Here is a 103,754-nt window from a genome sequence, read left to right on the forward strand (position 1 = left end):
CCCTCACTGCACTGGTGCCTCTCTCCCTGCCCCTCACTGCACTGGTGTCCCTCTCTCCCTTGCCCCTTACTGCAATGGTGCCACTCCCTGTACTGGTGCCTCCCTCTCTCCCCACCCCTCACTGCACAGGTGCCTCTCTCTCTCTGTCCCTCACTGCACTGATGCCTCTCTCTCTCCCCACCCCTCACTGCATTACTGCCTCTCTCCCTCCCCTGCCCCACACTGCTGCCTTTCTCCCTCCCCCGCACTGCGCTGCTGCCTCTCTCTCCCCTGCCCCTCGCTGCACTGGTGCTTCTCTCTCTCCTTCCCTGCCGCTCGCTGCACTGGTGCCTCTTTCTCCTTCCCTGCTCGTTCGCTGCACTGGTGCCTCTCTCGCCCCTTCCCTGCACCTTGCTGCTCCAGTGTCTCTCTCTCTCCTTCGCTGCACGGGTGCCTCTCTCTCTCTCCTTTCATGCCCCTCACTGCACCGGTGCCTCTCTCTCTCCCCACCCCTCACTGCACAGGTGCCTCTCTTTCTCTGCCCCTCACTGCACTGATGCCTCTATCCCCACCCCTCACTGCACTGGTGCCTCCCTCCCTCTCTCTCCCTGCCCCTCACTGCACCGGTGCCTCTTTCCCCGCCCCTCACTGCATTACTGCCACACTCCCTCCACTGCCCCTCACTGCACTGCTGCCTCTCTCCATCCCCTGCCCCGCACTGCACTGCTGCCTCTCCTGCTCCCCTGCCCCTCACTGCACTGTTGCTTCTCCCTGTCCCTCGCTGCACTAGTACTTCTCCTTCCCTGCCCCCTCGCTGCACTGGTGCCTCTCTCTCTCCTTCCCTGCCCCTTGCTGCACCGGTGCCTTTCTCTCTCCTGCCCCTCGCTGCTCTGGTGCCTCTCTCTCCTTCCCTGCTCCCTCGCTGCACTGGTGCCTCTCTCTCTCCTTCCCTACCCCTTGCTGCACTGGTGCCTCTCTCTCCTTCCCTGGCCTTGCTGCACTGCTGCCTCTCTCCTTCCCTGCCCCTTGCTGCACCAGTGTATTTCTCTCTCCTGCCCCTCACTGCACTTGTGCCTCTCCCTCTCCTTCCCTGCCCCCTCGCTGCACTGGTGCCTCTCTCTCTCTCCTTCCCTGCCCCCTCGCTGCACTGGTGCCTCTCTCTCTCCTTCCCTGCCTCTTGCTGCACTGGTGCCTCTCTCTCATTCCCTACCCCTTGCTGCACTGGTGCCTTTCTCTCTCCTGCCCCTTGCTGCTCTGGTGCCTCTGTCTCTCCTTCTCTGCCCCTCGCTGCACTGGTGCCTCTCTCTCTCCTTCCCTGCCGCTCACTGCACTGGTGCATCTCTCTCTCCTTCCCTTCCCTTGCTCCAGTGGTGCCCCTCTCTCCTTCCCTGCCCCATGCTGCACTGGTACCTCTCTCTCTCCTTCCCTGCCGCTTGCTGCATTGGTGCCTCTCTCTCTCCTTCCCTGCCCTTGCTGCACTGGTGCCTCTCTCCCTCTCCTTCCCTGCCCCCTCGCTGCACTGGTGCCTCTCTCCCTCTCCTTCCCTGCACCGGTGCCTATCTCTCCTTCCCTGCCGCTCGCTGCACTGGTGCTTGTCTCTCTCCTTCCCTGCTGCTCGCTGCACTGGTGCCTCTCTCTCCTTCCCTGCTGCTCGCTGCGCTGGTGCCTCTCTTTCCTTCCCTGCCCCTCGCTGCACTGGTGCCTCTCTCTCCTTCTCTGCCCTAGCTGCACTGGTGCCTCTCTCTCTCCCCTTCCCTGCACCTTGCTGCACCGGTGCCTCTCTCTCTCCTTCCCTGCCCCTCGCTGCGCTGGTGCCTCTCTTTCCTTCCCTGCCCCTCGCTGCACTGGTGCCTCTCTCCCCTTCCCTGCCGCTTGCTGCATTGGTGCCCCTCTCCTTCCGTGCCCTTGCTGCACTGGTGCGTCACTCTCTCCTTCCCTGCCCTTGCTGCACTGGTGCATCTCTCCATCTACTTCCCTGCCCCTCGCTGCACTGGTGCCCCTCTCTCTCCTTCCCTGCCCCACGCTGCACTGGTGCCCCTCTCTCTCCTTCCCTTGCTGCACTGGTGCCCATCTCTCCTTCCCTGCCGCTTGCTGCATTGGTGCATCTCTCTCCTTCCCTGCCCATTGCTGCACTGGTGCCTCTCTCTCCTTCCATAACCCCTTGCTGCACTGGTGCCTCTCTCTCTCCTTCCCTACCCCTTGCTGCACTGGTGCCTCTCTCTCCTTCCCTACCCCCTTGCTGCACTGGTGCCCATATCTCCTTCCCTACCCCCTTGCTGCACTGGTGCCTCTCTCTCCTTCCCTGCCCTTGTTGCACTGGTGCCTCGCTCTCTCCTTCCCTGCCCCTTGCTGCACTGGTGCCTCTCTCTCCTTCCCTGGCCCTTGCTGCACTGGTGCCTCTCTCTCCTTCCCTACCCACTTGCTGCACTGGTGCCCCTCTCTTCTTCCCTACCCCATTGCTGCACTGGTGCCTCTCTCTCTCCTTCCCTATCCCCTTGCTGCACTGCTGCCTCTCTCTCTCCTTCCCTATCCCCTTGCTGCACTGGTGCCTCTCTCTCCTTCCCTACCCCCTTGCTGCACTGGTGCCTCTCTCTCTACTTCCCTGCCCCCTCGCTGCACTGGTGCTGCTCTCTCTCCTTCCCTGCCGCTCGCTGCTCTGGTGCCTCTCTCTCTCCTTCCCTGCTGCTCGCTGCACTGGTGCCTCTCCCTCCTTCCCTGCCCCTCGCTGCGCTGGTGCCTCTTTCCTTCCCTGCCCCTCGCTGCACTGGTGCCTCTCTTTCTCCTCTGCCCTAGCTGCACTGGTGCCTCTCTCTCTCCCCTTCCCTGCACCTTGCTGCACCGGTGCCTCTCTCTCCTTCTTTGCTCCCTTGCTGCACTGGTGCCTCTCTCTCTCCCCTTCCCTGCACCTTGCTGCACCGGTGCCCCCTCTCTCTCCTTCTTTGCCCCCTTGCTGCACTGGTGCCTCTCTCGCTCCTTCTTTGCCCCATTGCTGCACTGGTGCCCCTCTCTCTCCTTCCCTGCTGCTCGCTGCACTGGTGCCTCTCCCTCCTTCCCTGCCCCTCGCTGCGCTGGTGCCTCTCTTTCCTTCTCTGCCCTAGCTGCACTGGTGCCTCTCTCTCTCTCCCCTTTCCCGCACCTTGCTGCACCGGTGCCTCTCCCTCCTTCCCTGCCCCTCGCTGCACTGGTGCCTCTCTCTCCTTCTCTGCCCTAGCTGCACTGGTGCCTCTCTCTCTCCACTTTCCCGCACCTTGCTGCACCGGTGCCTCTCTCCTTCTTTGCCCCATTGCTGCACTGGTGCCCCTCTCTCTCCTTCATGCACTGGTGCCTCTCTCTCTCTCTCTCCTTCCCTGCCCCTCGCTGCACCGGTGACGCTCCTCTGCTCTGTGACCCGGAAGCGGTTGCCTGGGGAATGCGTTCCCTGTGAGGCCTGAGCTGTTATTGGAAGCGGAGCCGCTGGGTCAGAATCGGAGCCCGAACTGCCAGGAATTGACGGGGATCCCTTCGCTTCACGGCCCGGGCCGTGGTCTGCTGTCCGGGGCAGTAATGTGAGTACCGGAGGGAGGAGCCTGCGTGTTTGTAAATAGCGGATCGAAGAATCGCGGAGGGGGTTTGGATGCCTGGAGGGAGAGGAGGAGAAGAGAGGAGGGCTGAGCCCGAGCCCCCCCCCAGTCCCGGCCCTAACCCGAGCCCCCCCCACCCCCCCCAGTCCCGGCCCTAACCCGAGCCACCCCCCCACCCCCAGTCCCGGCCCTGACCCAAGCCCCCCACCCCCCCCAGTCCCGGCCCTAACCCGAGCCCCCCCCCACCCCTCCCAGTCCCGGCCCTAACCCGAGCCCCCCCAGTCCCAGCCCTAACCCGAGCCCCCCCCAGTCCCGGCCCTAACCCGAGCCCCCCCCCCCCCCAGTCCCGGCCCTAACCCGAGCCCCCCCCCCCCCAGTCCCGGCCCTAACCCGAGCCCCCCCCCCCCCCCCCCAGTCCCGGCCCTGACCCGAGCCCCCCCAGTCCCGGCCCTAACCCGAGCCCCCCCCCCCACCCCTCCCCCCCACCCCACCCCTCCCAGTCCCGGCCCTAACCCGAGCCCCCCCCAGTCCCAGCCCTAACCCGAGCCCCCCCCCAGTCCCGGCCCTAACCCGAGCCCCCCCCCAGTCCCAGCCCTAACCCGAGCCCCCCCCCAGTCCCGGCCCTAACCCGAGCCCCCCCCCAGTCCCGGCCCTAACCCGAGCCCCCCCCCAGTCCCGGCCCTAACCCGAGCCCCCCCCCCCCCCCCAGTCCCGGCCCTGACCCGAGCCCCACCCCTCCCAGTCCCGGCCCTAACCCGAGCCCCCCCCCCCTCCCAGTCCCGGCCCTAACCCGAGCCCCCCCCCCCCCTCCCAGTCCCGGCCCTAACCCGAGCCCCCTCCCAGTCCCGGCCCTAACCCGAGCCCCCCCCCCAGTCCCGGCCCTAACCCGAGCCCCCCCCCAGTCCCGGCCCTAACCCGAGCCCCCCCCCAGTCCCGGCCCTAACCCGAGGCCCCCCCCAGTCCCGGCCCTAACCCGAGGCCCCCCCCAGTCCCGGCCCTAACCCGAGCCCCCCCCCAGTCCCGGCCCTAACCCGAGCCCCCCCCCAGTCCCGGCCCTAACCCGAGCCCCCCCCCAGTCCCGGCCCTAACCCGAGCCCCTCTCCCAGCCCCGCCACCAGGAACCCGAGCGGGGGGGAATCAGCAAACTGAAGCCCGAGCGCCTCAGGCTCTGCGGCTCTTTCACTCTCACTGTTACCCCACCACTGACTCCATAACTCCCAACTCTCGGAGTGTCCGGTGCTGAGCTCAGTGTCTGGAGCAGAATGTGTAAACACTTGATTATTTTAGGTTTTTTTCTTGACTTACTTGTGTAATACGTTAGTGTTTGTGAAATAAAGCTTCCATGTTTATGTTGGAGCTCATTGCCAAGTGTTGACAGAATGAATGAAAGAAACCAGGGAGCATATGTACTTTTTGTTTATAAACTGATAAGCATATAATTCTGAAAGCACCATTTTAAAGAGAAAAAAAGTTCTTTTTAAAGATGAAAATTGCGAATATCAGTGGCAAAGTGTAGTAGGCAGAAAAAAAGCAAAATTCCTATCAGAACTGTCAACATTAGAGAGGGGCTGGGTCTTTGCTCGCAGAGTCTTCCCAGAGTCCAGGGAATGTATTTTATTTAAATATAGATAATTTTAACCTGAAATGTCAGTTCTGGGTTTCCATTTTGTGTGGGAAATTCTGTCTTCGCGTTATAGTTTTTTTAAAAGACACATAGACTAGCTGCTGATTACTGTTTAGGCAAGAGTGTCTTGAGTTTTGCTAATCAGTGTGTTTGGAGAAAGATGCAGGCACACACTGGAGATGAGCCAGTCCAGTGCAGGTTTAACAAAGGCCTATGCTGTCCTGTTGTTAAATATTCACTCTGATTATTTTTGTTTTATTGTAGAAAAACAGACCAGAACATTTGAGTGATCTGTTTTGAAACTTATCTTTTTTGGGGACTACTTTCTTCTCTTAAACTGTATTAATGTTGGCAGAAATTTGAATTTCTATCACAGTAGCTCTGTCAATAATTAACTGTATTTTTGGTAGTGTGACCATAATAAACATTTGCATCATCTCTATGGTTATAGTTAATGCGATAAGCGGTATGCAGTAAGCCTCATTTTTACCAGATACAAGCTTTTTGAACACAGCAGTTGTCATGAGTTGTTGCTCCTTGGCTCGTAGAATGACTTGAATTTTATACGAGATACTTCGTAAAAAATCTGTTCTGGGTAAGCTAATCCACCAATGTTTTCTTCTTTTGTTTAATGGCAGGATTTCCTGCATTAAATTGAGCATGTGCATATTTTATGTTTCTCAGATTCCACTGTCTTTTATTATATAATTTTGAAGACTAGAAATCATGCAGTTGTTTTTTGGACTTTTATGTGCCAGGTATGGAAACTATCCCCAAAATGTGAGAGTCGTAAGTTGCTTTTGAAATCTAAAGCTTTTTAATGTGCAGATTTGGAAATTGCAACATTTAGAAATTGGTTAACTGCTGTACGTCTCCAGAAATTGTCTGTGAATGATGTACTTTGTTAGAGACGTTCAGCTTTGTTACATGTTTTTATATTGTGTGATGCTGGTTATTTTATTGCTTGGGACTGATTTTCTTTTTGTTAGAATATCTAAAAGTGGAGGTAGGCTCTGGCCTCGATCAGTTGAATTTTCAACATTATACAGAATACCTAAATTTCTGGTAATAGTTTCTTGGCAGAAATGCTTGTAACACTGGCTTGTAAAAAGAATTGTGAGGAAGTGGCTGATCTCCACTTTGGTACGTGTGATGATATTTTGTCAATGTAACTTCTAATCTTAGACACAACTTGAAACAAACTTCTATCAGCTGCTAATAAACCCAAAGTAAATGGATGTTAAATTTTCAGAATGATATAGTATGGTCAAAATACTCACTATCTGGTATTTCCAAAGTTTCACTGTCCGGTTGCATTCTGGTATGTATTGCCACTTTGCATAGGTTGGTTGTATATAGCTTGCCTAAAACTGCGTAACTTACCAGTGTTCAGTAGCGCTTCAGAGTATGTTGAATGCTGTACAGCATAACTTTCTTCATGTTGTCAGGATATCATCTTTTAAAATTTCACAGCAACTTTCACCTGCTCTCATTTACTGCTAATTACCAGGAGAATGGAGATGGTCAAAGCTACAGTTGCCTTGCAAATCACCATTCCCTGGGGAGGGGGGTTACAGTTCCATGGGTGCTGGAAGCTCTCTTATAGCTCACCCAAGTAACTATTCTAATGTTCGAACCTAGATAGTGTGTAGGAGGGAGCTGCGTTGGTGCAGTTAGATTGCGGCTGCTCAACTTGCTCACTACAAGAACATCATATAACACCTTTAACGTAATAGAATGTCCCAAGCTGCTTCACGTGAGTGTTATCAGACAAAGTTGACACTGAGTGAAAAGAGGAGATGAGTAACAAAAAGCTTGGTCAAAGAGGTAGGTTTTAAGGAGCATCTTAAAGGAGGAGAGAGAGATGTAGAAGCAGAGAGGTTTAGGGAGGGAATTCCAGAACTTTAGCTGAGACGGCTAAAGACACGGCCGCCAATAGTGGAGCTAAGGAAGTGGGGGATGCACAAGAGACCAGATTGGGTGAATGCAGAGTTCTCGAAGAGTTGTAGGGTTGGGGGAGATTACAGAGATAGGGAGGGATGAGTCTGTGGAGGGATTTGAACACGAGAGTGAAAATTTTAAAATAGAGGCGTTGGTGCAATGCAAACACAGGGGTGATGGGTGAGTGGAAGTTGGTGCGAGTTAGGGTATGGGCAGCTGAGTTTTGGATTAGCTTACGTTTATGGAGGGTGGAAGATGGGAGGCCGGCCAGGAGAGCATGTTCATATCCCTTCAGTTCAGTTTAGTTTCTGTCCTGCTTGTACCACTGAGATAGCACTGGTCAGTCACCAGTGAGATCCTCTGGGACTGTGACTATGTCGCATTTTCCCTCCTTATCTTGCTTGACCTCTCCACAGCTTTCAAGTGGCTGACCACTTCACCCTCCTCTGTTGTCTCTTCTACATGACAGCAGCGTCTCACTGTTTTACTGCTTTGTGTCCCAATGTTGCCAACGCATCTCCTGCATGACATTCAGTCAGATATGGCATACCTCAAGGTTCTATCCTTGGCCCTCTCCTATTCCTTGTCCAAATGCTATCCTTTGCAAAGTTACCCATGAGCACAGTCAGCTTCCATGTTTACACCGAATACCCAGTTTTTCTTCTCCACCGCCATCCTCCACAACTACTACTCTGTTGGCTGATGTCAAGTCGTAGATGAGCCAAAACTTTCTTCAGGTTAACATTGGCAAGACCAAAGCCTCCGCTCCGCAGTGTGATCGGGGATTTTATTTTTGGTGGGGTGTTGGTAAAGCAAGTAAAAATAACCAATTAGAAAGGAGAAAAACACCGATACAAATCAGGAAGAATAAAATTGGCAAAAGTTGAAAGAAGAAATTAATGAGCATTTATGACAGATCAATGAATTTTTGTTAGTTAGAAATGGCTATTTTCTCTAGTCTTTCTGTGCCAGGCCCTTTCTAATATGGTAAGACATGTTAGAGACCTCCAGCAATCCCAGTCTATAGCTGATGTGTGAGAGTATTCCTGGTGACTGGGTCTCTGATTTTTTTCCTTCATTCCTGTGTGGATGCCTGTTCTTTCTGTTTGGTCTTGCTGCCACGATTAAGATTGGGACTTTGCCATGCCATGAGAAATCACAGATGCAAACCCATATGCTATCACTGACATAGTGCTTTGGAGTTTCAACATTCTGCGCTCTCCTCAGATATTACTGTTTATCATAGTAATACAGGACCTATTTCATGATGAGATTTGTGTTATATGTAGGATAGTGGATGCATAGGAATATTAGGAATGATTTGGAGTGCTCTACCCCAGAGGTTGTTGAGTACATTCAAGACTGAGATTGATAAAATTTTGGATACTAAGGGAATCAGGGGATTTGGGGATGGGGCGGGAAAGTGGAGTTGAGATAGATGATCAGCCATGATCGATATGGCTCAAGGGGCCAGATGGCCTACTTCTGCTATTTCTTATCATCATTATAAAAGCTGTAATCTAATTAAAGATAGCAAACAATAAACTGCGTGTGGAAACTTGGGTTTTATAACTCATCAGTTTGGTATCTTTTTATAGCGTAATATTCCTTTTTTTCAATTTTCTTGTAATAGTTGTCAGTGTGGATGTTAATTGTACACTGTGAGCTGCTCATACTAAAAGATTAACAACTGTGATGTAATTACTGCAAATTTATCTAGAAATAGTCTGTAATTCATAAATATAAAATGCTACATAAATAATATGATCTTTTTTTAAATTCTCACTTTCTATTCCATGTATTTTATTGCCAGAAGGAATTTTCAGAGGCTCACATAGTTTTTGAGGAGGGGAAAAAAATCATCTTAAAGTCAATATCTTTCACTGTGCTCACAAAGTAGCTTACCAGCCTTGGATCAGCTTTTGCTCTGTGGTAACACTGTCGCCTCGGAGTCCGAGCGTTGTGGGTTCAAGCCCCACTCCAGAGACCTCGGCACATATTCTAGTCTGACACTCTAATGCAGTACTGAGGGAGGGCTGCACTGTCAGAGGTGCCGTCTTTCAGATGAGATGTTAAACTGAGGCCCCATCTGCCCTCTCAGTTGGACGTAAAAGATCCTGTGACACTATTCAAAGAAGAGCAGGGAGTTCTCCTGGTGTCTTGGCCAAAAAGAATTGTGATATGATGAAATACATTCAAAAATCGATTTTCTTGCCTTCATGCTCCCCTCCCACTGACATTTTTCCCCTTGTCCAACAAAAGTTGATTACTTTAGCTGATCTCCCCTGAAGCAGTAGTTGACGTGCTAGGGAAGGGGAAAAATCTATCAGGTTTCCTGTTACTGATCACTATTGAGTGACCCTACAGGAAAAAACTTGTAGGTTGAGAAGATGATCCAAAGTCCAATAGCCTGCTGTATTCCCAGGAGGGTGCAGTGGGCTATTGGAGTACGTGGAACTGTGTCCAAGTGAGAGTAGACACATCCAGGAGAGGCGGATGAGAAGTTTAGGGTTTAAAAAAAAATACAGCATACTTTTGATTAAAGAGCATGAGGTTTATGTCGTTTTTAGGGGCTGGGCGAATGATTCAAAGGAATAGTATCTTCAGAATGTGTCACTAGGTTATGTGGCCTTTGCTAGGGATGAGGATGGTGGTGAGAGGAAGGAGTTTGTCCTTGTAGCTTTCCAGCCATGCTATACCAAAATATAACAAAAGTCTGTACTTTTAAAAGCTACAGGTATTGGCTTGTAAGTTCCCCAGCACTGCACAGAGAAGTTAATGTTTGATTTTTAAATTTCTACCTGCAAACTTGGATTAAATTTGTGGCTTTCTGGCTGTCCATGAGAGCCAACTAATGCAAAATTGCTTCATTCCATTACAATGAGTTAGAACATTGGTGTTTCACCTCTGGGACCTGGTTTCAAATTTGCTCCGTTATCTGTAATGCAACATCGCAATTCTTACCATCATTTTACAATAAATTGATTATTTTACGGGAATGGCTGGTGTGGGGATGAAAATGTATTTACTGGTGCAGTAGAAAATATTCTTCAGAAGGTAGGGTACAACATGTTGGGATAGTATAGGGCAAATTTTGCCCTGAGTTTTGACCTACAATGGCTCCCGGACCAGGAGTGCCTTTTAAAATTCTCATCCTTGTTTTCAAATCCCTCCATGGTCTTGCCCCTCCCTATCTCTGTAACCTCCTGCAACCCTCTGAGATCTCTGCGCTCCTCCAATTCTTGCCTCTTGTGCATCCCCGATTTTAATTGCTCCATCATTGGCGGCTATGCTATCAGCTGCCTGGGCCCTAAGCTCTGGAATTTCCTCCCTAAACCTCTCCGCCTTTCTCTCTCTCTCCTCCTTTACAACGCTCCTTAAAATTTATCTGTTCGACCAAGCTTTTGGACCCTTGACCTAATATCTCCTTATGTGGCTTGGTGTCAAATTTTATTTGATCTCGCTCCTGTGAAGCGACTGGGATGTTTTACTATATTAAAGGCGCTATATAAATGCAAGTTGTTGTGGTTGTTTGAATCTAGCATGTGCTATACCTGACTTAGGAGTGCTGACATGAGGTTCAAAAATGTACACTGTACCAATTCCCCAGGAGGAATCTTCTTGAAGGTAGTGGAGGAGGGAATCTGCATCACTTGCATAGCTTATGAAACCAACTCCAGGGCTGTGGGGGAAGAGCGTGTGAGTGGGACTAATTAGATAGCTCTTCCAAAGAATCAGCACAGGCGCAATGGGCCAGTTGGCCTCCTTCTGTGCTGTAAGATTCTATGATTCAGAGTAAGAGTGACAGAGGCCTTGGAGCAGGACACCTATCTGTGATCTTAGTCACAGAACTATACAGGACAAATGGGGACTTGTGGTGTGATAAGACTGTTACTGTATTAGGTGATGGTATTATGAGTTGAGAGGAGATTCATTTGTGATGTATTTTGAAGTGTTCAGGAAATTTGTTAGATGCATCCGTAAAATAGGATGTATTAATAAAAATGTCAGATGCTTTGCATAAAGTTATGTGGAATGTCACAGTGTTAAAATACTCTGATTATTTTGCTTAATGAAGCAAAACTTATATATTTTTGCCAATTTTTCTCCCCTCCTATTCTCTTTAAGCACTTTTGCTTGGGTATGGTTCCATATATAAAAATGCTACTTCTAGTGCACATTCCTGTTACACTTAAAGTGTGACACTTGACATTCTGTGTCACTCTTCAAAGAAAAGTACAAAGGAACTCTCCAGGATTACAAAATACAACAGTCTGTAGTCTCTTAATTGACATCTGTATGAACTCACCCAGTGTTCCAGTGTTTAAGAACATAAGAAATAGGAGCAGGAGTAGGCCATACAGCCCCTCGAATCTGCTCCACCATTCAATAAAATTATGGCTGATCTTCGACCTCTACTCCACTTTCCCACCCGATCCCCATATCCCTTGATTGCCCTAGAGTCCAAAAATCTATCTATCTCAGCCTTCAATTACTCAATGACTCAGCAACCACAGCCCTTTGGGATAGAGAATTCCAAAGATTCACAACCCTCTGAGTGAAGAAATTCCTCCTCATCTCAGTCTGAAATGGCCGACCCCTTATTTACTTAACAACAGTCTCTTAATTGACCACTGTGAGAATCCAGTGTTTACTTACCAGCAATTAGACTTTGTAGCCTTGGAAAGACACTTTAGCAGCTGAATAATACATTGTGTTTTACATGGCACCATGTTCCTATCCTTATAAAACAGTGCCATTACACTTGAAGTATCACACTGCCAAAAAAAAAGAGATAAAGGTGTATAGTCATTTGCAATGTATAGAGAAACTTCCCCAACGACAGACGATACTGGATTCTGTATGTCTACAGCCTCTTAATCAACCTTCGCAATCATAATTGACAAAAAGACAGAGAGCCAGTATTATCTGGACAGGAGTGTCACACCCTGTACCACAATGTAATATTTTGCTGCTAAGGTGGAGCTGTGTCCCTTTAAAGCCACAAAGTTTTAAAAAAATGTATGTATTTTTTAAGGTGGGAAAACATCTCAAAGTGCTTCACAGCAGCATAGTCAGACACAAACGTGAGGGAACTATGAAGATTGGAAAATGCTTGTACATTTCAGGCTGCAGGTCAGAAGGATCTAGCATTATGTGACTGACCCTTTTCTTTTGTTAAACATTGTTTTGTATATGACTTCATTGAAAAGCAAAATTGGTCAGGGTGCTAACGGGCAGTTGATCTGCTACCATCTGTTTTGTGTCTCCGCCAATGTTGAATTTTACCCCCTTGTAGATAATCTATTGTTTACATTTCCAATTTAAACATATACAGGCCTAGTGGGTGAGCAAAACACCAATAATTTGCAATTGAGTGGTGAATCCTGGAATTGGTTGAGGTAAAGAAAAACAGTATAATAACCTGATAATGTAAACCGGTTTGTTAGCAGGTTTTTATTGAAAGGAAATACTTTGGGACCCTTATCTCTGGAAAGTTATGTTTTCTGTTGTGAATTCTGGAAACGTTTATGATTGACAGAAAGACTGACCATTCACAGTTTGTAAGCCCTGCTCCACTTCTCTTTCCCACTCCAAGACGCAAGAAAGTAAAATAAATGTTATTAAAGCAGCCGTGTATTTATTTATTGTTCCAGATAGGTAGAGATAGAGACACAGAATGGAATCTTTAAGATGTGATATTTGCTTCTGTTTTTGTTCGATAAGTCATCAAAATGCACAATTCGGTATTCTGAGGGAAATCTCTTACAAACCAGTGTTAAGAGACCTGACAGACACTCCTTCCAATATTGTCAGACCCCAGGATCCAAAATGCTAAATGGAGGTACCTAACCCCAACGTGGAACATTTTGCATACTATTTGGCTGTGTATTGTGGACTTCAAAAAGAGGTAGGAAATAAAAGTTAAATACATAGGTAAAGAACATATAAATAGAAAGAAAGAGACTTTGAATTTATTTGGTGAATTTCTAAGGACTTCCAAAGCAGCGCTCAGCCAATTAAGCACTTTTGCAGTGTAGTCACTGTTGTAATGTGGGGAAATGGAGCAGCAAATTTTCACTTAGCAAACAGCAATTAGATAAATGACCAGCTATTCTGCTTTAGTGATTTTGGTTGAGGTATAAATGTTGGTCAAGACACCGGGGAACTCCCCTGATCTTTAAATAATGCCATAGGATCGTTTATGTCCATCTGATGCCATCTCTGACAATGCAGCACTCACTCAGTACTGCACTGAAGTGTCAGCCTGGATTAAGTGTTCAAATGTCTGGAATGGGGCTTGAACCCACAACCTTCTGACTCAGAAGTGAGTGCCACCACTGAGGCACAGCTGACACCTATAATAATCAAGGCTACTCATTTATGGTTTTCACAGAATAACAAACACTTGCAGAATTAAGTCACAAACATCAGCAAAAATCCCAGAATACCATGTAATAAAAACAGAATTTGACTCACTTGGTGACTATAAATCAGTGGCCTGATAATCCATTGTGTGTTACATGGAGGATAGACTGTTTTATAAGATCATTGTTGTAAAATAGTATCCTCCAATTCACCATGCGCAACGCCATGGGAAATCCACTGTTATTTACAAAAAAGTTTTCATTCTAGTGCACATCTATCATGCTTAGAACTTCAAACTTCGTTACAGATGCAATGCAGTCTTTTTTTAAAAAAGAGAACCAGCCACCACGTGGAACCTCAAATTTACAAGCTCCCTGATTGATCTCAGCAGTTTATGAGTAGCTACAATTACCTGGAATTGCCTATTAGGACTAGTGGCCTTAAAGTGACAGACCAAATTAGCAGCTAAATATTCAGACTTCAAACTACCCATGAGCAATTCCATGGGAGAACTGCCACTATTGCAGATATTATTCACGTAACTGGTTTAAAAATATACCTGATAAACTAATGTCTAGTTTTTTTTGGAGCTTGTATTCAATTTGAAGGCACTGTAGTGCTTGAAAATCCTGTTTCATATTAACACAAAGAAAAGTGCACAATAAATTCTGGATTTAAAAAAAAATGTCTCATCAGCCCTTTTATTTTAATGCAGATCCCAAATTACTTTCATCCACAAAACTCTGCATAGATAAAGCTAGAAGCTAAAACCTCAAACAAACCAGAAAAACAAGCTATGGTAAATACATCATGATGTGGAGATGCCGGTGATGGACTGGGGTTGACAATTGTAAACAATTTTACAACACCAAGTTATAGTCCAGCAATTTTATTTTAAATTCACAAGCTTTCGGAGATTTTCTCCTTCCATCATACATCAAGTTAATTAGAGTGGGAGAGCTTGATTAGGTCTGTGGTTGGTCTATTTATCTCATTATAGTTAAAATGGGCTTGATTTTGCAACTTTTAGTTGAACTGAAATATTACAAATCAAAATAACTCAATTAAAGCTCATTAAAGTGTATTTTTGGGAAAAAAATAACTTGAGTAATTGGAAGGGGCTCCATTAACAGAACATGAACTCAAAGTACAGCTTTTTGTGGAGTCTGCACGATGTATCTGATTAGACGTTTTGGGGAAGTAGCATTTCAGCATATAATCTAGTTTATTAAAAGCGCCGTACTTAAACTGTTCTTGAAATGCTGCTTTTGACTCAGTAAGATTGCTACATGTAATTGAAAATGGTTAACACTTGATGGAATTTCACCAGTTTTAAAAGACTGCTAACTGCAATTGGCAACATGTTGCTTGGCATTCAAATGTAAAAATTGCTTGGCTTTGCATTGCAATTGTTTTGCTAAGTGGCTGTGCTAGGACGGTAAATTTTAGTTTTGTGCCACCTACTGTTGTGTCACAGAAATAGATTGATTGTCCAAAGCATGACTTGGTTTGGCCTGTTGAACCTAGTCCAACTTTTTTTCACGCACCACTTATTTATAGCAGAGGCACAAAACAGAATTTTGGTAAGTTACCAATTTGGTATATTGCAGCAATTGTTTTGCCAGCTGTATTGATCCCAATTCAGTTCTTTTTGGATGTTTATGTTTTTCCTCTTATTTCCTCAAAGTTTCTTACTTATTTTGTCTCCTGTGCCTCATAGACAGAATGTTACACAAGCGTGAAGTTATTTTTGTGCAGTAATAACAGTAGTTCAAACCTCTTGTGTATTTTATTCAAGTGAAAGGGTTAAAAGTGCTTTGGGTGGGATGAGAAGGTAGTATCCTAAAGGAGTGACAGTGGTTGGGACTAGAAAAGCTGATTTATTTTTAATTCGCCATTTACTGAGGGTAATCCCACACTGCAAGCGTACTTATTTAGGAAGAAGTGTCTTAAGGTGTCTGGCATGTTTAGGGTGCATTGCACTATTCTTTCCTCTTTCCTGTAGATAGTATCACTTGAGTTCTCTTTCAGTCATCTGCAATGGATGAATTTTATGCTATGTCCATGATTCCAAGCAGTTCTAGCAGTGCTTCATCCTCCAGTCTATGAACCACAGTTTCAGTTCTGATTTTGCGAGTACCCCATCTATACCTTTAATTTTGCTTTTCTGTGCTAAACTTTTTTAAAATTAAAACAGGATCAATATCTGACACAGTAACTGGTTCACAGTTTTTTTTAAAAAAAGTAATCTGGTTTATTTTCTCCTTCAGTTTCCCATACAGCTGCTCTAGCAGTGCCTTCATACTACACGTTTAGTGTCGGTGCAAAGTTGTTTCAGCTTTGCACCATTGCCAAACTTGTGGGGTGTCAAGGCCCAAATTGACTCTGAAGCGAAGCAGACTGAGAGTACCTCCTCTAGAGAGCCTCACTCCACTTCAACCCAGTGTCAGGCCAGGTTGTATTGACACTGGCCCAGAATTTGCTGGAGCGGGGCATCTCACGGCATGCCTAGTTAGTTAGACTTTTTCCTATACCCTTCAGCTCAAAATTTTTCTGCCCTGTAAGTTGCTGTAAGTGCGAGCTGATAACGGCACGGCGAGGGAAACAGGGCATCTGGGATCTTGGTGAACGACTGGACAAACAGGGTATCTCTTTAACCAATGGGATTCAAGGATCGAGAAGGAGGGTGAATTAGAGTGGGTGAATTCAATGTCAAATCAGGTACAGAAAGAGAAATAAAGAGAGGGAAAGAAATTGGATTGAGAGAGAGAGAAAAAAAGAGACAGAAAGGAAAAGTAAGAAAAATTATAAATTTGACATTTAAAAAAATTTCTCAACAATTCACTACCTGAAGGAATGAGACTCCACATTTTCAATTGTTCATTTTCTGGGCTAGAGAGGTTGATTGGCAGTCATTAACAATTTCACGTTGTTAAAAGGGTACTTACGCTGTTAATTACTGGACTAAACTTTCTGTGGCGAGTTTAATGGACAGTTAATGTGCAAATGCAGCAACTTCATGAAACTAATGGGGAGTTTAAGTGTGAGATGCGGTTTTCACGAAGCTAATGGCAGAATGGCGCAAATCGTCCAGCAACTTGTGGCAATTCATGGGGTATCTTCCTCACCGCAAAGTTGCTGGCCGATTTGCACGTGAATAATAGCGTGCTTCATTCACATGCCATTATTTTTCCATCAAATTCCGGCCCATCATATCTGCAGCATTACTATGATTGTTGATTGAATACAGCCTTAGAATGTATTTGTATGTGCATTTTTTTTATTTGTTCATGGGATGTGGGCATCGCTGGCAAGGCCAGCATATATTGCCCATCCCTAATTGCCCTTGAGAAAGTGGTGGTGAGCTGCCTTCTTGCACCACTGCAGTCTGTGTGGTGAAGGTTCTCCCACAGTGCTGTTAGGAAGGGAGTTCCAGGATTTTGACCCAAAAACAATGAAGGAACGGTGATATATTTCCAAGTCGGGATGGTGTGTGACTTGGAGGGGAACGCGCTGGTGGTGTTGTTCCCATGTGCCTGCTGCCCTTGTCCTTCTGGGTGGTAGAGGTCGTGGGTTTGGGAGGTGCTGTTGAAGAAGCCTTGGTGAGTTGCTGCAGTGCATCCTGTGGATGGTACACACTGTAGCCATGGTGCACCGGTGGTGGAGGGAGTGAATGTTTAGGATGGTGGATTGGGTGCCAATCAAGTGGGCTGCTTTGTCCTGGATGGTGTTGAGCTTCTTGAATGTTTGTTGGAGCTGCATTTGGAACCCTGTTAAAACTTTGCTACTGATACATTAGCTGACTAGTGAAATGATGAATGCAACGAGCCCAATGATGACAAATTTGAACTTTGTGTCCACTGACTGAAAACATTTTGTGTGGAAAAGAAATTCTACCTTGTCAAGTCAACCAGTGGGGTGTGATATGGTATTGTGTACGTACCTGATGCAGTTATTTTCCATGGAGAAATGCTGATATGATAAAAGCAAACTCAAAAAGTTTTAGTCCTAATTTTCATTTCTTAGCCAGGCAAGACTTTGTTGGTACAAATTGTGGTTAAGTGTTTTCAGTATTTTACACAGTACAGTAACCAGCTAATGTTTTATGGAAGAAGTCTGACTCTTTGATCGCTAATAAATAGGATATATTTGTGTTTTCTGTTGGGTCACTTGAACTTTTTTGTGTTTGAACAATATGCACTTAATTAGTTTTACATTTTGGGAATAAGTGCATTCAAAAAATAATAGAAATGTAAGTTCAAGTGTAAGTACCTTTTGCTGGAATGATTGTCTACTCTGTTCAATGAAAGTATGAAAACATATAAATTAGCTCTGTCTAAGACACGACTGGAAAATTCCACTCACCTGCCAGTCAGGGGTGGATTACTTTCCAGCTAAAAAACAAAGCTACTCACCAGCTTGTGAGAAATTTGGTGTGTTTTTATTCTTTTATTGGTCCTTCATAGTTTCATTGTTTCTTTCTGTACCTGATTCTTTGTGACCTATTACATCCGTCCACCACCAATGACAAATGTATGCTTTGTCTACACCAAAGATGTTTTATTCCTTCATTTTTTAAAATGATCTTGTTTAAAGTTCATAAACGTGGTTACTTTTACTAAATGGAAAGTTAATTTAGATGAGTTTTAAAAAGTTCCACTGATCGGAGGGTACTGATTACAGTGCTTGAATGGTTAAGTACTAGTGCAGTGAAAGTCATGCATGCCATTAGATGTTATAGATGCATTCAAGCTTAAACCAATTGAATTCTTCCATCACTGGTTCACTGGAATGCTAGTCGTCCAAAATGTCGAAATTTGGATGTAACCCAGGAGCTCGAGAAGAATGTAAGCTTTTATGTATTGAAAAATATTTAGCCTTGCTAGTGGGAAGGAATAAGTAAAACACTGTGTTTGTGAACTTATTTCAACTCTTTAAGCAAAGAAGTAAAGCTATGGATTTGACATACCTTAAAACATAAAGTTAAGAAAAAAGTGTACGTGTGAATATATTCCTCTAATCTCAAGTGAACTGAAAAACCCTCCATAAGCATGATTGCTAATTTTACTGCTATAATGATAGTTAGCTCACACAAGTAAACTAAACATCAGTATGTATTTATGTACAAACTATTCCAGAATTGATTTTGAAGAGACACATTTGCTGGGCGAGCTCATAGAATAAACAAAATATCTCACCAGGTACAGTGAATTCCGGGCATTCTTTTACTTGTTTGAAAGGCCGTCATAACTTGCTATAGCCTTGGGTACTTGGGAGTTATGGAACTCTGGTACTTGTGAAAGCATTGCCTTGAATCTCATTACACAGGGACCCCAATTTTTAAAATTTAAAAACAAAGAATCTGGATAAACTTTGCAGATTTGTGTTGCTGGTAAAGCAGCTGTTGTGATCTGAAAATTCAAAAATTTTGGATTCTGGCATTCTAAATAAATACGGTTGCTTCCATAGAATCAAAGTAATATTTTTATAGTTGTTAAGGCCAAGTATAACTCTGCAGGTCTTGTCTCACTGTGGCATTTGGTTTAAAAGAAATCAATTTTTGATTACAGGATTGTTAATTATATACTATTTTTATCCCATATTTATACTTAAATGTGTTTGGTCTTCATTTTCTTCATAACCTGTCTTTACTGAAGGTGTGCTTTTTATCAAAAAAGAATTTTTTTCCCAGCAACACTGCTGTTAAAGTTGTCGCAGACTGATTATTTTTGAGACCGGTGCAAGTGGGCAGACAGAGTTGCGCTGCCAGCTCATACCACTCTTGAGTTGAGGAAAGTAGAAGACTGTCCATACTTGTTTAAACATGTTAATTAAACAGTTTATTCGGTTAAGAATAAAGGTATTAATAGAATAGCGTACACCTCTGCTGACCAGCTTCCAACTGACAGTGACATTTACCAAGTTAGAAATGGTAAATAAGAGCAGACTATTATTCAGTGTGTGCCTGAATTCTTTTTAAACTTTAAAGTTTAGAAAATGGGCTGCACATAGTTGCAGCTGATGCATAGTACTAAAGGCACAAGGTCACTTCATAGAATCATAGAAAATAGGAGCAAGAGTAGGCCATTCGGCCCTTCGGGCCTGCTCCGCCATTCAAAATGATCATGGCTGATCATCTAACTCAGTACCCTGTTCCTGCTGTTTCCCCATATCCCTTGATCCCTTTAGCATTAAGAAATATATCTATCTCCTTCTTGAATATATTTAATGACTTGGCCTCCACTGCCTTCTGTGGTAGAGAATTCCACAGGTTCACCACCCTCTGAGTGAAGAAATTTCTCCTCATCTCGGTTCTAAATGGCATACCCCGTATCCTGAGACTGTGACCCCTGGTTATGGATTCCCCATCCATCGGGAACATCCTCCCTGCATCTAGTTCTTCTAGCTATACTTCTTCTAGCTGGCCATGCTATTATCTCAAGCAATATACAGATGAAGGAGGCCATTTGGCCCATCTAAGCTCATCCATTCAGAATAAATATAAGCTAATGTTTCCCCCCCACCATCACATAATCTGTCTCTTGAATGATTCTAAAGTTTTATGCCTTCACTACCCTACCCAGAAAACCATTTTAAAGCATTAATCAATCTTTGTGTGAAGAAGTTATTCCTAACATTTATCTTAAATTGTCTTATTAGCAGATTTAACTTATGCCCCCTTGTTCCACTGTTATGGCATAGCTTAAAGTAGTTCCTCAGATTTACCTTATCTAAGCTGTTGTGTACTTTGATTAGGCTGGTTCTCAGTTGCCTCCTTTCAAGGTTAAAGAGCTCCTGTTTCCACAGTCTTTCCTCATAACTCAACCCGTTGATAGTAGGAATCAATCTTTTGGCTCTTCTCTGCACTACTGCCATGGCTTGAATGTTTCTTTTATGTCTTGGTGACCAAAACTGATTTTCTCTCATCCTTAGAAATGATTAGTTAATCTGTTTTGGTGGTGTTGGTTGAGGGTGAAAACACCTCACTTTTTTTGAACAGTGCTATGGGATCTTTTACATCCATCTGTTTTATCCAAAAGGCGGCACCTACGACAATGCAGCACTCCCTCAATACTACACTGAAGTCTGGACTATATACTCAAGCCCCACAGTGGGGCTTGAACCCATGACCTTTTGACTCAGAGTTGCCAGTTCTCCCACTGAGCCAAGGTGGCACTTAAGAGCATGGATAAGAGCTAATGGCATCAAAGATTGAGAGAAAATCAGTTTTGAAGAAAAATAAAGTTGAGTATAGTAAGATGAGAAATTTAGACTGTCTTAAATTAGGAAAACCACATGTTAATATTAAGATGTAATTGTTGCACTAGGTGGGTAATTAAAAAAAATACAGATTATGCAAGCATTTTAAATTAAGTTTTAAAATCTACACAAATGTCATGTGTTGAGTCCATGTGTACATGCATGTTTTTTTAGATTGGGTCTAATTAAAGATCTAGTGTGAGGTGGATGTTAATGGCTGTTCTTTGTTCTTGCATCCATTCAATCAATCAATCACAGTCACTGCTTGGAATCACAGAAATGGAGCTAAAAATCAGCATAGTGTCTATGATTTGAACAACCAGAAAATACCTCCTACTGAATGGAAAGATGTCATGGCATTACAGCTTCAAATGGGTTGGAATGGTAGCATTTCATTTACACAGGGAGATGTGGTGAACTACAGGGAATAATTTGCTCAGGGACAACCTAATGTTTTGCTTTTGAATTACCTACAGTTACCATTGAATAAATAGTGTAAGCTATTCTATTAATACATTTATTCTTAACAGAATAAACTGTTTAAGCAACGGGTTTGTAATTTATAAATCATAAGAGTGCACTGTTAATTGGAATGTATTATAATTGCACCAAACAATATAGGTAATACTATTATCAATAACATACATTAAGTAGCAGCCCAGTGGCATAAGGGTCTGGTGGATAGTCTGCACTATGGAATGCTAGGGTGCTAGCTCATGGTTCTAAATTCATGAGCTAGTAGGACTCTGGTGCTCCTCCTGGGGGAAGAGAGTCACTTTGTTGATCTTGTACACCTCCTACCGACTGAAGGATGGACGTAGGTATGCAAGGGAGGGAGATTTATATTTCTCTTTTGAAGTTGTCCTGAATGATCACAAAACATTTTGGTTAATTTAAATGATGTTAGTGGAAATTGAATACTTCGATTTAGTGCCTCTACCTTGAATGAATGGTTGGTTTTGAGTTTGATGCTTATTAAAAGTTGAGAATAATGTAGACTTAGATCATCTATAGGAAGAGCTATGCTGCACAGAGTCTGCTCCCTTTGCGGAGCAAGTTTATAATAATGAACGTAGATTAGAGTTTTACGTCAATTCTTTGTACATCAATAAATGAAAGTTTGGGAATTGATTTCATTGAGAAACCTCAAGTGAAGATAAAAGTGAAGTGGATGATTAAGAAAGGATTAGTTAACATCACAATAGAATGCATCTGAGTCATGCAGATCAGATGGTCCCAGGTTCAGTTCTTGGTATGTGCCGAGTTAGCTCATCACAGCCAGTACGACTACAGTTAGCCACAGCACTCCTGGGCTCAGATGGGAGAAGTCAGCCAGAGATTCTCACTTCTGAATGCTATCGAGTGATCTCTGCCAGAAAGTCTATGCATTTGGTTGTTCTGCTTGTTTGTGATGCCGTACACAGTCAAATAACTTGCCAATGTTCATTGTTTTGGCTCATTTCTAAAGATTAGTTACCTAGTCTAGGTTCTGGAAGGCACCTGGCACCCATGGAACTCTATCCCAGCAGGAGTCAACATCTTTGGAAGAGGAATTAGGGAGGAAAAGGAGGCGAAGGGATTAAAAAGAATTAATAGAAACTGAAGTTGAATAAAGAGGAGATTATTGAAAAGAGATGCTGAGACTGATCTTAGTGTCAACCATGAGAACAAATTATAACACTGTCCTTATCAGAGCATCCATACGTTTATTTTCTCAGGACAGATGTTCATTTGAATCTAAAGTAATTTACTCCAACAGATTATCATGGCCTGTGGGGGCAATCAGTTTCTAGAAATTGAAGGTGGAGTTTTGTAAGAACCCAAAGAATTTAATGAAAAGTTTGAAAGTTCTCAAGCAGCAGGGTGTTCCCAGCTTGTGGCTGAGTGGTTAGGTCATGCTAAAATATGGCAGAAATACACAAATAATAATGAGTCATTAATTTAAATAAATTAGCTATTTAAAAAAAAAATTGAGCTTTTTTGACAGATGAACTAAATGCATTCCTCTGCGAGGAATTGGACCAGTAGCAGCACAGGGATGATTTACATTTGTGATGAGAAATAATTATAATTATCGAGTTACCTTTACAAAACATTAATTTAAAAAAATTGTCATTTTTATTGTGGAAATTATAAAGCTAAATCTTAATTATTTTTTGTTTGCCCAGGAACAGAAAAAAATTGAGCTTCTAAAATCAAAAGGGTTATATGAAGAACAAAATGATCAGACTTCAAGATCAGAACAACAAAAACAGCTTGCATTTAAATAGTGCTTTTAACATAGTAAATGCCCTAAGATGCTTCTCAGAGAAGAAACAGATGTCGAGTAGAATTAAGAGATGATCGAAAACAAAATAGGTTTTGAGGAGGCTTTTAAAGGGGAGGGGGAGAGAGAGAAGTAGCAAGATGGAGTGGTTTAGAGAAGGATTTTAGAGAGAAGTGCTGAGGCAGCTGAAGGCTGTGTTTCTGATGGTGGAGAGGAGGAGGCCAGAGTCCAAGAACCAAAAGGCATAAGTAGAGATGTAGACCTGGAGGTAGAGTGAGGCAAGGTCATAGAGGGATTTGTAAACCAGGATAAGGATTTTGAATTCATAATATTGGGGGGACATAGTAACAATGGGGGTCATTGAGGACAGAGGCGAGTGGGACAGGATGCAGGCAGCAGAGTTGTGGATGAGTTCAAGATTGCGTACATTGGAGCATGGGGACCAGCAAGGAGGACCTTGGAGAAGTCGAGCCTGGAATTAATAAAAGCATAAGTAAAGGTTTTAGCGATGGGGGGTAAGCCAGTGGAGGTAAGGACAGAGGCAAGCGATGTTATGAGGTGAAAGTGAGCAGACTTGGTAATGGACAAGATTTAGCTTTTGAATGAGCAGTCGGTAGAATGAGCCTTCAAAAAAGGAAAAGTACAAAATACCGAAACGTAGCCTAAGTGGATGTTAGAATTTGGTTTCGTAAGCTGGATTATAATCGTACAAAGAATGCAAAATTAACTCTGTTGTTGCCATAGGGAGTAGTATGTTACCAAGCTTTTGAAAATATACAGCTAAGGATCCATAAGTGGGAAGAGTCAACCAACTCAAGAAATCGTGTTTGTTTCAAAATTTTATTTATATAGTGCTGCAATTACAAAAGAAGTATTAGCTTTATGCAGTTTTAACTTTTCACTGCTGGCGTTGGGTACACTCACTGAAATTGTAATGATCACAGCTAAGGAAGCAACTTAAATATTACTTTACATTTTTTTCAATTAAGTGTCAAATTGGCTTAGTTGATAAATTCTTGTCTGAGTCTCAAGGTTGTGGGTTTGGCTTCACTCAAGGACTTCAGCACTTAATCTGGGCTGACACTTCAGTGCAGTACTGAGAGAGTGCTGTATTGTCAGAGATAGATTCAGTTGGATAGCACTACTTGAATTACATATTACATTGAATTTACAGCACGGAAACGGGCTATTCGGCCTAACAGGTCTATGCCGGTGTTTATGCTCCACACGAGCCTCTTGTAGGAAGTTCTCCTGGTGTCCGGCCAACATTCTTCCTTGAACTAACATCACCAAAACAGATTAACCGGTCATTCATTTGCTATTTGTGGGATCTTGCTATGAAAATTGGCCAGCACATTTGCCTACATAGTAATAATTATTAATTGGATGTGAAGTGCTTTTGGATGTTCTAGGGATGTAATAAGGTGTTACATAAATGCGAGTTGTTCTTCAGATATGAAAACCTGGTCCTTTTGAATTAGATGTTTCAGGTGTGTGATATTGGGAATGTTTTCATTATGCTGAGCTTAAATTCCAGGCAAGACAGAATAATCAGAATTCATTCATTGATAGTTGAACATCTACTAAGTTTTAAGGTTGATCTTTCATTTAGTATTTGGAACTACATTGGCCAGAATATTACTGTAACGTTTTCTCTGAGCTGAGAAATGACTTTCACAAAGTTTGAGATTATGAATCCTTTTTGCACCTTTAGGCTACTGTGCTTCAGATTGCATTCCTCAAATGACATAGAAGCAGTCATTAAATGAGGCAGAAAGAAATTGAGAATATGTAGCAATCACAGTGATGAGTACTAGAAAATGGGCCAAACAAATTCTGTCTGTCCCAAATGGATTTCTTTGGCATAGCTGAGCTGCCTCAAAATCAGTGAAGGTTCCCACTGTTTGAATTGCATAAAGGCAAGTCTTTAAAGGCTTGGTGTTCATTTCATTTTTTTTGAATTTGTGACTGGGAGTCACAAATGGTATGTTACCTCCTTGGTGCCAGGGTGAAAGATATCACAGAATGGTTGGAAAAACGTCTGGGAAGAAAGGGAGAGAAGCCAAAAGCCATGGTCCATGTTGGAACTAATGACATTTGAGGTCTTGTGGAGGTAGTTTAAGGAGTTGGGCACTAGATTGAAAAACAAGACCTCGGGTGGAATCTCTGGTTCATTTCCTGTGCTGTGAACGGGTGTCAGCTTTGGCTCGGTGGTGACACTCTCGCCTGAGCCAGAAGATCGTGGATTCAACCCCCGCTCCAGAGACTTAAGCATGTAATCTCGGCTGACACTCCAGTGCGGTACCAAGGGAGTGCTGCACTGTCAGAGGTGAACTGCATTAAACTGAGTCCCTGTCTGCCCTCACATGTCTGCCCTCTCAGTTGGACATAAAAGATCCAATTCCACTATTTGAAGAAGAGCAGGAGAGTTCTCCTGTCTTGGCCAACATTTATCCCCAAAACAACAACATTAAAACAGAATATCTGGTCATTGAACTCACTGCTGTTTGTGAGACCTTGTTATGTGCAAATTGGCTGCCACATTTGCCTACATTACAACAGTGACTGCATTGGCAAAAATACTTAATTGGCTGTGGGATGCCCTAAGTACGTGAAAAGCACTCCATAACCGCAAATCATTCTCTTCTTTCATGCGCTGGGCAAATTGAGGAAGGGAAGATTAGGAAGGTCAACGCATGGGTCCAAGGCTGGTGCTGGGGTGAGGGTTCAGCTTCTTGGGGCGTCGTTTGGTATCATTGTGATTTCACAGAACCTACTACAGTAGTTTTATAGATTTTTTTTTTTGCTTGCTTTTGAGTGTTGGTTCAAAAAATTATGTGAGATATATGGCCAGTAAATAGAAAAGAATTATGTAGAATATCAAATGGATTCCTTTGTATATAACAGTCAAGGCTATTCTGCACATATTGTGAACTTCAGTTGCACTAGAAATTTATGATGTGGCGATGCCGGTGATGGACTGGGGTTGACAATTGTAAACAATTTTACAACACCAAGTTATAGTCCAGCAATTTTATTTTAAATTCACAAGCTTTCGGAGGCTACCTCCTTCCTCAGGTGAACGATGTGGAAATGAAATCCTCGAAATGAAGTCGCATTTATAATTCACAGAACAATGCTTGGTGAGTACAGACAGTTTTTTCAACTGCCCGTTGCCAAGGCAATCAGTGTGCAGACAGACAGGTGTTACCTGCCAGGTCTCACAGAATATACAAATCACCAAAAAAAACAACAAACAAAAAAAAAACAGAGATAGAGAGGTAGAAACATAGAAAAGACAGCAACTGACCCGTTATATTAAAAACAGATAACATTTGTTCGCTGGTGGGGTAACGTGTAGCGTGACATGAACCCAAGATCCCGGTTGAGGCCGTCCTCATGGGTGCGGAACTTGGCAATCAATTTCTGCTCGACGATTTTGCGTTGTCGTGTGTCTCGAAGGCCGCCTTGGAGTATGCTTACCCGAAGGTCGGTGGCTGAATGTCCTTGACTGCTGAAGTGTTCCCCGACTGGGAGGGAACCCTCCTGTTTGGCGATTGTTGCGCGGTGTCCGTTCATCCGTTGTCGCAGTGTCTGCATGGTCTCGCCAATGTACCATGCTCTGGGGCATCCTTTCCTGCAACGTATGAGGTAGACAACGTTGGCCGAGTCACAGGAGTATGAACCATGCACCTGGTGGGTGGTGTCCTCTCGTGTGATGGTGGTATCTGTGTCGATGATCTGGCATGTCTTGCAGAGGTTACCGCGGCAGGGTTGTGTGGTGTCATGGACGCTGTTCTCTTGAAAGCTAGGTAATTTGCTGCGAACGATGGTCTGTTTGAGGTTGGGTGGCTGTTTAAAGGCGAGTAGTGGAGGTGTGGGGATGGCCATAGCGAGGTGTTCGTTGTCATTGATGACATGTTGAAGGCTGCGGAGAACATGGCGTAGTTTCTCCGCTCTGGGGAAGTACTGGACGACAAAGGGTCTCCTGAGGAGGTCTATGCGATTTTTTGCTGTGGCCCGTCGGAACTGTCGATCGATGAGTCGAGCGTCATATCCCGTTCTTACTAGGGCGTCTTTCAGCGTCTGTAGGTGTCCATCGCGTTCCTCCTCGTCTACGTTCCTCCTCCACTACTCGCCTTTAAACAGCCACCCAACCTCAAACAGACCATCGTTCGCAGCAAATTACCTAGCTTTCAAGAGAACAGCGTCCACGACACCACACAACCCTGCCGCGGTAACCTCTGCAAGACATGCCAGATCATCGACACAGATACCACCATCACACGAGAGGACACCACCCACCAGGTGCATGGTTCATACTCCTGTGACTCGGCCAACGTTGTCTACCTCATACGTTGCAGGAAAGGATGCCCCAGAGCATGGTACATTGGCGAGACCATGCAGACACTGCGACAACGGATGAACGGACACCGCGCAACAATCGCCAAACAGGAGGGTTCCCTCCCAGTCGGGGAACACTTCAGCAGTCAAGGACATTCAGCCACCGACCTTCGGGTAAGCATACTCCAAGGCGGCCTTCGAGACACACGACAACGCAAAATCGTCGAGCAGAAATTGATTGCCAAGTTCCGCACCCATGAGGACGGCCTCAACCGGGATCTTGGGTTCATGTCACGCTACACGTTACCCCACCAGCGAACAAATGTTATCTGTTTTTAATATAACGGGTCAGTTGCTGTCTTTTCTATGTTTCTACCTCTCTATCTCTGTTTTTTTTTGTTTGTTGTTTTTTTTGGTGATTTGTATATTCTGTGAGACCTGGCAGGTAACACCTGTCTGTCTGCACACTGATTGCCTTGGCAACGGGCAGTTGAAAAAACTGTGTACTCACCAAGCATTGTTCTGTGAATTATAAATGCGACTTCATTTCGAGGATTTCATTTCCACATCGTTCACCTGAGGAAGGAGGTAGCCTCCGAAAGCTTGTGAATTTAAAATAAAATTGCTGGACTATAACTTGGTGTTGTAAAATTGTTTACTAGAAATTTATGCATCTGTTATCATGTTGAAAACCCCTTCAGCAAGGATTAAGAGTGAAATTCATTTGTTGTCTTGGCTTAATGTAGAATAGACTGGACAATTAATTTCAAGTTCCACAGTAAGGTTTTGGCTCTTTTATGAAAATATAATGTTTTGTAAATTGGTGGCTTATATTGTATTTCAGGATAAGATGACCTAGTAAACCTATTTGTCCCTACGAAAGGAATTTTCAAATGGTTACTACTGGAGTGTATTGAATGGTAGCTCATGTAAACTATTAAAAGTGCCCTTGTGCTTATAATAGTCCTTATTATAGGCTGTCAAAAGATTTATTTTTAAATGCAAAAAATGTTCTATAAATACTTAATGGGAAATTGTGGAATACAGTGGAGTTTATTCTACTCTGTGGGAACTTCATGACAACTTGTGACTTAATCACTCAAATTCTGTACTGTGTAATTCTTAACTGAGTATGCAGTCATTATGTAGTAAAATATTATAGGTATTTGGGTAAATATGCGTGAGTGTATTAAAATGCAATTTTCATTGGCATTCTATTTGCAAAATTAGAGCAAGTTGCACCATCTTAGTAATAACTGTATTCAGCTCTGGATTAGTTTCTGTATCTCGATCATAAGACTTGGACTACTGGTGGGCTGAACATAAATAGAGTACTTTGGCCAGCATAAACACACCAGTAAGACAAATACTTCTAAACTACTTTTTGTCAGGATATGTTGATATCTGGACTGAAATCGGGGTCATCTTTTGGCAAATTATTGAATTCCTTCATGGGTACCTCATCATCAATGCCTTCAGTTCAGGTTTTCCCAAAAAGTGGTTAAAATTACCAATGAGTATATTGGGACCATATCAGTATCTTTGAAACAATGCAAGATGCACTTACATGCTTTGGGCTCAGTAACTTCTCTCTACCTGTGCTGTTTCTTAAGGGAAGTAAAGAGAAAGGTTTAAGTTAGTCTAGGAACATTAGTAAAGGTTCATGTACATTTAACATTTTTCTGTCCAGAACAATGCATTGCATCCCTGCCTGGCTGTACCTTTTTGTCTCAATATTATTAAATGTTATTGTTAACCTCTTCACTTGAGGGATTCTGATGGTGGTTCATGTAAGTTAGTCAATTATATAGCTCGGGTACTTATTGGTGATGTTGGCTTTGTTATTAGTCCTTATGGTCTTTGACTTGGCCAGTACACTAAATAGAGTCTAAGGGAGGGGACAGGCTAACCTCTTCATGCTTTGGGTGACTCTTGGACCAGCAGAGTTTAGCATTCAGAATAGTGAGTGCCTTGTGTATTGCTCTTCTGTAGTTCTCCCAGGATAGTAAGGACTCACTTTCTCTGAATTTTTTCTCTGTGTTAACTCTCACGCAATTCTCCACCAAGCATTCTCAGAGGTCCTTGTACGTCAGTCCTTTGTTTTTTTTTATTCGTTCATGGGATGTGGGCGTCGCTGGCGAGGCAGGCATTTGTTGCCCATCTCTAATTGCCCTTGGGAAGGTGGTGGTGAGCCACCTTCTTGAACCGCTGCAGTCCGTATGGTGAAGGTTCTCCCACAGTGCTATTAGGAAGGGAGTTCCAGGATTTTGACCCAGCAACGATGAAGGAACGGCGATATATTTCCAAGTCAGGATGGTGTGTGACTTGGAGGGGAACGTGCAGGTGGTGTTGTTCCCATGTACCTGCTGCTCTTGTCCTTCTAGATGGTAGAGGTCGCGGGTTTGGGAGGTGCCGTCGAAGAAGCCTTGGCGAGTTGTTGCAGTGCATCCTGCAGCCACAGTGTGCCGGTGGTAAAGGGAGTGAATGTTTAGGGTGGTGGATGGGGTGCCAATCAAGTGGGCTGCTTTGTCCTGTGACAGTACTAGGGCGCTCTATGCAAGATGGACAGCCCAGAGATTTTATGTCATGTCTTTTTCTCTTAGCTGTTCACCTGTGACCCAGTAGCAACCCTTTGTTTTCAGATATAGGTGGTGACCATGTCAGATTTTTTTTTGTATTCTCCATTTCCAAAAGGTCCTGGATGAAACTGAGACTGGACATATTTTCTTTAGCTAAACTCCTGACCTGTAAATACTTAGAGGAGTTGTGAAATCGTGTGATGAATACTGTATTAGTAGCATTGATGCCATCTAGGAGGGTCAAGAAGTTGCATGTTCTGATAGTGGATTCTTTCTACCCCATAAAGCCGTACTCCATGTTAAGTTACTGTGTTTTGGGAGTTTGACCTGGTACAATAATTCAATTCCACATTCCTATATTTCTGAAAGGCCTGGATTATAGATGCCCTGTCCAAATATGTACAATACCCTTTTTGTGGACTGGGGAAAATTAGTCAGTTGGGTCTTTTGTCAGCTGTGAAGATGGTCGTGATTGTATTTCTGTCACTGGGGAGCGAATGCCAAGCAGCAGGCAGAGTGCGTTCATTGTTGTTAATTAGTGGGCAAGTCCCTCTAACAAAGGTTAAGGGCTATTTCACATCCTTTATTGCCACAGCAAGAGCTAATGTTAAGCTGGTTGCCTGTAACGATGCCTAGCACTAGATCATAGAAATTTATGGCACAGAAGGAGGCCATTTGGCCCAGCGTGTCTGTACCGGCCGAAAAAGAGCTATCCAGCCTAATCCCACTTTCCAGCTCTTGGTCCTTAGCCTTGTAGGTTACGGAACTTCATGTGTATATCCAAGTACTTTTTAAATGCGATGCCGGTTTCTGCCTCTAGCACTCTCTTTCAGGCAGTGAGTTCTGCATCATTCCCCTCTTGTGAAGACAGACGCAAAGTATTCACTAAGAACCATACCCACGTCTTCCGCCTCCACAAACAGGTTACCTTTTTGGACTTTAATAGGCCCTACTTTTTCCTTAGTTATCCTCTTGCTCTTTATGTATTTATATAACATCTTTGGGTTTTCCTTGATTTTACTTGCCATTATTTTTTCATGCCTTCTCTTTGCTTTCCATTTTTCCTTTTTAATTTCACCCCTGCACTTTCTATACTCCCCTAGGTTTTCTGCAGTATTGAGCTCTCGGTATCTGATGTAAGCTTCCCTTTTTGCCTTATCTCACCCTGTATGCTCCGTGACATCCAGGGGGCTATAGATTTGGGAATCCCACCCTTTTTCTTCGTGGGAACATATTTGCTCTGAACCCTCACTGTCTCCTCCTTGAATACCTCCCACTGCTCTGACACTGATTTAACTTTAAGTAGCTGTTTCCAGTCGACTTTTGCTAAATCACATCTCATCTTAGTAAAATTGGCCTTTCCCCAATTGAGAACTTTTACTCCTGGTCTATCTTTGTCCTTTTCCATAACTACACCAAATCTAACTGAATTATGATCACTACCACCAAAATGCTCTCCCACTGATATTCCTTCCACCTGCCCAGCTTCATTCCCAAAAACTAAGTCCAGAACTGCCCCCTCTCATGTTGGGCTTGCTACGTACTAGCTAAAAAAGTTCTCCTGAATGCAATTTAGGAATTCTGCGCCTTCTATACCTTTTACACTGATTCTATTAGGGTAGTTGAGATCCCCTACTATTACTGCCCTATTGTTTTTGCACTTCTCAGAATTTTGCCTACCTATTTGCTCTTCTCTCGTCCTGTGACTGCTTGGGGGTCTGTAGTACACTCCCAGCAGTGTGATTGCCCCTTTTTTGTTCTTTAGTTCATTTAGTTCAACCCATTTGGCTTCATTTGATCCTTCTAACATATAATCCCTCCTCACAGCTGTAATTGTTTCTTTAACCAATATTGCCACCCTCCCTCTTTTTTTTATCCCCCTCTCTATCTCGTCTGAAAACCCTGTAACCAGGAATGTTGAGCTGCCACTCCTGCCCTTTAAGCCATGTTTCAGTAATAGCTAAGATATCATACTTCCACGTGTCTATCTGTGCCCTCAGCTCATCTGCCGTATTCACTCGACTCCTTGCATTGGAGTATATACCATTAAGCACTGCCAAACTCCTTTGTTGTCTATTTTCTAGTCTTTGTTTTCTCTGCTTTCCAAACTCACTTGCTAATTTTCTGCCTTCCATTTCCAGCTCTGCTTCTCTCCCTTCTGAATCTAATCTCAGGTTCCCATCCCCCTGCCAAGCTAGTTTAAACCCTCCCCAACAGCACTAGCAAACCTCCCCGCGAGGATATTGGTCCCGGCCCTGTTGAGGTGCAACCTGTCTGGCTTGTACAGGTCCAACCTCCCCTAGAACCGGTCCCATTGCCTCAGGAATCTAAAGCCCTCCCTCCTGCACCATCTCTCCAGCCACGCATTCATCTGCACTACCCTTCTATTTCTGTGTTCATTAGCGCGTGGCACCGGGAGTAATCCGGAGATTACTAATTTTGAGTCCTGCTTATTAATCTCTTTCCTAGCTCCCTAAAATCTGCCTGCAGGACCTCATCCCTCTTTCTTTCAATGTTATTGGTACCAATATGGACCACGACCTCTTTGTATCTTTACCAATTTCTGTTTTTTGGATAAAGCGGGATCAGCATTTTTAAGGACCATAATGGCCTTGGTTGACACAGGACTTCTTAATCGTAAAGGCACTATTGTAGACAAAGTGAAGATCTACAGCCCATTGTACAGGCTACCAAGGTTGAAAGGCATCAAGGTCCAGGTCAGTAAATCAGGAAGCAGTGATTAGGTTACATTTGTACAGTTTTCTTTTAAAAGTCTGAAGACTACAAGGAAAGGAAATAAGCAGTTTCATAGTTTTTAGGAAAAATGAGTTAGATTAACAGGCACTGTGATGAATCTTGATTTCAACACTGTAAGGTTGTAGAGAGGAAGCACAAGATCATGTGGGATGGTGTATTTGCACTGAGGGTCAAAATGGGAATATTCAGAGGACCACTGACCACAGTAGTGTAGAGTTGAGAAGAGAGATGTGATTAGGGCAGGGAGGGAAAGAAATGACAGAGACTGGAGGTGGAGGAGGGATCACACAGTGAGCGTTTTTTTGTATCCAATACAAAAGTGCGAGAGATACGTTGGTAGAGCCTCTCCAGATATGGGAGCAGTTTTCAAGTCTTGACAAACTTGGGCTTTATAGAGCGTTAAGAGTTGTTGAATAAAGAAGTGTTTGGCACAAAACAGGAAATTGATCTTCACAGATGAGATGTGGGAGTTCAATTTGAGGCCAGAGAAGAGAGTCAGGAATTTGGTGATGAACTAACAATGACGGAAAGGAGATTATTCCACCACAAGCGTATTCTTCATTTGTCAAACAAAATTTTCCACATACATTTTTTCCCATGCTCTTCTGTTCTAGAACCAAATTAAGGGTTTTCTTTGTACTGCCCTATTCTGTCTCGATGTTTAAAGTTTGTAAGACAATAGGAAAGGTTCTATAAATCTGGAAACTACCAGGAATACACCTTTCCCACTAGCAGATTTATGAAGATAAGTATAATAAATGCGAAACCATGTTTCCCTTCACTCCCCCCAAACACTATCTTGGGATATTTGATAAAGATCCATTCTCTTTCCCTGTGCCTATTGGGGGGGAAAAAAACAAATCAATATGTTAATGACTGGGTGAATATTTTTGGGATGATAGCTGTGTTGAGTGAAGTAGTAAACTGATGGAAGCGCCTGGATTGGAATCCTTTGACGGAAGATACGGTAGTACAAAGGCAAAGGTGTACATTTCTAACATTTTTTTAAACAAATGTTTATTTATAATTTGGTTTTTGTGTGTTGGGTTTGGCAAAGTTGCTTGACGTTTGTTTTGACTTTAGATTGCCAGGGAATTAAATATGGTGTGTAATTCTTGCTTAGCACATTCACATACTGTTATTTTACCCAGTGTCCTTTATTTTGTTCATCTGGATCCATTGTAAATGCGAGGAAATTGCATATACCCCCTTTCACCCATAGTTTTATTACTATCACCGGAACTTTTTGGAGGGACTGGTAAATCTCCCATAGCATTGCTCATGACTCAAAATGTTCACATAAATTTGTGCCCCTCATCCATGCTACTTAAATAAATAAAAGTGATAGTATTCACCGAGCAGTAATTATTCCCCAACATCATGCAACTGTTCATTTTCGTTTAGTTTGTGGCTGCTGTGTTTTCCCCTTTTCCAAATTGTGTCTGCTGTCATAAAATGGATTGCACTAAAAACATTTGAAGATCACTGTATTCACTGAAGCAGATCCATGTTCAGGTAGCAGAACATTGGTGTAGTGAAGAAGCCAGGGCCTCGGAGTGAGGAGGCTGTGAGCATTCCGAGCAAGAGGCCAGGGAGAGACCATCAGCCTGAGGAGGACACCTACAGAGCTGTCAGTGAGGTAGATGTGTGAGCATGGTTGGAAAGAGGAGAGGTGGAAGAGGAGAGGTGGAAGAGTAGCTGCTGTTAATTTTTTTTAAAATTCAAAGTCTGGGTAAAGCACAAACAAGTTAGCTTGCCAAAAGTGTAATGGAGCCATGTTTGCATGACTTAGATGGACCAATCAGATTGCTACAAGGCAACGCAGTTTCATTATTTTCAATAATATAAAAGATATTCAGTGCAGTATTGAAGATACAGCTTCTGGATTAAGAGGGAGTAAACCCTGAAGACCTGTGTGTTCTATTGCCAGCATCGAATTGAGTCACCACAAAGCATGATATACACATATATAAAAAATGTTATAACAAAGTTACTTTTGTATGCTTTTTAAATCTATGTACTGAATAAGTATTTAATATTTTAGTGCAAACTCTTTTCCTAGTTGCCTATAGATGTGAGAGGTGTAGTGGTGTATGGGAGGAGAGAGAGTTTATAGGGCAGTGAGACATTCACTGTATCAAACTTGCTAAGCACGAACTCTTTCTAATTTGTCAGATTTATCTCCCCTCTGTAAAGAACCTTTACCTGACGACCTTTTCAAGATCTAGCAGTATTTAATTGTTTGGAACAATCTTTCAATTATTGACTTATTAAAGAGGTAAATTAACAGAATAATTATAATCTAGGAGAAAGTTTTCTTTTTAAAGAAAACCTTTTTTTAAATTCAACACTATTTGGATAAAATAGTTGATTGAAGACCAGCTATGGTTTTAAGTCTGAATTAGAATGTATAATTGAGTCATGTGATGGGAGTCTACAATGACCATAATTACTGTTTGAAACAATTTTTTTTCTTTAGTATAAAATATATTTGCTTAACTGTATGAGATCAAAGGCAGAAAATGTTTGACCTTACTGTGTAATTTAACATCATCTTTGAACTTGCTATGGCTAATCATAATGTTTACATGAGATTTCAAATAAAGCTAGTGTTAAAAAGAAATATGGCTATATCCTAAAGTTGTGTGTTTTTTTTTAAAAGAGAGAAATTTAAAGAGTCCTAAGTATCATGCTAAATTTGTGCATAGTTTACTGCAATTAATTGTGGAAACCCGTTTTTGATGTATGTAATTTTAGCTTATAATTTTGGTCTGAAGTCCCTTGCAAAAGCAACAGGAGGAAAGAAAATGTAAAGTTTTGTATGAATCTGTTTTTATTTCCGATTTCCAGCATCTGCAGTATTTTGCTTTTGCCATAAAGAACGGTATTTTTCAAAAAAAAATTGAGGATTGGTGACAGTCATATTGGATCAAGCATTCCAATGATTTTATTGTTTGATCTTATTTTCTCTGGTTGGATAGGTTGCCCACGGAATGTGGACTATACTGTACCTTCATTCAAAGAATTAGAACAAGCAGCTGCTAATGACACCATCCGTGTTGTGTTGCATACTTAAACTATGCATGTGCTTGGATTTGATCTGAAGAAGGTCAGAGCAACTCTAGCTATTTTCCCACAAATTAAATTGGTTGCAACACTTAAACAAAAAGCAAAATACTGGACGCTGGAAATCTGACAACAAAAACAGAAAAAGCTGGAAATACTCAGCAAGTCAGGTAGCACCTGTGGAGAAACAAAAGTCATTCCGTCAACATTTCAGGGCTTGACACTTGCCTAGGTAAACTGGTTTTTCCATTTATTTTGTTTTTAAAGTTGCCATTTGTTATTGGTTTTAGTATGTGTGTGCTGTGCTCGTTCCTGATTCATGCTGTGTGCCATGAAGCTGTTTATACAATACTATTTTACCCTGCAGTATGTTTACTTTTGTAACCTAGAATCATAGAATGGTTACAGCACGGAAGGAGGCCATTCAGCCCTTCAAGTCCGTGCCGGCTCTCTGCAAGAGCAGTCCAGCTAGTCCCACTCCCCCACCCTATCCCTGTAGCCTTGCAAATTTTTTCCCTTCAAATACTTATCCAATTCCGTTTTGAAAGCCACGATTGAATCTGCCTCCAACTCCCCCACAGGCAGTGCATTCCAGATCACAGCCACTCGCTGTGTAAACATTTTTTTTCTCGTGTCTCCTTTGGTTCTTTTGCCAATCACCTTAAATCTATGTCCTCTGGTTCTTGACCCCTCCACCAGTAGGAACAGTTTCTCTCTATCTACTCTGTCTCGACCCTTCATGATTTTGAATACCTCTATTAAATCTCCTCTCAACCTTCTCTGCTCTAAGGAGAACAACCCTAGCTTCTCCAGTCAATGCACGTAACTGAAGTTCCTCATCCCTGGAATCATTCTAGTAAATCTCTTCTGCACCCTCTCTAAGGCATTCACATCCTTCTAAAGTGTACATCCTTCAGAACTGGACACAATACTCCAGTTGTGGCCGAACCAGTGTTTTATAAAGGTTCATCATCGCCGCCTTGCTTTTGTACTCTATGCCTCTATTTATAAAGCTCAGGATCCCGTATGCTTTTTTAACCGTTTTCTCAACCTGTTCTGCCACCTTCAAAGATTTGTGCACGTATACTCCCAGATCTCTCTGTTCCTGCACTCCCTTTGGGATTGTACCATTTAGTTTTTATTGCCTCTCCTCGTTCTTCCTGCCAAAATGCATCACTTTGCACTTCTCTGCGTTAAATTTCATCTGCCATGTGTCCGCCCATTCCACCAGCCTGTCTATGTCCTCCTGAAGTCTATTACTATCCTCCTCACTGTTCACTACCCTTCCAAGTTTTGTGTCATCTGCAAATTTTGAATTGTGCCCTGTACACCCAAGTCCAAGTCATTAATATATATAAAAAAAAGCAATGGTCCTAGTACCGACCCTGGGGAACACCACCGTATATTTCCCTCCAGTCCGATAAACAACTATTCACCACTGCTCTCTGTTTCCTGTCACTTAGCCAATTTCGTATCCATGCTGCCACTGCCACTGCCCCCTTTATTCCATGGGCTTTAACTTTGATGACAAGCCTATTATGGGGCACTTCATCAAACACCTTTTGGAAGACCATATACACCACATCATCTGCATTGCCCTCATCGACCCTCTCTGTTACCTCATCTAAAGTAACCTGCTGTTACTTAGTTAATGAGTAATTTTCATAATGAATTTACTTTCCATTTTAAATGAAGAGTTGAAGTAGAAAAATGTGTGGAAGAAGTTGTACACTTTCAGCACAACTCTATATAAATATTCAAAATAGGACAGCAAAGGAGGGAAGAAACTGAACACACTAAAGTGAACTTCCAATGACTCATCTTGAATTCCAGTAAGTTTTTTTTTTGTTAGTGTATAGAATGTGATCAACTTGATCCAGAATTTCTGCAAATAAAACTTGGAAGGGGTTTGTTCTAAAAGCAGCTGTTGGTATTTACAAATTATTACAAACATTTGCTCTTCCTTGGTTTTAAACAGAAAATTGAGGGACTGTTGATGGTGATATTTGTAGATTTTTAGATTATATTAGATCAATGTTCAAGCTATTTTCATTTAATAGGAATTGCTCCTCAAGTGTTGAGATTTGCCTTTCAAGAGCAAGTGTCATTCTGTAACTTTTGGTAGTTTTACCCTTGTGTCATCACTGCATCCTGCTTCAAGAACATAGGAACAGGAAAAGACCATTCAGCCCGTCAAGCCTGTTCTGCCTGTTGGATCATGGCTGACCTGTATCTTAACTCCATCTACCCATCTTGGTTCCGTAACCCTTAATACCCTTGCCTAACAAAAATCTATCCAAGTCAGTTTTGAAATTTTCAATTGACCCCCAGCCTCAACAGCTATTTGCCGGAGAGAGATCTAGATTTCCACCACCCTTTGTGTGAAGAAGTACTTCTTGACATCACCCCTGAACGCCCTAGCTCTAATTTTAAGGTTATGCCCCTCTTGTTCTGGACCCCCCCCCCCCCCCACCAGAGCAAATAGTTTCTCTCTATCTACCCTGCCAACTCCATTAATCATCTTAAACACCTCAATTAGATCACCCCTTAATCTTCTATTCTCAGGGGAATACAAGCCTAGTCTATGCAACCTGTCCTCATAATTTAACCATCATTCAGTGCTCTCCTGCTTTAACAGTCAGACTGGGGAACCAGTCTCCGGAGGCGGGCTTTGCTTTTATATGTAGATCCATAGAACACAAATGTCAGCTCCCTGCATTTGCATAACTAAAATTGGCATCCTTATCCCAACAGTTGAATCATACAGCCACATTTTTATGGGTCTAAGATGCCATCGGTTTCTGGTACTGGGGCTTGTTTACAGAGGGAGATCTGGAGTCTGCAGTCATCTACACTTCAATAGTGTGAATGTGTCTTTTATACCTTTTGAAGCCTGCAGGGCTCCGTTTGTCCTACTGAAGTCTGCTTAAACAACACTCTCAAATCCTGAAACAGTTGGAATTCATTTTTAGTAATGTGGAAGATTCTGGATACCCTGGCAGCAGCATCAGCAGGGGTTAGTTTGAGAGCTTGCTTCACCATAAGGAACAAGCTTTGCCAACAATCACAAACCCTGGCATCTGTTTTTTTCTTAGCAATTCAAATCCAAGCTAAACACAATTGCATGTACAATATGTAGCGGGGCACTGGGTCTGACCCAAGATTTAAGGAAATGCAGCTTTTTCCTTTTGGTGTCAATTGTGACCCAAGCTAAGCTTAAACTAGGCCCCATCTAGTTTTTGGAAAAGTGATGTGGGAGTTGAAGTAAACTCTTGGCCCCGTTTGAAGTGACACAAAAGTTCAGATGCTAGCATAGACAGCTTTAAAAGACCAGCTGGTCATAATAGGAGTGCTTGGTTGCCAAGGTTACCGTGTCTGTTAGAAAAAGAATGCAGCCAAGAGGGCAAGTTCTTGATGTGTGAGCTGAAGGAAGGAATTTGGTGTGATCATGCATCAGCCCTTCTAATCACACACGCAAAGAAGGCTGTGTGGGCGTAATGCAGAAACTACAAGTCTGTGCAGTGGGGCTTGTGTGTGTGGTTATAGTGATTTTTTTTTTCTCTCAGATGGGTCGGCAGGCTGACAGCACACTTTCTTTAAAGGCTGGCCTTTATTCACTGCTACCAGATGGAGACTGTTGTTGTAGCTGGACTGTGTAATTTTGTTGAAAAGTCTTCACCTGGTGACTGACTGACACAATGTTCCTTGGTCATTGGATGAAAAGGATCGTCAGTTGAAGTACTCCATTACAAAATACAAGTTTAATGTTTCTGTCTCCATCATATTGCCACATTCCTAGCAGACACCTTGCTTTAACTTTGTCTGTAAATCATTGTTACAAAACGTTAGGTTCTGATAAAGTGATGTCATGCCTAATTAGTCACACCGGCAAATGAGTTATAGGTCTGGAGGAGTGAAAGGAATAAAACCGCAAATACAGGTTGTGGCAACTCATCTATATTTTGACTTTTTTGATATATAACCTTTGTTAAAATGTTCCTAAATTTTAATTTGATTGAAGAATCAAGATCCAACACATATTGCCTCTGCTGTGCAGCCCCTCAGTAAGTCATTCCCCGCTGTTAAAATGCAGCGTTTAGCCTTGACAGCTGGTGGTGCAATCACATTCCTAATATCATGTCACCGTGGTCAGGGCAAAGAAAGCTGTAGTTAAATCCAGTGATAAATGTGGGCAAACATAGTTATCTTTTAACCATACCCACAAGAATTTTAACTTTAAACTTTGAGATAAAACCAAGCTGGATAAGCGTTCCACATTTTGTTTTTAAAAGTTGAGTGTACTATTTATCATTAACTAAGTGGTCTGTGATGCAGCATGTGGGTATACCAACAATTTATGAATCTTGGATTGACAGAATAGGAGTCAGTTGACTGCCAAGTGGAAAACTGAGAGCATGATCTCAGATTGACCATTTGGAAGGAGCATGGTACTTTTTTCAGAGAATTGGGGCAAACACTTAAATCAACCTGGACTGTTCCCATGAACCTCAGAGTGGATAGTTTTAGTAAAGTAGCAAAAGCCTTTTTTTAGTGGGGGGGTGGTGGGTGGGAAGAGGAGAAATTACCTAGAAGTGATATAAAAATAATTCAGTGGTGTCGCTGGTTTTGGCAGTTTAGGAGTTCACCTATTCATCAAAATTCATTTGAAACTATTAATACCCCCTCCCTCATAAAACCGTAACCCGGATTATCCTTAATAATCCTCCCAGATCTATGGTATATGCATCTGAGTTCTGCCTGAAGGATTGGGGAGCTGTACAATTCAGATTCTGACACACTTATGCTTGTTTGCAGCAAGGACATGCATTTCCCTGTTGTGCAACACTTCAGCCCCTTCCCCATAAATATGTGGCCTAATATATCTTTGACACTTAGTACTGTCCGAGTAGATGACTAGACTTCCCAAGTGCCAGGCAATTTGGTGGTCTTTCCTGACCAAATACGTGTTCCATTGATTACAGGCAACTGTACCATGCCCTGTTGTTGTCCTGGAAGTATGCCATCTCTGAAGTGGTAGTACCCCCTGATCATACTTGTTTTCTTCAGAATATTGAAAGAAATCAACCTCCTTCCTGGGTCCTGTAGATGTAGCCGTTCCTGCTAGAGGGAGTCTTTGCACGACATATATCCTATGTATATGCACCCCATCAAATTTCACTTTCTTGTTAGTTTGTGAAGAAGCATAATAAGACTTGATTGTAATTCAAATCTTAGCTTTTTAAAATGGCTGCTCAGTCATACTACAAGCTGTTTTTTGCCACATAATCTTGACATTAAAAATGCCATTTGAATCAAAACTGCTGGTGATGTCATAAATATGCACACCCAGATAGTAAAATGTGCCATGTATTACAGGTTATTACAAGGCAATGGTGACTAAGAATCTTTAGGTAGAAAATAGGCACATTGGTAACCTAAATGATTGTTGAATTGAGGATGGAATTAATTTAAATCTAACATTCTGCAAAGTTGTGGACTAAACTGCTGCACAATATTAAATATCTGAAATAGTTTCCCAATGAAAGTGCTTTTATGTCTGCTAATATTTTCATAGAGGTACTTCCAAGTCCATTTAAATCATTTCTGTGTCCAACAACAATTACATTCTAACTGCAGTGCTAGCTGATGATTAGCACTGACAGAAAAAACATTTAAGAACATAAGAAATAGGAGTAGGCCATACGGTCCCTCGAGCCTGCTCCGCTATTCAATAAGATCATGGCTGATCTTCAACCTCGACTCTACCTTCCTGCCTGATCCCTGTATCCCTTGATTCCCTTAGAGTCCAAAAATCTATCGCTGTCAGTCTTGAATATACTCAACGACTGAGCATCCACAACCCTCTGGGGTAGAGAATTCCAAAGATTCACAACCCTCTGAGTCTTAAATGGCCGACCCCTTATCCTGAGACTATGCCCCCTAGTTCTAGACTCTCCAGCCAGAGGAAACAGCCTCTCAGCATCTACCCTGCCTAGCCCTCTCAGAATCTTATATGTTTCAATGAGATCACCTCTCGTTCTTCTAAACTCCACAGAGTATAGGCCCATTCTACTCAACCTCTCCTCATAGGATAATCCTCTCATCCCAGGAATCAATCTCGTGAACCTTCGTTGCACCGCCTCTAAGGCAAGTATATCCTTCCTTAGGTAAGGAGACCAAAACTGTACACAGTACTCCAGGTACGGTCTCATCAAATCCCTGTACAATTGCAGCAAGACTTCCTTACTCTTGTACACCAACCCCCTTGCAATCAAGGCCAACATACCATTTGCCTTCCTAATTGCTTGTTGTGCCTGCATGTTAACTTTAACAAATGTGGTTCTTTGGACTGGACAAGAAAGTGCACAGAACTGCTTCGGAAAGACTAGTTTATAGGAAGAAAAAAGTAAAACGAGGGAAATGATTGGACTAGAATTGATGCTAAATCCTATATTTGTGGTTTGTATAATTTTTGAAGTGGAGGAGTTTCTAGGAAGTTATGGTGATGCAGCTTGCTAAAGCACTAACACATTGTGCTATAGCACAGATAGGGCAGTAATTCGTTTGCCCTGTTGCTGAGCCCCAATATGAACACACTGTTGTTGGGTGATGCTTAGCCTTTATTCTACATCTCTCTCTACAAGCTTGGAAGCAGCTTTCTCACTCTCCTTGAGCACAAGAGCTATGTGTAACTGATAAGTCCATGTGGACTGGAAATAAAATGGAGGGACTTCAAACCATTGCATCGATAAAAGTAAATATAAGTTGCTATCACGCAGTGCTAAATAGATTTTAGGACAAGAGCTGTTTGGAGTCCAGATTCTAATATGTTGGAGCAGGATGAGCAGGTGAACTGGTTGTGTAGTGTTTTTGTTTTGAAATCTTACTACTAAATTATTCAGGCAATCTCTGGGTATTATCATCAATGCCTAATGAATTGAAATTATGATGCATAGTTTTTAAATCTATTTGTGAAAAAATCCAATCTGTTTTATGTGGTGGTTAAAGTGAGAGATGATAGTGCTGAGGAATGAAATGCTTTCCACTTCAAGCATCCAGTACTCCAAAGTCTCAGCACAGTTAGAAGCAGAGTGAAAATCCCTCGACAACTCTCCAACTCTACTCCACTTGAATGACATTTTTCAATTTCTCATACCAGCCATCCTCTGCCTCTCTGAGTGAGATTGTAAATGGGTGCAGTTTTGCGCATTAGGAACTAAGACTGCCTGAGCTCTCCTCACATTCAACCCCCACAGCCAACAGACAGGGGAGACTTTCATCCAATCAGTTGAGGCTGGATTCGAACATAGTTTGCAAAAGAGAAAAGGCCAGTGTCTAACTCACTGTGCCACTTAGTTTTCAAAACTTTTTATTTGAGTTTGAGATGCTCTAGCAATATGCAGATATCATTTTTGAAAAATATATACCTTGCCAAAACTCTACTTTATCATCGCTAAAGCATGCTTTTTCAAATTATTATAATGCTACATTCACTTAAGTGTACAGAACTGTTCAATACATGTGTGTATCTGGAGTCGTAAAACTCAAAGCTGTACCAAGATTTTATCTCTGGAAAAACCTGGGGAAATCATAATGGAAGGTTATTTCTCAGAGCTGGACTTCTGATTGTTGCTCTGCTCTTGGCAAGTAAAATGTTTCTTGACAGGTACAAAAACAACAACCTGTGTACCAAACTCTTCTGCAACTGTGGAACGATCATGTCTGGGCAGATGACAGAGAGGGGGGAAAAGAATGATCTGTGCTTGAAGACAAAGCGCTAAAGCGACAAAGTGCTAATGTTATGATATTTAGCAATTACTGTAGGTGCTGTGACAGAGCATAGTGACCTGTCAACATTTCCAAACCTATGACATAATCTCTGCAGATATCAAAGTACTGATGAAAAGGGTTTGAAATATTCATGTTTTCACAATTGAAGCCAAGACAGCAGGTCAGAGTTCATTACAACGCGTCAGTGGCAAAAACAATAGGAGCTTCAAGATGCTCTTTCCGTTGTATTTGTTAAATGAGCCTATGGTGTATTTGAATAGATTTACTAGCACCATTTTCTCGTGGAATTTACATGTTGCCAAGGATACGTTTTGGTTTTTCCACATTTTTTAATACAGTGTCTATAAATAAAATGGTTACCGTGTTTAATCGTTTAACCTACAAATCACTGTTTTGAAGCCGAACCCCATTCAGTATGTTGTGGTGGTGAGAGGGTCAATGAGTGAAGTCAAACATGGTGTAGTTGCTTGTTAACTAAGTTAGCAATCTCAGGTCATTCCACTTTGCAGCAGTTATCACACCACGTTTTCTAATAGATGAAATTAATGAATCTTTTGAGATTCTTACAAATATGACTCCTTTACTGCCGAAAATAATAAAGTAACACAGCAGAGCCAAAAGAGGGAGATATTTCCCAGCCTCCCTTCAGTTATTGGTAGTATTCTGAAGGGTTTGGTTTACTCTGCTGATTTCAATACCATGTTGTTGCCAAAGACTGTATCAAATTAATAGTCTGATTGCTGCATTTTGACAGCACGCAGCTGTGAAAACGTGGCCAGTGCAGAAGCCTTTGAACATTATGGAAGGATTGCAGCTGAAAAATGTTATGATATTGGTAGGATTTGGTACATGTTTGTGACCTTTTTGATGCCTTTTCAGTACTTTTAAGAATTCAGCCATCATTAGGAAAACAGTAGGTGCTTTGTTGGTTGGAGCTGGAGCAGTGGCTGCTTCAGACTAAAAACGGGTGCAGTTTTAGCTCTCGCTGTATGTGGAATGCTGCAGGGCTTGGATGAATGGATGATAAGAGTGATTGTATATGGTGTAGGTGTGGTCAAATAATTATCATTAAATGAATGTTTAGGTGAAAAATCAGCCTGGGGCAACAGTATTATTAATTCTGAAACGAAAGCCAGAATAATGGATTGTAGAAGTGAGTTGACAGGCAACCAGATCCAGAGGTTCAGCAATTGCAGGGTAAAAGGTGAAAATCTGATCATTTTAATTATGAATTGGTAGTTACTTTCAGTTAAAATTTTGACTTTATGTTCGTTAAGAGTATCCAGATAAGAGTATGCCTATGTAAACTAATCAGGGGCCGGGGGGGGGGAGGGGGTGGAGTTGGGGGTTGTGTGTGTGTGTGTGTGTGTGTGTGTTTGTTTTTTAAAATGTAAACTCTAGCCTAGTTATGCTACACATTCACTGTTAAGAGCCTTCAGAAAGTCTGCAGATTAAGATATTTCAGCGATTGTCTCCATTGATGTGCACTTGTAAAAATCAGTGTTAATCTAATCTATACTGGGGACTGTATATGGTTAGTAGGCATATGATATTTTTTTTCCCAAAGGTGCCTTCTTGGTTGAATTTGATGATGAATACACTGGATGATATTACAATAGCCTGAATATTGCTGGAAATCATTAATGACAATTGTTACATTTTGGTATGCAAAGCACAAGAATAAAGCTACACATAGCTAAATCATTCTAAGATTTAATTCTCATTGATCCAGGGAGAGGACGGAAAGGAGGAGGGAGATAAAAAGCAGTAATGATTAACTTGCCAGTTTTGTCCTTGGCGGTCAGTATTCTTGAGGTTTTCTTCCTGGCTGTCCCATCAATATATATCAGCATTGCAAATCTTATGAACATCAAGTTCATAAGAAACATGAGTATCAAGGACCTTTTAGGATTAACTGTAATCTCACTGAGAGATGCCTCTATTGGACTGACTGTACCATTGGTCTCAAGGATACATATTATACACAAAATGAAGAAGCACAAGAGTTTTCTCAGATTATGGTTGGTAGCCCCCCCTCACAAGATGCTCCCTTTATGGGGTTGGTTTCAGCTCCTAAGAATTTTGCTAAATGATTGTCAGTGATGTCAATTCATCTGCATCTTCAGGATGCAAGGTATATAGCCCTGACTAGATAAGTATCAGAAGTAGCTAAATGTGGACCCCAGTGCTTTTTCAGAAACACTGCTGACGTTTTGTAACTGACACTGAGATCGCAGTGAAGATCTGTCTAAAGCTGCTTTAAGCTTTGTGAGACCCATGCTAGCAGCGGTGGTTTCTGATGCACAGAACTTGCGCAGCGGGCTGCAACCTGAAGGTAGAACTGCCGGATCCGCCAATGCCAGCTGCCAGGCTATTAGCCGTAGCAAATTCTGGTATGTTTACCCTTGGGTTACTGCTGGCTGTGTGAGACCCATGTACTGGGACGGACGGTGCTAAAATGGGTATAAAAGCAATTTAAAGCTGGATATACATTACATTTTTTTGGAACTCAAACCAGTATGATACAGCCTCCCGGAGGGCAATCACACCTCAGGGCTTCAATGAACTCAGTAGTCTCGCAAGTTATACTGGCACTTTTGCATTGATGGGTACCCAAAACCTTAAACACAAAAGCTACAATATAAACCCAGCCAAAGATTAGCATGCTGATGGTTATTGATTTGTGCAACCCATCATAAGAAGAGAGATATAAAAGTAATGGAGAATAGATTGACTAGGATGGCTACCAGGGATAAGGGGTTACAGTTATGAAGAGAAACTTGAAAAGTTTTTTTTTCATTAGAGCTGAGGAGGTTAAGGAATGACTTTATAGAGGTTGTCAAGATTATTAAGGGTTGTGATCAGGAAAAAATTGTGATAAGATTATTTTCAATGGTTAGCAACACAAATTTCAGATAATCACAAAAAAATTGAAGGGGAGTTTACAAAAAAGGGTGTTCTTTCCCATTGTTGAAACAGAGTTGATATTTTAAAAGGGACCTGGTTGCTTGAAAAACTGGAATATTAAAGGGTTTGAGGATTGAGCAGGAGAGTGGGTATAGACTAGGTGACTCTTACAGACAAGCAGCAGAACAGACTTGATGGGCCGAATGACCTGTTTCTGTGCTTTTTTTAAATTCATTCTCGGGATGTGGGCGTCACTGGTGAGGCCAGCATTTATTGCCCATCCCTAATTACCCTTGAGATGGGTCTAACGTATGATTCTTTGTGGTTTCCCACAAAAGGTTATATAAATCTCCTGCCCTTTGCCATTCCAGGCAGAGGGGTCTTACTGGTTCCGTGTTTCTTAAAGAGCTTCTCTGGGAGAATGACAAATTACAGTATGCAGAAAAGTAGGTTATTTTCCGTACCGCAGATGCAGGTCATTTGAATAGTTTTTGTCTACGTATCAATTCCAATGTTAAAGAAATAAGAAAGAACTTTCCACTATATTGACCAGAGTTAAAAAAGCAAAGGATATGTGCTTGGATGTAGGGCCAGAGGAGATTGCAGACTTAGAGTGGAATGAAGCCATAGAGGGATTTGAAGACGAGGATAAGAATTGTGAAGGAAGCATTCTATGTTGGGGCAATCAGTGGAATGTTGCTGTCAGCCGACACCATTCATCGGCTTGTCAAAGAGTGGCATTGGCAGGGCAAAAGAATGGTAAGAAGTAATACTGGGGCATGGTGTATATAATTCAAATGGGATGGGGAGGCAAAGAGAAGGTAGCATCTCCAAACTCAGTGTATGTTCATTGTTTTCCAACTGACTACAGTTGGACAGAGCAGCTTTAAGAAACCTTGAACCAATCTGGGTGCCTTATTAGTTATCTTGGGGGTTGGGAAAACAGAGTTTCTTGTAGATGCATTAGAGCCTCTGACAGTTTACCTGATTTTAGTGTTGTACTTCGTGTGGTACAAAAACAAAGGGCAATTTGGTGACAGGAAAGGGCAGCCAAGATATTTCAGTCTTGATCTACATTTTGCATTAATAAATATAATGCAGGTACCACAAAAATTTCACTTAATGATCGCAAGGTTTTGATTGGCAAAATTTGTTATTATTTTAAAAATTATTATAGTTCCAGTTTGTGCACTGGCCAGAACTGCAGCTCCAATTTTGGTCAGCACATTTTTATGTAGCAATAGAAAAATCCAGTGTCAACTGCTAACATTATTTGTGCACAGTATGAAGATAAGGAATTTCCTTATATACCAATCTCTTCTCCCCGTCTTTCCCCCCCACCAATTCTTAGCTGACGTGTATCCTATCTATTGCAGACGTTCCAGGGAGATTAGTCCAGTACAAACAAATAGTTGCTAACTCCAACCATTCTGACTGATCCAGTGCCCAAAATTTTTAATGAGCTGTGCTTAGAACATTTGCCAGAGGGAAGGTGTGGTTTAATAAACATGTCCTCATCAAAAAGAGTTGCTGTAAATGTGTTGGGTAGGGGAAGGAGTGATCATAATCTAAAAAAAATTCCAGGTACCATTACATTTAACAATAAGATGAGTAAATCTCAGAATTTGCCTAGATAATATTGTTGCCTGTGTAGCCATCTTGTTCACTAATCTGCCAGCTAGGCTGATGAAGGTTAATACTGATTTATTTTTAACACTTCATTATTGCTTTGCCAGAGAAAGGCTTGTCGATTAGACTAAAATTAATTGTGTACTAGTTACCTACTCCAGCTGAAATAAAAGTTTGCTGCAGTGTTGCCAACAGCCTGCATTAGTGCAGCTATTACAATTCTTTTTTTAATGTGAATTCACTTGTTTGTTTTCCATGACAATCCTTGAGGACTCAGATTTGAATCAACATATTTGTGATCCATACGTACCTGTGCCCTCCCCAATTTAAAAAGTTCTTAATTGCAGTAAACTAAAAGGGACCACTAAGTCAGTTCCCAGCATCCAGAAGGTAAAAATCTTTCTAATAATCAGTAGCAGAGCAATAGTTTATGGTTATTTAAAGGTACTATTTCAAGCAAAATCTTTAAAGAAAGTAACAGCAGTCATTCCAAGTAGCGTTAGAAGCTCGTTAAAGTTAATTGTCCGCCCCTTCCTGAAGATCCTCACTCATTCTGGGGTTTTTCTCCATTGGGGCCTCCCACTATCTGGGATAATGGCCAAATAATTATTCTACATGTGTGAGCCTAGACGGTGAATGTCAGTAGAATATTTGACCACATGGGGCATCAGCCAAACCTGATCCTATCCTCACGTGGAATTACTGGATAGTGATCAGGAGCAGGAACCGTTGCTGATTTTTTTTCTTCCTCCCTGGGACCTATGAGCGAATCCCCTATTGTGTAAACTAGTGTTATAATAGGTCTGGTAGATTTTCCACTCTCGGTGATGTTTGACTAATATTTACTACTTTCCTTGATATGTATGTAAACATTTTTTTTGTAAATTCTTTTGGAGTTGTTGAATGTTGTAGATTTATCATGTTAATCTGAGTTAGCTATATTGTATAATTGTCTCATGCCTAATCGTTGACATAGCACTAGTTAAGCTTAGTCTTGAGCAACTTTTGATTGGCGATGTCTACCAAAGAAATTAAAACAGCAATTGAACTAAAAAAAATGCTTAGTAATGTTATGACCATATAATTGAAACGACGAGCTTTTGAAAAATTTCAACCCTCTCCCAAAAATTCATTCAGCTTCTTGAACTTGAAATAATTTCCAAGACATGTTTATTCTTCCGTGCTGTTTAGACATAGCTCACTTGTAGTCTGTGTTCTCCAGTTCAGTCCATGGATGCGGTCCTTTATGTGAGCTCTGTGCCTTCAAATTAGCTATTGTAAACAATTTTACAACACCAAGTTATAGTCCAGCAATTTTATTTTAAATTCACAAGCTTTCGGAGGCTACCTCCTTCGTCAGGTGAACAATGACGAAGGAGGTAGCCTCCGAAAGCTTGTGAATTTAAAATAAAATTGCTGGACTATAACTTGGTGTTGTTCAAATTAGCTTGAATTAAGACTTTGAAGTTTAATGTTAAAATGGTGCATAGTATTGGACAAAATCAAAGCATTGGCATTTCATAGGAACATAGAAACAGGAGTTGGCAATTTAGCCCCTTGAGCCTGCTCCACCATTCAATGAGATCATGGCTGATCTGTGACCTAACTCCATATACCTGCCTTCGCCCCATATCCATTAATACCTTTGGTTAACAAAAATCTATCAATCTCAGATTTAAAATTAACAATTGAGCTAGCATCAATTATTGTTTGTGGAAGAGAGTTCCAAACTTCTACCACCCTTTGTGTGTAGAAGTGTTTCCTAACCACTCCTGAAATTCCTGGCTCTAATTTTTAGGTTATGTTCCCTAGTCCTAGACTCCCCATCCAGTGGAAATATTTTCTCTCTATCTACCCTATCAGTTCCCCTTAATATCTTGAAAACTTCGATCAAATCACTCCTTAATCTTCTAAATTCCAGGGAAAATACCAAGTTTGTGTAATCTTTCCTCGTAATTTAACCCTTGGAGTCCAGGTACTATTCTAGTAAATCTGCACTGCGCTCCCTCTTCCTTGTTCAAATGCTGTACACAGAACTTGTACAGTGTGATTAATACTGCACATCTCATTACAGTATGCTATTTGGCTAGTTTTGCAATAGCTCATATTAGTATGTTTCACTAATAGAGTGGTAATAGTGGCAACACGTCGGTTGGTTGGAACTCTACCTTTACTGTTGAATTAAAACTAACATAAAAAATTGCTGCTTGAATCCAATTCAGATGGATTGGAATGAAAATTTCTTCTCTTCACAGCTGTTAAGAGGTCCAAGATAAAGAGGAGCTTAAAACAATTCCTAGTGAACACAAGTGCACAACGCAGCTGCCTAAAATTTGGCAATCTCCATTCAGAAATGCTACTGTAAAGCTGTTTGCTGTGGTAAATGGGAAAATGTCCTGTTGCTGATTCCTGCATTTAGAATTGAGGCACATTTTTCCCTTTTCTTTATTTTCTCCCCTCCCCTTCTTTCCTGATGGTGTTGGGACACAATTTCATAGGAACCAGGAGCCCTCCATTACTTTGTTATTCACGTATAAGCCATGACAGTAATTGTCAGTGTGTTTTATGACTGGGGGAGGGGGGGGGTCCTCAGCTGATCACACGCTTATTTCTATTAGGGATCGCTGAAGAGCAATTGGAGGTGGGAGCCGTAGCCAACTTTCCCCTCCCTAGCTAAGGTGTGTTGAGTCCGGTTGTGGCACCCTTCCAGTCACATTGGCTGAGATCAGTTCAATCAGAACAGACTAAGGATCAAACCTGGTACCTTACACGTCTTTGTGGCTCAGTCATGCATTGAATGAGCCCACTAAGCCAGTAGGGGGTCGGCTGTCTGAGCTAAATTTAACCCATGCTTGATGCTGTAGTGGAATGCAAAAAATGTAATTATGTAGCATTATCATCAGTCATTTGAACTAAAAAATTCTCCTATATTTTGGTTCCAAAAATTAGACGTCCCAATTCTTCCAACTATACTTACAAGGGTTAAAACTGTGTTTACATTGGTTTGATAAACATTATCTTAATTTTATTTGAAAAGGGAGTGAATGTCAGTTAGAAAAATGTGTACACAATTTGTGATTTCATCAGCAAGTTGCCCCATGAAGCATTGCATGATGTCTAATTTGGTGTTTACAACAATGTGTTTATTTCTGTTTTCCAGATTGAAAAAATAAAATGGCTGTTCAACAATCACATGAGAACTTCTGAAATATAACTGGATTCATGACGCTAACAGAGAGACTGGGAGCAATAACTCTAATGGCCAAGTCTGGGTAAGTGAATTGTTAGCAGTTTTGTTCATAGATGTGGGTTAGAAGGTATCAACTTTAAAATGTGCATATTTCTTTATTTTTTATGGAATGTACTTTTTGAACCAGGAAAGTTACAGATAAGAATTTTAAAAATTTGAACGTAAAAGGCTTGTGTGTACGTCTGTCTGTCTATCAGCCAGCTTTTTAACTATGGCATTCCAAACAATGAATTGTGCACACTGCCTATTGCAAATCAAACCAGATTTTAGAAGAGCCAAATATTAAAATACCAGAGGAGTTTAATACCAGTTAAATGTTCTGATAGAATGCTAGAAAGGTTATCTTTGAGTGAAGTTTTCTTTGTACCTGGATTCTTTTCGATGTATTTGTAGGACATTAAATTCCTGTTCAAGCAAGCTGTTTGTTTCATAAACAATTTTTGTTCTTTAGCTACAGCGCATTATTCTGATGGCAGTTTTTCAACCATTTGACCTGTTCTGTACAGTGTCTAACTCAGTTGTTCTAATCATACTCTCGTTTTGTCTTCAAAACTGCCATATTGTGTTATACAGGTTGTTGTTCTTAAAATTAATATTAATGCATTAAAAAAATTGGGATTGGTATTCTTATTGAAAATGTTATCATTCAGAACAAAACCATTTGTTCTGCTCCATAGATGATTTATTCGTTGGGGCACCTTCCCCCAATTTTTTTCTCTTCCTTTTCAATTTTCAGCACTTTTCCCACAAGGACAGTGCAGTATGCTGGGGTACAGTTCCTGCTGACAGTCATATGATGCCTTATCCAAGTGGCTTTTCTTCATGTGTGAATCACAACAATGAGTGTCAACAGGCTCTTTGAATACAGGAGCATCACAGTTGAGCCTGATCCTGCCCTGTCCACAAATGGACATATTTACAGAAGGAGCCACTAGTGGGAATCCTGTCTGCTACTTTTTTTTCCTTGCTTCTTCCCTAGGTGGGAGAAGCTGAGGCCAATTGTAGCACTCCCAACTGGAGTCTTCAGTAAGTTAAATTAGAAAACACACAAAGCGACTCCTGGCAAAGTTTGCCATAAGAATAGTTCTCCTATAAACTCATTTAGGATTTGGATAATGTATTAATTTCACCCATCTCTTGGAAACTTTGCTTCCCACAAGTTTGGGACAAACCATGAAAGTGACCTGAGCTGGTTCACCAGGATGCTTGCTCAGCTGAAAAAAAATGTACAAGGCCACAAAGAACTAATTCAGGGCATTCTTCTTCTCCACTGCAGTACAGGCCAAGTTAACCTATGAGGGCTTCAGAACCTGAAACCAAAAATTCCAAATATCTAAATACTTTTGATTGTGTTTCAGATGGGGGTGCCACTTTGCAGGCTGACTGCACCATCCCATTGACTAATGTTTACAGTCTACAATCTTCTCCCATCAGTGTGGAAACCATGTTAAATGTTATGCTTGAACTGTAAACCTGAGCTATTTCCCAGTCGTACATTTACACAGTGTTGAATTTCTTGCACTCACTGGATGTTCACGGCAAAAAGTATGGAACTCTTTTGATGAGGAGCAGCCTTTTTGGTCACTATATGAAAAGTGCTCGTAAGACCTAAGGTTTTAGTTCTCTGTCCAAAGTGCTTATGACCTTTCTTTACTGCTGAGTACACAAAACCTAGTTCCATAATGTAGCAGCATTAGCTACCATGCGCATTCCCATGGAAAGGAGCTCAGTAAGGGAACATTTGCTAATATTTAGACTTAGGAAGTTTTCTTTTTCCACCAAAACGTTTCAGAAGCCTATAATCTTATTGAGACCTACACCTAGATGACTGATGGAATGTATCTCCTTGGTGCTAATGAAATGACATATGTTATTTATTCTGGAGGTTCTTACAGCAAGTCTGTAGCCATTAACGTGTCAATTCAGCTGTAAAGATAAACTAATTGTAAGGAGCTAAAGGCTATCTGAAAATTATCAAAGATATCAGGATTGTTGGTAAACTGTTTGTAGTTTGCAGTGAAATAGCAATAGTTTGAAGGGCATTTTTCAATATTTTAAAGATGCTGTTTGGAACAGAGAATCAGGTCAGCACTAGTCGGTTTGTTTATTAGAGGCTTGCAGGGTACCAATTGCGCATTCATTCTCCCTACTGAATATTAAAAGGACTTTAATACGAAGCTCTCCATACTATCTAGATTAGGATCTTGGTCATGGGTTCCAATGTCTATCCGTAAACTGGCAGTTATTTCTGCACATTGGTAATAAATATTAAGTGGCATTTCACAAACATTCTGGTGCTTTGGGCCAACCTGGTGCTGCAGCTTTGACTATGCTGACAGACTAGCTATTCTTCTTATTGAGCAGATAGTGAACAATGCTATCCCTATCCCTGGTTATAATCATTTTCATCAAGTCCACTGCAACGCATTCCAAACATGAATCTGCAAGATTTGGAATCTAGTATTTGCAAGGTCTTTTGGACAGAATTGCACCTCAAGGAGATGAAGGTTCTTTTGCAACAGTTTACCATCCATTTGTTGTGATTCCATTTTTGCCTGCCTGTCAGAGATCGTTGACTGGATTTGGTCTGCCTCTTGAATTGACCAGGCAGTTCAGTTGTTATGATGACTGCTTGAGAAGGAAAAATGACCAGAATGCCCATGCTTCACTCTCTTTTGCTAATGACTTCACACCAGCTGGTTCATTTTGTGACTTTGAGCTGATGCCAACTTTTATCTAGCATTGATATCTAGACAACTGTTTATTATCTTGAAATGCAAAACTTTAATTTTCAGTTGCCCAGCTGGATTGGTTTTGAGCAAGAAGGTGCAGCCTCGTACTGGTGTCCAATATACTTGTCAAAAGATTCATAGTTATAGAAATAATACTTAAATTTACATAATGCCTTTCACATTGAAATGCCTCAAAATGTTTTACACAATCAATTACGTTTGAAGTGCAATGATTGTTGTTATGTAGACAAAAACAGCAATCAACAGTAACCCAAAAACAACCATGAGATGAATGAAATCTGCTTTCAGTTCGTGTTGGTTGAGGGAGGAATTTTGGCCTGGACATTAGGAGAACCCACGTGACTTCATCTGAATCGAGATTAAGCAGATCATTTCTAGTGCTGCAGAGCACCACACTCCATTGAAACCGCATTCTGGAATTGGTTCATAGCACTGGTTTAACAAAAGACATACTGCAGCAACAGCCAAAAAGCAGACATGGTTTGGAAGAACAGACAAGTCTTTCTCCCGAGTGACCTTAATATGAAGACCATGAAATCAGCTTACCAGAGTCTGATATCGATTCCAAACTGCATAATACTGTGAGTCCAAGAACTGGTGAAAGATAGTCAAACCTTTTTCTAATACTGGGCCAAACATTCGTATTTTCCCTCCTGAGAAGGATGGAATCACGTACCATATCTCTGTGGATAAGGAGAGGTAATGGACATAACATTTGCTGAAAATGCTTCTTTAATTCAGACTTGTACCTAAAGTATCATTCAAGCAATCCCAGCAGTTAAAACAGTTTCAGCTGCTGGCTCCAGTAGTTGAGGTGATCAAGTTCTCAAAGTTGTTTGGGTCAAATTACAGTGGTTTGAGGAACAGCAACTGCTACTTTTTTTGGAAAGAACACTTACTCGGCAGGTATCTAAAGAAGTGTGATTGAGCATACTCAAATTTAATGTGAGGGAAAAATGAGCCTGTGCAATTTAAAAGAAGAGCATCAGTGAGGATGGAGCAGTGCTATATTGCTCAAGTATACTGTGCTATGAAGTGGTAGCTGACATGATTATGATATTGAAAGAACAGTATGTGCCACTGAAGTCAACACATTAGTTTATTTTGCCCTTTATCAATTGGAACAGGTAGTGCATTCTAAGGCTTTTGTTGTAAGTGATTAATGTGCTAAACTACAAATTGAAAAGATGTGTCTCCTTTATATCACTATAGCTGTACATCAGATGGGGGAAAAGTTTATACGTGCCATGAATTTAATATAGAAGTTAGTGGTAAGAAAATTAATGATTGGATGGAGTTTTTTTGCACCTGATTTCCTCTTAAATAGAGTATGCTTTACATACTTTGTAGATTAATTGGAGCTCCAAATAAGGAGGGAATGGGAAGATTGGTATCAGGGAAAGGCAGAACCCTGAATAGTGAGATTGCTGGCCACAGAATTTTAAAGACAGTCGAGCATAAAATAGGAAGGGTTTTCTTAATTCCTTGGGGCTTTTAAGGAAAAGAACCCAGGTTTTGATCTTATCCTGTTGTGGAGTTCTCTTTCCCAAAACTACAATGTATTCCAGGATGCCATATGCTAGATTCAGGGCCACTGATTAATGGTGACTAAATCAAATTCTGATTTTATTACATGAGATTCTGTGTCTTTTTACCAGTGTTTGGAGATCAAATTTCACAATTTCATCTGTTTACATGTAGGGCCATTGGTTTATGGTAACTAACTGTCAAATTCTGTTTTTATTATCTGGATATTGGGATTTTTACTTGTGTTCTGGGGATATAATTCCATGATTCTGTCCATTTTTTTCTTGATAAACGTAAATCAGTAACCTCGGTTAGAATTTTCTTGTGAAAAATATTTACCATAATAGATTCTTTTTTTCCCTCCAAGTTGTGTGTTTGTGACAATCACCATTGTCCTAGTCATACTGGACAAATTGTGAAAAGGTTTATCCAATACTAGACAAGCAAAGTCTACTTCTAACAAATAATTTTAAATTGTGACAATCCCACATTAAACAATTAATCTGTGTACAAAAATTCTTGAGCCTTGCAGTTTCATGGTAAAAATGTAAAAAGTATATAAAAAATGCATTTTTAACACAGAGGAGTTGAAACCCCACCACCTCAACTTTAAAATTGTAAACAATTTTACAACACCAAGTTATAGTCCAGCAATTTTATTTTAAATTTTAAAATAAAATTGCTGGACTATAACTTGGTGTTGTAAAATTGTTTACAATTGTCAACCCCAGTCCATCACCGGCATCTCCACATCATCAACTTTAAAAGACAGTTGTGGCCTACTTATATTCTGCATAAGTGGAGATCACTTTTTTCAAACCAATCTGAATTTGTCCTGAGTTGGATGAAACTAATTAGTCATTTTCGGTTGCTGATTCAGTTTTAGGGGTACTTAGAAAATAAAATTTACCTTCTGAGCTCTGCCGTCATTTTGAATCCATTCCTGTGATAGAAAACTCTGATGCAGACAAACCGTTTTAAACCATTATTTATATAATCACACACAAAATTTTAACTTGAAGAAAATGCTGCATTCCGACTTTCCAAAAAACTGCAAGTAGAGAAAGCGATAATGAGATCCTTCTGGGCTTGCAGAGAGTGCCATGATAGGCATCCAGCAGCAGCAAGGATGCTGATTCCAGCTGTCTTCAGTAGACAGCTGGAACGGCACCAATAGATACGTTAGCTGACTGGCCCTTTCTGTTTGGTAGACCTTACATCAGGTCCCACAAACTACTTTTGGACCGGTAGCAATGTAAATTACTTCACCTCAGAGATTTGGCTATCTTTTCTAACATTTTGTTGCTGGGGGAGGTGTCCTGGCATACTATTTTTGTTTAACACACTGTCCAATATGATGAGCCACTGGCTTTTAATTTGTGACTTAATTTTTAGTGGGTGATTAAAATACTTCCAAGGACTAAAACCTACATAACATAATGGACAGATATGTGTTATGGGTTTAATAAAATTAATTACTGGCAAAAAATAGCTTCTTTAAAATAACTTCCTATAATTGCTTATGTTGCAGTTATTAATTACCATGAGTTAAAGGATACTTCAAGGAAGACTGAAGTAAAAGAAATCGTATTTGAGAGCCTTTCCCTAATTATCTACCGGTTATTTGGTAAATTACTTAACCTACATTGTGATATTTTGGTTTCTATTTCAGAAACATCTGCCCCACATATGCTGATCATGGCAGTCTTTAAATTATTTTATTTAATTTTGGAATGCGGTAGCACTTATGGATGAGGTGGGAATACTGGGCTCTTGTGTCTGTGTTTCCCTGATTTCAACATTAAACGAGCTGCTAACTGACAATATTATGATTATTCTCCTCTCCCAGCATGTCCTCTTATACTGTACATGAGATGAATTTAAAACCTGAATACAAGCAGAGTTAAACTTAAAAAAAAACCAAAAGAACTGCCAAATCCTAGGGTAAGGCTCACAGTACTTTTTTCTTTTGTGACTCTTCCCTGATGTTTTCCTGTAAAATGAAAGTCATGTAAACTGAAAACACTTTTTTTGACTTGATAAATATGTCATCTTTAAATGTTGCTTTTATTTTAGAGATCAGGCGGTCTTCTGAAGAAGTCATGGGTAGCTGTTGCAGCTGTCCAGATAAAGACACTGTCCCAGATGACCATCAAACAAAATTTAAGGTAATGAGTTTTTAAGTTCACTGACCTTTATTACTGTCTCTCTCCCGTTCCAAGCTTATGTGTATTTGGAATGTCTGTTATTTTCATCCCTGTAAATTTGTATTAAAATTTATGAACCATCATTATGACAGAAGTTGTGCTCTAAGAGTCAAGAAAGCCTTTTTCTTTTCAGTATGTTGATACAACAGCTAGAATCAGCATCAGAATACTATATACGCCACTGGTAAATGGATGAATATAGCATTATTCAGATATACTCCATGATGGTGCTCACTGTAAGTCAGATGTATGTTGCTTTTTAAGGACAAAATATCTATTACATATTAAAAATGATGAGTGGCCATAGCATTTTATTGGTATTGCACCTGTAAGTGGTGCTGTGTGGGTCCCATTTTTGACCCATTAAGTACAGTATGGCTCAACTAAAGTTATGTGACTATCAATCAAAGAATAGCAAACTGTACTTGTCAATTTGCATGCTATTACTAACCCTCAGCACTGGGAAATGCTGCACCACTGCCCATTTTCAACTTGTTCCTGCCATGGTTCATTTGCATATGAATGAAACAAACACTGATGCTGTAAGTATTCAAGGTCATTGAATTATTCATTATGTGTAAAGAACTCCCCCGATTCTATATCGGCTCTGGATTCGTAACCACATCTCGCCTCCTGCTGTCCTATTCTCAGCTGCCTGCCAGTAAAGTCTCTGGATCATCTGTTGAATCATAGCTTTACTCCTCGGACTCTTACCTTGAATCTTTGCTGAAGTGATTTACTTGCTCGCTGGTTGCCTGCCCCTCTTGCCCCCCAAGCTGAATGTGCAACTTGTGCAGCAGTTATTAGTTGCTCATTCCCTCCTGCATTTAGAGGATTCACTGGGATATTTTAATGGCACTGCTGTCCTTCTGAGGTGAACACCCCCCCCCCCCCTCCCCCCAACCCTTTCAACACCACTGAAAATACAATCTGGGAATGGTGGAGGGAAGGGGAGCTAACCTTTCTCCCCACTTCTTCCCCCTTGCTGAGGTTGTATTCTGGGTTTGGAGGAGAGTAGAGAAGCCTTCATCCCTGATAGGACTTTTTATTTTAGCAATTACCTGTAACACCAGGCTATCACACCATCACTTTGCTGTGGAGCTCCATCTGTTGTCTGAAGAGCTCCGTTTGCCTTGAGTGTTCTAATATTTTTTCCACTTTTTAACTGTTGTAGTTTAAACTTTATTAAATTGGTGCCTTTTTTTTTTACCTTTTTTTTTTGGGCTTCCCTCCTCTTCCTTCTGGGTAGCCCTGACTCCCAGCCTAGTCCTGGTGGTTCATACTCCTGCGCCCATTGTAGAAGTTTTATCTTGCTGTGTCCTGGTTATATCATTTCCTGCCACATGGATGCCTGACTTTGGCTGCCAATAATTTTTTTACACCAGCTCTCCTGTTTCCCCAGGCCTGCAGCTCCTTTCTCATCTCCAATGCCTCAGGCCTCTGCTGAACGTCCAGGGGCCTCAAGCCACATTCTGGCTTCCGATGCCTCAGACCCCCTGGTGGTATATCATAGAAACATAAAAAATAGGAGCAGGAACAGGAGTAGGACATTTGGCCCTTCGAGCCTGCTCCGCCATTCAATATAATCATGGCTGATCCTCTTTCTCAATACCATCTCCATATCAAAACATGGAAATGATCAATTAATAGTGAACATGTTAATGCATTGTATTATGATTCTCAGTCCTTACATTTCGATAGCAAATGGCTGATAGGGCTAGTTCAGTAAGCAGACCCTGAAATGAGAAATTTTGAAATGAACAAAATTCCAAGGAGGAATTTTTATGTCTTCAGTGTTTTTAAAAAATACTTTCCAAAATGAGTAAAAGTGAAATAAGTTGGTAAGTGGGACATTTAATAGCAGATGCCAATGCCTTGAATGTAGTTTCTTTGAATCTGCCGCCTTTATTTTTTGTTTCGCTAAAGTAACATTACCTCAAGTAATAAAAGTAAATGTAAATGCTGTTGAATAGCCAATTGGTTGAGGTTCAGATTGCATGAAAACAATGCCCTCTGGAAGCACTCAACAATGATACATTTACAGCAAATTTTTAGATGAAGCCCAAATCCAGATTTTCAGTATAACTTTCAGAAGTTTACAGTGGTATATTGGAAGGAAGTCAGTTCTCCAACTGCCATAAAGCTTGCATACTAAAAGTCATTATACAGCATGTACTTCTAGTAAGTGGCATACCTGATTCCCATCATACTTCAGCATATCCTCTGACTTACTGTGAGCAACACCATGAGGGATCAGCTAGTATCATATAAAATATAGGTGTTTCCTTTTAAGACTACAACATCTAATTGCTATTAAGTAAACACTGGTTTTATACAGTGGTCAATTAAGAGGCTAATGCAATTAAGTAAACACTGGATGAGTTCATACAGATGTCACTTAAGAGACTGGAGATATCCTGCAACTGATTCATGTTCCTGGGGAGCTCCTTTGCTTTTTTTTTAACGTGTGGCACAGAAAGTTGAGAGTGATGTCCAGCATATATTTTCTGTCTGTCGCAGTTCAAAGGTTATCTTATATGAGGGTTGTGGATTTTGTTTTGTGGTGCATGTGGAATTTTGATGGTTCACCTTATAGGCAGGTCCAACTCCCATTATATGCGTATATATATATATATATATATATTTTCTGGTACAGCCTTCAAACTATATATATATATATATAGTTTGAAGGCTGTACCAGAAAATGGAGCAAGACAAATAGAACTGCGCATCAAGAAGCACTGTACTGTGATTTTTTTTTCATGAACCTGTCACTGATTACTGCAGATTCTAGTGTAAAATATGTTATCAAAGCTTCTCTAAGGAGTATGGTTGTTAAAATCTGTAAAGTATGTAATGGAAATTCAATAAAATTTTACATTGTGCAACCGTGATACTGCTAACAGTGTATATAAAACCAAATGTAAAGTATTGAAAAATATATTTTTGCTGCTCTCTAGTATTTCTAAAAGGTCATAAATCTACCAATTAAGTAATAACGGCGTTATTTGTGCTTGTTGAACTTCGATTTAATAGGCTGGATCTTGCTGGAAAAATAACGGTGTGTTAATGACGCACGTCGTTATTAATGCACAGCAAGTTCAGGAGATTAAGAGGTATGTCCTGAGTGGCAAATCTCCAGAACTTGCTGGTTGATTTAAGCCGCTCTGTCGTTTGCATCTCACAAACGACATCTCGTCCTGAGCCTCCCCGTTATTTTTAAGAACTTGCTGGATTTGCACGTTAACTGCCGCGGAAAGTTAGGGCTGGAATTTAACAGCACAAGTACCTTTTTAACAAAGTGATAATTGTTAATGCAATGCCAATCAACCTCTCTGGCCCAGAAAGGGAACAATTTAAACTGTTCAATCTCATTCCTGCATGTAATCAATTGTTGTTTCTCTTTCTGTACCTGATTTGACTCTAACTCACCGTCCTCCGTCATTCCTCTGTTTCTTTCTCAATCCATAAATCTCATTGGTTAAGGAGATACACTGTTGGTCCTGCCGTTCACTGAGGAGTCAGATACCTTGTTGCCTTCGCCATGACGTTATCAGTTCGCACTTCCAGCAAGTTACGGCATGAAAATTTTTTGAGGTGATGAGTGCAGAAAAAATTCGTAACTAGCGGCGTGTGCCGTGAGATGCCCTGCTGCTGCAAGATCCGGCCCATTATTATTAGGACCAGCCGTCATTCTGGTCATCTGACAGCTTGACACCAGGTTAATTTTACTACTGCACCCGGAACTTGAATACTAGTCTTATATCTGAGAGGCTCTTCTGCTGTACTCCTGGACCGGATAAAATAAAAAGCTTATTGTCTGATGGATGATCCTTCTCTCACCTCTAGTCTTCAACCTTTCTCCATCACAATCTTTTTTTGCTTCTCCCCGCCTCCCCCATTTTATTGATAGGACTACGGCCAGTACCTCTGCATTTCCCAGTTCTGTTTCTTCCTAAGTTCCAACTATGTTGTCCCAGATTATCTTCCTCCTCTCCCAAATCAAGACTGATTGAACAAGTCTCCTATCTTAACTCCTTCTTTCCCAGCACCTCAACTGTGGATGTCCTTACTTCCCTCAGCCTGCCCTTCTATAGTCTTCTGTCTTTTGTGACTTGAGCTTAACATTACCTAATCATCACTTTCAGATTTACCATATTTTCCATTCTTCAAAGTTGATAGAGTTCTGCACTGTTTCTTCACGTTGGTTTTTCAACAAAAAAAGAAAAATACATGTTGGCTTGCATGCTTTAACATCTGTTTGCCCTTTGGCTCTGTTCATGATCTCATTTACTGTTTAAAATCTGCTTGATCTCAGTAGTGGAACTGCTGAATTTATTTTTAGCATGCTCTTAACAGTAAGCAGACTTGTATGACCTGAAGTAGCAGAAAGTTCTTGCAAAGGCTGGAGCAAAATGAATATTAAAAAAGAAATTAAAAAGAAAAAAACAAAATTGGAGAATTCAGTGCCATAGTGTATTGGTTACAAAAAGTAGTGGGCTAAAGTGAGTCTTTGAAAATGTAAAGATACTGTTACTTGGGAAAATAGCAAATGCTTTGAGGAAGCAATGTAGTCATGTAATAAAATATTTCAATGTTTCTGAAAGGAATTTAGGAGATTATGAAACTTTTGACTGGAAACTTTTGAAATGAAATCATCAGGAATCTTTGAAAGTATGAGCAACCAAATATTTACTTTAACAAAATCCAAGCACTGATCAACATTTATAGAATATAACAATCAATAACGATGGTCACTGTGCTGTTAAAACATGCTGTTTGGCAGAAATATTAAAATATTGCAAACTAATGTTGAAAGATACAGAGAATAAGATGTAGCAGAAAAAGGGGGTATATGACAGATGTCAGGTTGATAATGCAAGTGAGAACCAGGCTGAATATAGAAAGTACAGAGGAGAAGTGAAAAAGGAAATAAGAGAGAGTATGAGAATAGACTGGCAGCTAACATAAAAGGGAAACCAAAAGTCTTCTGTAGGCATATAAATAGTAAACATATAGTAAGAGGAGGGGTGGGGCCAATTAGGAACCAAAAAGGAAATCTACACATGGAGGCAGAGGGCATGGCTGAGGTACTAAATGAGTACTTTGCATCTCTTTTTACCAAGGAATAAGATGCTGCCAAAGTCACAGTAAAAGAGGAGGTAGTTGAGATACTGGATGGGCTAAAAATTGATAGAGGAGATACTAGAAAGGCTGGCTGTACTTAAAGTAGATAAGTCACCCGGTCCGGATGGGATGCATCCTAGGTTGCTGAGGGAAGTAAGGGTGGAAATTACAGAGGTGCTGGCCATAATCTTCCAATCCTTCTTAGATATGGGGGTGGTGCCAGTGGACTGGAGAATTGCAAATGTTACACCCTTGTTTAAAAAAGGGCTTAAGGATAAACCCAACAACTAAAGCCAGTCAGTTTATCGCGGTGGTGGGGAAGCTTTTAGAAACAATAATCCAGGACAAAATTAATAGTCACTTGGACAAGTGTGGATTAATAAAGGAAAGTCAGCATGGATTTGTTAAAGGCAAATCGTTTTTAAGCAACCTGATGGAGTTTTTTTGATGAGGTAGCAGAGAGGGTTGATGAGGGCAATGCGGTTGATGTGTATATGGACTTTCAAAAGGCGTTTGATAAAGTGCCACATAATAGGCTTATCGGCAAAATTGAAGCCCATGGAATAAAAGGGGCAGTGGCAGCATGGATACAAAATTGGTCAAGTGACTGGAAACAGACAGTAGTTGAGAACAGTTGTTTTTTGGACTGTAGGAAAATATACAGTGGTGTTCCCCAATGGCCGTTACTAGGACCACTGCTTTTCTTGATATATATTAATGACTTGGACTTGGGTGTACAGGGCACAATTTCAAAATTTGCAGATGACACAAAACTTGGAAGTGTAGTAAACAGTGAGGAGGATAGTAATAGACTTCAGGAGGACATAGACAGGCTGGTGGAATGGGCGGACACATGACAGATGAAATTTAACGCAGAGAAGTGCAAAGTGATGCATTTTGGCAGGAAGAACAAGGAGAGGCAATAAAAACTAAATGGTACAATCCTAAAGGGAGTGCAGAAACAGAGAGACCTGGGAGTATACATGCACAAATCTTTGAAGGTGGCAGAACAGGTTGAGAAAGCGGTTAAAATAGCATACGGGATCCTGAGCTTTATAAATAGAGGCATAGAGTACAAAAGCAAGGAAGTTATGTTGAACCTTTATAAAACACTGGTACGGCCACAACTGGAGTATTGTGTCCAAATCGGCGCACCGCACATGGGAAGGATACGACGGCCTTAAAGAGGGTGCAGAAAAGATTTACCAGAATGTCTCCAGGGATGAGGGACTTCAGTTACATGGATAGACTGGAGAAGCTGGGGTTATTCTCCTTAGAGCAGAGAAGGTTGAAAGGAGATTTGGTAGAAGTGTTCAAAATCATGAAGAGTTTAGATAAAATAAATAAAGAGAAACTGTTCCCATTGGCAGAAGGATCGAGAACCAGAGGACACAGATTTAAGGTGATTGGCAAAAGAACCTAAGGCGACATGAGGAAAAATGTTTTTACACAGCGAGTAGTTATGATCTGGAATGCGCTGCCTGAAAGGGTGGTGGAAGCAGATCCAATCATGGCTTTCAAAAAAGAATTGGATAAATACTTGAAAGGGAAAAAAATTGCAGGGCTACGGGGAAAGAGCAGGGGAATGGGACTAACTGGATGCTCTTACAAAGAGCTGGCACGGGCTCCATGGGCCGAATGGCCTCCGTCTATGCTGTAGCCATTTTGTGATTCTATGATTATTTATCTAAGTCAACTCTGTGAACCTTACAAAATCCTACTGGTTCAATCAGTATTTGACCAAATAAGCAATTTGGGATGTTTCTCTGCATTAAAGGCGCTGTATAAATGTGAGTGGTGGTAGTTGAGTAAGTTTTGATTTTTTTAAATTGAAGTTCATTTTTTACACTTCGTTCTCTGCTTTATGGTCAAGTTGAGAATGAATGATACAAAATTTCTACAATTATAATTGGAGTATCTAGGATTTTAAAACTTAAAATATATTTTCCAGGTTTCTAAGATAAGCAGGATAGCATTGCCCAAGTTACTGGAAATCCAGAAACCACATTGTACGTATTTTTGGATTAAGACCGCTGTTTTCCATTAGTAGAGTATTGTAGATTGCCCAAATTTATAGAAACACATATTTCCATAGAAATGCAATTGACTGATAGTTGATATGTTGGAACATTTTTTTATTGTGCAAGGGATGCCTAATTTCCACACCGTTCACCTGAGGAAGGAGGAAGCCTCCGAAAGCTTGTGGAATTTAAAATAAATTTGTTGGACTATAACTTGGTGTTGTAAAATTGTTTACAATAATTCAGAGAATGCTAAGGTTTAAAGTGCATTTTTTCCCCAGGTGATTAATGTGGATGATGATGGTAATGAGCTGGGTTCTGGTATAATGGAACTTACAGATACAGAATTGATTTTACATACACGAAAGAGAGATGTTGTAAAATGGCCCTACCTCTGCCTGCGTCGCTACGGCTATGATTCTAACCTCTTCTCTTTTGAAAGTGGCCGGAGATGTCAAACTGGACAAGGTATGTATGTCACTTATTTAACTGGGGATTTAGAAGAATATTGTCCTTTTTTTAGCATTTGTGTTCAAAAGCATTCTTTGAGAGAGATTGTCTTGTTTTGAATTTAGTTGGATTTTATGGAACTGTTCCTATGTAGATCATAATTCTGAAATCCATTATTCACCTGTAATTACAATTTGTAACCATAGTTCACTTTTTAATCACGGGCCAGATTTTGCTGTAAAAATAACAGTGAGGCTAACAGCGCTCACCGTTATACATGTGCAAATCGGACAGTAACTTCTGGCGACCGCACGTGCGCAGTTAAACACAGAAATCTGGAAGTTGCTGCACGAGATGCGATACTCCTCCAAAAGCTGCGCGAAAACGGCATCTCACTGTCTGGCTCTCCGTTTTGAACGGCGTGAAGTTCCTGTACTTATCTGATAGATACGGACTAAACTTGCCAAAAAAGTTAGGGCTGGTCTATTCCAGTGTAAGTACCTCTCTGGCACTGAAAATTATCTTTTACAGGTGTGGAGTCTTATTCCTTCAGGTACTAATTATTGTTGGACATTTAAAAAAAAATTTAAATAAAAAATGTTTTTCTTACTTTTTCTTTCTGTCCCCTTTAACTCTGTCTCTTAATCCAATATCTCTTTCCCTCTATTTCGCCTAATGTACGTGATTTGACATTGAAATCAATATTCTAACTTGCACTTCCTGGTTCAGTCTCTGTGCTGCTCATTAACGATGCTTCAGTCTGATAAGTTAAGGAGATACACAGCTGCTTTCCCTTTTCACACAGGTCCCAGATGCCCCTCAGAGGGCACCGTGCTTTTTGGATCTCTAATTTACAGGAACTTGCCGTGCAAAAGCTCATAGACTGTGGGCAAGTTCAAGTCTAATGAACACCAGGTGCCGTTTGTTCGTTGCTCACATCAAAATCTGGCCCACGTCGTCTTATGCTTCTACTCACCAGATTTCTTTTCCACTTCTGGTGTTTTCTGTGCTGTATTGAATGTTTTGGGACATTTTTCTAATGTTAAGGGTGCAAGTAGTTGTTGTTGTTGTTTAGTTTTTCACAAGATAGTTACAGACCATCTTAATTCATCCATCCAGAAAGGTCCTAAAATGTCCCCCATTTCAGCATCTAATCGAAAGTCTATTCTGTACATTGAGCACTCTTCATGTGAAGAATTTCCTGACATCAGCCCTAAATTTACCATTTACCAGTTTGAATCTGTTTCCCCTTGTCCTTCTCTTGCAATTTAATTTAAATAATATTCTTGATTTACCCTTTCCATTTTCTTAAATACCTCTATAAGATGACCTCTCAGACATCTGTTTATCCAGGCTGATGCATTTCTCCAATCTTTTCTCACCTTTGGCATTAGCGATCAGTCTGATGGCTCCACTCTGTACTGCCTCCAGCACTTGAATGTCTCCCTTTAGTCTTGGCGACTAGAAATTGAAGCAGTACCCACAGTGCAAAGTTTGGTTGTGACTTCCTTTGACTTGCATTCTACTGTTCAACATTCTATTGGCTTTGTTGTTTGCTGCTCTGTAATAGTTGGACATACTGAGTGAAGAGCCTGCTAAGACTCCTAGGTCTCTTTTGCCTTTATCCTTAGCTATTTCAGCACAACTCATTGAGTAGATGTGTCACAAATGTTTTCTTCCTCTGTGCAATACTTTACATTTGTCTGCCCACTGTCATTTTATCCAATTCATTCTACCTCTTCCAATTTCACTGTCCCCTTTCATTTGGTATCTTCTGTGAATTTGACCACATTGCATTGAGTTTCTGTATCCAAGTTATTTATGTTAATTAGAGACAGTAGTGGTCCCAAACTGATAGAATGATTTCTCTTTTTGCATCAAATTTTGCCTCCATTCCTGGAGGCATTGATTCCTTGCTGATTTAAATTTCAATGGATGTTGCTGGCTTTCACTCAAATGGCCTTTATTCATGTGTGAGCCATGACCAATGTCTGTGGGCTATTCAACCACAGGGGCACCACAGTGGAGCCCCCTGTTTCAATAGCCTGCTGACACTCATTGTCACGGCCCTCACTTGAATAATAGCCATTTGGGTGGGGTAGTGGAAAGCCAGCAATGTCTATGGATCAGTACACCAAAATGAAATCAATGCCTTCAGGAGAGGAAGGGAGAAAAATAATACTATATATGCTTTTAAAAATGAAAGCATTCAATCCAGCACAGAAACCATCTGCAATGGAATAGTAATTTAGTGTATAAACTAGGTACCAAATGAGTTTTTTTTGTCTTCGAAGAACTATACAGACAAAGATCCTGACCGTCTATATAGGTGCACTTCCAGTAAGGGCTACTGGATAACGATCAGAAGCGGGAACTCTTTTTTTTGTTCCCTCTAATCCCCCTTCTCCCAAACCCAGGATTGCTCACGCAAATTGTGGTGCCCTATTGCTGCCCGGGCTGAGATCACCTAACTCAGCACAGGCCAAGGACCTTTCTCATCTGTGTAGCTCAACTACTCACTCAATTTTGCCAAGGCACTGCATTTGAAAAATAATTCATTCTGTGAGCAGCGCAAGATGTTTTGGTGTGAAAGTTGCTATGTAATTACAAATACTTTTAACTATCAGGACAGCTCCAAATAGAAGTTTCAAATGATTTCATGCAGAGTCGAAATTTACTTTGTCTCTATATATAATTTTCCTGAAAATATAATGAGTGTGGGACACACCTCGGGAGCCATCCCAGTCATCATTCTTAGTCTAAGCTCCAATCCAGGAATTAAGCACATAATCTAAGATGACACTGTAATGCAGTAGTGAGGGATTGTTGGTGATGCAGTCCTTCAGGTGACTTGTTAAACGTAGGTCCTATCTGCCTATTTCAATGGGTGCAGGAGGTCATTAAAGATCCCATGACACTATTCAAAGAGGAGGAGAGAGCTCCTCCAGTTCCCTGACCAACATTCCTCCCTAAATTAATACCACCAAAATCATGTTAACTGGTCATTCATTTTACTGTTGCTTGTGGAATCTTGCAGTTTTCAAATGGCTGTAGTGTTTCTTTGCATATGAACAATCATTGCACTTCACAGTATTTCATTATATGTGAAGCAGTTTGAGGAATTTCGGAGACATGAGACGATATAAGTGTTTCGATGTTTGATTTTCATCATTTGATTCTCCACTTGGAAAAGCATTGCAATGTAGTGTTATTCCATTTAATAGCAATCAATAAAGAATATGATTCTATTCTATGAAATGTCTTGTATGAATTCAAATGCTCATTGGAGTTTTCATGTCTCCAATTTATCATTCTTTATTTTTTTTTTGTTACTGCACAAAAAGGTCATGATTCAGTTTTGGTATTTAGAAAGAAAATAATTTCTAACATTAAGTACTTAAATTAACAAGAATGTTGACTCTAACTTAATGCTTACAATGGAAGAATAAACCAAAAAGCTGGGAATGGTGGACGTCACTGGGTACCTATCTGTTTATACTTGTAGTGGTAAGTCAAGCTCCCTCTGCTGTTCATTGCAAAGATGCACAATACTGGGGAGACAGCTGGTATTGTTGACTGTATGTAATCCCTTTGGGGCCGACCAGAGTTGTTTGTAAGACACCTTCCCCCCCGCATCCCTATATGTCATCCAATTAGTGTGTTTTTTCCTCCTTCCCCTTTGTGGCAAGTTTGTCAAATACTTGTTGCCTAAACAGTGCTGTCCCTTATGACCTAGTTATTAGATTAATATTGATCGTTAAATGCATCAATAAATAGTCTGCAAATAGATCTCCCCCAATGGTTCGGCTTGTTAATCCAGTTGATAGCTGTGCCACAAAGGCCTCAGACTTGACCCCTGGTCTGTGCTGAGTTATCTAATCCTCAGCTGGGTGGTGGTAAGGTTGCTACAATTTGCCTTGGTGGCACTGGGATAGGGAGGGGAAAATCATCCAGCTTTCCTGCTCCTGATTGCTATCTAGTGACCCCTGCTGGGAGTGCATCTGTATGGAAGTTGGGTGAGGATTGTGCTTGGCTATAAAACCTCCAGAGGATGAATAGCCAACCGGCACTCACACATGAATAACGGCCACTTGGCTGAGATGTTGGAGGGTCAGTAGAGCTCTTGGAGCCATAAACCAACATAGAGTCAATGCCTTCAGGAGAGAGGGGAGGGGAGAAGTTTTGTAGATCATAAGAATAAATTGAATTGTATTCAACTTGTAAAAATTTGTTAACATCATATAACTAAATTTGTCATAGATATTTCAAAATCTCTTATGTTGATGATTATGTATTAGATTAATAATGTCCATCCTTTGTTCTTCAGGAATCTTTGCTTTCAAATGTGCCCGAGCAGAAGAGATTTTCAACTTGCTGCAGGATATCATGCAGTGTAACAGTATAAGTGTGGTGGAAGAACCAGTTGTAGAAAGAATCGAACAGCAAAATGAATTAGATATTCCGAGAACTCCACGGACACCTACCAGTGAGTATTATTTATGCTTTTGTTCAGAAATCCTACTTTTAAGCAAAGAGCGTCACCTTGAAGGCCAAGTGGCTAAAGGATGCCCGCACCATGAATTCTTGTCTCAGTGCCATTCTGTGCTGTGATAGGTGAGTACACTTACCAACTGAGAGGTTCTCTCCTTTAACTAACCTCTCAAGTGGATGCAATGTTCAATTACTAAAATGCAGACCACCAAGCAAGTAGCCATGAATGAATAAGCCCTCAGGAAAGTCTGTGCCAATTTGAGCTAATAAATTTCCAATGTATACTTCACATTCTGTTGAGATCCACATGGCTTCAGTTTTTCAAACAAAAATCCACTGTAAAATCATACTTAACAGTTCTGTGCCAGCAAACTTGAAATATCCACAATTTTTGGTCAAAAGCATAATGCTGCTTTTTTTGACCACACAAGGCAATTTTGTTGAATAGCTGCTGATGCCAGTTAAAATGACAGTAGTGTGATCAGTCTCTAACACATACATCAAGTGACAGTCTAAAAGACCAAGTGAAATAATGCGGTAATCATAATTTGAATTATAAGCATGCAGCTGGATGAACAAAAGACCCACTTCTTGGAAAAAGATTGTGTGAATTTTGTACTTACCAAGGTGAGTGGTATTAGTGCTGGGAAGTGTAACACTATCTATTTCAGGCACTTAGTGTTAGCTTGAAGCAGTCTCAGTGAAGTAAAGCATGGTTAGATGCAGAGTACAACTCCCTCAATTCTCCCCCAACAATGTGCCTCAACCTCAATCTCAGAAAAGCCAGGCCCGGGATGAAGAGTGAGCGGGACATGGTGCAGGATTGGGTACGGGCAGCAGAGTTTTGGATGAGCTAAAGTATGTGGATGGTGGAGGATGGGAGGCCAGCCAGGAGACCATTAGAATAGTCGAGTCTGAAGTTGACGGAGGCGTGAATGAGGGTTTTAGCAGCAGATGGGCTGAGGAAGGGCACAAACAGGCGATGTTACAGAGGTGGAAGTAGGTAATTTTTGTGATGGCGAGAATATAGGATCAGAAGCCCTGTTCAGGGTTGAATAGGATGCCGAGATTGCAAACATTCTGGTTCAGCCTGAGACAGTGGATTGGGAGGGGGATGGAATTAGTGGCAAGGGTACCATGTTTGTGGTGGGGTCCAAAAACAGGGGCTTCAGTCTTACCAATATTGCAGGGGGCCCTTTCTCTCCAGGCCCAGCAAACACTTAGCTGGGTCATATGAACATACGGAAAAGACGGACAGAAAAGGGCCAACTAGGCAACACGACCCCCAATAGTCCTGTTATGTATTTGCTGCAAGATGTTTGCCCGACTTGTTATTCTGTTTGTAGTAATTGTAGTATAAAGGAGGAGCATTTCAGCACCCATTTATAAGAAGCTATTTAGTCCCGCTCTGGCCTGTATCAGGGTCCTTTCAGTACGCTCAAATGCCTTCTGTGTTGAGATTACTCAACTGTTAATCTAATTTATTCATTTTAAATTCAACTACAATTGTCCATTTACTGAAAGTCCTGTTTTAAAGTGAATTTTGATATAAATGGCATACGATTAAAATTATGAAACATAATGAGCCCTTCATTAAAGTTTGCTGTTAAAACTCCTGAATTATACACCTTCAATTTTGCTACTAGAATTTTCTGCCCATCCTGTGTAATTGGTTGAATATGGGGGTAACATATTAGCGTGGATAGAGGATTGGCTAATGGACGAAAAAGAGAGTAGGGATGAACGGGTCATTTTCAGGTTGGCAGACTGTAACTAGTAGGGTACCGCACAGATCGGTGCTTCGGCCTCTGCTATTTACAATCTACATTAATGACTTGGATGAAAGGACTGAGTGTAATATATCCAAGTTTGCTGACTATACAAAGCTAGGTGGGAAATTAAGCTGTGAGGATGACAGAGTCTGCAAAGGGATATAGACAGGTTAAGTCACAGAAGCGGGTCTTGAGCTAATTCGATTCACTCCACATGATATCAAGAAATGGCTGAGTGCACGGGATACAGCAAAGGCTATGAGCCCTGACAACATCCCGGCTGTAGTGCTGAAGACTTGTGCTCCAGAACTAGCTGCGCCTCTAGCCAAGCTGTTCTAGTATAGCTACAACACTGGCATCTACCCGACAATGTGGAAAATTGCCCAGGTATGTCCTGTCCACAAAAAGGACAAATCCAATCCGGCCAATTACCGCCCCATCAGTCTACTCTCAATCATCAGCAAAGTGATGGAAGGTGTCGTCGATAGTGCTATCACAGGGCACTTACTCACCAATAACTTGCTCACCAATGCTCAGTTTGGGTTCCGCCAGGACCACTCGGCTCCAGACCTCATTACAGCCTTTGTCCAAACATGGACAAAAGATCTGAATTCCAGAAGTGAGGTGAGAGTGATTGCCCTTGACATCAAGGCAGCATTTGACCGAGTGTGGCACCAAGGAGCCCTAGTAAAATTGAAGTCAATGGGAATCGGGTAAACTCTCCAGTGGCTGGAGTCATACCTACCACAAAGGAAGATGGTAGTGGTTGTTGGAGGGCACTCTTCTCAGCCCCAGGACATTGCTGCAGGAGTTCCTCAGGGCTGTGTCCTCGGCCCAACCATCTTCAGCTGCTTCATCAATGACCTTCCCTCCATCATAAGGTCAGAAATGGGGATGTTCGCTGATGATTGCACAGTGTTCAGTTCCATTCGTGGTGGTGAACCGCCTTCTTGAACCGCTGCAGTCCATGTGGTGAAGGTTCTCCCACAGTGCTGTTAGGAAGGGAGTTCCAGGATTTTGACCCAGCGACGATGAAGGAACGGCGATATATTTCCAAGTCGGGATGGTGTGTGACTTGGAGGGGAAGGTGCAGGTGGTGTTGTTCCCATGTGCCTGCTGCTCTTGTCCTTCTAGAGGTCGCAAGTTTGGGAGGTGCTGTCGAAGAAGCCTCGGCGAGTTGCTGCAGTGCATCCTGTGGATGGTACACACTGCAGCCACAGTGCGCCGGTGGTGAAGGGAGTGAATGTTTAGGGTGGTGGATGGGGTGCCAATCAAGCAGGCTGCTTTGTCCTGGATGGTGTCGAGCTTCTTGAGTGTTGTTGGAGCTGCACTCATCCAGGTAAATGGAGAGTATTCCATCACACTCCTGACTTGTGCCTTGTAGATGGTAGAATGGCTTTGGGGAGTCAGGAGGTGAGTCACTCGCCGCAGAATACCCAGCCTCTGACCTGCTCTTGTAGCCACAGTATTTATATGGCTGGTCCAGTTAGGTTTCTGGTCAACGGTGAACCCCAGGATGTTGATGGTGGGGAATTCGGCGATGGTAATGCTGTTGAAAGTCAAGGGGAGGTGGTTAGACTTTCTCTTGTTCGAGCTGATCATTGCCTGGCACTTGTCTGGCGCGAATGTTACTTGTCACTTATCAGCCCAAGCCTGGATGTTGTCCAGGTCTTGCTGCATGCGGGCTCGGACTGCTTCATTATCTGAGGGGTTGCGAATTAGAAGGGCAATTAGAGATGGGCAATAAATGCTGGCCTCGCCAATGACGCCCACATCCCTGAACGAATAAAAAAAAGGTTAAGTGAGTGGGCAAGAAGGTTGCAGATGGAGTATAATGTGGGGAAATGTGAGGTTATTCACTTTGGTAGGAAGAATAGAAAAACAGAATATTTTTTAAATGGTGAGAAGCTATTAATTGGTGTCCAGAGAGACTTGGGTATTCTGGTACATGAAACACCAAAAGTTAGCATGCAGGTACAGCAGGTAATTAGGAAAGCAAATGGCATGTTGGCCTTTATTGCAAGGGGTTTGAAGTACAAGAATAAGGAAGTCTTACTACAATTGTGCAGGGCTTTGGTGAGACCTCACCTGGAATACTGCGTACAGTTTTGGTCTCCTTATCTAAGGAAGGATATACATGCCTTAGAGATGGTGCAACAAAGGTTCACTAGATTTAATTCCTGGGATGAGAGGGTTGTCCTATGAGGAGAGGTTGAGTAGAATGGGCACATACTCTCTGGAGTTTAGAAGAATGAGAGGTGATCTCATTGAAACATATAAGATTATTGGGGGGCTTGACAGGGTAGATGCTGAGAGGTTGTTTCCCCTGGCTGGAGAGTCTAGAACTAGAAGGCATAGTCACAGGATAAAGGGGTCGGCAATTTAAGACTGAGACGAGGAGGAATTTCTTCACTGAGGGTTGTGAATCTTTGGAATTCTCTACCCCAGAGGGCTGTGGATGCTGAGTCATTGAGTATATTCAAGGCTGAGATAGATAGATTTTTGGACTGTAGGGGAATCAAAGGATATGGGGATCAGGCAGGAAAGTGGAGTTGAGGTTGAAGATCAGCTATGATCTGATTGGATGGCAGAGCAGGCTCGAGGGGCCCTATGGCCTACTCCATCTCCTATTTCTTATGTTCTTATGTAGTTCAACAAACACAGCTGAGATTAAATCCATTATTTATTTTGTGGAGTAGCCCATTAAGAATGGGGGAGCACTTTAAATTTGGGGATGATATGAATACAATCAGAATTTTAATTCTTTGTTTATAAACCCAAACAACTTACTGGCAGATTTTATTTTTTGATCTATGTAAAGTGATATTTTTATATTAATTGGCCTATACTAACTTATTTAAATATGGGCATGAGTATCCAGAAATAAAACTGATCATACAACCAGAAATTGTTTGCTTTTGCAGCTTTCTAAAGTCAACGTATGTAATTTTAATTCTCAAATGCAGTATTTGGCATTAGTTTTATAATTAGCTATTCTGAGTCCAAATGTATTTGTTGCGACCAGACTTCAATTTGCTGCTTTCTGTTTCAACAAACTATCAGCAGTGCTTGATCAATTGAATCTTGGAACAGTCAAACTTCTGATACATTGGCGGTGAATTTCCATGGAGGTTCTACTTGAACTTCAGCGGAGGAGCAATGGAAACCCTAGAAAACCACTTTTTTCCCATTTTTCTAGGGTTTCTACAGCTCTTTTGCCAAAGTTACAGCAGACGAGTAGAAGAACTCCTGCAAAAATTCACACACAGTGATGGTTTGTTGTGGCAGACCACATTTGAATATAAAAGGGTTCCACTGCATAAAAATATTTACATAAATATTTCAGGGCACATTTAAGATTGTGATCAAGTTTCAGTAAAAATGTAATTTGGCTGGGTTTACAAATATCGCTGCAATTATTTGTGTTTTATTCCTTTCAGCTCCAGGTTTTGTTCAACCGAGTTTACCAAATGGTTATCCTAGGTACCCATCATTTGGAGATGGCTCTTCTCATCCTTCAACGCGGCATCCATCTGTAGGTAGTGCACGTCTGCCCTCAGTGGATGAAGAGTCAACGCACCCTCTAATAGTATCAGAGGAACAAGTAAGAAAAGTGTGACATTTTTCCCTGAAATAATTTTGTAGATAAGTTGCAAAAAGGATAGGTTTCTGTGCCTTGGTGCATGTAACCAGGAGGATTTTTTTTTTGCGATAATCATCACTGCACTTGCATAAGCAATGTTGGCTTTATCTAATATTGTTGAAAAAGTCAGGACCTTAAAGATTCAACTTAACTCTTTTAAATACTATACATTGCAATTAAATTCTTTACATCTGCAGAACCTTATAATGTAAAAAGCTCCTGAAAACAGGAAATGCTGTCATACTTTGTGTTGATCAAATATAATGTCTGAAAAACCGTGAGTCATGATAAGATGTTATTGCTCTACTATTGGTGTACTTTTTTTCTATTGCATGGGAAGCACTTTCAGATGGTTCTTTGAACAATGATGTCTTCACTTTTCACTTATTCACAGGTCCACACGTATGTCAATACCTCTAGTGTACATGAAGAACTGAAAAACAGATCCGCTGTGCAAACATCATTGGAACTCCGACCTTTAAATGGTGATGTCAACAGAGGACTAGGAGATCACTGCTGTTCTATGGAAGAGAGAAACCCCCAGGTTGTTTTTGAAACCGAAGGGGTTAAATTTGTTTTGGGACCAACTCCTGTGCAAATGCAGCTAATGGAAAAGGAGAAGCAGGAAGCCCCTGGAAGTGAGCAGACAAGTGCTGGTAGTGGCACTAATTGTACTGATTGGGACACTGGGTATGACAGTGATGAGCGCAAGGAAGCACCCTCTACGAACAAACTAGTGTATGAAAATATTAATGGGCTGTCAATCCCCACTGCCTCAGGAGGCAGACGGAGTAGACTAACGCCAAATAACGGTTCAGATGCTCAAAATATCAACAATTCTGCTCAGAGGAGGACTGCACTCTTGAATTATGAAAACTTGCCTTCTTTGCCTCCAGTGTGGGAAGTACGCAAACTAAGCAGAGATGAAGAAGATAGTTTGGGACCAAAGACGCCTTCTCAGAATGGTTATCACACTAATCATGATCAAATGCACAACTATGTCAATACAGAGAATGTAACTGTCCAAACTAACGTACACAAGGGTGATTTTTTACGACAACTGGATTGTTCCCCTAGTGTTTTTAATTTTGATATAAGACGACCAAGTCTAGAACATAGGCAGCTGAACTACATCCAGGTTGACTTGGAAGGTGGTAGTGATTCAGATAACCCACAGACTCCAAAAACACCTACAACTCCACTTCCACAAACTCCAACCAGGCGAACAGAATTATATGCTATGATAGACATAGAAAAGACTGCTGCTATGTCAAACTTACAGAAAGCACTGCCAAGAGATGATGGAACAGCAAGAAAAACAAGACATAATAGTACTGACCTGCCAATGTGAGCCTAGGAAGCGCTATTTTGTTTAGTTGCACCTTTGTTAAATGAAGAGACATGGACTGGTCTCTCTCTTCTAAAATCTAACAACAGTTATAGACTGAACTAAGGAAAAGTTATAGGAATATTGTATTTTGAGCCTTACATGCTGTGTCAGTTTAAAGGGAATTCATGTAGAGCAGGAACTCCATAAGAGCACCCTTTTTTATTTTATCATTCTATAGTTTAAACTTAGGTTTAAGAACATGATCACTTTTACAGTGCTAATTCCACTCAACTGAATTGGAATTTTATGCCGCTCCCTAGGACATTGACATTGACAGTCTACTTTTATGCTGGCTTTTCCAGCATTTCTTACAGAACTTTATATAGTATGCGTATTCTTTGCAGGCAAATGACATACCTAACTAAATTTAATTTCTGCAGTTTCTATAGTGATTGGTGTTTTTCATTAGCATTAATTGATGCTGGTACGCAACTGAGATTTTGCCAACCAAAATCCAAAGTATAAGCATGCATTAATCACTTTCACCAGACAATAATGTAACATTGCTGAAGGTATATCCTTAATTTCAAAGAAATTCTGAATGTGTTGTAGGACATTAAAACATGATGTTTGTGCCTTGCAGTCTTTATATTCAAAATATTTTGCTGTCAAAGCTGCTCCTTTTGCATGCAAGAGTTCACTTTGTTTTACCAGTTTCATTCAGGTCTTATTTGTTGATCGAACAGGTTGCAATCGCATTTTGAAAATGAAACTGCAGTTTTCTTTTAACTGTAAACTAGTATACTTTTGACATGATTAGTAACTGGTCATATCAAACCTACAGTGGGTGTCACAGTGCCATTTAATAATTGCAAAGAAAAACCACACAGACATTACAGTTATCAATTACTAGACTATAAAATACACTAAAACATGAAAACTTACATCTAATGTTTCTTGGCTATCTTTGTATTGTACAGTACTGTAAAATGTTCTAACTTGCATTATAAAGTGATAGTCTTTCTTCCTGCATAAATATAGTGATTGTATAAAAGTAGTAAAATAGTTCTAAAATTATTTTTACATAGGACACGAAAAGGTAGTATAAACTCAGAGGGGGACATCTATGCTTAATTTTGTTGTAAAATGGTTTTCATATATTTTACCCCCTTTGGTGTTTTGAGTTGCAAACATTCCATGTTTTTTTGCATTGCTCTTTGTCATAACCGAGTATAGGATGTACTTCAAGCAAAAATTAGTATAGAAGTTGCCATGTTTTTTGTTTGCATTTCAGGTACTGATGTAGTTTGCCAAAATTGCTGGTTTTAAGGAATGCCCATATGTTTTATGCCTGAGGTTGTCAAATGTCAAAAGTGCCAATATCATAATACTTTTTTTGTAGCATGGGAATGATAATTTTTACATTTATAATTGATGCTACAGTTACCTGGTTTACAAGAGTCCTCTAGTTTTGAAGTAAAACCAAATTTTTAAACAAATCATTGTTCATGTGTTTGGCAGCAAACCAGAGATTCAAAGTGTTTAACAGCTCTTGAAGTTCCCTGTGGAATAAGCTGCATCACGAGAAATGAGCAATGTACTTAGCATTGTATGATTAATAAACTTTTTGCTGAATAACAATTATGTCTGTGATGTTGTAAGCATTTCTTTCTAATGTGTGAGCCTACGTATAGTGGCTGTCTGAAAGCTGTTCAACCAGAGTGGCACCACAGTGGAGCCCCACGTTGATTCCAGTTGGGCTGGCTAGATGGCGATCGAGTATGGAACAACTAAGCAGTTTCACCCCCCTCACCAAGGGCGTTGAAGCCAGTTGCGGCGCCGCCACCACCACCAACAGGACCCCAGGGTTGAGATTAACTAATTGCATGGTTCCGGCCTGAACGCGCATTTTACAAGTGTCGACGGCTTACATCCGGGCTCTTAAGGCTGGGCTTCGTCCGGGTAAATGTGACGCAGTTTCCGGCAGTTGGTGCAGAAGCTGAGGGACGGCGACGGTGGTGTGATCATGGTATGTAGCTCGAGTCAGGCCCGGCCCGGCCACACCGGGAACTACGGCCGCTTGGTGTAACCGGCGCATTTTATTCCCCTTCCCCCGCTATTTTCTGCATTTTTTTTGTGGGGGGAGTGGAGGGTTGAATTTGGCTCCTCACACCGGCCCAGCACGTGGTGCGGTAACGGTTTTGAGCAGCCCGGTTCCTGAAACCGGTTACCGGCCCGGACTCTCCAGTGTTCACCCCCCCCCCCCCCCGGTAATCGGTCGGTGGGTGGGCGGGATCTGCGGAGAGTCAGATATGCCGGGATTTGGGGGGGTGGAGAATTCGGCAGCGCGCTGGCGGTTTGTTTAGGGCGCGGGAGAAAGCTGAGGTTAAAATCGGCTTCAATTAGAAATAAAAATACTGCGGTGTTACGAGCCCAAGCTTGAGGGATCTGTGAAAACCCAACCGTGTTTGACGTTTCTTTCCCGAACATGGAGCCCAAACGGATGGCACAAGTCGTACTGATGCCGGCCTCGAGACCTGGACAAAGCCGGCCTCACCGAAACTTCTAGTGCTTCGAGGGGGTGGAGTCTTATCCTGAGACCGAGTGCGCAGGTCTCGCCAGGACTGAGAAGTCGCATTCTGCAATATGTGAATAAATTGGACTGGTCTCTGCTATAACAACGTGCGTTTACATAGCGCCTTTAACGTAGTAAAACGTCCCAAAGCGCTTCACAGGAGCATAATCAGATAAAAATTGACACGGCACCCAAGAAGGAAACATTAGAATAGGTTGGTTAAAGAGTAAGTGTTGCTGGAGGAGGTTACAGCGATAGGGAGGGGCAAGGCCATGGAGCGATTTGAAAACGATGATGAGAATTTTACAATAAATGTGTTGGAGGACCAGGAGCCAATGTAGGTCAGCGAGCACAGAGGTGATGGGCAAATGGTACTTAGTGAGAGTTCGGACACAGGCAAAGGAGTTTTTGATGAGCTCAAGTTTATGGAGGGTGGAAGATGGGATGTGGGCCAGGAGAACATTGGTACAGTTCCATCTGGAGGTAACAAAAACATAAATGAGGGTTTCAGCACCAGATGGGCTGAAGCAGGGGTGGAGATGGGTGATATTAGAGGTGAAAGTAAGTGGCTTTTATGATGGAAAGGATGTGGGGTCAGAAGCTCAGCTTGGTACTCAAGCCAGGCTGCAAAGTGCCAAATAGAAAGATGAGGTGCTGTTCCTCGAGCTTCTGTTCAACTTCACTGGAACAATGTAGAATGCTAAGGACGGAGAGGTAAGAGTGGGATTAGGACACAGAATTAAAGTGGCAAGCAACAGAGCTTGTGGTTGTGCTTGCAGACAGAATGGGGGCGTTCAGCAAAGCAATAGTCTTATCTACATCAGACGACCAAACGTAGAGGAGACTGCGTCGTGAGCAGCAAATACAGTATACTAGTTTGGTGGAAGTACAAATAATTCAATGTCTCACCTGGAAGGTATGTTTGGGACCCTGGATGGTGGTATGGGAGGAGGTGAATGGGTAGTTGTTGCATCTCCTACATTCGCATGAGAGGGTGCCAGTGGAAGGAGAGCAGATGTTAAGGGTGATGGAAGAGTGGAAAAGTCCCTTCGAAATGCTGATGGGGGGAGGGAAAACGCGTTTGGTGGTGGGTACATGTTGAAGATGACGGAAGATGATCAGGTTTAAATGGCAGTGGCAACATAGTAACTTTGAAACCCCTTCATAGCTTTTTTTGTGTATGTAAAGAGGCTAATTTAAGCTTTGAGAAATTCTTTTCTACAACTAGGACAGAAATGGATTGCAGTGACTGCTTTTCTGTTTGCTGCTGTTGTATTTCCCTTCCTACCTATTGGTGAAATTGCTCTGCTGTGTAAATGTAGCTGCTCAGAGCCATATTCCAGTGAGCACTGCAGCTTAAGTAAGTTGTAAAGTCTTAAACTCCTGCACAGAAATCTGGTGTGTGTGCATTTGATTGGCATTATTCAAACCCATATAGGTGGTGCAACTTTTCAATACAACAATATTTAGAACTTGGGGTGGCTGTTTGTCCTTGAAAATAAAATTTTAAAAATGACAGTGACAATGATTTGTGACATTTGAAATTACTATGTAGTTGTTTTTTTCATTCAAATTTTCAAAATTAATTATGGTTAATGTGATTTGGTTTTATTGTTTTCCTTTTTTTTGATAGGCTTCCCTTTCACTTGCCCCTGTCAATATCTTCAAAGCTGGGGCTGATGAAGAAAAAGCTGAGACAGCCCGTCTGGTAAGCAATCCAAGTAATACTCTGAAGTTAATTCCTCTTTCCTTGAGGGGTCCAAAACAATTTTTTAAGTCTAATACAGCTTTTTGTGTTGGAATATTGAAATAATAACACATCTGACAAGGCATGTAGTCTGGAAAAAGTTTTGAAGTGAAGTTTAGTGGGTGAGAGAAGGAATAATCGGCTGAAAATTTACCAGTAGAGATCGGAATCAAGTAATTCTGTTTATTTACCAAAAACCATGACTGATTTATTATAGACAGTTGATCTCTACAGACAATCTTAGAAACTAGTTTAATTACCTATAATGCATTTAATGTTCAGACGTCCATAAGGGGGCAGGTAGTCAAGGGAAATTTGTTTGGTTCAAAGTACTCCGCCATTATGTATTGGAAAAAATCTACAAAATAGTTTATTTTAAAGAAATCTTAAGTTTTCTGACCTTTCATGGAAACTCTGGACTAGATATTCTTTTCCTCCCTTCTCACTGCTAGACCATTGCATCACATCACCAACCAATGTAAACCACATGTATTCTTCAGTAGCTCGATTGATAGTAATGGGAACTGGAACTTAGGACTGACTTGAGAGCTGATCCAGATGCCCGAAAATAGGAAACCAAGCTATTGACTATTTTTCCTGTTGCATAGTAAAGTGTAAATAAACTATGCAATTATTGTTTTGCATTTGATAAAATACTTTCAAAATGATGTGTGTGATTTGTTTCAGTCGTCTTTTGTCGGTGCCATTGCAGTTGGAGATTTGGTTAAAAGTACTTTGGGACCAAAAGGCATGGTAAGTAGCAAAATTTAGACTTTCTCCAAAGTTTACAGGGTTTAACGTAAATTGAGTTTTGTGCACACTTTTTGATAAGTTTATAGGCTGCTGCAGATTGGGTTATTTTTATCATTATTTGTCCTACCGATTAACTTTGACATTGGAGATTTACAGGAAAAAACTCTGTGGGTGTTGCACGGTGTTACCTATTCTAAAACTGGATACAGCACACAAAAAGGATTATATATTATCTCTGTTCTAGGACAAGATACTGTTGAGTGGGGGAAGAGATAGTTCTGTGACAGTGACCAATGATGGAGCAACAATCCTTAAATCCATTGGTGTTGATAACCCAGCTGCTAGAGTATTGGTTGGTGAGTTAATATGATTGCAGATTTTGTACATGTAATTTCAAGGCTTGTTTAAATTTTATTGGTGGAGACAGAATTAGAATTGGGAAGAGCCTTTTAAGTAATCTATTAGTTATAGTTCTGATGGTCATAAATTTAATTTTTCTGTCTGGGCGGAGAGGAGAATTAGGCTGACTTGAAGGTTTCCTCAATGTCGGCTTTATGCTGTAGCTTTCTAATGTATACAAACGCTTCGAACTTGGGGGTTGAGTTTCTGTAGTTCTCCCAAAAGTTCAGCCAAAGTTATGACTGATAAACAAGAGAACCCTCCATAGCAATTAACCCCATAATGGCAAGAAAATAAGATGTTTGGACTCTAGCTTACATTTGTGGAGGTAACACTGGCATACTGTATTCAAATGACTGTTGCGCAATGAATGATTAGCACAGTAAATGAAAGTTAACCTGAAAGGATTATTTCTGTTTGGTTTGGACTTTTTTTTTCCCCGTAGGTGCTTGGCAGACGTGTAATTTTGGGGGGAGCTGGGTGTGGTGGGCAAGAGGGAGAGGGGAAGGAAACACAGCTATTTTGGCTGAGTAAGTTACATTGCTGCCTGGAGGGTTTTTTAAAAATGAAAATAGTTTGCTGATTAACTATGTTCTCTTACTAACAGAGCTGTCTAAGGTACAGGATGAAGAAGTTGGGGATGGAACAACATCTGTGACTGTGTTAGCAGCTGAGCTCTTGAGAGTAAGTGGTCTTTCTGGCATTCTTCCAGTTGTTTGTGCAATTACAAAAAGTTAACAAAAGAAAAAATAATCTTTTTTTGCAATGTTATCATTTTTGCATGTTGCTAACAACTCATTGTGGTGCGGTTGCCTGCTTGTTAACTTAGTGATTACCTCCATAAGGGGGGAGGGTAGGGAAAGTAACTTTGGGGTATTATAAATATGGTATATTCTTTACTGCCATGTATTAAATGCCATAACGAAATATGTTAAATTGTGTAGCTATCAGTGCATCTGCGTTTTGTTGGCTATGCTGTATTTTCCAAATGACATTGGTGACATTTCTTTGCACAAAAATATCTTAAATGTTTTGAAATTCTAGTGGATTTTTGGAATGAAGATGGGAAACAACTTGCAATTATATCGTGATTTTTACAGAAAGATGCTTCAGAGCCCTTACCATTCGGGGGAAAGGGGTACATTGGATTCTAAGAACAGGAAAAGAAATGGGGAATGGAGAAAATAGGGTGGCAGACTAAAAAATCCTAGAGCAGTAGAGCATAGTGGCTGAATCGGTGGCCATCAGTGGTGGAGTGAGGAGAAGTCAAGTTTTAGGGGAATAGAGGGTGTATGCAAGGATGTAAGGCAGGAGGGCATCACTTGGACAGCGTGGGGGTGAGACCAGGCACAGATCCGAAAACAAGGACATTTTTGAAGTCAACACACTGGAGCACAAGGAGCCAATGAAGTTTGGAGAGAATGGGGTTGATGGTAGTCTGGGACTTAGTGTTGGGGAGGATGCAGCCCTGGTGTTTTGGATGAATTGAAGCTTTGGACAGTTGGCGCAAGGAGGCCAGTTAGATCATCAATGCAGAAGTAAAGCCTTTATGTGATGAAGGTATGTACTACGGTTTCAGCAAGTGAAGGAGGATGATGGGGTGCAGGTGGTTAAAAAGTGGTTTTTGGTAACTGGTTTTTGATGGCTGGTTATTTGGCAATAAAATTTGGTACTAAATGATGCATTTTTTCCTGTGAGTGACTATTGTCGATTATACGCACCTTATTTTTATTCTTAGGAAGCAGAATTACTTATTGCTAAAAAGCTTCATCCTCAGACAATTATCGCAGGATGGAGGAAAGCAACCCAAGCAGCAAGAGATGCTTTGAGAAAAGCAGCGGTGGATCATGGGTGAGATCATTTTGTTTTACTTTTGTACTTTTTTTGATAAAAGAAGCCTTAAAGTATAAAAAATGAAGGGATCTTCCTTATCAAATCACGAGTTTTTATTCTGACTCAAAACATTGGTAGAAGTTGTGAGCCAAAGTCTTAATTTTGTTCCTTGTGGCCAAATTTTCCAGTTTTAAGATTTTGGAAATCCATTAACGAATACTTAAAGTCTATCAATTATTTTGGACCTGGTAAGTTATTTTGAAAATGCTTAGTGTAAAATTAAATAATGTAGAACCACCGTTAAAGTTTTGAATTCATTATACTTTATTTCCAATGGGCTATGCTGATACTAAGAGAAATCCCAGGTAGTTCAGATTTCCTAGAAAAAAAATAAATTTTATCAAATCAACAGCCCAGAAATAGCCTGTGGTACTATTAGATATGAGTTACTTTCTTTTTGTTGTCCAATTATATAGGCCTAATAGTTATAGCAGCAGACTTATTTGATTGCGTTTTTAAGGGACTGTGTCATTCTTTACTCCTCTATACTATTGTGATTAAATAGTGCTTTCACTTCGCCAACTCAAGTTCAACATACCACTGGCCTCAGATAAACTTCAATTTAGCATATTCAGCTAGTGCGCACACGTTATAATTCTTCTTGATTTGAGGAGAAGAAAGATTGTATATCATTTACCAGTTTTCAAGTTCAGTGCTCAGAAATATAGAAATGTAGGACGTGACGCCATGACTGTTTGCATACTCATCATATCCCGTGTGTCTTTGTAGTAAAATAACAGTCTTAAAGCAGTGCTTCTTCAGTTATCTGGGCTGATTTAAATGGTGATTTACAAATTAACTTAAATTTTTACAACCTGGAGGTAATGAAACTTTCTGGAACTGTGCACTCAGTATGAAGGTGGAGAGCATATTGTGCCCTTGCATCAGTGTGGTACATTGCTACACATGTTTCTATGACATTTATGGGGAGGATTTAAGCTAGTACGGGGGAGGAACTAACAAAACACAGCAAAAAAGGAAATTAATAGTATCAATAGCAAAATAAATGAAGTAAAATTTCATTTATATAAGAATGTTGTAAACCCGTAGGCTTAACCCATTAAGGTCCATATGTATGGAGTGAGAAACATTTGCAACGATGGCTAAACTTATGGCTGCTTGAGTAGTTGGGCACTATGACATAATAGAAATCGCAAGAGACATGATTAACCTGTAATAATGGAGTAGAGTACAAAATACAAGGATTTAAGACAATTTTGGAGGGACTGACTTAACAGAAAAGGTGGTGGAGGGAGGTCTTCAAGTGGGAGGAGGTAGGGGATAAATGAAATAAATCTATTGTCACAGGATAAACTTCCCAATGAGCTAATCTGATAGGAAGTATGTTGTGCAAAAGGCACAACAGTGAATCTGAGTTTGCTTTCGACCACCAAGTCAAAGCAAAAAGCAGTTACTCAATGAAGAGGTAAGTAAAACTGATGTAAATAGAAATTTCTATTAATGGGTGCTATTTCAACAAACCTAATATATACTGGGGGTGCCCAAAAGGTCTAATATCTAATAAATGTAGTGCATGACTGCTTTTTGACTTGTGTTAGGGATGCCACATCTCAACTTGGTAATGGTGAATGACTCATGGAGGATTATGGCACAGAAGGAGTTCATTCAGCCCATTCTGCTTGTGCTGGCTTTTAGAGCAATCCAAAACTCCTCTCAATGCATCATTCTCTTTCCCCATAGGGCTGTATCTTCCCCCTGATTCAAATATTTATCCAATTTTCCCTTTTAAAAATGCAACAGTCCTTTCCGCAATCACTCACTGTGGCAACGCATTCCATGCTTCACCAACCTTCTGCGTGAAGAAATTTCCTCTAATTTCTCTCCTCGTTCTTCTAGTGACATTTTAAATTAATGATCCCTTGTCACTGACTTCCCCAACCAGAGAAAATTGTCTTATTCAAAACTCTTCAAAAAAAATAAAATCTGCTTAGCCTTCTCTGCTCCAGTAGAAATAGTTCCAGTATTAAGTCTGTCCTGTTAACCATAGTTTCCCATCCCTGGCGTCATCTTGGTGAATATGTGCTGTATGTATACTATTGCTTTCTGTAATGGGGCACCCAAAACTATAGCCTAATATCTTGTACAAATTTATAATTACTTCTCTACTCTTGTATTTTGTGCCCCTATTTATAAAACATGAAATGCTGCTGATTTTTTTAATGTTTTATCTACCTGCACTCTTGCTTTCATGGAATTATGTAGTTGTACCCTTTCAGTGTCTTTCGATTGAGAATGTACTCTTGTATCTTGTTTTTACTCTCAATTACTGCCTCACACTTATATCTACTTTTAAAATGGATTTTCCGTCTGTCTGCCCATTCTGCTGACCTGTCAATGTCTTCCTGAAGTCTTTTACAGTTATACTTTTTGCTGAACCCCCTTATTTTTGTGTTGTCAACAAATTGAGATTGTGCTCACTATGCCAAAGTCCAAATCATCTACATATAGAGAATAAAAATGGACACAACATTGACTCCTGGGGTACATCTCTTCCAACCCTTCTCCAATCTGAGCAACACACAATTACCTTAACTATTCTTGTACAGCAATCCATTTTCTATGTTACTGCATTTCCATTTATACCATGTGCCTGACTTTTTGTAACAAGCCTCCTGTGAGACACCTTAGCAAGTGCCTTCTGAAAATCCACATAAATTGCATCTTCTCCATTACCATTATGATCACTTTAAAAAAAATTACTATTGTTTGTCAAATAGTACTTGCCTTTCAACAAATCCACGCTGGTAGTCCTCGATTTTTGATTCATGTATTTCTAAATGCTCACTGATTTTATCTTGAATTATAAATTCTAGCTGTTTGCCCATAACTGATCGATTAACTGGCCTGTAGTTACCCAGTTTCTCCTCCTCTCCCTCTTGAACAAAGTTGTTACATTGGCTACTCTACTTACCTATGACACGATTTGTAAATTTAGGGAGGATTGAAATTGTGCCTCTCTTACCTTTGACTTTTTTCAACAGCCGAGGCTGACCCACCTTACTAATTTTTTTTACAACCATTCCTTTTCTACAGTTTCCTCTAACAATTGTTTCATATCCTCTAGAACACTTGCATTCTCACTTCCACTGTTCTTGTAAAAAAAAAACTGATGCAAAATATTTATTCAATGTATCACCTATATCCACCACAATTAGACTCTCCTCTTCAACCTTGAGTAGTCCTATGTCTTTAACTGTTATTTTTACCTTTTTATAATGCTTATATAAAAGCCCTTACTATTTCCTTTCATATTATCTGGTGGCTTTTTTTAATATTCTATTTACCATACTGAGAATGGAACTAATGACAATGACAGACATAACATGATTAAATTTGACATGCTCTAAGCTAAACAATATATAACTTTAAAAGGGTCAACTTGAAGGGAATGAACAGAGTTTAAATGATTGGAGTGGGGGGAGGTAGTAGTGCTGAAGAAAACATTAGAGAACAAATTACATACCTTTTTAAGAGCATCTATAAACTGCTGACCATCATCATGAGGGAGTTGAGTAAATACAGGGAAGTTCCACTGGATTGGAAACAAGCCGTCATAGAACCTATTTTCAAAAGGCACTAAAACAAATTTTGGTAACTGTAGACTCATTAATCTTGCATCAACTGAAAAATAACGGAACCAATCATTGGGCACTAAGTTGATGATTAATATATATAACTTATAAATAACAATCAATGTAATTTCAGAAGGGGGAAATCCTCTAGGACCAACCTTGAATTATTTAAGATGGTGACATCCGAAACAGATGTTGCAAAGCCCTATGATGTAGTTTAACTGGACTTCTAGAAGGCGCTTGATATAGTCGTACATGAAAGCCTGCTACAAAAGCTTGAAAAAGTGGGTACCATAGGTAAAACTTGGTATATGAGGAATTGGCTGAAAGAGAAGTAGTAGTTAGAGGATGATGTACCGCTAGTGGGATGCACTGATTGGAGTCCTCCAGCAATGTGTGCTGGGGTCTCTGCTTTTAATCTACACAGAATTGCTGGGTAACAGTTGAAGCTTATGAATTAGCCAAAGAGCTAATGATTTAGACAGAATTTGCAAGTGGATGAACTATTGCAAATTAAATTCAATATAGAAAATTGCAAGGTTTTGGGATGAAAAATGAAGGACCTGCTGAAAGGACCTGTCACCATTGACCAGAAATTTAACTAGACCAGCCATATAAATAACGTGGCTACAAGAGCAGGTCAGAGGCTGGGTATTCTGCGGCAAGTGACTCACCTCCTGACTCCCCAAAGCCTTTGCATCATCTACAAGGCACAAGTCAGGAGTGTGATGGAATATTCTCCACTTGCCTGGATGACTGCAGCTCCAACAACACTCAAGAAGCTCGACACCATCCAGGACAAAGCAGCCCGCTTGATTGGCACCCATCCACCACCCTAAACATTCACTCCCTTCACCACCGCGCACCATGGCTGCAGTGTGTCCCATCTACAGGATGCACTGCAGCAACTTGTCAAGGCTTCTTCGACAGCACCTCCCAAACCCACGACCTCTACCACCTAGAAAGACCAGGGCAGCAGGCACATGGGAACAACACCACCTACAAGTTCCCTTCCAAGTCACACACCATCCCGACTTGGAAATATATTGCTGCTCCTTCATCGTCGCTGGGTCAAAATCCTGGAACTCCCTACTTCACCACACGGACTGCAGCGGTTCAAGAAGGCGGCTCACCACCACCTTCTCGAGGGCAATTAGGGATGGGCAATAAATGCTTGCCTTGCCAACGACGTCTACACCCCATGAACAAATTTTTTTTTTAAGAAACTGACTACTGAAAGAAATCACTTGGCATATCCAGGCATCATAGCGTCATAGGAAATGAAATGGAATGCTGCTCTTTATGGCCAAATTAGGGCATTATGCTAAACCTGTAGCATGTTTTGGCCAAACTGCCTTGAACACTGCATCCAGCTTTCCCTTGAGCTTCATTAACCAGAAGGACCACAATACTGGTCCTTACTGTTAAAAGCCTAGGTTTGAGGAACGGTTTAAAAAAAAAACTTGAACCCTTCCGCCATGAAAGGAGACAAATGAGAAGGAACCATAGGGAAATATAAGATCAAGTGGAGTAGAAAATGTTATTTAAGTTCTCTCCACTACGACAAGGAGATATAGGTACAAAGCAAATTCAGGAGTAATGTCAGGAAGCAGTTACTCACGGTGGTTAAAACCTGGAATGGTCTTCCAGGTAGGTTAGTGGAAACACAAATTCTGGAATAATTCAATAGGAAATTGGATGTTGTGATGGATGACGAGGTTTCATAGACTCTTACAGCGCAGGAGGAGACCAGTCGGCCTGTCGTCCATGTGCCGGCTCTTTGAAAGAGCTGTCCGATTTAGTCCCAATCCCCAGCTTTTTCCCCATAACCCTGAAAATTAGTCCTCTTCAAGTACGTCCAGTTGCCTTTTGAAAGTTCCTATGAAATCTATTTCCACCACTCTTTCACACAGTGCGTTCCAGATCTTAACAACCCTCTGTGAAAAAAATTCTCCTAATTTTCCCCTCTAATTCTTTTGCCAATTTTTTTCAATTCTATGACCTCTGGTTACTGACCCACTTGCCAGTGGAAACAATTTCTTCCTATTTGCTCTATCAAAACCCCTCATTATTTTGAATATCTCTATTAGGTCTCCCCTTAACCTTCTCTGCTGTAAAGAGAACAATCCCAGCTTTTCCAATCTCTCCACATAACTGAAGTCCCTCATCCCTGATAAACCTCCTCTGTGCCCTCTCCAAGGCCTTGACATCCTTCCTAAAGTGTGGTACCCAGAATTGTACACAATACTCCAGCTGAGGCCTAACCAGTGATTTGTAAAGGTTTAGTATGACTTCCTTATTTTTGTATTCGGTGCCCCTATTTACAAAGCCAAGTATCCAATGCATTTTCTTAACCGCCTTATTAACTTGCCCTGTCACCTTCAAAGATTTGTGAATATGCATTCCCCTCAAAATAGTACCATTTAGATTATACTGCCTCTTCATGTTCTTCCCAAAGTGCATCACTTCACACTTATCCACATTAAATTAAATTTGCCATGTATCTACCCATTTCACCAGTCTATGTCCTCCAGAAGTCTGCTACTATCTTTCTCACTATTGACTATGCTGCCAAGTTTTGTATCTTCCGCAAACTTTAAAATTGTACTCCCTATCCCCAAGTTCAGCTCATTTATATATAACAAGAAAAGCAATGGTCCTAATACCGATCCAATGCATACTTCTCTCCAGTCAGAAAAACATCAGTTCACCACTACTCTCTGCCTCCTATCCCGTAGCCAATTATGTATCCAAGTTACCACTATCCCTTTAATTCCACGTGCTATTTTCTGAATAAGTCTGATATGTGGTACTTTTATCAAATGCCTTTTGAAAGTCTCTGGAAGGATCAACTCGATAGACTGAATGGGACTCCATTATCTGTGGGAAAGGTTAATGTCATCTTTTTATTTAGTGTTAGTATGGTTCAGTGTTAGTACTTGCTTCTGAGTTGAAGCCCCACTCTGGGGATTTGAGCATATAATTAAGGCAAACACGTTAGTGCAGTATTGATGGTGCGCTGCATTGCCAAAGGTGCCATCTTTCAGATGAGATGTTAAGCCAAAGCCCCGACTGCTTGTTCAAGTGGATGTAAAAGATGCCTTGGCAGTATTCAAAAAAGAGCTGGGGTGTTCAGGCCAACATTTGTCCCTCAACCAATACCATCAAAACAGATTATTTGGTGATTTATCTGATTGTGGGACCTTGCTTTATGCGAATTTGCTGCCATGTTTGCCTACATAAGTGTCTACGCTTCAAAAATACTTCATTGACTGTAAAGCACTTTGGGATGTTATGTGAAAGATACAAATAAATGCAAGTTTGTTCATTCTGAAGTATAGGGAGACAATAAGATTCTGACCTGCAATTGGTTAATCATAACTTTGTCCTTTTTTGAAGACAAAATCAGTAACGACATGCATCTGATTTTCAGAGCTCTTGGATTATAGACTATAAAAACTAACTAGTTACAGTTTACCCATTGGGTCACTTGATCGTAATCATTAGGGCATTTTACATTTATAGCTTGTATAATGATGTAGTTGCAAGAATTGAAATGAATTTTATGATGTAAATAAAGTACAAATGAGTGTACTTGTATAATTGTGTTATCTTGTATTATAAAAGTTCTTGATATCCCCCCTGACTCCCTCCTCTTATTATCAGGGATGATGATGCAAAATTCTATGACGACCTGATGAATATTGCCAGGACTACACTCTCTTCCAAGCTGCTGACTCATCACAAAAATCACTTTTCTAGTCTGGCAGTGGAAGCTGTGGTCAGGCTGAAAGGTTCTGGTAACCTTGAAGCTATTCATGTGATCAAGAAACTTGGAGGGAGTTTAATTGATTCCTACCTAGATGAAGGTAACATATTTCAAAATTCATGAAAGAATGTGACAATCTAGATAAATCTCTGATAAGGTAGAATTCTGGTTGTCTCTAAATCTAGACTGATAAGTAACGAGTTTGAAATAGTGATACCAGTGTTTCATCTAAAATGTTTTTCTGGGTGTAACCCGGATGCAGTTCACTTTGAAATTGTTCGCTGTCAGCCACAGATTGTACGATATTGTTGCAGACATCTTGCAGATTTCCACAAAGATATTTCTACCTTTCTCCCTTCCCTCCCAGGCCTTCTCATTTTCATAGTTAAAAATCCCATAGATTCTAGTAAATCTCTTCTGCACCCTAAGGCCTTGACATCCTTCCTAAAGTGGGGGGCCCAGAATTGAACACCATATTCAAGCTGAGGCCTAACCAGTGTTTTATAAAGGTTTCATGGTGATGTTCTATGGAGAGAACAGCTAGATAGTTGTAAGAATAAGATGATAGTACTGACCTCTTGAAGACTATTTGAATCTTTTTAAAAGTATTTAAAAATTGTTTGCAGGTTTTCTTTTGGATAAGAAAATTGGAGTTAACCAACCAAAGAGAATTGAAAATGCAAACATTCTGATTGCAAACACTAGTATGGATACAGACAAAATTAAGGTGCGTGAGAACTGTTTTGGGGTTCAGTTTCTGTAGTCTTGATGTTTGTGAAACTGCATATCTCCCAATAGGCAACACCCAGTAATTAGAATTCTAGAATTATACTTGATCATTTTGCATCTTTTGACAGATATTTGGATCGCGTGTGCGAGTAGATTCTACAGCAAAAGTTGCAGAGATTGAACTGGCTGAAAAGGAAAAAATGAAAGAGAAGGTGGATCAAATCCTGAAACATGGGATTAATTGTTTTATCAATAGGTAGTCATGGCATTTTTATTTTAGAGCATGGTTATTTGCAAAACCTTTCTTACAAATGTGAGCTGAAATATTTTCAATGAAGTACTGCATTATGTATGAATATACTCTTTTTAAAATTTCAGACAGCTCATTTATAACTACCCTGAACAGTTATTTGGTGCTGCAGGGGTTATGGCCATTGAGCATGCTGATTTTTCTGGAATTGAACGACTTGCGCTTGTAACTGGTAAGGCAAAGAAGTAATTCACAAGACACACTTGCCCTTGTGGGGGCGGGTGCCATCAGAACCATTTGTTTCAAAAGATTGATACCTGCTTTATGTAAACCAGCATGTTGGCTCGTTTTCACTTAATCTTTGTTCACTTTTTTTCTGGGCTCGTCGTCTTCATCTACAACGGTGTCTTTTTTAATCTTCAAAGTTTCATACCTGTTTTAAAAGTAGCACAGTTAATGTGGCAATTTGTATGCTCTGGTGCTCCATAATGTGTGGTGAATTCATTGTCAAATGTATAGGATAGGAATCTATATATATTAGATCTGTTTCTATATGATATGAGTAATGAAAAACTGAGGGTTAGGGACATACTGCCATTTTGTTTTCTGTGGTGCATAAAGCAGCTAGTCACAGAAGTTTGACTAAATTTTTGAACCTGCTGTCCCCGATCATTTTACCGGACCTTGGTAAGAGAAAACTAGAGTTTTTCAGATTATTAAAATGTGCTATGATAAAATTGACTGCATTTGCATAATTTTTAAAGCTCATTGGGCCTCTGTTATAGGCAAGCATTTGCAGAGTGCTTAGGATTGAATTTAAGCATTACATTTTTTAGGAGAGTAAAGAAAATTTGTTTGGAAATCACTTGTCATACTATACTTTGAAATTGTTTAAAGTTTAATATTCTTAAAATATGAAAAACGTAGGGGGGAAATGCGGGCACTTGATGTATATCATTCTAATAAAGCTTAGTGAACTTACTGTGACTAATTTTAGGTGGTGAAATTGCTTCAACCTTTGATCATCCTGAATTGGTTAAACTGGGACACTGCAAAGTTATTGAAGAGATCATGATTGGTGAGGACAAGCTACTTCACTTCTCTGGAGTGGAACTAGGTAAGTAATTTTGCTTACATTAATAGGGTCCTTATAAGCTGAAGAATAAATGTGATGTTCTGTTCCAGGATTCTGGATAAAAGTTGTTATTAAAATATATGGTGCACAGTAATTCTAAAATATTAATTTAGATGACTTACTGTATCTTTCCGCTTATTTTAAAGGTGAGGCGTGTACCATTGTTCTTCGAGGAGCTACACAGCAGATTATAGATGAGGCCGAACGATCTTTGCATGATGCCCTCTGTGTACTTGCTCAGACAGTGAAAGAAACTAGAACTGTTTATGGCGGAGGTATGCTTTTTTCCTTTATTGGCTACTTACTGATCACTTGGAAGTTTAGGTTTAGATAAATTAAACCTAAACTTCCAAATCTGCAGCCACAAATGGACCATTTGCACAGAATAGTCATCTCCTGTAGTTTAAGTCAAGTGAGTAAGCCCTTAAAGTCCTCTTTGTCTCTGAGCTAGAGCTATTCTGTTATAGATAAGATTAACTTTTGAGAGCATTATTGAAAATTTATAGGAGTATTTTAAAAATATTTATCTGGTACACTCCCCACCACTTATAGTATTGATGCTAATGCGATTTGCCTGCTATGTGGGTTGGGCGGTTTATATGAATCTTGCTGGAATCCTACAAACTTGCACTTTTTAAAGTCATAGTGAGTTAGAAACAAAGATTTTTGATTAGTGTTGAAATGTTCGACCAATTTATTGACACTCAGTGTATGAATAAGATAAATTCAATGCTAATGTGCTGCTGTGATATATTTAAACTCAAATTCTTGAACTGATACTGTGGCCTAAAAAGATTTGTGGAAGTACTGGTATCTTATCAGGTAACTCCTAATTCACTGATCAGTGAATCAAGAGAATATTGCAACGGTCCTAATTTGTAGCTGGCACCATTTAATGAGATTTAGTATAATAGGTAATTGCTCCCTAATGAGGAGTGAACGAGTCACTGAACACCTGTTTCTGCCCGAAATAACCGGCGCGCATAACATGCTGTAAGTGGTGAATTTGTAACCGGCACTAATGGTAATGACAAATGGTTTGCGCTATTTGCATGATTTTAAACAACTGCCCGATTTTAAACTTGGGTGGTTTAAGTGTTGGGACTGTATATTGTATGATTCACGGGCTTAGATCTTTATAATCTATCCACTACCTATTTATTTCACCTACTAAAACCCATGTCGCACTTCAGGTGCATGGGTTTTAGTAGATAAAATAAAAATAAATATTTGATCGACTAAAGATGTTCGCCCATGAATTAAGCTAATACTTCAGTGCAGTACCAAGAGTGCTACAATGTCTGAGGTGCCAGCTTTCAGTTGAGTTGTTAATCCGAGGCCATGTCTGCCTGCTCAAGTGGATGTAAAAGATCCGGTGCCAATATTCAAAAAAGAACATGGGAGATCTCCCGATGTTGTTCCCCAATATATCTCCTGTTGTCCAGCTTGATGGGACTGCCCTTGTTTGGTTCCACTCAACAATCCGATTTCTATCAATGGTGTCTCCTTCCATCCTGCACAGTCACCTTAGGAGTGTCCAAAGGATCCAACATTGGCCTCCTCCTCTACATTGTGCCCCCAGCGACGACATCCACTGACATGGGGGTCAGCTTCCACATCTACCCAGCTCTACCTCGCCACAATTCTCTCGACCCCTCCATTGCCTCTATATTATCAGACTGCTTGTCTGACATCCAGTCTTGGATGAGAAATTTCATCCAGTTAAACAAAAGAATGAAAACCATTATCATTGGCCCCCATTACTGACTTCTTCCCCCCTCCCCAGCCAGTGTCTCAAACTGAACCAGACTGTTCCCAAAATAGGTGTCCTATTCAACACAGAGCTGAGCTTCTGATCCAATATCCTTTCCCTCAGAGACACCACGTGCTTCCACCTCTGTAACATTACCTACCTCTCCCCATTCCTCAGCCTATCTGCTGCTGAAGCCTTCTTCTAATCCTTTGTCATCTCCAGCCTTGACTATTCCATTGCTCTCCTGGCTGGCCTCCCAACCTCCACCCCCTGTAAACTTCAACTCATCCAAATTTCTGCAGCCCATATATCCCAAAACAAGTGCTACTTGCCTAACACACTGTCCTTGCTGGTTTAAAGGCATCATTTAAAATTCTCAACCTTCTTGGCCTTACCCCATCTCCAGCTTCCAGCTCTACAATCCTGTCTGTACACCTGTGTGAAGCACCTTGGGATGTTTTTCCTGTTAACTTGCAATTATATAGCACCTTTGTCATTGTTGTCCTGGCCAACATTTTATCCCTCATTCTTGCTGTGTGCAAATTGGTGCTGTGTTGGCCTATACAACACCAGAAACCACATTTCAAAAATAATTCATTAGCTGTGAAGCACTTTGGGGCATCTTGAAAATGTGATGGATACTATATGCAAGTTCTTCCACTTCACTTTAAAAAAAAATGATTGGATTATAGGTCAGTGCTACATTAATGCAAAGCTGCTTTGAATGCAAAATTGGTGGTGTGACTTGCAATTTTAGTGCAGAAAGCATTATTACAAAAAGTGAGAGACATCTTCAAGGAGATAGTGTATTTAATGTCAGCACAAAGTTGACTGTCCAGTTGGCATCCTCCTAGAATTAAAATTTAATTTCTATTCCATACGTGAGTACAACTGTGAGAATTTGTGCACTCGTGTGCAGAATTCCATTGTCTTCCAGCGAAGAACAGTGTGGGAGCTGACACTATAAGTTGCGCCTTCTCGTCCTGCATCCCACTCTACAGGTTTATCTCAAACCTGCACTTGCTGTTTAATTACTCCCTCAGAGAGGGAGTGCTGAAAAAGTACATTTGTTTGAGGAATGCAGTTAAACAAAAATGAAATGTTGCAGAATTTCTATCATGCAATATCTTTTGATACGACATATATTTCTCCAGGGTGTTCAGAGATGTTAATGGCACAAGCTGTGTCCGAACTTGCTGTTAGAACTCCAGGTAAAGAAGCTGTAGCAATGGAGTCATTTGCTAAAGCGCTAGGAATGGTAAGTTTCATTAGAGTTGTATCTTCCTACCCTCCCAGTTTGCTGCCTTCCCTCCCCAGTATGGAGATGACTTTCAGTGCTTTGATTGCCAGAGTCCTTAACCATATTAATTTTTTTTAAAAACTAATCATTTTGTATACATTTGTCTAATATGACGATCCAGTAATGTTTGTTTATTTAAGCTTTTATAATTTGTTCATATCATAGTTTTGCTAGGGATTGTATTTTATGACTGGCTGAATTTTATTATTAGCCGTAAATGGGCCCTAATCAGATTGGGGTAGTTTTATATACTTGACTCAAAATAAACCAATGACGTAACATAGAAAACAGGAGCAGGCGTAGGCCATTTGGCCCTTCGAGCCTGATCCGCCATTCAATATGATCATGGCTGATCCTCTATCTCAATACCATATTCCTGCTCTCTTCCCATACCCCTTGATGCCTTTTGTGTCTAGAAATCTATCTGTCTCCTTCTTAAATATATTCAGTGACTTGGCCTCCACAGCCTCCTGTGGTAGAGAATTCCACAGGTTCACCACCCTCTGAGTGAAGAAATTTCTCCTCATCTCAGTCCTAAATGTCCTACCCCGTATCCTGAGACTGTGACTCCTCGTTCTGGACCCCCCCCCCACCAGCCAGGGGAAACATCCTCCCCGCATCCAGTCTGTCTAGCCCTGTCAGAATTTTATATGTTTCAATGAGATCCCCTCTCATTCTTCTAAACTCGAGTGAATACAGGCTGAGTCGACCCAGTCTTTCCTCATACAACAGTCCTGCCATCCCAGGAATCAGTCTGGTGAACCTTCGTTGCTCTCCCTCTATGGCAAGTATATCCTTTCTTAGGTAAGGAGACCAAAACTGCACACAGTACTCCAGGTGTGGTCTCAACAAGGCCCTGTATAACTGCAGTAAGACATCCTTGCTCCTGTACTCAAATCCTCTTACAATGAAGGCCAACATACCATTTGCCTTCCTAACTGCTTGCTGCACCTGCATGTTTGCTTTCAGCAACTGGTGTACAAGGACACCGAGGTCCCTTTGCACATCAACGTTTCCCATTCTATCACCATTTAAATAATACTCTGCCTTTCTGTTTTTCCTTTCAAAGTGGAGAACTTCATATTTATCCACATTATACTGCATCTGCCATGTATTTGCCCACTCACTCAACTTGTCTAAATCGCCTTGAAGCCTCTTTGCATCCTCCTCACAACTCACGATCCCACCTAGTTTTGTGTGGTCAGCAAACTTGGAAATATTACATTTGGTTCCCTCATCCAAATCATATATATTGTGATTAGCTGAGGCCCAAGCACTGTTCCCTGCGGTACACCACTAGTCACTGCCTGCCACCCCGAAAAAGACCCATTTATTCCTATTCTCTGTTTCCTGTCTGTCAACCAATTTTCAATCCATGCCAGTATATTACCACCAATCCTATGAGCTTTAATTTTGCACACATGTGGGACTTTATCAAAGGCCTTCTGAAAATCCAAATAAACCACACTCACTGGTTCACCCTTATCTATTCTACCAGTTACATCCTCAAAAAAAACTCCAGTAGGTTTGTCAAACATGATTTCCCTTTCATAAATCCATGTTGACTTTGTCTAATCCTGTTGATATTTTCCAACTGCCCTGTTATCACATCCTTTATAATAGACTCTAGCATTTTCCCTACTACTGATGTTAGGCTAACCAGTCTGTAGTTCCCTGTCTTCCCTCCTTTTTTAAATAGTGGGGTTACATTTGCCACCCTCCAATCTGCAGGAACTGTTCCGTAATCTATAGAATTTTGGAAGATGACAACCAATGCATTCACTATTTCCATGGCTACCTCTTTTAGTACTCTGGGATGCAGATTATCAGGCCCTGGGGATTTATCGGCTTTCAGTCCATGTGTAGACTTTAAGATTTATTGACCTCCAACTTGTAGCACCTCATCAGTTTCTTTGCTATTTAACCAGTTATTGAAATACAGTATTCATGGAGATCGCTCTTTACTACAGATTCTATGAGTAGAAAACCTTGGATGCTGTCATCCACTTGGTTAGTAAATATCTGCAGATTTCTAAAACGGACATAACATGCAAACAAATGATTCCAGAAACTGCATGTTCTGTAAATACTGTAAGATTTTGACTGCACGTATCCATACTCATTTAATGTTCCTCTTATCCCCCTGCATTTGCTGCTAGCGAGTAAGATGAAGCAGAAAAGGGGGGCATATGACAGATGTCACGTTGATAATGCAAGTGAGAACCAGGCTGAATAGAGAAAGTGCAGAGGAGAAGTGAAAAAGGAAATGAGAAGCAAAGAGAAAGTATGAGAATAAACTGGCAACTAACATAAAAGGGAATCCAAAAGTTTTCTATAGGCATATAAATAGTAAACAGGTTGTAAGAGGAGGGGCGGGGCCGATTAGGGACCAAAAAGGAGATCTACTCATGGAAGTAGAGGGCATAGCTGACGTTATAAATGAGTACTTTGCATCTGTTTTTACCAAGGAATAAGATGCTGCCAAAGTCGCAGTAAAAGAGGAGGTAGTTGAGATACTGGATGGGCTAAAAATTGATGGAGGAGATACTAGAAAGGCTGGCTGTACTTAAAGTAGATAATTCACCCTGTCTGGATGGGATTCATCCTAGGTTGCTGAGGGAAGTAAGGGTGGAAATTACAGAGGTGCTGGCCATAATCTTCCAATCCTCCTTAGATATGGGGGTGCTGCCAGAGGACTGGAGAATTGCAAATGTTACACCCTTGTTCAAAAAAGGGTGTAAGGATAAACCCGGCAACTACAGGCCAATTAGCTTAACCTCGGTGGTGGGGAAGCTATTAGAAACAATAATCCGGGACAAAATTAATAGTCTCTTGGACAAATGTGGATTAATAAAGGAAAGCCAGCACGGATTTGTTAAAGGCAAATCGTGATTAACTAACTTGATTGAATTTTTTGATGAGGTAACAGAGAGGGTTGGTGGAGGGCAATGTGATTGATGTGTATATGGGCTTTCAAAAGAAGTTTGAAGTGCCACATAATAGGCTTGTCGGCAAAATTGAAGCCCATGGAATAAAAGGGGCATTGGCAGCATGGATATGAAATTGGCTAAGTGACAGGGAACAGTAGTTGTGAACGGGTGTTTTTTAGACTGAAGGAAGGTATATGGTGGTGTTCCTCAATGGTTGTTACTAGGACCACTCCTTTATTTGATATATATTAGTGACTTGGACTTGGGGTGTACAGGGTACAATTTCAAAATTTGCAGATGACACAAAACTTGGAAGGGTAGTAATAGACTTCAGGAGGGCTGGTGGAATCGGCGGACACATGGCAGATGAAATTTAATGCAGTGAAGTGCGAAGTGATACATTTTGGCAGGAAGAACGAGGAGAGGCAATATAAACCAAATGTTACAATTCTAAAAAGGGTGCAGGAACAGAGAGACCTAGGGGTATATGTGCATAAATCTTTGAAGGTGGCAGGGCAAGTTGAGAAAACAGTTAAAAAAGCATACGGGATCCTGGGCTTTATAAATAGAGGTATAAAAGCAAGGACGTTATGTTGAACCTTCGTAAAACACTGGTTCAGCCACGACTGGAGTATTGTGTCCAATTCTGGGCACCACACTTCAGGAAGGATGTGAAGCTTTGAAGAGGGTGCAGAAAAGATTTATTAGAATGGCTCCAGGGATGAAGGATTTCAGTTACATGGATAGACTGGAGAAACTGGGTTGTTCTCCTTAGAGCAGTGAAGGTTAAGAGGAGATTTGATAGTAGTGTTCAAAATCATGAAGGGTTTAGATAAAGTAAGTAAAGAGAAACTGTTCCCATGGGCAGAAGGGTCGAGAACCAGAGGACACAGATTTAAGGTGATTGGCAAAAGAACCAAAGGTGACACGAGGAAACATTTTTTTATGCAGCGAGTAGTTATGATCTGGAATGCACCGCCTGAAAGGGCAGTAGAAGCAGATTCAATCATGGCTTTCAAAGGGGAATTTGATAAATACTTGGTGAAAAAATTTGCAGGGCTACGGGGAAAGAGCAGGACAATAGGACTTACTGGATTGCTCTTACGGCACGGGCTCCTTCTGTGCTGTAACCATTCAATGATTTATGAAAGTACAAGCAAAGACCTTCCCTTAATGGGCAGCCCAATTCTGTACTCTGTTATACACCCAAATTTGAATCATGTTCTTGATTGAGATTCACACTTGCAGTTTTTAAAAAAAATTTGAAATGGAGGGGAAAATCACCTGGAGTTCTATCTTTTGTTGTGGTTGGCACTTGTACCACAAGCATAAGGATGTAAATATTGAATATATTTTTGCTCTTTTATATTCTTAACATTAAATCTCAACCATAGATACCAAGTAAAACTAGAATGTATCTACCAGTGAAAATCAATCACTAGGAAATTAACCATCCACGCAATGCTAAAAATATTGCTAAGGCCACATTACTAACTCGGCAATAACCAACCCCATAAATTGTTCCAGATTATATTGCCCATCTCAGTGCTTGTTCTTTCTGCCTCTTTATCTAAACCTGTCGTGATTTTGAACACTTCTACCAAATTGTAGCTACTTCATACTTAAAAACATCTTATCACCTGTTCCTCGAATTGCATCATTAGTCCTGAATCGAACATATCAGGCTTGACTGAAGCACACTGCTAGTTTTCTCACTTTTTGAAGCATCTGCTCACCACTAGTTCTATTTTACCCTCTGTTATCAAGCTGAATACTCAATGTCAAAGTGTTGAATATGGAGTCTGACCATGCTTGAGTAAAAACTACACAACTTTCATGCGCTTTTAAAACTGGTGGATTTTTATGATGTATTCTGGGTGCCAAAATAATGTTCATAAATCCTGTAAATTATGTGAAGAAAACAATCTTTTTGGTATACTATTTCTAAGGTTGACATTAGTTATAAAAGGTACTACAGGTGAATTTATAGCAGTTACTGCATTTACAGTGCATTCATGCTTTTTTTCCCCCCCCCCCCCCAGCTGCCCACTATTATAGCTGATAATGCTGGGTATGACAGTGCAGATTTAGTAGCTCAGTTGCGAGCTGCTCATACTGAAGGAAAAACAACATATGGATTAGGTAAGTAACCCGACACAGAATTTTGAATGTTTGAAATAATGCATTTAAATTGATTTCAAGGGTATTATTTAAAGTGATTTGCTGTATTAAATAAAAATCTGCAATTTCTATTGTTAGACATGACCAATAGCACTATTGGAGACATGGCAGCATTGGGTGTTACAGAGAGCTTCCAAGTGAAGAGACAGGTCCTGCTGAGTGCAGCAGAGGCAGCTGAAATGATCCTTCGAGTAGATAATATTATTAAGGCAGCACCAAGGTAAAGCTTTGTACATGTCAAATATTTACAGAATTTTAAATTGCTGTAATTAAATAAAACTGTTAAATAAAAATAATGCTTACGTGTGCATGATCTGTACAAAGAGGAACATTTCCTGAGTATGTACTCAGAAGTTTCTTTTGTGTCCGTGTGCTGCCACTCAAATGTCCCTAGTGCACTAATTTATAAACTATATGCTTGTCCAACATCCAGTATTGGATGAGCAGAATTTTCCTCCAATTAAATATTGGGCATACATTGTCTTTGGTCCCCGCCACAAACTCCGTTACCTAGCCACTGACTCTATCCATTTCGCTGGCCACTATCTGAGGCTGTTTGCCACCTTGGCGTCCTATTTGACCCTGAGCTGAGCATCCAATCCCGTATGCTCTCCATCACCAAGACCACCTACTTCCACTGTCACATTGCCTGGCCCCGCCCCGCTTCAGTTCATCTGCTGAAACTCTCATCCATGCCTTCGTTACCTCTAGATTCAACTATTCCAGTGCTCTCCTGGCCAGCCTCCTACCTTGCACCCTCCATAAACTTGAGCTCATTCAAAACTCTGCTGCCTATGTCCGAACTCGCCCCAAGTCCCGTTCACCCATCACCCGTGCACTGCATTGACTCCCGGTCCAGGAACTCCTCTTTTTAAATTCTCATTCTTGTTTACAAATCCTTCCATGTCCTCACCCTTCCCTATCTCTGTAACCTCCTATAACCCTTTGAGATCTCTGCGCTCCTCCAATTCTGGCCTCTTGCACATCTCCGATTTTAATCGCTCCACCATTGCCGGCCATGCCAAGCCATCAGCTGCCTAGGGACTAGGCTCTGGAATTCCCTCCCTAAACCTCTCTGCCCCTCTACCGCTCTCTCTTCCTTTTAAGAGCCTCCTTAAAATCGACCTCTGTCCTAATATCTCCTTATGTGGTGTAGAGTCAAACTTTATTTGATTACTCCTTTGAAGCGCGTTGGGACCTTTTACTACGTTAAAGACTATATAAATGCAAGTTGTCATTATAAAGCATCAGCAATAGGGAAGGATCCTGCATGTTGGTTACATCTTCACCGATTTTCTTTATTTTAACTGCAACATTTTATTTTATCTGGAAATTCCATATATAATGCATGTGTACTAACCATTGCATTGCAGGTAATGTTTATCAGTACTATGGGTTATCTCTTTCAGGAAACGCGTTCCCGATCACCATCCTTGCTAAGCCACGAACGTCAATAATGAGAGCACATGGACTTCATGCCAGCAGTGAACACGAGGCATCACCCAATAGACCAAAACGAAGATTTGTATTTATAAAATTATAGTACATTGAAGTAAAGTGTTTGGGTCTCAATTTGACTGTAATCTTTCCTTTATGCAGAATGACTCTTGTAGATGAGGCCGCAAATGTGGTCAGAGGTTGTTTTCAGGGCATGTTATATTAAAGTTTTGTCGTCACAAGTTTTTAAGTTTTTTTTAATTTCTAATCTTGAAGCATGTGTTTCAGATCGGAAAATTTATATGTTCCTGAAAAAGAACAATAAAACACAGTATAGATTCTTAACAAAATAGGAGAGCGAGATATCTCTGGTTACAGATACATAGATCTTTGAAGCTGAGAGTGAAAGTGGAAAAGGTTGTAAAGGTAAATGGAATTCTATTTTATACACTGCATTAAATATAAAAACAAGGAAATGATATTGAACATGACATTAGTGAGACCATAGTTTGGAGTATTCTGTGCAGCTTTGGACATCCCATTGGAGAAAGGATATTAGAGCAATAAAAGGATTGCTAGAATGATACCAGGAATATAAGGTCATAGCAATGATAAGGCTCAAAAAATTGTGTCTTCCCCTTGGGACTGGAAAATTAAGGGGCATGAA

General features: G+C 41.0%; 2 protein-coding genes across 2 annotated transcripts; both read left to right on the forward strand.

Moving 5' to 3' along the window:
* The first annotated feature begins 3,388 nt into the window (after positions 1 to 3,388).
* On the forward strand, positions 3,389 to 78,284 carry frs2a (fibroblast growth factor receptor substrate 2a). The gene is made up of 7 exons (XM_067999427.1): positions 3,389 to 3,524; positions 51,233 to 51,344; positions 57,679 to 57,770; positions 65,239 to 65,425; positions 69,735 to 69,893; positions 75,111 to 75,274; positions 75,708 to 78,284. Exons 3-7 carry the CDS (start codon positions 57,705 to 57,707, stop codon positions 76,662 to 76,664), a joined length of 1,533 nt encoding a protein of 510 aa, XP_067855528.1. The 5' UTR covers positions 3,389 to 3,524; positions 51,233 to 51,344; positions 57,679 to 57,704; the 3' UTR covers positions 76,665 to 78,284.
* A 282-nt stretch (positions 78,285 to 78,566) lies between these two features.
* Positions 78,567 to 103,329, forward strand: cct2 (chaperonin containing TCP1, subunit 2 (beta)). Its single transcript, XM_067999426.1, has 16 exons — positions 78,567 to 78,672; positions 80,852 to 80,926; positions 81,653 to 81,718; positions 81,963 to 82,074; positions 82,725 to 82,801; positions 83,856 to 83,968; positions 91,270 to 91,472; positions 91,999 to 92,099; positions 92,230 to 92,357; positions 92,480 to 92,583; positions 93,349 to 93,468; positions 93,633 to 93,761; positions 96,394 to 96,497; positions 101,512 to 101,611; positions 101,729 to 101,870; positions 103,060 to 103,329. Exons 1-16 carry the CDS (start codon positions 78,670 to 78,672, stop codon positions 103,088 to 103,090), a joined length of 1,608 nt encoding a protein of 535 aa, XP_067855527.1. The 5' UTR covers positions 78,567 to 78,669; the 3' UTR covers positions 103,091 to 103,329.
* The last annotated feature ends 425 nt before the right edge of the window (positions 103,330 to 103,754 follow it).

This window comes from Heptranchias perlo, chromosome 18 (assembly GCF_035084215.1).
Source record: "Heptranchias perlo isolate sHepPer1 chromosome 18, sHepPer1.hap1, whole genome shotgun sequence".
NCBI lineage: Eukaryota > Metazoa > Chordata > Chondrichthyes > Hexanchiformes > Hexanchidae > Heptranchias > Heptranchias perlo.

Bases quoted from the DNA above. Each gene is read 5' to 3' on its own strand.
- frs2a (XM_067999427.1), top strand. From the start codon at position 57,705: ATGGGTAGCTGTTGCAGCTGTCCAGATAAAGACACTGTCCCAGATGAC. The intron at 57,771-65,238 runs GTAATGAGTTTT...TTTTTTCCCCAG, and splicing joins ACCATCAAACAAAATTTAAG to GTGATTAATGTGGATGATGA. The intron at 65,426-69,734 runs GTATGTATGTCA...TTTGTTCTTCAG, and splicing joins GAGATGTCAAACTGGACAAG to GAATCTTTGCTTTCAAATGT.
- cct2 (XM_067999426.1), top strand. The intron at 92,100-92,229 runs GTGCGTGAGAAC...ATCTTTTGACAG, and splicing joins TGGATACAGACAAAATTAAG to ATATTTGGATCGCGTGTGCG. The intron at 96,498-101,511 runs GTAAGTTTCATT...CCCCCCCCCCAG, and splicing joins TTGCTAAAGCGCTAGGAATG to CTGCCCACTATTATAGCTGA.